At 45.8% G+C, this 144,179-nt stretch overlaps 1 protein-coding gene across 1 annotated transcript; it reads left to right on the forward strand.

The window, feature by feature from the left end:
* Positions 1-43,018: 43,018 nt before the first annotated feature.
* LOC136611622 (amine sulfotransferase-like) lies at positions 43,019-118,673 on the forward strand. The gene is made up of 7 exons (XM_066591365.1): positions 43,019-43,128; positions 43,202-43,377; positions 98,661-98,869; positions 102,189-102,315; positions 110,151-110,245; positions 113,713-113,893; positions 118,236-118,673. Exons 2-7 carry the CDS (start codon positions 43,218-43,220, stop codon positions 118,364-118,366), a joined length of 903 nt encoding a protein of 300 aa, XP_066447462.1. The 5' UTR covers positions 43,019-43,128; positions 43,202-43,217; the 3' UTR covers positions 118,367-118,673.
* The last annotated feature ends 25,506 nt before the right edge of the window (positions 118,674-144,179 follow it).

Raw genomic sequence — 144,179 nt, forward strand, 5'->3', positions numbered from 1 at the left:
TGTTCATTAACCAAACATATAGAAAATTGGACAGGGACAAGGACATCACTGACATACAAAGAGACAAAGGGTAGGTGGGATGCGAGGTGGGGGGGGGGGTTGGGGGCAGGTAATAGTGGTGGGAAGCAGGCTAAAGTAACAGAGCCAGTCTCCGGATGTTCTATAGTCGATCTCTTGATGTTCTATAGTCGGCCAGAGTCCACCAAGGTAATCCAGGCCTGCCAAGTGTTATAAAATTTTTCTTGAGCATTGCTCTTCCCAGCCCCCAGCTCGTCAAAACGCATAAGGTCGTTTAACTCCTCCACCCACATCGCTCTTGATGGAGGCGCTGTGGATTTTCACAATCTGGGGATAACTCTTCTGGTAGTGAGTATTAAAAAATCGCAGAATACCTCTCTTAGCTATTTTAATGGAACCTGGGAGGATTGAAAGCAGAGCCATCTCCAGCGTTAAATTTAACTGCGTCTTACAGATGCAATGATATACTTCCATTGTTTCCTTCCAGGGCAACTCCACCATATGTGGGACATGTTTCCTCTGTCCACGTTACAGCGCCAACAGATGGGTGATGTCTGGGGGAAGATTTTATGTAGTTGATCTGGTGTCCTGTACCACCGGCACAGAATTTTGAAATTTAGATCTTAAGCTTTGCAGGTGGGTGATATTTTGTGACAAAGGATCCAGGCTCTCTCCCAGTCCTCCTTTGGTAGTCTCCGCCCTAATTCTTTCTCCCAGGCCTCCACATATGGTGGCCTCTGAGCCTCCGCCTCCCGATTCAGCATCATCTTGTACAGAAATTAGATCATATACCCTTGTGTGGCATGGATATCTGCTCAAATGGTGTAAGAGTACCGGAGAGATTCACCTGAAAGACCAGAGACCCCACAAAGCCCCTCAACTGGAAATATTGTAGCAACAAGCCGGAGCGCACCACACACTTTCCCATGATCTCCGTTAGTGTCCTCAACCCCGTGTTTGACATAACATCTTGAATCCTTGGTAGTGGCGATATTGTAATCGTAATATAGGAGGTCCTTTCAGCGATGCCTCAAACTGTGTATTGGATACAAGGGGAGTAAGGGGACCCGGGATTGAGACCAGGCCATTGCTTTGGGCAAATTCTGACCAGGTCCTAAGTAATTGGCTTATGAATGGTGAAATGTTGGGTATTGCACTTATAAATCTAGGTGGGATCCACGCTGCCACTCGTAAAGTTCCCGACACCAGGGTGTGTTCTGCAGTAACCCACAATTTGTGGTTTTCCCCTTTGAGTAGGTCCAGAACACAATTTGAAAGACAGACTTTAGGCTGCATTCACACAGGGTGGATGTGCCACGGTTCTGCCGCAGCAGATCCGCCCGCGGCAAAACCGCCCGCGGCCGCTAATCTCGGGATTAGCCAGCCATGTGGACGAGATTTCTCAGAAACCTCGTCCACATGGGACGGCTAATCCGCTGTGGTAAATCTGGCTGAAACCGCAGCTGCGGCCGCCGCAGTCACGGCTTCAAAAGATGCAGCATGTCTATTTACTTTTTTTTTTTTGTTTATTTACATCGCGGCCGCGCTCTTTTCTATTGGAGCGCCGGCCGCAACGGAAAAGCATGCGGCCGAGCCGCTTCAAAGCCGCCGTGGCTTAAACCGCGGCGGTTCCCCCGGCGGAAACCTCACGTTTTTTGCTGCGGCCAAACCGCGAGATTTCCGACGGGAATCCGCCCTGTGTGAACCCAGCCTTATAGTAAAGGGCAAAGTTGGGCAGCCCCAGGCCTCCCCGTCCTTTCCTCTAGTGAGAAGTGAAAAGCGCATACGTGGCTTTCTCCCTCCCCAAACAAATGCAGTGATAAAGGTTCGTAGGCGTTTTAAAAAAGAACTTGGTAGTTTCACTGGGACAGTCTGGCACAAATAGAGAAACTTAGGTAGGGAGTCCATTTTGATTCCATTAACCCTTCCGTTCCAGGACAGGAACAATGTTTTCCATTTGTTAAGATCTCTCTCTAACTCTGTCAGGTAAGAGACAAAATTGAGTTTAAATGCCTGGGATGTGTCAGCTGGCAGTTGTATTCCTAGGTATTTTATTGAGGAGTGTTTCCATCTGAATGGGAACTGGCCCTCTAGCTGCGATACCTCGGTCTGCGGCAACGTCACGTTCAGCACCTCCGACTTTTGTGTGCTTACCTTGTAGTTACTTATTCTGCCAAAACGCCTGAACTCCCGTAGGACCACAGGAAGTCCGATGCGTGGGTTAGATAAATACAGCAGAAGGTCATCTGCAAAAAGTGCCATTTTGTGTTAAATGTCCCCCGTCTGGATACCTCTGATTGAACCATTCTGGTGGATTGCGTTCGCCAGAACTTCCATTGTTAGGACATATAGAGACGGGGACAAGGGGCAACCCTGCCTAGTCCTGTTTGATATTTGGATGGCATCTGACAGGGAACCATTGATTCTGATCCTGGCGGTGGTGTTTCAGTATAGAGACATAATTCTATCTTTTTTTCTCGGCCCCACCCCTATTTTATCCAACGTGGCAGAGAGAAAGTACCAACTGACCTTGTCGAATGCCTTCTCCATGTCAACCGCCAGAAGGCCGAGGGGGCTATTTGCGTCTTTGGCCCTGGCTATTATTGACAAAGATTTAACCCTGTTGTCCCTAGGTTTTCTGCCCGGGATAAACCCCACCTGCTCCCTGTGGATCAAGTGCGGGATGATATTCTGGAGGCGTGTGGCGATCAGTTTTGCAAATAGTTTTATGTCTATATTAAGGAGGGATATTGGTCTGTAGTTGCAGCAGACCGAGGCATCTTTGCCCGGCTTGGGAATGACCGAGATGTGGGCCATTAGGGTTTGCGCTGGGAAGGGGCACCCTCGTTCCACCGCGTTAAAGGCTCTGAGAACTAAAGGCGAAATCTCCTCCCGGAATACTTTGTAGAACCTGGCTGTAAAACCGTCAGGTCCTGGGCTCTTACCTACTTTTAGACCTTTAATTAGTTCCTCAAGCTCCAACATGGAGAAGTCCTCATCTAGGCCCTCCGATTCCTTTTCTGTCATTACTTTGGGGGCGTTAAGTGTCAGATAAGCCTCTGTCTCCTCACCCAACCCCTGAGTGTCCAGCTGAACTGGTTCCTTGATGTTGTAAAGTTTGGAGTAATATCTCCTGAATTCTTCTAGTATGTCAGTTGTAGCATACACCAGCCCTCGACCATCTGCCTATATTTTATGAACGTTTGAGGGGGATGTTCTGGGGTGGAGGACTCTAGCTAAGCAACTTCCACATTTGTCCACAAATTCAAAGGCCCCTCTACGTAACTTAATTCTATACGCTAGGGAACGTTGGTCAAGTATTTTAAGCCTTTCCAATCCAATTTGTATCCTGGTTTTCCTAGGGGGCTTACTCTTTTTCTGCCATTATACGACAGCGCTATATCCTGACTAAAGCCAGTACTGCATGAGGTGAAACGTTGGATAGGCTCCGACAGCAGAGAGGCTAGCAATATACAGTAAGAGAACCCCGATGGACATCTTCCAACATCGGAGCTGTACAGCCTTCAATCATAATCTCTTTAGATGGCAGACAGTGGATTGGAAAGGGTTAAGGATCTGCTGTCTTATGGACGAGATCTCTGCTTTGAGGACATCACAGTGGGATTTCTTGTTAGCCGCCTCTTTGGTTTGTAGGTTTGTGATAAGTTTGCGTAGATTTGCTGTGCTTTCTTTTTTGTGTCCAGTTCCATGGGAGATTAAAATACCTCTGATGACACATTTTAACCATTGGGTGGGGGCAGACGTTTGGTCAGTTTGGTGAACCTCTGTAAACTCTATGATCGCCTTTTTGATATCAGAAACGCACAGAGGGTCTCTGAGTAAGTTGTCGTTGAGCCTGGCCCCGGACAACCACCGCGTCCCGAAAAACCGCCATATACTGGAGCGTATATGCAAAAAACAAAAAAGATCCAGCGCTCCAAAGTAAATGAAGCCTATTAAACTAAATAAATAATAGGCCCCTTAGGTTTCCAAAACAAAAACTAACTTTTATTCACAAATACGTCCGACGCGTTTCGTCGCATTACAGCGACTTTTTCAAGTGACATATACAAACATTTCTTTTCCTTATATACTGATAGGGGTCAATCATTATTAATCAATAACCTAACATAAGAAAGATAAGGAAACAGTGTAATAAATGTGACATTAGTTATTTGGTTATATAATGTTATGTATTATATGTAAAACATTCCGGAAGTTGCTAGTAGAATTTGGATATAGAATCATATGTAAAAAGGTATATTCAAGCGTTTATTTGAATATTGATTTTAGAATACTAAATGTATGATTAATTAGATTTTATTCAGTTATCTTACTGAATACCAACTCTGTGCTGACTCCCGAGTAGGTGGCCGAACCAGTTTTGTCTATGTGAAAACTAGAAACAATGTCCCCTCTTTTGATGTGCAAATTGTTGATGAACTTTGAAGATTAGACTTCTAGTCAAACGAGAAATGTAATTAACAAAAGTAGACAGCCAAGAGTATCACACTGTAACTGTTTCTATGTCTACTTCAAACAGTTTTGTTGATACCTTTTGTTTAGAAAAGCTTGTTGATTTACAGTTGCCAAAAGTACTTTGTAACCAGGCATCAGGTAACATTTGGAAACGCCTTCTTTACAACTTGCATATAAACTAGCAATGTACAACAATAAACAGAATTCATTCTGATCACTAGACGGTCTTATGTGTAGTGGTTATTATGGTTCTCTATGAGTACTCTATATAATATTTCCTCTTAATTTGGATACAGGCAACATTCGCATTACGGTCTGCGTTCCAGACCCCCCACAGTTTATTTGGCGCCCGACAAGTGGGGCAGAAGCTAACTCCTTACCTGCAGCCGATACCTGACGACACTACCTGCCGACCAGCCGGACGAGAGGCCACGGGACCCCAGATCTACAAAACACCGGTATACGGTAAGCTCTTGACTTACCACTCAAGCTCTGGGCTCTCCTGACTTCAAGTCTCGTGTCGACAGGGGGTGAGTTGCTGTATGTTATATAGGACGCTTCTGCCTGTTATTTACGGTGTTCTTAGTAACCGTGCTAGACGGAAGAACCCTTGTGTGTATATTGCCATGTTGCCTGTAGTAATTGTTGAAATCTGTACGTTGATAGTCTGTGTCATGTTAGCCATAATTTGCTTTTACTGAGTCTGTTATAATATCACCAGAAGTTCCCTTAGAAGAGAGGTCTGGTCTCCCCTAAACCCCCCCTTAAGGAATCCGTAAAACTATTCCAGGACCAGGGACCAGGGGTCCTTAGTTTACTAGGTGATATCAGGTCCTGTTTACTTAGTGATGAATAGTGGGAAATAAAATAAATAGTTATCCTGCCAGTTTCGGACTTGGCAGAAGGGACCGCCAGATTTATCTGAGGAAAGCCGTATGCATCCTCAATGCTGTGTAACAGTGGTAAATCAAGAGGTAAGTCCATAAGAGAAAGGGAAGGGGGAGACGATTGCAGACAAGTGTATAAAATATAGAAAGATAGGACTTAGAAAAACGGGAACCTTTAACTATGAGTTCTGGTAACAGTACGGGAAAAAGCATATGAAAGATATCAGAGACGCTGGTTTAGATAAAGGAACAGACAATATGGGAAACGTACAGGGCAAGTAGTATGCCTATATGGAAATCAGCTAGAGAAATAGTAAAAGACTGCACAGAAAATAGTGAAACACAATTGTTTTATGTGTGTGAAAGAATACAAAATAATAAGCCTCTTGGTGTACATAAGCCGCCAGCCATTGTCCATACTGCTGGTAAAGAGGATAAGGTGCGGAAGATAGCTAAAGAAATTGGCAAATGAATATTGGTCCCCATCCCACTTATTAGGGTCCCAATCAACTACAGTATGAACCTTTTATAGTGTCTAACTCTCTATAAAGCGTAATTTGAACTAAGTCTTGCTCCTTCCAGCAATACATTAATAGCGCTGTGAACAGGATTACGCAGAGAGTAATACACTAGTTTGTTTTTAAGGAAAATTTTGATAAACTGATATTTGAAGAATTTCTTGTGATAATCGGGCTTAGTGTGAAAATGTCGCTGTTTAAGAAAATCCGAAATAGTACGAAAATGTCGGTAGCTAAGAACAAAGAAGTGTCCAATGAATTGTTAATTATGCCAGGGTGGAATAAAGCCCCCTATAATATATTGGCCGCTGAATGGTCGCAGTGTGGTGAATATCAGTATGTGGGTAGAAATGGGCATAAGTTGTATTGTGTTTGTCATTGGGTAGCCTATTCTGAGCAAATTGTGTAAAAACCGCGGTACTAAGAGTTTTTCTTATCTATACATAATTCGCTCATTATTGGAAGTCTGGTGTACAGTAAATACAATCCCAATTTCTACTTCACATATTATCAGTCCGTATAGGAATGAATAAAACCCCCCTTAGTGAGTGTGAATTTGCAGTTTAGAAGATGTTTACAGGCAGTGGAACCAGTTATACAGCTATTTGTCTGGAGAAGTTTCTGTGTTCTATAGAAGATAAGATACATTTCAAAGGGTGGAGTACTGGGCTTTAGAAGACCTACTTGTCTTTGCAAAGAAATGTGAATTAAGAATTGGTTATATTTGGCTACATAGGAAGTATGTTGTATTATATTATATATATATATATATATATATATATATATATATATATATATATATATATATACACACACTGTTCAATAGCTAAAAATGAAATGAGAAAAGAATTCAAGACACAGGTATATAATGTTCTCTCATTGTGGGGTCAGTTCCCTCTTCAACCTTCACCCCCTCCTTCATCTCAATTCCAACCGTCTCCTCCCCCCCACCCTATGCCAAGTCATCCACTCCAAGGTCAAACATTGGACTGGAGGGATGGACCTGCTGGCATTGTGGACAACAGAACCCGGATTGGAGAGAGAGCTGCCCTGCTTGCGGAGCTCCTCGGTGCAAACCGCTTATGCCTATGCTCACTAGATCCTAGGCTAGTGAGTGGAAGCATGAGGACAAGAAAGAGATGCAGGGAGCGGAGGGTGATATAGAAGCAGATGTAAAACAGGGAAGGCAGTGGGATCTATAATCTAAAATTATGTGAAAGACTATTGTGGCACAGATTGGGATAAAAATAAACATAAGAGAATTAGTAGAGACGAGGGAAATAAGCAGGGTTGGGAAGTACCGACACTTTTAGACAAGTGAGGAAGTACTGACACTTAAAAAGTAGTAACTGACATGCAAATGTTTTTGTCTTTATGTGTGTGTATTAATGAAGGACCCGTATGAGAGTTAGATTGTGTTATATGGTATATACTGTCCGGTGGCTAGAAACTAAATGAGGCAAGAAAGACCAAACGCTGAGCCAGACCACAGGGGGTGGAGCTAGGTGATGTAAGGAGATGGGAGGGAAGAACAATAGGAAGAGGTCTTCCACCCTCAACACAGACCAGCCTAGGAGAGAAGTATACGTCTTGTAATTACTAATAATTAATGCTGTTTGAAGTCTGAATGTTTTAGTTGCTTATTAATATCTTAGCTATTGTTCTGTTTCATAGAGATAAAATTCAGTGTCATAGAAAGGAAGAAAGACGCTGATGAAATAAGAAACTTGTAATGAATTATGTGAATTATACGGTCTTAAAAATAGAGAACATATAGGGATTTTAAGATATATATATATATATATTTTTGCTTTTTGTGTAAATGTCAGTTCTGTGATTGGTTGGACGTCTATATCACTGCTAAATGCTGTTAGTACTGCACTGTCTCTGAAAGAATGTTTTGTAGGAGAGACATGCAAACGACCAGCATCGAAGGAGTGGAGCTAGATAATGTAAAAGTAGGTAATGTTTCATCCTTCTTTTGTCTACAAAGGAGGGGGTGAGGAGCTTGGGCAGTTAGGAAATTTTTTTCTTCTCAAATTTGATGAGACATTGCAGGCAGGATCAGATTAATAATGAATTTGCTTAAAGAATATCATATTCCAATATGAATACATGTTTGTGGATTATTCTGCCTTGTTGTAATTCATGTCTGTTATTTGTACTAATATCTTACAAGCCTTATCTGCATCCATCAAATTTTCACCGGATGGATCGGTACGGGTTGAGACCTCAAGTGACAGTTCAGAGGAGGTTTTGTAAACTAACTGCTCTCTTGGTAGATCCGGCTCATGTATTTGTCTTGATAGCCACTGCAGAAACTCAGCTTTCCGCAGGTCCTGACAAATAGTAAGTCACCTCCAAGACAAACTCCAATTCCTGAGTCATTGCTTAGCCCAAGGAACTGGATATCTGACATAGGTGATCCAGGTATTGCAGGTCAGCAATTTCTAAATTTTTAATTTTTAATTTTTTTTGCTACAAGGTTCTGATCTATTTTAAATAGAATACCAGCCTGATTGTCTAGCAGTAATTGGTGCAAAGGGTTTCAGGAGTGCCGATTCAGCTGGCAGAAACTGAACCACTAGAGGTAATGTTTAAAGGGTCACGATGCCTCATGCGCTTCCTTGTGCTGGAAAGTCCTGAAAGCATATTGGGAACCGAAATGATGGGATCCTTGGGATCTTGTATCGAACTTCACTCGTCCGGTGAGGTTCGTATACACCCCAGGTCTGAAAGTCACCCGACCTTCGGTCGGATGGCAGCAGACCTAGCGACACCTCTCCCTGTCTTCACTTTTACGCACGCAGAGAAACAAGTTCTTAGTGTCGTTCCTTTGAGCCTTTGGGCTACCAGTCAGACGAACCTCGACAGACTGTCTGTATTTGTTTGTATTTAATTTCAGAGGAAAGCAGTACTGTTGGATAGTGCTGCCACAAGGGGCACAGTATAGCCCAATACCAGTTCACCAGATTCATGAAACTGGTATTAGACGCCTGGCCAATTCCCGAGGGCACCGCCCTCTTGTAATATGTTGATGATTTGTTTTTAATTTACTTTTATGTACTGCTGACACAAATAGTTACCTCAATGCATCACTAAGCCTTTTGTGTTTCCTCCATCAGAGTAGAATGACTGCAAAGCCAGCAAAGAGAAACTTCTTAGATCACACCATGGTGATCTGCACCCCACATGACATACATGGTATCCTGACACAGGTAAGCCGTAGACATCTGTCTCTTGCTAGACGGATCAAAATGGAACTTGCATTTACACTCTTCATCCAATGTCTCATTTCAACGTTGCACCACTTTGAATCCGGCCACCTTATTGCCATTAGGTGACACTGATTCAAATGGGGGAGTAAGTACAGGGGACCAGCTTTTTGCAAATTCTCTGACTGATGATGAAGAGGAGGCCTTTGACGCAGAACACCAGCATGATTGTGACAGCTGGGTTCGCACATGTCACTGACAAACCCCTCCTAAACCCCCACCTTGAAATGTTTGTGGATGGATCTAGATACCTGAATGACGAAGGAAGGTTTGTAACAGGTTTTGAAGTAGTCACACTGAATGAGATGCTTGTACAAAAACCACTGCCGCCACACATGTCAGCGCAGGAAATGAGGCCTGTACGATTGAAAAATATACCACTACTAATATCTACACTGATTCCAGGTACGCCTTTGGTACTGCACACGATTATGGACCCATCTGGCGGTCCAGGAGCTTTCTCACGGCACAAGGCAAGCCCATTAAGCTATCATGTTGCCAGGACAGGTGGCCATAATAAAGGTTAAAGCACACACGCAGGGGCAGTCACCAGAGAGCAAGGGATAGGGCAGCCAGGGCTGCAGCTCTCCTAGGACAGGACGCAAGACCCCTTGTGCTGTAAGTTGGATCTTGGTCCCACCACTCTTGTTGATTTGGGATTTGGCGTCCTACGGGACGTAGATGATGTACCAGCGGCTGCCTACACCCACCTTGCCGTCCTAGCTCACGGGAAAGTGCATGCCTCTCGGAATGCCATGGTTTCTGTTATGGACAAGGTATGGTATGCTCCAGGGTTGGACAGGTTGGCAAAGGCATATGTGAAGGCATGTGAAGTGACCACTGTATCCTATTCAGAGATTACAAATCGATTACATCCAGCTTCCCAAATCAGGCAGGTATGAGTACGTCCTTGTGTGCGTGGACCTGTTCAAAGCCACCGCACAATGTACAGTGGCTAAACTTGTGTCAGAACTTGTATGTAGATTTGGGGTACTAGAGACAATTGAGAGTGACAGAGGTACACAATTTACAGGTTAAGTGATGCGAGAGGTGATGTCAGCCTTGGGGTGGAACAAGCGTTTTACACTCCATACCACCCGCAGAGTTTAGACAAAGTTGAAAGAACTGAAATGATATGCTTAAGTTAAAAGAAGTGTTGTTTGGCTCTATGCCAAGATTAGGCCTGTACCATCCACAGGCCCTACAGCAGGGGTGTGATAAGGTTATTGAATATGTACAAGAACTATGTCGTAAACTGAAAATAACACCCGATCTAGTGTTTTCCCCAATTCCAGACCCTGACAACCTAAAGGGGACTCATTTCTTGCCACCTGGAGATTGGGTGGTCGCAAAAAGACACGTAATAAAGGCCTTGGACCCAAGGTTTGACGACCATACCAAGTTCTGTTGTCAACGCCTACTTCTGTAAAAGTGGATACATGCCTCCCACTGCAAGAAAGTTCCCGAGCCAGAGGAAAAGTGATGGGTGGGATCCCGGCGTTGTTTGGGTGGGGGAGGTAATGGACATTTTGATTTTGACTTCTGCATTTGTCTTATTGGACTGTCTTCTTATTGGGAAACACCACTACGAACGATCCACATGGAGAAGCGATGGACTGGATGGGCAAATATTTCCCACACGTGTATGCCCAACCTCAGGAGTGGAGAGGACATTTTGCGGACTTTTCTATTATCTGTCCCCACTCCTGTAGAGACTCTTCGAGACATACGCTCAATAGTTCACAATGATAGTGATGAAGTAGATGACAATGTTGTTCAGGAAAACACCTTCCTTAATTTATTTGAATATTGTCCCCATTGCGATACCATTGAATATACACATTGGATGAATATAACTCGGTTTTAGGTGAGAAATGTTGCGTTGGCTGAAGAATGTTGTAATTTTACTTGTGACTCTAATGAAATCGGGAAATGCCAACGAATTAAGGCAACAGAAGTAACAACTACTCTGCAATCGTCCGACTAGTATAATCTTATGTGTATATATATATATTGCAATTAAGGTAATAATTTTATGCATAGCTAAATGTACTGAATGCCGATTTTCTACACCCCTTTAAGTGTCTAATATGACGATGACGATATTGATGTTGATAAATCTAAGATTACTGTATTGTAAACTTGATTGACTTGCAATATTTGATATTATGTCTTCATATCTTGATGGACATAGAGTGCACCATTCCTACCTGGGAACCCGGCACCTATGGGTGACAGAACCAGGAGATAATGGTGGCTCTGATGTCCAAATGGGGGAATGATAGGGGTCAATCATTATTAATCAATAACCTAACATAAGAAAGATAAGGAAACAGTGTAATAAATGTGACATTAGTTATTTGGTTATATAATGTTATGTATTATATGTAAAACATTCCGGAAGTTGCTAGTAGAATTTGGATATAGAATCATATGTAAAAAGGTATATTCAAGCGTTTATTTGAATATTGATTTTAGAATACTAAATGTATGATTAATTAGATTTTATTCAGTTATCTTACTGAATACCAACTCTGTGCTGACTCCCGAGTAGGTGGCCGAACCAGTTTTGTCTATGTGAAAACTAGAAACAATGTCCCCTCTTTTGATGTGCAAATTGTTGATGAACTTTGAAGATTAGACTTCTAGTCAAACGAGAAATGTAATTAACAAAAGTAGACAGCCAAGAGTATCACACTGTAACTGTTTCTATGTCTACTTCAAACAGTTTTGTTGATACCTTTTGTTTAGAAAAGCTTGTTGATTTACAGTTGCCAAAAGTACTTTGTAACCAGGCATCAGGTAACATTTGGAAACGCCTTCTTTACAACTTGCATATAAACTAGCAATGTACAACAATAAACAGAATTCATTCTGATCACTAGACGGTCTTATGTGTAGTGGTTATTATGGTTCTCTATGAGTACTCTATATAATATTTCCTCTTAATTTGGATACAGGCAACATTCGCATTACGGTCTGCGTTCCAGACCCCCCACAATACATATAGCACACCTTACCTACACAATCATCTCTGCATATTCCCTGTGCCGTGGCACGGGACGCCGATTCATGGCTTCCGGCAAGCGGAGGGTTACATGGAGAACTTCCGGTTCTTGACTAATACTTCCGGGTTAGCTCCATGGGTATAGTTCTCAATAATCTGACGTATGGTCGTGCCGGTCATGTGACTATAACGGTCACATGATCCCACAACGTCCTGTCGTCATCACGCTCAAACTGTGTCCGCACAGCCCTTACGTGGAGGATGCGTTACCATGGTGATGGGACGCATTCCTCCAACGTACAGCGGAACCATCTCTGTGTAATCGTTATGACTTATATGGGAAAAAATATTTAAAACTATATAGATGAACAAAATTAGCACATATCTTCTCATCATTCCTATGCATGTCCATTTATTTCGTAAATAAAGAATAGAGAATTTACATAAACCTCAATCACTCCATTCTTATGTCTAGTATTATTAACCACATAAATCCCCTTCCTATCTATATTAATACAATCCTACTTCATTAAAAATATGTATATATAAAATTAATAGATAGTAAAATTTATAATATAATACCAATAAAATTTATATAAGATATCATAAAACCACAAACATCAATTTAAGACATCAATAGATACTTCATAGACTATAACCCAATCCATATCTCTATGGACAGGTATATCCCTACCAGAAGATCTCTGGAGTGTATATATGACCATATTTTTAATAAAAACTGTTTAGCTGAAGAAAAGAGAAAAGGACGGAAAAAAATGGAAAAAACAGGGGCAAATAAATAAAAAATAAGTAAATAAATACAGGACCCTTATTAAAATTTCTCCAACACCTCGTTAAGCCCATGTGGGGTAAGTGAATTTAACTTATATATCCAAAACATCTCCTTGGTACGTAAATTTCTGATAGACCGTAAGGAGATGCTTTCCAAAGGGGTGACTTTCAAGCCTGAAGGATCGCAATTGTGGTACATTTTAAAATGCCTGGAAATGCTATGCTGCATAAACCCCTTCCTTATGTTGCTTTTATGCCTTGAGACTCTTGCTCTCAACATATTAAGGGTTCTTCCCACGTATTTTTTGTGACATGGACATTCCAAAAGATATATAACATTTTTAGATCTACATGTAAGGTGTTGCCGTATCTAGATCTTTTCATCATCCTGAATTGTTATTTCTTTGGTTTCGTGTGTAATGTGTATGCAGCTCTTACACCTCTTTTTACCACATTTATATACGCCTTTCTTCCCTTCTTGCGCTTCTTGATCCTCTCTCATTCTTTTTTCTTTTTTCGGGCGAGATGGGGCCAGCATATTTTTGAGGGTCCTATTCTTTCTAAAAATGCATCTCGGATTTTGGTCTATGCATTTTCCCAAGAAAGGGTCATTTTTTAATACACCCCAATTTTTCTTAATTATCGCCTTAATTTCCTTATGTTGTGAACTATATTTTGTAATAAACATGGTTCTTTGAGATCTCTATTCTTGCGTCTCTTCCCTATCTTTTCCCTGTTCATTTCTTTCTGATATCTCACATACCTGTTTATAGGCCCCCTCTATTATTTCTCCTGGGTACCCCTTTTCTCTAAACCTTTGTTTTAAAATTTCCGATTTGTATATCAAAATCGGATTTTTTAGAGCAGTTTCTTTTTATCCTTCTGAGTTGTCCGTACGGGATGTTTGTACGCCAACTTTTAAGGTGACAGCTATTAAACTCTAAAAAACTATTAGTATCTACTGGTTTAAAAAATGTCTTTGTGGTAATTCTTCCCTCTTCAATAAATATCTCCAAATCTAAAAATACTATCTTATGTGGATTAAAGGTGTCAGTAAACTTCAAATTAAATTCATTGGTGTTCAAGGTGTCAATGAATTCCCTCAAACTTTCTAAATCTCCTCTCCATATCATCAGGATATCATCGATATACCGTTTATATAACCCAATACGTGGGTCTTTAAAACGATTCCTTTCGAATATGCCCATTATGAGATTGGCAAAGCTAGGGGCACACTTGGTGCCCATAGCTGTGCCCCTTATCTGCCTATAAAAAACCTCATTGTATGTGAAACAATTATTACTTAAAATAAAAGACATGGCTTTTATAAGAAAATCTTTTTGTTGGTTGGGCATAAGCGGGTCCTCATCGAGAACTTCTCTTATGGCCTCTAGGCCCTGTTGATGTGATATATTCGAGTACAATGCCTCAACATTATATTAATTTCTCCCATAGGGTCTTTATCAAGCTTCTTATAATATGATACATCATCCAGTATTCTTAATGCTTCCTTATGGTAATATGAATGATCCATCAACACGATTCCCCCGCTTTTATCCGCTTGTCTCACTACCACCTCCTTCTCCTTCGTAAGCCTGTCTAATGTTTTTCTCTGTTTTTCATTTAGATTAGGTTTCCTTATACTAGTCTTCTTTTTACATATCACGTTAAAGTCCCTCAGGACATTCTGGTAAAAGAGCTGAAGGTATTCACCCTTTGATTGAGAAATTAATATAATGTTTCACGACATGATGAAGAGAGCTTTAGAAGAAAATGGGATTTCCAAAGCAGAGTATAAATATATCACCAACATAGATTCAGATATCCCTTACTTTTATCACATTCCCAAAATACATAAATGTATACATAAGCCTCCCGGACGCCCTATCATAGCTGGCATGTGCTCCATAACCAGTCATCTGTCAGAATATGTAGACATACAATTACAACGCTATGTTAAAACACTGCCATCATATATTAAAGACACTGGCCATTTGTTAGAGATTCTAAAGGAAGAACAATGGCATAATCCATCGTTATGGTGTACTCTAGATGTTGAGGCATTGTACTCGAATATATCACATCAACAGGGCCTAGAGGCCATAAGAGAAGTTCTCGATGAGGACCCGCTTATGCCCAACCAACAAAAAGATTTTCTTATAAAAGCCATGTCTTTTATTTTAAGTAATAATTGTTTCACATACAATGAGGTTTTTTATAGGCAGATAAGGGGCACAGCTATGGGCACCAAGTGTGCCCCTAGCTTTGCCAATCTCATAATGGGCATATTCGAAAGGAATCGTTTTAAAGACCCACGTATTGGGTTATATAAACGGTATATCGATGATATCCTGATGATATGGAGAGGAGATTTAGAAAGTTTGAGGGAATTCATTGACACCTTGAACACCAATGAATTTAATTTGAAGTTTACTGACACCTTTAATCCACATAAGATAGTATTTTTAGATTTGGAGATATTTATTGAAGAGGGAAGAATTACCACAAAGACATTTTTTAAACCAGTAGATACTAATAGTTTTTTAGAGTTTAATAGCTGTCACCTTAAAAGTTGGCGTACAAACATCCCGTACGGACAACTCAGAAGGATAAAAAGAAACTGCTCTAAAAAATCCGATTTTGATATACAATCGGAAATTTTAAAACAAAGGTTTAGAGAAAAGGGGTACCCAGGAGAAATAATAGAGGGGGCCTATAAACAAGTATGTGAGATATCAGAAAGAAATGAACAGGAAAAAGATAGGGAAGAGACGCAAGAAAAGAGATCTCAAAGAACCATGTTTATTACAAAATATAGTTCACAACATAAGGAAATTAAGGCGATAATTAAGAAAAATTGGGGTGTATTAAAAAATGACCCTTTCTTAGGAAAATGCATAGACCAAAATCCGAGATGCATTTTTAGAAAGAATAGGACCCTCAAAAATATGCTGGCCCCATCTCGCCCAAAAAAAGAAAAAAGAATGAGAGGGGATCAAGAAGGGCAAGAAGGGAAGAAAGGCGTATATAAATGTGGTAAAAAGAGGTGTAAGAGCTGCATACACATTACACACGAAACCAAAGAAATAACAATTCAGGATGATGAAAAGATCTAGATACGGCAACACCTTACATGTAGATCTAAAAATGTTATATATCTTTTGGAATGTCCATGTCACAAAAAATACGTGGGAAGAACCCTTAATATGTTGAGAGCAAGAGTCTCAAGGCATAAAAGCAACATAAGGAAGGGGTTTATGCAGCATAGCATTTCCAGGCATTTTAAAATGTACCACAATTGCGATCCTTCAGGCTTGAAAGTCACCCCTTTGGAAAGCATCTCCTTACGGTCTATCAGAAATTTACGTACCAAGGAGATGTTTTGGATATATAAGTTAAATTCACTTACCCCACATGGGCTTAACGAGGTGTTGGAGAAATTTTAATAAGGGTCCTGTATTTATTTACTTATTTTTTATTTATTTGCCCCTGTTTTTTCCGTTTTTTTCCGTCCTTTTCTCTTTTCTTCAGCTAAACAGTTTTTATTAAAAATATGGTCATATATACACTCCAGAGATCTTCTGGTAGGGATATACCTGTCCATAGAGATATGGATTGGGTTATAGTCTATGAAGTATCTATTGATGTCTTAAATTGATGTTTGTGGTTTTATGATATCTTATATAAATTTTATTGGTATTATATTATAAATTATACTATCTATTAATTTTATATATACATATTTTTAATGAAGTAGGATTGTATTAATATAGATAGGAAGGGGATTTATGTGGTTAATAATACTAGACATAAGAATGGAGTGATTGAGGTTTATGTAAATTCTCTATTCTTTATTTACGAAATAAATGGACATGCATAGGAATGATGAGAAGATATGTGCTAATTTTGTTCATCTATATAGTTTTAAATATTTTTTCCCTGTGTATAAGTCATAACGATTACACAGAGATGGTTCCGCTGTACGTTGGAGGAATGCGTCCCATCACCATGGTAACGCATCCTCCACGTAAGGGCTGTGCGGACACAGTTTGAGCGTGATGACGACAGGATGTTGTGGGATCATGTGACCGTTATAGTCACATGACCGGCACGACCATACGTCAGATTATTGAGAACTATACCCATGGAGCTAACCCGGAAGTATTAGTCAAGAACCGGAAGTTCTCCATGTAACCCTCCGCTTGCCGGAAGCCATGAATCGGCGTCCTGTGCCACAGCACAGGGAATATGCAGAGATGATTGTGTAGGTAAGGTGTGCTATATGTATATAAGGATAAGAAATGTTTGTATATGTCACTTGAAAAAGTCGCTGTTATACGACAAAACGCGTCGGACGTATTTGTGAATAAAAGTTAGTTTTTGTTTTGGAAACCTAAGGGGCCTATTATTTATTTAGTTTAATAGGCTTCTTTTACTTTGGAGCGCTGGATCTTTTTTGTTTTTTGCATATTCTATCTATATTCAGTTGCACCCCAGCACAGGGGTATGACAGATCCCTGCTTGCTCCTTTGGCATCTGCTTCCTGACCTTCTGATTGGAGAGAGGAGATTGCATTACTTATACAACGTTTACCAGGACGTGGAGGTGTTAGGTGGAGGGTCCCTTTTCAGTGGCCCATCCACCTACACCGGGTAAGTCCCCAGTGTTTTTACTGTCTACATCTAGGAAATTGTACTTTAGTGGGTGGAGCGCCGTCCCTCATTGTTTTTTATCTCATATACTGGAGCGTGGTCGGACCAAATAAAATCGCCTAGGGAGCACCTCGGGGAGCAGTCCAATAGGCTCTGTGAGACCAGTAGCATGTCTATTCTAGTGTATGTGTTATGCACTAAGGAGTGGAACGTTTAGTCCCTGATCCCCAGGTGAAGAATCCTCCACAGGTCCACCAAATGTAGAGCATTTAAGGTTTTTTTAAGTAATTGTAGCAGCGATTGGGAGACAGAGGTCCTACCTAAGGATGAGTCCATTTCTGGTTTCAGCGCCAAGTTCAAATCTCCGCCCAGGATAATTTTAGAGCCGTTTGCGAACTCGGCCAGAGTCTTCAGAATCCTGATGGCGGATGAGACCTGTTCCTGATTAGGAAGGTAAACATTAGCCAAGGTAAATACCGCATCAGGCACTTCTACTTTAAGGAAGATGTATCTACCCTCCTGATCTATTATGGATTCCTTTACACTGTGTCTAAACCCCCTATGTAGTGCAATTGACACACCTCCAGCTTTCTTCAAAGGGTGGGGGCTATGAAACCAGGTGGGGTAGTATTTGGATTTACAGGATGGAACACTGTCTGCCCTGAAGTGCGTTTCTTGGAACATGCGACCTGTATTCTCATTTTGCGAAAGTGGTAGAGTATTTGGCCCCTCTTCTGAGGGATATTAAGTCCCTTGACTTTGTACATGCTGCATGATAGGTCGACCATGGTCATCCTCAGGGGCGTATAACCGCTTTATGTAATCCTGCCCGGTTCCAGTAGTGGGGGGGGGGGGGGGGAGCTTGGGAGGGGAGGGAAGGGATGACACACAAGGTAAACCATACAAGGGCAAAAACAAATATCTAATAACACACTGAAGGTCTATCTTCTCATGATAGATTGCGAAGGCTAACAGTGCCATCGCTTCTGGATATAGTAGCAAGAACTAGCAAACTTATGAACACTTGCTCCCACCCCCTATGTCCCCAAACACTTTTTTTTTATATCGTGCTTGATCTCCAGGCCTTGTGAACCCCAAGCAAGTCCAGGACCCCACCCCCCTCAAGCGACTCAGACCCCTCTAGGAGGATATGTATTATAATATTGGACTGTTCTTTTCAGATTGGTTTCCTTGGAGGGGATACCCGGGACCCCGGAACCCTCTGGGGGATCTCTCATTGTCGTCGTGATCCATGGCCTACCGTCTGCCAATCGCTTCTTGGCAGAGGTGGCAGGAGGGAGGAGGGTTTAGGCCAATCTGGGAGAGACACAGGTGGCAGTTCGAAGGTGCCTAGTATATTAGGCAAGTCGCCCAACCCTCTGAACGTAGCTGTTTTACCCCCTTTGGTGGCATGTAACTGAAACGGGAAGCCCCAGCGATATACGATCTCCTTCTCTCAGAGTAATGAAAGCTATGGTTTCAGTGCTTTTCGTAGTTGGAGGGTGCGGTGGGATAGGTCTGATAGGATCATCAGTGGTGCCCCTCTGTGGGATAGTTCTCCCTCTTTCCTAGCTTGCTGGAGGATCTGCTCTTTCAGCTTGTAGAAATGCACTCTGCACACAATGTCTCTCGGTCTATTAGGATCAGCGGATTTAGGGCCCAGAGAACGATGAATTTTGTCGATTTCCACCTCCGAGTCTGGCGGCCTCTGCAGTAACTTGTTAAAAAAAAACTCCCACGCCCACCTATCCAGCTGGGAGTTGCTAATTTCCTCCATGAGGCCTCTGATTCTTAAGTTGTTTCTGCGATGACGGTTTTCTAGGTCGTCAATCAAGCAGTATAACTCAGTGATTTGCTGGGAGTGCTGCATAAGCTCATGCAAGTGGTTGTTTATAGTATTAGAAACTAGTTAATGTTTGTCTTCAATCTCCTCGATTTTCTGGCCCATATGGCAGATATCTTGTTGCAGGGCAGCAATGTTCTTGTGGGAGGTTTCCATTTTTTAAAAGAGGCTATTTATTTTGTTCTTGGTTGGAAGAGCTCGCAGGTGCTCTTTCCAGTCCTATTCCTCATGGGAGGGGTCGGGTTCAGGGGAAGAAAAGCCCAGTCTTCTGTCTGCGGACTCCTTCTGTGTTGTGACGGCGCATGGAGAGCCACTTGTGGAGGGTGTTGGGGACAAGGATGCAGTTTCTGGCACATTGCTAACCCCTGTAGCGCAAGTCTCAATTGTGGCCCCACTCCCTCTGGGGCTGCCTAGCTCTCCGTTTCTCTTTAGGGCTCTTTGTGGCAGGGTATGCTGGGGGGGAGTTCACTTCCCCTGTGCTTGAGTTTTGGGGGTCTCCTGCACTTACGCTGTCTTGTGCAAGGAGTTCTTTTCCCCAGCTGCCTCTCATGCCTTGGGCTGCTCTATGGGTCTGGCATCTTTGTGGCTTGGGGGTAGCTGTTGGGCTGTGCTGGTTCTCATCACTGATCCCCGCCTACTCCATTTCAGCCGTGGCAGCAGCATGCGCTGCTATCTCACTCGCTACTGTTCCCGCCAGCCGGTCACCTCCAGAGAGTGTAGCGGGGGTTTTCATCTCCGACTCTGCCTCTTCAGCTTGGTTTTTCCCGGCCGGCGCCTCACTCACGTGTGCCGCTCTCTCCTCTGCCGGCGACGCCATCTTGAAAGTGGCGCCGCGCTCCCCGGTGTCTCCTGTGTTGCGGAGAAAGGCTTCCATGCTGCCTCCCTGGTGGATCCTTCCTAGTGTGCTCCTGGGTCTTCCTTCTGCCCATCTGCCCGGTAAGTGGGGTCCTATCTTCGGTCGGGGTCTGTAAATTGCTGTCGGGGCCAGCAGCGCTGTGGGGAAACGTCTCACTCGCTCGTCTGCTAGCCACGCCATCAATTAATAATTTTGACGGAAAACTGTTTACGGATATGGCAGGCAGTTCAGGGGTTTTTTGCCTTTTTTTTTTTTAAGGACAGTAGCACGCCAGTTAATGGCCTATTAAGTGGGTTGAATCAGGATTGGTGAGGAATTTGGTGGTGCTTGAACTTTTCCCCATTATTGTCTCAGTGATGTAATGGGCAAAATTATTTATTTGCCTTATTTAAAGTGGCTTTTGCTTTGTCGTTTTAGAGCATTACATCTGCGGGAATTAGTTTCTCCGAGCAAAAAGATGGGAGGTGGTTTGTGGATGGAGGATGTGATACCCTTCAGCTAAGATCAGCTGAAGGTGTGGAATTGTTGTTCTATGATGCACCAGGTGGGAAAAAAAAACCTCGAAGGATCATTATGGACCTGTCCAGTTAATTGCTTTGGTGTCTATAAGACTTTTTCAAGGGTAGTTTCGGATACCTTTTTGCATCATGTGGACGGTTCCTTTGTGTCCAGATTCCAATTTATTGGCCTTGGTTAGCTTGGGACTCAATAATTCCCTTTTTGTGTCTCATTTCTTCCATGTAAGGGAGGCAACGGAGGTGACAAGTTTCAGAAGTGGTAAGGACTAATTGGTAGATGTGAATCCAGGCAGTTTAGATCTTGTGCTGAGAAGCCGACCACCCCCGCCAAATGGGAGATGGTTGGGTTTTGTGCAGGACGTTGTGACAATAAGGTGGATAGTATGGCATGGTGCATGGTTCTTCCGGAGGTACACCATTTTGTGGGTTTAAGCAGGATCCCTAACATATTACTGTTGCACATCAGGGTGAATTACTTGGGTTGTAGGCCTTTTTGTGAGCTTAAGTGGGATATTCATTATTATATGGTGCACCATTTGACTTCTTTTCCCGGCCAAGTTGTAGTTTGTTCAGAGACTGTCCTGCATAAGGCGTGGTGCAATGCGAGGTCAATGGAGAGGCTTAACAAAGCATGGGTAAGCTTGAATAAAACTTGGGTTTTGTGGCTCAGAAGGGGAAGTGGCCATTATGCATTCAAATTTGGAGTCTGTGCATGAGAATTTCTTGCATAGTGATGGTGTCCACTTAAACGCAGTGACCATAGATCTATAGGCATTGGCAATCCAGGAAAAGATCGATAGAGCATTATTGCTGTTGGGTGGCCATTCATTCTCGCTGTGGTAGGTGGATGGGCGTCCTTGGAGTCAGTTATAAAATTGGTTGGTGGGTAAGAAACCTTCCCCCTTTTATTGGATGGTGTGTGTTGGTGTCTTGCGCTTCTTTGCTCTGACAGGGTGGAGTCTATCAGAGATGGTTGTGTGTAATAAATAGCCTTATAAGGGATAGTGGTACTTCCGAACCTATTAGAGTATGGCTGGAGATAATTGGAATATTTCCCTTTGAATAGTGACGCATCGGATTTCGGGACTCCATGGACCTCCCCTCTTTGGTTGATGTGATTTGTTAATGGATTAGTTTATGTTAAAATGTTTGTAATAAAATGGCTGCTGTGGTCAAATTATTCAAAAGGAATAAGCATTTGTTACTTAAGGAAGTAACAGGTGTGGGGTTGGAAAGGTGAAAGGTTTTAAGGTCATGTTTCGACAGCAGGTAACGACTCCACACTGGTAAGGACTGGTGTACCTTAGTCACGTTGTTCTGTGAATGGAAATGGAGCCGTTCAGAGATTATCAAGGCCCACCCACCTCCATTCACATTAAATAGGCAGATTACATCACAGAAGAGGAAATATAGAGAATTAAAAACAATCACAGAAAACGGTCATTACTTACTGAGTAAGGAGTGCGTATAGATGCATCCTCTAACCATGCAGGTAGCTGACTATCAAATGAGGGAGCAAATTACACCTGTGCAGGACAACAATGAGACAGCCACTCACACTGTCTCTTGCTATAGAGGGGGGTGGCTGCTTGGCGTATACTCCCACACATAGTGGATACAAAGTGCCAGACCATTCTGATATATGTAGTTCACCATGCAGACCAGCAACCTATTAATGACGCTATAATAATTCGGCGGGTTGCCCTGCACTTCCGTCAGTGAACCACATTGGTACTGCCACACTGGACTCCCCTTGGAGTCTTAAAGCCACGTTGCATGTGAATGATAGATAATAAATGCAGGGCATTGGTTGGATTTTGGCCAAGATACATGAGCCCACTAACCATGTCACGGTTCCTTGCATTGTAGTGGGTCCCTACACTAATATAAATACATCACAGAAGGGGAAATATAGAGAATTAAAAACAATCACAGAAAATTGCCATTACATACTGAGTAAGGAGTGCATATAGATGCGGTTGCACTCAATCCTATGAATAAAGCATTATAGTTGGGGGCCCTGTTGCAGGTTTTGCATTGGGGCCCAGGAGCTTCAAGTTACGCCTCTGTGTTAAGGAGTTAAGAGAACTTGAGGGGCCCCAAGATAAACTTTTACACTTTGGCCCATGAGCCTGATGGGGAAATCTCACCTAGTATGTCATTCGGCGTCCAAATTGAAGTGAATCTGCAGATTTAAAAGAATAGCTAAAGTACCAATTGGTAGGGAAAAAGAAAAACGCCCACCCTTTGTCAATAGTGTACCGAATTATCTCCGAGTTTATTGCAGTTAATACGGCTTTTATAAGCATAACACATAATTAAAGTGACATTGATATTGTGCCAAACAATACATATATGTTTATATTTCATCATTTTGTAGTCTGCCACCTGTTAGGTCAAAGTCTATTCATAATACCTAATATTTCTCTATTTCTCAGCTGTTTCTGTATCTTTATTATAGTTGATAAAACGTATTTCTTATCGCCTAACATTCCTATCACATTAAACATAGTAATTCGATCATCAGCTGTCATTTATTAATATAAGGTTGTCTTTACCGTTTATTTCAAGATAAGGTTACAGTAACCTACGCCTATCATTATATTAGCTTTTTTAGAAACAAACATAATTTAAAAGCCACTAGTATTTTAAAGGTAATGTAGAACAAAATGGAATCATGAATAATTTCCCTGACAAGCCTTTAGCTACGCCCCTGAGGCAAGGCATTTATTTTATTTGCTTGCAACCTTAATAAAGTTGGCCAAGTGTCAATTTTAAAACCTACTGTATATACTTGAATATAAACCTAGTTTTTCAGCACATTTTTTGTGCAGAAAAAGCCCCCCTCGGCTTATACTGGAGTCAGGGAAGGGTTAAAAAAAACCCTCCATACTCCCCTCCCAGCCGGCGTCTGTGTCTCCGGCAGTGGCGGTGCGGCAGGCTGCTTGAATTCTCTCCGCTGTCATCCCCCGCCGTCCTCTTTACTCTGCTTTGTCATACCCCGCAGTCAGCGCTGTGTAAATAAGAGCTGTGATTGGATCGAGCGTCAGCCAATCACAGACGGTGTTTGATCATTCACAGCCACTCAAGCTGCTTTAGAATTCTCCCTGCTGTCATCTCCCTGCTCTGCTTTCAAATCCCCTGCCGTCAGTGCTGTGTAAGTAAGCGCTATGATTGAATCGAGCGCCAGCTGTGATTGGCTGGCACTCAATCCAATCACAGCGCTTACTTACACAGCACTGACAGAGCCAAGCAGAGAACACGGCGGGGGATGACAGCGGGGAGAATTCAAGTATCTTGTCGCACAGACACAGACACCGGCTGGGAGTTAAGTATGCAGGGTTTTTTTTTACCTAGTATATACTCGAGTATAGCTCTGCTTATGCTCGAGTCAATAAGTTTTTCCAGTTTTTTGTGATACTGTAGTTATGGCTGCTGACTTCATGATCTATGAAAATTAGACGTGTCCTTTGACCCCAGCAAAGGCGATCCTAAGCTAATCAGCTTGCAGTAGATAACACAGGATCCACCATTTACAACAGGTATAAGATGTGACTATCCACTCCTGCCTGCAGAATGCTTTTTAAACAGGTCACAGAACATGTCAATAACAGTCTCCCATACAAGTAAATGGGTTCCCTCCTGTCTATTGTGTGAATAGCCTATGAAACTGCAGTAACGCATCTTTTCTAAATTCTCTAAATCAGAGGTTCCCAAATTTTTTTGCCCCAATTTTTTTTCCTCATAGACCCCCTACCTGCCTAATATTGAATTTACCTTAATTTAATAAAGTCACGTGTTTTTCACAGCTGACAGTGCTGCTCACTTTGATAGGGTTTTTTTGTAGAGCGGTCAATTGTAAAAAGAAAACAAAGTTTGCACAAAAATTCTTGGGCTCTGGCAGGTCACGTGAAAACGATGCGCAGTAGAAAGTTAGTTACTGCACAGGTCTGTTTTGTCTATTGCCAGAGCCCAAGAAGTTTTGCACAAACTCTACATAAACAATTTTAGAAAGTATTAAAGAGGTAAGTTATTTCTATGTCTTGTAAGCAGGATCCACGTTAGGAAGTCAGACGGCAGCAGAGACAGGTGATGGTAATTCAGGGTGGTTTATTGCCAAACTTCCAGTCATAAACAGGCTCTCTCCAGCGAGATAATGTCCATAAATCAAACAATATAACAGTCCTTGTAACCCTATAAAGAGATTCTCACTCAACCCTTCTCCTCAGGGTTTAGCTTCCTTCAGCTCTCCAGGTTACTTTAACCCGGCTTTCCAGGGACTCTGCGCAAAGTCTGTCCTCACTTTGTTCTGGCTGACCACACTCTGCACCCATCTCTCTCATACTGAGCTTTTGCTCTTTTCCCAATTAGGTTTCAGCCATGTCCCGGGTTCAGGTACTTCCTGGACTGGAGTGTACGTGTGAGCCGGACAGCCCCTGTCTCATGCAAACTCTGGAGTTATATCCCAGAGTTTAGCAATCTTCATGGTATATACACGCCATGCAGGACTTGACCCCTTACTTCACTACATATCCCCCCCTTCCTGCCAAAAGCCGAGGGGCTGGGTATCTACTGCCAGCCTACAATGTACCCTTAACAGGGCATTAGCATTCCCTTGTAGTTTACCTGACCTGTGTTCTACATAGAAATTAAAGCCCTGTAATGCTAAGAACCACCGCATTACTCTAGCATTATTCCCTTTTCATTAGCTCATCCATTTAAGCAGGGCATGGTCAGAAACTAATTTGAATTTCCTACTCAGGAGATAGTATCTGAGGGAGTCCAATGCCCATTTTATGGCTAAACCCTCTTTCTCAACAACCAAATAGTTTCTTTCATACAGGGTTAGTTTTCAACTTAAGAACATAACTGGGTGCTCTTCCCCGTTAATCTCTTGAGACATAACAGCTCCTAAGCCCATGTCCGAGGCATCTGTCTGCACTATAAATTCATTTGCGAAGTCTGGGGCCATCAACACTGGTTGTTGACACAACATCTGCTTCAGTTCCCCAAATGCTTGTTTGGCTTCTGGGGATCATGGAACCATGACAGATTTGCTTTTCCCTTTTATGAGCTCTGTTAATGGGGCTGCTATTGTGGCAAAGTTAGGGACAAAACACCTGTAATAGCTTACAATTCCCCAAAAAGCTCTTACTTGTTTCTTTGTAAAAGGCCGGGACCAATTCTGTATTGCCTCAACTTTGTTGGCGTGGGGTTTAATCAGGCCTCATCCTACTATATAGTTTACATATTTTATCTTATCCATGCCTAGGGCACATTTTTTAGGGTTTATAGTGAACCCAGCCTTTCTGATAGAATCCAGAACGGCTCGAACTTTACTCAGCTGGCTCTCCAAATCCCTGCTAAATATAACTGTCATCTAGGTAGGCCGCGGCATACTCCTTGTGGGGACTTAAAATGTTGTCCATTACCCTCTGGAAAGTGGCAGGTGCCCCTTTAACCCATATGGCATCCTCACATAGTGAAAGCAGCCCTCAGGGGTAGAGAAGGCTGTCTTCTCCTTTGCACTCTCAGACATGGGAATTTGCCAATATCCTTTAGTGAGGTCTAAAGTGGTAATATACTGGGCAGGAGCTAATCATTCAATTAGCTCATGTATCTTAGGCATAGGGTATGCATCAAACTTCGAAACGTCATTCAGTTTTCTATAATCGTTACAGAACCGCCACTCCCCCGAGGGTTTTGGTACTAAGACTATTGGACTCGACCACACACTTTTGGTTTTTTTTTTATCTCTTGCGAAACTATCTCCCGGCGGGCTTCGGGAATTTGGTAAGGTTTTACTCTTACATGGGGTTCTGTAATGACCTTGTGCTCAATTACATTAGTCAGCCTGGGCAAGTCGGTAAACAAATCTTTGTTTTTCTGTAACAACTCTTTTCCCTGTTGTTTCTGGGATTTTGATAGACCCTCCGCTATTATCACGTCCTGAATACCACTTGTTTTCTCAACTTTACAACAAGGAGAATTAAGGGCATCTCGTTCTCCCCAGGGCTTTAGCAAGTTTACATGATATAATTGAAAAGGTTTCCTTTTACCGGGTTGGTGCACTTCATAGTTAACCTCTCCAACTTTTTCAACAATTTCGTATGGCCCTTCCCACTTGGTAAGAAATTTACTCTCTGCCGTGGGTATTAAAACTAGTACCCAGTCTCCCGGACTTAATTGTCTAACTTTTACATCCCTGTTATAAACCCTTGCTTGGTTTTCTTGAGCTTTAAGGAGGTGTTCTTTCACAATAGGCATTACTTTTGAAATCCTTTCTTGCATTTGGGAAATATGCTCTATTACACTTTTGTGAGGGGTAACCTCCGTTTCCCATGTTTCTTTAGCCACTTCAAGCAATCCAAGTGGTTGCCGACCATACAGCAACTCACACAGTAAGAACCCAGTGGATGCTTGAGGAACTTCTCTAATGGAGAAAAGTAGGTAGGACAGTAAATAATCCCAGTCATGGCCATCCTTCTCAACCGCTTTCCTTAACATGCTCTTAAGGGTTTTATTAAATCGTTCCACCAGACCTTCGGTCTGCGGATGATGGACTGAATTGCGCAGTTGCTTAATTCCTAGCAGTTTACATAACACTTTCATAACCTTGGCCATTAACGGTGTTCCTTGATCTGTTAATATTTCCTTAGGAATGTTGGTTCTAGTAAACATGGAAAACAATTCCTTCGCTATGCTTTTGGATGAGGTATTTCTTAGTGGAACTGCCTCTGGATACAGAGTTGCATAGCCTAGTATTACCAAAATTTCTAGTGATCTCTAGCAGATTTTACTAATCATCCTACAATGTCCATAGCAATACAGTCAAATGGTACCTTGATTATCGGTAAAGGAACTACTGGACTTTTAAAGTGAGCAATCGGTGAGGTTTGCTGGCACGTGGGACAGCTCTGGCAAAAATTCAAGATTTCTTTGTGACATCCAGGCCAAAAAAAATCTCTGTAGAATACGTTCCTGCATTTTATTGGCCCCCAAATGGCCTCTCAAGACATGAGAATGAGCCATGTTTAATACTGTATGTCTATAACAAGTCGGGACCAGAAGCTGTTCCACCACCTCTTCTCTAACTTTTATTACCCAATACAGCATGCCCTGATTCATATCGAAATGAGGGAACCGATTCTCAGCCCCAGGAGTTTGGGGGACCCCATTTACCACAGACACATTTTTGCGAGTATTTCCCAGGGTAAGATCAGTCAGTTGTTTGGTACCAAAATTGTCCCAAGACACCCCCAAATCAAGTATAGCGGGGTTTTGCTGTAGTTCCTCCTCTTCTTCCCCTATTAACACTGTCCAGGGAAATTCTGTTAACTCGATTGGGGTCTCTACCCCAGTTTCTGAAGTAGTATCACTAGATCCTCTAGGACCCCCAAGGCTCCTGGGAAGTGTAACTCGAGCCCACAAATCCCAGAATAGCAGAAAGTCTCTTCCAATTATAGTGGAGTGCAACAAATTTCCCACTATCCCAACTTTATAGGGGACCACCCCACATTCAGTGTTTATAGACACTTGAGCCACAGGATAGTCTTTTGTATCCCAATGAATATATAGCACCCTCATGTGTTCCTGTGGAATCAACACATGGGGAAGGGAGGCAGACACCAATGTGATCAAACTCCACGAGTCCATAAGAGCATTAACTGTCACATTGTTAATGCTCACTTGACATAGTTGGGGCTGTTGCTCCAATGAGGAAACCGCACTGTACACAGGGTGTGCAAACAGAGAACAGCAGCCACCATAGGTGCAATCCATTGGTTCCATAAGGGTAGGGCAGTGCGCAGCAAAATGGCCTGGGGCCTGACACTCCTAGCAAACAATGGGGCCAGTGGGATTCTGTTCAGTATAATCAAACCTGTCCTTATTCTGCCTCTTCCACTCTCGGACTATTTGGGGCCCTGTTCCTCTAGGCTTAATGCCCTGTTTAAAGCCATGGTAAGGGAGTCTTCCTCTAGCAGAACCAACTAGAGTATCCTCCACAGTGACATATCGTTCTACCAGGTTCACCAATTGATCAGTGTTTTGTGGGTCTCCCTGAGCAACCCAGCGCTGTATGGATTTAGGTAGAGACTGAATAAATCTGTCAACTACCACTCTTTCTATGATCTGCATAGGGCGAGGAAGTCTCAGGCTGCAGCCATTTTTGAACAAGATGAAAAAGATTGAACATCTGTGACCTGGGAGGCTTATTATCAGGCCACCTTTATAAGGAGAAAAGGAATAAAAAGTTTGGCAGAACATCATTTTTTATGTGTAATGCTGTAGTGTGTGATGCATTAATGGGGAAAAAAAATCTGTTTGGGCGGTGGGACAACCCCTTTAAACCGTAAACACACCAAACACAAAGATTGGGTAAAGTGGGGTAGGCAATGGCTAAATTTAAATCTTGTAAAATCAATAACGGAGTGAACCTCTGTGTCGTGCCTTCGGCAGTCTTTGGTAAGTAAGATTGTCTGTGCTATGTAATGTATTATGGTATTGGTTTATTTCTGGTTACTTTATTTCATTACATTTGGACTTTCTGTTAGGGCTCCATCTAGTGGGCATTTATATACCGAGCCTCAGTCTATTTTGTCCTCTGTGGGATGCTATATCTTTTACCTACAACCTCGGTGACATCATCAGCTCAGCCCACAGTAACCATTTTTTGGTACATTCTCTTCATGTCTGGGCTGCTCTAGATACCCTCTGGAATCTTCGTTATCCAGGTTCGCAGTGGCATTGTTGTCAGAACTTCTACCTGAAGTCATACTCTTACATCCTGTGTATATTATGTTTCCCCTTCCATAATTATACCACTTTTACAGTTTCTAATCTTATCTGTGTTATTTAGATAGCATGCGTCCTAGTGTATCCACGTGCGCACCTATCATCTCTCATGGCTGTATTACATGCTGCCTGTCTTCTCACATATGTAATGTATTCTATGTCCTGCTATGTTACTGTACATTGCTAATTGCATTATTTCTTTGTTTCACAGTTTTACCTCTACCTTGCATTAAAGTTGAAAGCTGACATTGCTCCATCGTCATTGTGTTGCAGAGAAAGTTATCTGCCTGTCTACTTATGCTCCACTCATAGGGAGTACAGAACACTCTGAAAGCCTCAGTTTAACTTCCGTCTATACCTACACTACACTAATAGACTGATCACACTATAACTACACTACACTAATAGACTGATTACACTATACTTACACTACACTAATATACTGATCACACTATGCCTACACTAATATACTGATCACACTGTACCTACACTAATATACTGATCACACTATACTTACACTACACTAATATACTGATCACACTATACCTACACTACACTAATAGACTGATCACACTATACTTACACTACACTAATAGACTGATCACACTATACCTACACTACACTAATATACTGATCACACTGTACCTACACTACACTAAGACTGATCACACTGTACCTACACTAATATACTGATCACACTATACCTACACTACACTAATCTACTGATCACACTATACCTAAACTACACTAATATACTGATCTCACTGTCCTTACACTACACTAATCACACTATACCTACAATACACTAATATACTGATCACACTATACCTAGACTGATATACTGATCACACTATACCTGCACTACACTAGTATAGTGATCACACTGTACCTACACTACACAAATAGACTGATCACACTGTACCTACACTAATATATTGATCACACTGTACCTACACTAATATACTGATCACACTATACCTACACTATACTAATAGACTGATCACACTGTACCTACACTACACTAATAGACTCATCAAACTGTACCTACACTACACTAATACACTGATCACACTACACTAATATACTGATCACACTATACTTACACTAATATTCTGATCACACTGTACCTACACTACACTAATAGACTGATCACGCTATACCTACACTAATAGACTGATCACACTATACTTACACTACACTAATAGACTGATCACACTGTACCTACAATACACTAATAGACTGATCACACTGTACCTACACTACACTAATATACTGATCACACTATACCTACACTACACCAATATACTGATCACACTATACCTACACTACACTAATAGACTGATCACACTGTACCTACTGTGGGAGGATAGCTTGGTAGCGTGCGGGTTTTGCGATATTCAGAGACGGAACACCAGCGTATGCAGTCCAAAGCAGGCGTGACCTGCATTTATTTTTATAACAGCAACATAAAAGTCCAACCTTAGCTTCAGGCAAACAAATAATAGTCCAAAATCCAGCTATCAGGTCGCACTTAGAAGCCCTTCTGTGTGCTGCACCTGCTATCTCCAGCTGGTCACACAGGCTGCCAGGGTCCAGCAGCCATCTTAGCTACCCTGTGTCCGTGCACCTGCTATTTATGTGCACACTTGATCTGGCTCAACCTCCGCACCTGGGCTGATTGAGCTCGCCCACAACCTGGAGTGGAGGAGGTGAAATGGACAGCCCCACTACCAACCTGCCATCCATTCCAAAAAAACCCGGCCCAGATATTTTTAAAGAACAGATCTCCAGCAACTGCTTGCTGGAGACCACATTATGCTCCTGGTTTCTTACGTCTGCGAGAGCGGGACATGACCTTCTTCCAGTCCCCTATGCATAGTACCGGAACCTACATGTATATCCCCCTGTATATAGTGGTATGTCCCATGCTGGTGTAACCTGTGTATCTCCTGTATATAATTATATATATATATACAGCTGGTATAACTTATACCAGCTATACATATATAATAACAATTCCTCCTCTACTCACCTCTGCAGTAGTCTCTGGGTAGCCTGTAATGGAAAGTCCCAACTTTTGATCACATGACCAGAGCCTGGTCATGTGATCTGCAGCCACAGGTCCTACTGCAGTCTCTTGTCTCGGCTCTGCATGGATCGCTCCTGAGGTGAGTAGAGCCGCACTAGCCCCTCCCCCTGGTAATCGCTGCCCGGCAGAGACTGATACACTGCAGATGTGACCACTCACAGCTGCAGCCTATCAGTGGGAAGGCCGCGCGCCGTGGGAGTCTGCAGCCTGTAATTGGCTGCTGACTCCATGTGTATCAGCCCTCCCCTCTGCTCTTGCCGACCTGCGGTGCTGCCTCCCGTCTTTCCTATGCTCTCCCTTCTCAGCCATCATGCGGCTGACAGCGCCGCACTGTGCATGTTGAATATGGCGGGGCCCCTGGGGCCCCCTCAGCGCAAGGGCCGGGTCGCCATTCCGACCCCTGCTTCCCCTCATCGTACACACTATACCTACACTACGCTAATAGACTGATTACACTATACCTACACTAATAGACTGATCACACTGTACCTACACTACACTAATAGACTGATCACACTGTACCTACACTACACTAACAGACTGATCACACTATACCTACACTACACTAATATACTGATCACACTATACCTACACTACAGTAATATACTGATCACACTGTACCTACACTAATATACTGATCACACTGTACCTACACTACACTAATAGACTGATCACACTGTACCTACACTACACTAATATAATGATCACACTATACCTACACTAATATACTGATCATACTGTACCTACACTACACTAATAGACTGATCACACTGTACCTACACTACACTAATATAATGATCACACTATACCTACACTAATATACTGATCACACTGTACCTACACTACACTAATAGACTGATCACACTGTACCTACACTACACTAATATAATGATCACACTATACCTACACTAATATACTGATCACACTGTACCTACACTACACTAATATACTGATCACACTGTACCTACACTAATATACTGATCACACTGTACCTACACTACACTAATATACTGATCACACTATACCTACACTACACTAATATACTGATCACACTATACCTACACTACAGTAATATACTGATCACACTGTACCTACACTAATATACTGATCACACTGTACCTACACTACACTAATATACTGATCACACTGTACCTACACTACACTAATATCCAAAGTAAGGAACCCACAGCACACCAAATTATGCTGAATAATGCAGAGGTCTTAGAGCGTATGCCAAGCCACCCATGGGACCATGGATCTCCAGTCCCCGTATAGTAGCCCCAAGAAAAGTAGTGGCAGCATTCAATAGTGAATTTAAATAAAAGCCAACTTTTATTGCTTTATATTGTAAAAAAAAGTGCAGGCAATGTTTCGACTAGAGGTAGTCTTTCTCAAGCGTGTTAGTGTGCCCAAAAAACAGATCTTAAATAGCACTACCAAAGAAGATAAGGGCCGGAGCATGCCCACCCCAAACTAAGTAAGTAATATAGACACAACATGACATCAATTAACAACAGATAAAAACAACCAGGTAGTCACCTGACACTCTGTCCACTCAATGTATACGTAGCAGGGTCTGGCGTCTCACATGATGAAAGGCAATTGAATAATGGGGATCCGACGTCCATAAAAGCCTAACGGCGCATGCGCGAGCGTAGTCCTGACAAGCCGTGATGATGCAATCACGGCCGCATGGACGCAGCGCTCAGGCACGACGGTCGTGCGTGCCGCAATCAAAAAATATACTAGTGCCATATACAAGATGGCTGCTATAGGGTGCGGCGCATGCGCAGATATGGTCACGCAGCGCCTAGGTGATCAAGGTACACAAACGAGAAGACATATATAAAGGCCAACTCCTGAATGGATGCGCAAACACTGTAGCGCCGTTTTAGTCCAACAGACTATAGGTAGTAACCACAGTCATGTGTATACTAATTAGGTGCATGCGCGAACATGCTCGTGCCGCGTCTAGATAGTCAAGATACACAAATGGGAGGCCGTATCTAAAGGCCAACTCATGTATAAAATTTATACACATAAATGCTACAGCGCCGTATTGGTCCAAAAGGATATGCGCAATAACCACTGTCATGAGTGTATTAATACCCCACCAAAAGTGCCCATTATAGAGTAAGGCACATGCAGAGACATAGTCACGCAGCACCCAGGGAGGCAAAAAGCCATATATCGAGGCCAATCCATGTGTAAGAAGCGCATGCGCAAACACTACACTGCTATATTACCATCAAGATGTAAAAACGATAGCACGATGACCGGTGCTAGCCACTACTTAACACTGCAAGAAGGTACGCCGATCACAGGGCGGCGAGGGACAGTCAAAAAGTGTAATGTGGCGTCATGATAAGCCCAAGTGGGCTTTATTCTCTGATGAAGTAAAAACATGTGTCCTGCAGAGAATAAAGCCACGTGGGCACTGGACCTGACAGCATCATGCTGTCGGTGCCCGCAGGTAGCCGACAGCATGGAGCTGTCATTCCGGGCTGCGGGGACCACCCCCCCGAAATTGCGATCGGCGCTAATCAATGGATAGCGCTGATCGCAATAAAGTGAAAAAAAGTTTTTAAAAAGTTAAAGATTCAGCTGCCCTGATGGATAGGATCAACCAGGGCAGCTGAAATTACTCACCCGCCTTCTCCGGGGTCTTCTGCGGTGACAGACTCCTCCCGGACCCGTCGCCGCTCTTCTGCGCATGCGCGCCAGACGGATGACGTCACGCGCATGCACAGAAGCCCGGGAGCCCCCAGCAAATTCAAAATCTCCTGGCTCCTGAAGGTAGCCGGGAACCAGGAGATGTTACCGGGGACTGCAGTGAGCGGTCCCCGGCCCCATGATCGCCACTATCCAATGGATAGCGGCGATCACGAAAAAGTTTGAAAAAGTGAAAAAAAATAAGTTTCACCTCCCCTCATGGATCCGATCCATGAGGGGAGGTGAAAATACTCACCTCAGGTCCGCCGATGTCCCCGGTGTACCGGGACCCGAAGTCCCCGTCTGCGCATGCGCGCCCGATGATTGACATCGGGCGCGTGCACAGAGGGGCTCGAGCCCCGGGAAATTCAAAATCCCTCTGCTAGGGATTGTGTAGCCAGGAGCAGAGAGATTTCACCGAGGACATGATCACTCTTATCTAATGGATAACAGTGATCATGTAAAGTTAAAAAAAAGTAAAAAAAAAAAAAGTTTAAAAAAGTTTTAAAAGGTTTAAAAAAAAGTTTAAAAAGCTTACGTTTCATCTCCCCTCATGGATCATATCCGTGAGGAAGGATGAAAGTACGTGCATAAGGCCCCCAGATTTATCCGCGGAACTTACTCCAGCTTCTGCGCACACACCAGTTGCCAAAATGGCGGACGCATGCGCAAAAGCTGTGGATTGCCAGGATAGTTAAAATTTTCCCTGCTCCTTGCTACAAAACATAGCCAAGAGCCTGGAGCTTTCACGGAGAGCCGCGGTGAGTGGTTCCTGATCACGTGTTCGCCGTTATACAATGGATAATGACGGTCACGTAAAAGTAAAAAAAAAATTGAAGTTTCATCTCCCCTCACCCATGCGATCGGTGAGAGGAGATGAAACTTTTTACCGGAGGCCTCCGTATTTCAACCCCGACGCGATCCTCCTTCGTGAACCTTGCCGGATTCTGCACATGCGACCGCCGGCAAAATGCCGGACACACACGCAGGAGTTGGGGAGCCCAGGAAACTTAAAATCTCCTTGCTCTCAGCAACCAACGGTCACTGAGAGCCTGGAGCAGTGACGGGTGGCCTCGTTGAGCGGTCCCCGGTCACGTAATAAAAAAGTAGCGATCTAACATAGGTTGGTCTCACATGACCTGATAGGAATTAGATTCGGCATGCGTCTGATCCACGGTAATACACAGATCAATCGCATTGGATTACACAATTCTGCCCACATTAGTGGGTCGGAATTGTGTAATCTACTCGCAGAAAAGAGAACGAAGCAGGTTCTATTTTACTCCGGATATCCGCAACGTAGAGCCCATTGTGCTCCATGGTCGTGGATATACCCACAACCCATACGCAACTACGTTGTGTACGGGCTGCGGGTACCCGTGTAATCGCTAAGAGACGGTGCGGGAAATTCAAACAAAAAAAAAGTCTACTGTGAATGACCGCCTGTGTGAGTAGGCAGTTATGCGCAGTACATTACGCGGCCGTACGCAGGGTCACAGCCGGGCTCACAGCTGGGATCCGCTGCGGGCCTCCGCAAGCGGATTCCACAAACGGCCGTGTGAGCCCGGCGTTATTCAAACAGCTACCGGTAATACGTATTTTACAAGAAGCCCCGGGAACGCTCGCCTTCCTGCAGTTCCAGGAGCAGCTTGTTGAGCGCCTTCTGTGTGAGACCGCCACGTCTCTGCAAGCTTACGAAGACTCACAGAACGCCACTTTTTACACCCCATACCCGCCACTGAGGTCAAGAAATGACCCCCAAAAAGCTTGAGAGGAGGGGGGATACCGGTTTTATTGCCCCATGTGCCCATTCCAAGCAGCCTCTGTAATTACCTCTGTCTTCGGAAATACCACACAGTTCACATTATTACTTTTATCTAAGATTTGGGGAAAGCCGAAAAGGGCGCGGAGGGGAGGGGGGGGGGGATATTTTTAGGGAGTCAATTTTTATTCTGTACAAATGAGCAATGGGGCCTGTAATTTATTCAGTTGTGCCCTGCAATCCAACGGGTGTTCCCTCCATTATAGGCCTTGCCATGGGCCCTGTAAGTACAAAGGGTATGTTTCTGAACTCGGGACAAACGGGGGTATTCATTTTGGGGTGAACGTCTTCATTCCTATGTACGCTGTAGAAAAACAACTGTTTTTAAATTGAAAAAAAATGCCAAAAAAATTAAAAATCGTCATTTTTCCCTTCTGCTTTGCTTAGATTCATTCAAATACTGTGGGGTCAAAATACGCAGTATAACCCTAGATGAATTTGTTAAGGGGTCCAGTTTTCAAAATGGGGTCATTTGAGGGGGTTCGTTATCATTTTGGCTGCTCAATGGCTCAATGGCGATGGGACCTGGAATTTATTCAGTTGTACCCTGAAATCCAAGGGGTGTTCCTTTCATTATAGGCCTAGCCATGTGTCCAGTAAGTAGATTAGGGCCACAATGGGTATGTTTCTGACCATGGGACAAACAGGGGTATCCATTTTGGGGTGAAAGTCTTCATTTATATGTGTGCTGTACACAAAAAACTGTTTTTAAATTGACGCAATTGCCCAAAAAATGAAAATCGTAATTTTTCCTACTGCTTTGCTTAGAGCTATTCAAAAATTGTACGGTTAAAATACACAGTACACCCCTAGATAAACGCGTTAAGGGGTCTAGTTTTCAAAATGAGGTCATTTGTGGGGGTTCTCTATTGTTTTGGGTGCTCAAAAACTCTGCAAGTGTGGTATAGGGCTCCTTTCATTTTGGGCCCTGTTGTGCATCCAGACATAAGATTAGGGCCACAATGGGTATATTTCTGAAAATGGCACAAACAGGGGTATCCATTTTGGGGTGCAAGTCTTCATTCACATGTGTGCTGTACAAAAAAAGCTGTTTTTAAAGTGACAGAATTGCCAGAAAAATGAAAATCACAATTTTTTCCTTTTGATATGCTTGAATTCATTCAAAAACTGTGGCATCAAAATAGTAACTACACCCCTAGATAAATTCATTAAGGGGCCTAGTTTTTAAAATGGGGTCATTTGTGGGGGTTCTCTATTGTTTTGGGCGCTCAAGAACTCTACAAGTTTGCTATGGGGCCTAAAAGGTCTTCAAGCAAAATCTATGTTCTGAAAAACTCCTTTGATTTTGGGCCCCGTTGTGCATGCGGACATAAGATTAGGGCCACAATGGGTATGTTTCTGAAAACAGCACAAACAGGGGTATCAATTTTGGGGTGCAAGTCTTCATTTATATGTGTGCTGTACAAAAGCTGTTTTTAAAATGACAGAATTGCCAAAAAAACGACAATCACAGTTTTTTCCTTTTGCTTTGCTTGAATTTATTCAAAAACTGTGGGGTCAAAATGAACAGTAAAGCCCTAGATAAATTTGCTAATGGGTCTAGTTTTCAAAATGGGGTCATTTGTAGGGGTTTTCTATGGTTTTGGGCACTCAAGAACTCTACATGTGTGCTATGGGGCCTAAAACGCCTTCAAGCAAAATTTCTGTTCTGAAAGACACTGACTACTCCTTTCATTTTGGGCCCCGTTGTGCACTCAGATATATTATTAGGGCCACATTGGGTATATTTTTGAACACAGGACAAACAGGGGGATCCATTTTGGGGTGTAAATCCTCATTTTCATGTAAACTATAGAAAAAAAAATATGTCTTTAAAATTACATATTTGCAAAAATATGAAATTTTACTTTTTCTCCTCTAAATTGAATTAATTCCTGAAAAAAAACTGTGGGGTCAAAATAATCATGACACCCCTCAGTGAATACATTAAGGGGTGTAGTTTTTAAAATAGGGTCATTTATGGGGCCATCTATTATTCTGACACCTATGAGCCTTTGCTATCTTGGCTTGGTGCAGGAAAACAAAGTGTTCCTCAAAATGCTGAAAAGTAATGTTAAATTTGTACGTCTCCTAAATGGTTAAAAAAACATAAAAGTTTTTCAAATGTGCATTCAGAATAAAGTAAATAGATGGAAATATATATCTTAGCAAAAGTGTGTACAGCATGTTTGCACATATTTGATATATTACAATTGAAAATGTGAAAAAACGATAATTTTTTTTACAATTTTCCTAATATTGGCACTTTTAATAAATATACACAAATTATATCGGACTATTTTCACCACCTAAATGAAGTACAACATGTGGCGAAAAAACAATCTCAGAATCACTTGGATATGCAAAACCTTTACGGAGCTATTCTATGTTAAAGTACAAATGTCAGATTTCCAAAATTTGGCCTGGTCATTAAGGCGCAAACAGGCCTGGTCACTAAGGGGTTAATCCAAATGGATGCATTGTATTTAAAGTGTGCATCCAATGGAGTTCTTTCTTTTGAAGTAAAGACTCTGTCACCTCCTCTTATCAATGGCGCTACAGTGTTTGCGCATCCATTCAGGAGTTGGCCTTTATATATGGCTTCTCGTTTGTGTACCTTTATCACCTAGGCGCTGCGTGACCATATCTGCGCATGCGCCGCACCCTATAGCGGCCATCTTGTGTGTGGCGCTAGTATGTTTTTTGATTGTGGAACGCACGACCGTCGTGCCTGCGCGCTGCGTCCATGCGGCCGTTATTGGCTTTTATTTAAATTCACTATTGAATGCTGCCACTACTTCTCTTCTGGCTACACTACACTAATAGACTGATCACACTATACCTACACTAGTATACTGATCCCACTGTACCTACACTAAACTAATATACTGATCAGACTATACCTACACTACACTAATAGACTGATTACACTGTACCTACACTAATAGACTGATCACACTGTACCTACACTACACTAATAGACACTGTACCTACACTAATATACTGATCACACTTTACCTACACTAATAGACTGATCACACTATACCTACACTACACTAATATACTGATCACACTATACCTACACTACACTAATAGACTTATCACACTATACTTATACTACACTAATAGACTGATCACACTATACCTACACTAATAGACTGATCACACTGTACCTACACTACACTAATAGACTGATCACACTGTACCTACACTACACTAATATAATGATCACACTATACCTACACTAATATACTGATCACACTTTACCTACACTAATAGACTGATCACACTATACCTACACTACACTAATATACTGATCACACTATACCTACACTACACTAATAGACTTATCACACTATACTTATACTACACTAATAGACTGATCACACTATACCTACACTAATAGACTGATCACACTGTACCTACACTACACTAATAGACTGATCACACTGTACCTACACTACACTAATATACTGATCACACTGTACCTACACTACACTAATGGACTGATCACACTATACTTACACTACACTAATAGACACTGTACCTACACTAATATACTGATCACACTGTACCTACACTAATAGACTGATCACACTGTACCTACACTACACTAATAGACTGATCACACTGTACCTACACTACACTAATATAATAATCACACTATACCTACACTAATATACTGATCACTCTGTACCTACACTACACTAATGGACTGATCACACTATACTTACACTACACTAATAGACTGATCACACTGTACCTACACTACACTAATAGACTGATCACACTGTACCTACGCTACACTAATAGACTGTACACACTATGCCTACACTACGCTAATAGACTGATCACACTGTACCTACACTACAGTAATAGAATGATCACACTATACCTACACTACACTAATAGACTGATCACACTGTACCTACACTACAGTAATAGACTGATCACGCTGTATCTACACTACAGTAATGACGATCGTTATAATTTCTCTTTCTTTAGACACAGATCTCTTTCTCTACAACCACCAGAAACACACTACGGCACTTGCAGAGAAAGATTGTACTGTAAGCAGCGTGAACATGGGCTGCTGTGCTGTGAACGGTCATTGAGCTTTAAACACAGGATGTAAGCTTATGTCCAGTTGCACGAAGTACCATGCGCCCATGACGTAAGCTTACATCCTGTGGCATTGTAGTTACCGAGGAACAGGTTACGGCCTTGGAGACAGCAGGGTAGAGTTTAGCCTTGTCATGGCGGCTCTACCGTCTCCCACCCGGAGGTTAACTGGTCACATGTCCAAGGGCAGGTTAATGAAAGAGGAGCCCAAGTGAAGGATTACCCTGAGTCCTGTTTTTGTCTCGTGATGCCACCGTTTCTTCCACATTGGGGGATTCCCGGATGGTGGAGTAAATTCTCTCCTGTGTATCTTCGGTGAGGGGGATTCCTGGGTGACGGAGTTAATCCGCATACACACAGGTACAGTTTTAAGACACAGCCTTTGGAAACTGACAGGCGACTGGTCGTTTTATTTAACTTGAAAAAACAGCACAGTTCAGTGGCTATACGGCAGGGGGTTTATCACAGGGAGGACTCATGGGACATCAGGAGAAAACACAGCTCCAGTTATCTGTAGGTCCTGGTGCGGGACAACACTTTCTTCTCTTTCTCTCTGACTCTACTAGTTCACATTCACAGCTTAGAACATGTTGTCGAACCACTGGGGAGTAGTAGTTCCCACATTCGCTAGGCCATCCTCTTGGCCTCCTCCATTCTGTGTCTGTGGGTTGAAGGTACCCACAGACAGCTACCTTGCACTCCTCTCTCAGCCAGGAACAGAACAGAACTCTTCTTTCCGCACAGACCCAGAATACATACACCAGACATCATCACGTGATGGACAAATAGGATCATGAGGTGCATCAAAACAAGTCTAGGGGCACACGACAAGAACATTGTTCTTCCTCTTTACAAGTAGCTAGTCAGACTAAATCTGGAATATTGTGTACAGTTTTTAGCACAGGTACTCATGAGGGCATATTGGAGTTTGAGCAGGTTTACTCAAGTAATAAACTGAATGGGTGGAATACCCAGGGAGGCTATCAAAAGTGGGGTTATTTAGTTTCGAAAAAAGACGGCTGAGGGGCAACCTAATAACTATGTAAAAATATATCAGGGCTTAGTACAGAGATCTCTCCCATCACCTCTTTATACCCAGGACTGTGACTGTAACAAGGAGGTAAGCTCTATGTCTAGAGGAAAGAAGGTTTCTACACCAACATAGAAGGGGGTTCTTTACTATAAGAGGAGTGAGACTATGGAACTTTTTGCCCGAGGACGTGGTGATGGCAAACTCGCCAAAAGAGTTTAAGAAGGGGCTGGACGTCTTTCTTGAGCATTACAACATTACTTGTTATAGTCACTGATTACTTCAGAAGGGTTCTTCATGCAGGGACTATTCCAATTGCCACACTTGGAGTCGGGAAGGATTTTTTACCCCCTAAAATGAGGAAAATTGGCTTCTTCCTCATCGAGGTAATAGGGTTAACCAGACTGACAAAGAACTTTATTTTCAGCCTTACACACTATGATACTATGTTACTACCGGTATGAGTTAATACTTTTATGTACTCAATCTTTCACTGCTTCTTCAGAATTAGAAATTACATTTTTTTTCAAAGGTTAGCCCTTAGCTGTTATCACTGGGGGAAGCCAAAGCTGGGGCTGCTGCAGGGAAAATGCTGCATTACATGGCAGTCATTTGAATAAATGACCAGCAGTGGTATAGCTATAACAGCTGTAGTGATAGAAGTCACACTTGGGATCTGGCACCTGAGTCAGCACGTAGGCCGCTCTGTTATAGAAGTCTTATTAGGTCCAGCAGACCAAGGCGTCGTCCTGTCTCCTGAGTCTGTTTCTTCCAGCATTCACAGGGTTACTGTGTCTAGCTACTCCACCCAGTCTGTGGGGATTTGTAATCAGCTTTCTATTTAAACACTCCAGACCTTACCCACAATGCTTGGTGTTGTTGTTCATTCCCTGGGTGACTGCACGCAAGCTGTTGGTGCAGCTATCTGTCTATATACAGTTCTTTGTGTATCCTTTACTAGTTTATATTGTGTTTTTTGTGTGCTCCCAGTTCCCTGTGTGTTTTGCTGCTGGGTTTTGTTTGTCTTTCTGTCTCTGTCATCTCTGCACAGGACTTGCTCCGGTATCCATCTTACATCCACTCCTGCATATTCAAGTGGCTCAATACATCTGACCCTGGATTCCCAACCTTACCAGGGAGGTAGAGAAGTCTAGGAGTCAGGGTTAGAAAAGGCGGCCAGCACTAGGAGTATCTACAGGACAGCGATATCTAGTCCATCTGAGATCAAGGTAAGGCCCATTCACGTTCGGTGTACCGAGTATCCATATTTGCCCAGTCTTCCTCGGTGACAGCTGTCTATTCTGCCAGGTGGTTCCACTCGGGGGATAACACAGTGGATCCACAAACTCTACATGACAGTACACCAAGCCATGGATCCCAAGTGTATAGCATTACAAATGGTGTTATAGGTTGGTGTTGCTATCCATCATAAAAGATTTTGCATTGGGGCCCAGTGGCTTCAAGTTTGTGTGTTTGCTTTCACCTCTGTTTGATTCAAAGTTCATTTCTATTCTAGAGTGATTTAATAATTGACAGATCTGCCTTTAAATAATCTGCAAATTCAGATGGTAAGGGACAACATACCATTAAACTGTTCCAAATGTCAGTTTAAAGGTAAAAGCAGTCACAAATAAATAGCCATTATCTGACCTTCTGTACTCAATCTACTATTACTGCTTCTTCTGAAAGGAGAAACCGCATTATTCTCAAAGGTAATTCAAATAATTATTACTTTTTGTTGTTATGAGATTTACTAACAAATGCATATAAATTATACGTTTTTAGGTTTGAGAAAGTAACAATGGACCTTGATGCACTTGAAGAAGCCTTCAATGCTTTGTCCTTTAAACATAAAGGCATATACTTTGAGAGCCGTCATACATCTCCTGAAGAGGTAGAAGCTGTTGAAGATATGAAAATTAGGGACAGTGATGTGTTTCTTGTTACTTATCGAAAATCAGGTAAGTTCACAGGTATAAAGTTGTATCAAATGGTAGAAGCTCACATATAATATTACTAGATGATATATCCGGCTTCGCCCGGGTTAATTTGATACAGTTGTTTACCTGTTTGGATTGAAAATTTTATGAAGTCGTGATTACTTAACCCCTTAGTGACGAAGCCTGTTTGCGCCTTAGTGACGGAGCCAAATTTTGGAAATCTGACATGCGCTGTTCAACATAGCATAACTCCGTAAAGGTTTTGTATATCCAAATGATTCTGACATTGTTTTTCGCCACATGTTGTACTTCATTTAGGTAGTAAAAATAGACCGCTATAACTTGTGTATATTTATTAAAAGTACCAATATTGGAAAAAAAAATTAAAAATTGTCATTTTTTTCACATTTTCAACTGTAATATCTCAAGTATTAGTCACAGAGGCAGAAAGTCCAAAATTTCAAAGTAAAATGCCCTTCACCGTTAGGACTAAGCTAAAAATTCCAATCTTTATTCATTAATTATTAAAAGTATATATATGACACAAGGGCACAGACACAAAAGACAATGTTCCAGTACCTGAAGATACAAGTACCTGGACACAAACACTGGTATCAAAAATACCACAGGACGACACAAAGACATATAATGTGCAAAAGCTGCTGATTATCAGTTCCATCGTCAATCTATCTTTATGGACTTGGATCTAAAGAGGGATTTCGGTTCAAGTGCATATAGACATATAGATACACTAATGTCTAAATTATCCACTGAAGTATCAACGACCCAAGTATATTACGACCCATGTTTAAATACTCCTGAAGAACCGCTAAGTATCAGCAGAGAAACGCGTCGAGTACACTATAAGCTCAAGAGTAATAACATTTTTGAGAGTAAACTATAAGATCAAGAGTTATAAGATATTTGAAGTCACCATTTCATCTTGGTCACTATATCAGCATAGCATCAGAGAGTATTGACATTGTTGTGCGTTTACGATATAAGAATATGATTTTCAGTTTAAGTGTCAAGATATAATTGACAATAAGTATTGATACTTCACTGGATAATTTAGACATTAGTGTATCTATATGTCTATATGCACTTGAAACAAAATCCCTCTTTAGATCCAAGTCCATAAAGATAGACTGACGATAGAACTGATAATCAGCAGCCTTTGCACATTATATGTCTTTGTGTCGTCCTGTGGTATTTTTGACACCAGTGTTTGTGTCCAGGTACTTGTATCTTCAGGTACTGGAACATTGTCTTTTGTGTCTGTGCCCTTGTGTCATATATATACTTTTAATAATTAATGAATAAAGATTGGAATTTTTAGCTTAGTCTTAACTGTGAAGGGCATAACATCTCAAATATGTCCAAACATACTGTACAAATTTTTGATAGGATATATATTTCCATCTATTTACTTTATTCTGAATGCACATTTGAAAATTTTTTTTTAACCATTTAGATGATGTACAAATTTAATATTACTTTTCAGCATTTTGAGGAACGCTTTGTTTTCCTGCACCAAGTCAAGTTTGCAAAGGCTCATGAGTGTCAGAATGATAGACCCCATTTTAAAAACTACACCCCTTAATGTATTCACTGAGGGGTGTCATGAGTATTTTGACCCCACAGTTTTTTCTTAGGAATTAATTCAATTTAGAGGAGAAAAAATAAAATTTCATATTTTTGCAAATATGTCATTTTAAAGACATATTTTTTTCCTATAGTGCACATGAAAATGGGCATTGACACCCAAAATGGATACCCCTGTTTCTCCCATGTTCAGAGACATACCCATTGTGGCCCTAATCTTATGTCTGGATGCACAACGAGGCCCAAAATGAAAGGAGTAGTCAGTGTCTTTCAGAACATAAATTTTGCTTGAAGGTGATTAACGCCCCATTGCCCACTTGTAGAGCCCTCGAGCAACCAAAACGACAGAGAACCCCAACAAATGATCCCATTTTGAAAACTAGACCCCTTAACGAATTTATCCAGGGGTGTACTGTGTATTTTTACCCTACACTTTTTGAATAAATCTAAGCAAAGCAGTAGGAAAAAATTCCAATTTTCATTTTTTTGGCAGTTGTATCAATTTAAAAACTCTTATTTTTTGTACAGCACAGAAATGAATGAAGACTTTCACCCCAAAATGGATACCCCTGTTTGTCCCGTGTTCAAAACCATACCCCTTGTGGCCCTAATCTACTTAAAGGACACATGGCTAGGCCTATAATGGAAGGAGCACCCGTTGGATTTCAGGGTACAACGGAATAAATTCCAGGCCCCATTGCCCAATTGTAGAGCCATTGAGCGTCCAAAACGATAAAGAACCCCCACAAATGACCCCATTTTGAAAACTAGACCCCTTAACAAATTGATCTAGGGGTGTATTGCGTATTTTGACCGCACAGTGTTTGAATGAATCTAAGCAAAGCAGAAGGAAAAAATTATGATTTTTATTTTTTTGGCAATTTTGTCAATTTAAAAACAGTTTTTTTTGTACAGTGTACATAGGAATGAAGATACCCCTGTTTGTCCCGTGTTCAGAAACATACCCCTTGTGGCCTTAATCTACTTAATGGACACATGGCTAGGCTTATAATGGAAGGAGCACCCGTTGGATTTCAGGGTACAACGGAATAAATTCCAGGCCTCTTCGCGCAGTTGTACGGAATAAAAATTGACACGTTAAAAAAATCCCCCCCTCTGCACCCTTTTCGGCGTTCCCCAAATCTTAGATAAAAGTAATAATGTGAACTGTGTGGTATTTCCGAAGACAGGGGTACATGGGGCAATAAAAACGGGTATCCCCCTCCTCTTATGCTTTTTGGGGGGTATTTCGTGACCTCAGTGGCAGGTATGGGGTGTAAAAAGTGTCACTCTGTGAGTCTCCGTAAGCTTGCTGAGGTGCGGTGGTCTCACACAGAAGGCGCTCAACAAGCTGCTCCTGGAACTGCATGAAGGCGAGCTTTCCCGGGGCTCCTTGTAAATTACGTATTGCAGGTAGCAGTCTGAATAACGCCGGGCTCACACGGCCGTATGTGTAATCCGCTTGCGGAGGCCCGCAGCGGATCCCAGCTGTGAGCCCTACGTACGGCCGCGTATTGTACTGCGCATAACTGCGTAGTCACACTGGCGGTCATGCGCAGTAGACTTTTTTTTTGTTTGTATTTCCCGCACCGTCGCTTAGCTATGACACGAGTACCCGCAGTCCATACACAATGTACTAGCGTATGGGCTGCGGGTATATCCACGACCATGGAGCACAATGGGCTCTACATTGCGGATATCCGCAGTAAAATAGAACCTGCTGCGTTCTCTTTTCTGCGAGTGGATTACGCAATTCCGACCCATTAATGTGAGCGGAATTGTGTAATCCAATGCGATTGATCTGCGTATTACCGCGGATCAGACGCATGCGGAATCCATAATTCCTATCCGGTCATGTCAGACCGGCCTAAGGTAGATCGCTACTTTTTTATCACGTGACCGGCGACCGCTCAACAAGGTCACTGCTCCAGGCTCTCGGTGACCGTTGGTCGCTGGGAGTAAGGAGATTTTAAGTTTCCTGGGCTCCCCGACTCCTGCGCATGTGTCCGGTGTTTTCACGGTAGTCACATGTGCAGAATCCGGGAAAGTTCGCGGAGGAAGATCACGTCGGGGTTCAATAACAGAGGCCTCCGGTAAAAAGTTTCATCTCCTCTCACCGATCGCATCGGTGAGTGGAGATGAAGCTTCACCTTTTTTTTTAACTTTTAAGTGATCACCATTATCCGTTGGATAACGGCGAACACGTGATCAGGAACCACTCACTGCAGCTCTCCGTGAAATCTCCAGGCTCTCAGCTAAGTTTTGTAGCCAGGAGCAGAGAGATTTTTAAATTACCCTGGCAATCCACGGCTTTTGCGCATGCGTCTGCCATTCTGGCGACGGGCACATGCGCAGAAGCTTGCGTAAGGTCCGTGGATAAATCCGGGGGCCTTAGGTAGGTCATTTCATCCTTTCTCACGGATATGATCCGTGGGGGGAGATGAAACGTAAGCTTCTTTAACTTTTTTTTTAACTTTTGCACTTTTTGCACTCTTCTTTTCCTTTAAATGATCACTGTTATCCATTGGATAACAGTGATCATCTCACCAGTGACATCCCTCTGCTCCTGGCTACACATGGCAGCCAGGAACAGAGGGATTTTGAATTTCCTGGGGCTCGAGCCCCTCTGTGCACGCGCCCGATGATTGACATCGGGCGTGCATGCGCAGAAGGGGACCGCGGGTCCCGGGAGACCAGGACATTGCGGAGGACCCGAGGTGAGTATTTTCACCTCCCCTCATGGATCCATGAGGGGAGGTGAAACGGAGACTTTTTTTTTACTTTTTAAAAACTTTTTCGCGATATCCAGTGGATAGCGGTGAACGCGGGCTGGGGACCGCTCACCGCGGTCCCTGGGAACATCTGCTTCCTGGCTACCTTCAGGAGCCGGGAGCCAGGAGATTTCGAATTTGCTGGAGGCTCCCGGGCTTCTGCGCATGCGCGTGACGTCATTCGTCTGGCGCGCATGCGCAGAAGAGCAGCGGCGGGTCCGGGAGGACCACATCTTCGGGGGACAACGCGGAGAAGGCGGGTGAGTATTTTCAGCTGCCCTGATGGATCCGATCCATCAGGGCAGCTGAATCTTTAACTTTTTTTGACCTGTTTTTCCCTGTATTGCGATCGGCGCTCTCCATTGGGCTGCGGGCATTGCCGGGGGGACTGCCCAAAGCCCAGGATGACAGCTCCATGCTGTCGACTACCTGCGGGCACCGACAGCATGGAGCTGTCACGTCCTCAGCTAACAGGGCTTTAATCCTAAGAGGATGCATATTTCTACGTCCTCTAGAATTAAAGCCCACTTAGTGAGGACGTAGAATCCCGATGGGGCCGTCACTAAGGGGTTAAGAGGAACCGAGGAATAAAATATGTATATACATAGAGCAGTGTTCTTTTCTCCTCAGATTGCATGTACCAATGTTCCTCTGCAGAATGTGCCACCCCTTCAATTCTCCTCACGTTTTACCCTTAAAGGTAACACCTCTCTTTACCCAAATTAACCCCAGACCAGAGGTCGCAGCCCCTTGTTAGCCTTAAAGGCATACTCCATCCCTGCAGTTCATGGCCACTTCCTTATGTACTTTACAGCCTTTCAGTATATGCACACAAAGGTCAATTAGATCCCCCTCAGTACATACACACAGGGATCAGTTATATTCCCCTCAGTATATACACACCGAGGTCGGTTAGAGTCTCTTCAGTATATACACACAGAGATCAGTTATATTCTCCTCAGTATATACAATTAGAGGAGCCTTAGATTCATCTCAGTATATACACATAGAGGTGAGGTAGCTTCTACTTAGTATACAAATCATTTCCCTAGGCTTTATGGTTTCTGAGAAAAGAACTCTCATTTATCGCAAGATGCTTGTTACTCAAGTCGAACACCATTCCATTTCCTTCCCCGCATGTTTAGCGCCATTTTCTAGCCAATAGACATGCGGGGAAGGCATTACCATTTCCTCCTGTGATGTGCCAGCCCTATCCCACCCCCCAGCAGTGAGTGGCTGGTGGGATCAATTGACCGCCGAGTACTTAAAGCGGTCCCGCCCGTGGCTCGCCTCAGACACACGCTGGCAGAGGTTAGGGAAAGTGCTGCTGCTGATATAGGGAAAATGCTAGCGTAGGTCCTGTCTTCAAGAACCCCAACGGTCCTTCTTAGAGCTATATCTGACCGTGTGCATTACTGTTGTGGCTGGCTGGGAGCAGTAGTGCACCATTTTTTTTTTTTCATCTCGGGCTGTGCAGGCCATTTTAGCTACAGCATTCTCAGTCTGCAGTGCATTATGCAGAGTTTAGGGAAAGTGCTGCTGCTGATATAGGTAAAGTGTTAGAGTAGGATCCTGTCTTCAAGAACCCCAATGGTCCTTCTTAGGGATACATCTGACCATGTGCATTTTAGTTGGGGCCTGCTAGGAGTAGTAGTGCATCCATTTTTGTATTCCGCATCTAGGCCTGTTCGCAGCCTTTCAGTAATAGTTTTTTCAGGAAAGTGTTAGTGTGTGATCCTGTCTTCAAAGACCGCAAAGCTCCTTCGTTGGGCTACATCTGACCGTGTGCATTTTAGTTGGGGCCTGCTGGGAGTAGTAGTGCATCCATTTTTGTATTACGCATCTAGGCCTGTTCGCAGCCTTTCAGTAATAGTTTTTTCAGGCTGCAGTGCCGTTCAATTCCGCTCTCACCATGAAACTGCACTCAAATAATTCCTAGCCTGCTGCGAACGACTCTTTTTTTACCGTTCTCTGTCTGCAGTGAATTAGACACAGAGTGTTGGGGCACAGCCACTTCTATAGGGAAAGTAATATACACTATACAGTCCGTATCCTCCGTGCAAAAACCCCAAAGCTCCTTTGTTGGGCTACATCTGACCGTGTCCATTATACTTGTGGCTGGCTGGGAGTTGTAGTGCTTCTATTTTTGTATTACGCAGCTAGGCCTGTTTGCAGCCTTTCAGTAATGGTTTTTTCAGGCTGCAGTACCGCTCTCACCGTGAAAGTGCACTCAAATATTTCCTAGCCTGCTGCGAACGACTTCATTTATACCGTTCTGTGTGCAGTGCATTAGACAGAGGTCTCACCGCTAAACAGTATTGTAATATTACCGGGGCCACTGCAAAGTATTTCAGCTCTGCCGCTGTGCAGAGCGTCTCACCCTTTCCTTGGTGGGGTTGAGATAGCGGCAGTTACCAGCACTATCCAGTGGCTTTAGAGTCTTCTCCAACTTCACACAGCCTCTATTATCTACAAGTCTCTGCGAGCAGTAAATAACACCAAGGTATCAGCGCAAGACAGCGGGTTACTTTTTTCAAGTCACAGCATAGAGCCTCCGCTATCTACAAGTCTCTGTGTGCAGTGAATTAAGCCACAGTTGTCAGTGCTGTACAGTGGGGTAATTTATTTGGGCCCTGCTCTATTCTTAATCCGCCATGATGAGGAGTAGGGGTAAGGGTCGAGGACATGGACGTGGAAGCGGACGAGGATGCGGACGTCCAAGCGAGGTTGTGGACACAGGCTAAGTTCCTGGTCCAGATGAAACACAGCCGGATGCTGCGGGATTAGAAGTGAGGCAAGTTATTGGGGTCCCCAGCTTCATATCACAATTTATGGGTCCGCGTGGTAGACCTTTATTACAAACAGAGCAGTGTGAGCAGGTCCTGTCGTGGATGGCAGAAAATGCATCCAACAATGTATCGACCACCCAGTCTTCTACGCAGTCCACTACTCCCGGACTAGAGACTGCAACTCTGATACCTCTGGCTCCTGCTCCTCCTTCCTCCCATCCTCCTCACTCCATGAAAATGACATATTCTGATGAGCAGGCAGACTCCCAAGAACTGTTCTCAGGTCCCTGCCATGAGTGGGAAAAAATGGTTCCTCTCTCACCTGAGGAGTTTGTCGTGACCGATGCCCAACCTTTCGAAAGTTCCTGGAGTCCGGGTGATGAGGCTGGGGACTTCCGGAAACTGTCTCAAGAGCTTTTGTGCATGAGGCGGATGATGATGATGAGAAACAGTTGTCTGTCAGTGAAGTAGTAGTAAGGGCACTAAGTCCGAGGGAGGAGCGCACAGAGGATTCAGAGGAAGAGCAGCTGGACGATGAGGTGACTGACCCCACCTGGTTTGCTAAGCCTACTGAGGACAGGGCTTCAGAGGGGGAGGCAACTGTAGCAGCAGGACAGGTTGGAAGAGGCAGTGGGGTGGCCAAGGAAAGAGGCAGGGCCAGAGTGAAGAATCCCCTAACTGTTTCCCAAAGCACCACCTCGCGGCAAGCCTCCATGCAGAGGGCTAGGTGTTCAAAGGTGTGGATGTTTTTCAGTGAGAATGCGGACGACCAACGAACAGTGGCTTGCAGCCTGTGTCGCACCAAGATCAGCCGGGTAGCCACCACTACCAGCCTCACCACCACCAGCATGCGCAGGCATATGATGGCCAAGCACCCCATAAGGTGGGACGAAGGGCGTTCACCGCCTCCGGGTCACACCACTGCCTCTTCCCTGTGCCCCAACCTGCCACATAGATCCAATCCCCCTCCCAGGACACAGGCACGAGATCCTCCTGGCCTGCACCCACACCCTCACCTCCACTGTCCTCCACTCCATCCAGTAATGTCTCTCAGCGCAGCGTTCAGCTGTTGCTAACACAAGCGCAAATACGGCACCACGCACCCGCACGCACAAGCTTTAAACGTGCACATTGCCAAATTAATCAGCCTGGAGATGCTGCCGTACAGGCTTGTGGCAATGGAGGCTTTCAAAAACATGATCGCTGCGGCGGTTCCGCGCTACTCGGTCCCCAGTCGCCACTATTTTTCCCGGTGTGCCATCCCAGCCCTACACCAGCACGTCTCCCACAACATAAATCGTGCCCAACGTGGTTACTGGGAAGGTCCATTTAACCACGGACAAGTGGACAAGTACTGGTGGGCAGGGCCACTATATCTCCCTGACTGCACATTGGGTGAATTTGGTGGAGGCTGGGACCGAGTCAGAGCCTGGGACCGCTCACGTCTTACCCACACCCGGAATAGCAGGTCCTATCTCGGTGCTGGTATCTGCGGCGTTTTATGCCACCTTCTCCAAACCCTCCCCCTCCTCCGCCACCTCTACCTCTCAATTAAGAAGTGTGAGCACTTCGCCAGCAGTCGGTATCGCCCGGCGCGGCAGCACAGCGGTGGGCAAGCGTCAGCAGGCCGTGACGAAACTAATCAGCTTAGGTGACAAGAGGCACACGGCCCCCAAACTGTTGCAGGGTCTGACAGAGCAGACCGACCTCTGGCTTTCGCCGCTGAGCCTCCAACCGGGCATGGTTGTGTGTGACAACCGCCGTAACCTGGTGGCGGCTCTGCAGCTCGGCAGTCTCACACACGTGCCATGCCTGGCCCATGTCTTCAATCTGGTGGTTCAGCGGTTTCTTAAAAACTACCCCCACTTGTCTGACCTGCTCGGCAAGGTGCGCCGCGTCTGCGCACATTTCCGCAAGTCCACCACGGGCGCTGCCATCCTGAGGACCCTGCAACATCAGTTTCAGCTGCCAGAGCACCGACTGCTGTGCGACGTGCCCACACGCTGGAATTCTATGCCGCACATGTTGGCCAGGCTGTACGAGCAGCGTAGAGCAATAGTGGCATACCAGCTGCAACATGGGCGGCGGAGTACTAGTCAACCTCCCCAATTCTTTACTGAGGAGTGGGCCTGGATGGCAGATATCTGCCAGGTCCTTGGAAACTTTGAGGAGTCTACCCAGATGGTGAGCGGCGATGTGGCAATTATTAACGTTACCATCCCGTTGCTTTGCCTGCTGAGAAGTTTGCTGCAAAGCATAAAGAACAACGCTTTGTGGTTGGAACAGGGGATGACAGTATGTCGCTTGATAGCCAGACCACCCTCATGTCTATATCTCAGCGCATTTTGGAGGAGGAGGAGGAGGGGGAGGAGCAGGAGGAGGAGGGGGAAGAGACAGCTGGGCACACTCCAGTGGGTACCCATGCTGCTTGCCTGTCATCTGTTCAGCGTGCATGGGCTGAAGAGGAGGAGGAGGAGGATCCTGAAAGTCATCTTCCTAGTGAGGACAGCGATGTCTTGCGTACTGGCACACATGGTTGACTTCATGTTAGGCTGCCTTTCTCGTGACCCTCGTGTTAGACGCATTCTGGCCAACACGGATTACTGGGTGTACACCTTTCTCTACCCATGGTATAAGGAGAACCTTTCCATTCTCATTCCCGAAGAGGAAAGAGGTACGAGAGTGATGCAATACCATAGGGCCCTGGTGGACAAAGTGATGCTAAACTTCCCATCTGACAGCACCAGTGGCAGAAGACGCAGTTTCGAGGGAGAACTAGCAGGGGAGGCGCGGGGATGAGGCAGCATGTCCAACGCAGGCAGGGGAACACTCTCCAAGGCCTTTGCCAGGTTTATGGCTCCCCAGCAAGACTGTCTCACCACTCCCCATTCAAGGATGAGTCAGAGGGAACACTGTAAAAAGATGGTGAGGGAGTACGTAGCCGATCGTACCACCGTCCTCCGTAATGCCTCTGCTCCATACAACTATTGGGTGTCAAAGCTGGACACGTGGCACGAACTTGCGCTGTACGCCCTGGAGGTGCTGGTCTGCCCTGCCGCTAGCGTCTTGTCAGAGAGGGTGTTTAGTGCAGCTGGGGTAATCATCACGGATAAGTGTACCCGCCTGTCAACTGCCAGTGCCGAGATGCTTACACTCATAAAGATGAACAAAGGCTGGATTTCCCCAGACTTCTCTTCTCCACCGGCAGAGAGCAGCGGAACCTAAAGATTCTTTTCGCTGCAACTGGAGAAAACAGCCTTCTCTATCACCGGAAAAAAGGGGGAATTAGCTTTGTCAATCACTCTCGGATATTATTACTCCTCCTCTTATTTCTCCTCCTAAAACAGCATGTCATCACGCTGAACTGCCAATTTTTCTGCGGCCCAAAAGGCTCTGCTTATAATTTTTAAAAAAATTTTCAAAGTTTCTAAAGTTATTGATACTTTAACAGAAACCGATTTTTTTCACAGGGCTGCCTCCAGGCTCTGTTACAAATTAAGCAACAGCGAGCTGTATCTTTAAAAAATGTTTATGGGTTTCACCTGCCCTCGCGGTTGATCAATTTTTCAGAGGTAGACTTGTACTCTTGGTACACTGATTTTTCTGGCCCTCGCCTATACTCATGCTACACCAATGTTTCAAGGGTTCGCCTATACTCTTGCTACAGAATTGTTACAGGGTTCCGCCTATACTTCTGCTACAGAAATGTTACAGGGGTCTGCCTATACTTTTGCTACAGAAATGTTACTGGGGTCCGTCTATACTTTTGCTACAGAAATGTTACTGGGGTCCGTCTATCATTTTACTACAGAAATGTTACTGGGGTCTGCCTATAATTCTGCTACAGAAATGTTACAGGGGTCTGCCTATGCTTTTGCTACAGAAATGTTACTGGGGTCCATCAATACTTTTATTACAGGAATGTTACTGGGGTCTGCCTATACTTCTCCTACAGAAATGTTACTGGGGTCTGCCTATACATTTGCTACAGAAATGTTACTGGGGTCAGCCTATACCTTTGCTACAGGAATGTTACTGGGGTCTGCCTATAATTCTGCTACAGAAATGTTACAGGGTTCTGGCTATACTTTTGCTACAGAAATGTTACTGGGGTCCATCTATCATTTTACTACAGAAATGTTACTGGGGTCTGACTATAATTCTGCTACAGAAATGTTACAGGGGTCTGCCTATACTTTTGCTAGAGAAATGTTACTGGGGTCAGTCTATACTTTTATTGCAGGAATGTCACAGGGGTCTGCCTATTCTTCTGCTACAGAAGTGTTACAGCGGTCAGCCTATACCTTTGCTACAGGAATGTTACTGGGGTCTGCCTATACTTTTACTACAGAAATGTTACTGGGGTCTGCCTATACTTCTGCTACAGAAAAGTTACAGGGGTCTGCCTATACTTTTGCTACAGAAATATTACTGGGGTCCGTCTATACTTTTACTACAGGAATGTTACAGGGGTCTGCCTAATCTTCTGCTACAAAATGTTACAGGGGTCCGTCTATACTTTTGCTCCAGGAATGTTACAGGGGTCTGCGTATACTTCTGCTACAGAAATGTTACAGGGGTCCGACTATACTTTTACTGGAGAAATGTTACAGGGGTCTGCCTATACCTTTGCTACAGAAATGTTACTGGGGTCCGCCTATACCTTTACTACAGAAATGTTACTGGGGTCTGCCTATACTTCCGCTACAGAAATATTACAGGGGTTTGCCTATACTTTTGCTACAGAAATGTTACTGGGGTCCGTCAATCATTTTACTACAGAAATGTTACTGGGGTCTGCCTATACTTCTGCTACAGAAATGTTACAGGGGTCTGCCTATAATTTTGCTACAGAAATGCTACTGGGGTCAGCCTATACCTTTGCTACAGGAATGTTGCTGGGGTCTGCCTATACTTCTGCTCCAGAAATGTTACAGGGGTCTGCCTATACCTCTGCTACAGAAATGTTACAGGGGTCTGCCTATACTTTTGCTGCAGAAATGTTACTGGGGTCCGTGTATACTTTTACTACAGAAATGTAACAGGGGTCTGCCTATATCTTTGCTACAGAAATGTTACAGGGGTCTGCTATACCTTTGCTACAGAAATGTTACTGGGGTCTGCCTATAATTCTGCTGCAGGAATGTTACTGGGGTCTTCCTATTCTTTTGCTACAGAATTGTTACTGGGGTCCGTCTATCCTTTTACTACAGAAATATTACTGGAGTTTGCCTATTCTTCTGCTACAGAAATGTTACAGGGGTCTTCCTATACTTTTGCTACAGAAATGTTACTGGGGTCTGTCTATACTTTTATTACAGGAATGTTACAGGGGTCTGCCTATTCTTCTGCTACAGAAATGTTACTGGGGTCCGCCTACACCTTTGCTACAGAAATGTTACTGGGGTCTGCCTATACTTCTGCTGCAGAAATGTTACAGGGGTCTGCCTATAATTTTTCTACAGGAATGTTACTGGGGTCTGTCTATCATTTTACTACCGAAATGTTGCTGGGGTCTGGCTATTCTTCTGCTACAGAAGTGTTACAGGGGTCTGCCTATACTGTTGCTACAGTAATGTTACAGGGGTCAGCCTATACCTTTGCTACAGGAATGTTACTGCGGTCTGCCTATACTTCTGCTACAGAAATGTTACAGGGGTCTGCCTATACTTTTGCTACAGAAATGTTACTGGGGTCCGTCTACCATTTTACAACAGAAATGTTACTGGGGTCTGCCTATACTTTTATTATAGGAATGTTACAGGGGTCTGCCTATTCTTCTGCTACAGAAATGTTACTGGGGTCTGCCTATACCTTTGCTACAGAAATGTTACAGGGGTCAGCCTATACCTTTGCTACAGGAATGTTACGGGGGGTGCCTATGCTTTTACTACAGAAATGTTATTGGGCTCTGCCTATACTTCTGCTACAGGAATGTTACAGGGGTCCGCCTTTACTTCTGCTACAGAAATGTTACAGGGGTCTGCCTATGCTTTTGCTACAGCAATGTTACTGGGGTCTGTCTATACTTTTACTACAGAAATGTTACAGGGGTCTGCCTATACCTTCGCTACAGAAATGTTACTGGGGTCCACCTATACCTTTGCTACAGAAATGTTACTGGGGTCTGCCTATTCTTCTGCTGCAGAAATGTTACAGGGGTCTGACTATACTTTTGCTACAGAAATGTTACTGGGGTCCGTCTATACTTTTATTACAGAAATGTTACAGGGATCTGCCTATTCTTCTGCTACAGAAATGTTTCTGGGGTCTGCCTATACCTTTGCTACAGTAATGTTACAGGGGTCTGCCTATACCTTTGCTGCAGGAAGGTTACAGGGGTTTGCCTATAATTTTTCTACAGGAATGTTACTGGGGTCCGTCTATCATTTTACTACCGAAATGTTGCTGGGGTCTGGCTATTCTTCTGCTACAGGAATGTTACAGGGGTCTGCCTATACTTTTGCTACAGAAATGTTACTGGGTACCGTCTATACTTTTATTACAGGAATGGTACAGGGGTCTGCCTATTTTTCTGCTACAGAAATGTTACTGGGGTCTGCCTATACCTTTGCTACAGGAATGTTACAGGGGTCATCCTATACCTTTGCTACAGGAATGTTACACAGGGGTTTGCCTATACTTTTACTACAGAAGTGTTACTGGGGTCTGCCTATAATTCTGCTACAGAAATGTTTCACGGGTCTGCCTATACTTATGCTACAGAAATGTTACTGGGGTCCGTCTATCATTTTACTACAGAAATGTTACTGGGGTCTGTCTATAATTCTGCTACAGAAATGTTACAGGGGTCTGCCTATACGTTTGCTACAAAAATGTTACTGGGGTCAGCCTATACCTTTGCTACAGGAATGTTACTGGGGTCTGCCTATACTTCTGCTTCAGAAATGTTACAGCGGTCTGCCTATACTTCTGCTACAGAAATGTTACAGGGGTCTGCCTATACTTTTGCTACAGAAATGTTACTGGGTCCGTCTATCATTTTACTACAGAAATGTTACAGGGGTCTGCCTATACTTTTATTACAGGAATGTTACAGGGGTCTGCCTATTCTTCTGCTACAGAAATGTTACTGGGGTCTGCCTATACTTTTGCTACAGGAATGTTACAGGGGGGTGCCTAAGCTTTTACTACAGAAATGTTACTGGGCTCTGCCTATACTACTGCTACAGAAATGTTACTGGGGTCCGTCTATACTTTTACTACAGAAATGTTACAGGGGTCTGCCTATACCTTTGCTACAGAAATGTTACTGGGGTCTGCCTATACCTTTGCTACAGAAATGTTACTGGGGTTTGCCTATACTTCTGCTACAGAAATGTTATAGGGGTCTGCCTATGCTTTTGCCATAGCAATGTTACTGTGGTCCATCTATCATTTTACTACAGAAATGTTACTGGGGTCAGCCTATACCTTTGCTACAGGAATGTTACTGGAGTCTGCCTATACTTTTGCTACAGAAATGTTACAGGGGTCTGCCTATACTTTTGCTACAGAAATGTTACTGGGGTCCGTCTATCATTTTACTACAGAAATGAAACTGGGGTCTGCCTATACTTTTATTACAGAAATGTTACAGGGGTCAGCCTATTCTTCTGCTACAGAAATGTTACTGGGGTTTGCCTATACCTTTGCTATAGGAATGTTACAGGGGGGGGCCTATGCTTTTACTACAGAAATGTTACTGGGCTCTGCCTATACTTCTGCTACAGGAATGTTACAGGGGTCCGCCTATACTTCTGCTACAGAAATGTTACAGGGGTCTGTCTATGCTTTTGCTACAGCAATGTTACTGGGGTCCGTCTATCATTTTGCTACAGAAATGTTACTGGGGTCCGTCAATCATTTTACTACAGAAATGTTACTGGGGTCTGCCTATACTTCTGCTACAGAAATGTTACAGGGGTCTGCCTATAATTTTGCTACAGAAATGCTACTGGGGTCAGCCTATACCTTTGCTACAGGAATGTTGCTGGGGTCTGCCTATACTTCTGCTCCAGAAATGTTACAGGGGTCTGCCTATACCTCTGCTACAGAAATGTTACAGGGGTCTGCCTATACTTTTGCTGCAGAAATGTTACTGGGGTCCGTGTATACTTTTACTACAGAAATGTAACAGGGGTCTGCCTATATCTTTGCTACAGAAATGTTACAGGGGTCTGCTATACCTTTGCTACAGAAATGTTACTGGGGTCTGCCTATAATTCTGCTGCAGGAATGTTACTGGGGTCTTCCTATTCTTTTGCTACAGAATTGTTACTGGGGTCCGTCTATCCTTTTACTACAGAAATATTACTGGAGTTTGCCTATTCTTCTGCTACAGAAATGTTACAGGGGTCTTCCTATACTTTTGCTACAGAAATGTTACTGGGGTCTGTCTATACTTTTATTACAGGAATGTTACAGGGGTCTGCCTATTCTTCTGCTACAGAAATGTTACTGGGGTCCGCCTACACCTTTGCTACAGAAATGTTACTGGGGTCTGCCTATACTTTTGCTACAGGAATGTTACAGGGGGGTGCCTAAGCTTTTACTACAGAAATGTTACTGGGCTCTGCCTATACTACTGCTACAGGAATGTTACAGGGGTCCGCCTATACTTCTGCTACAGAAATGTTACAGGGGTCTGCCTATGCTTTTGCTACAGCAATGTTACTGGGGTCCGTCTATCATTTTGCTACAGAAATGTTACTGGGGTCCGTCTATACTTTTACTACAGAAATGTTACAGGGGTCTGCCTATACCTTTGCTACAGAAATGTTACTGGGGTCTGCCTATACCTTTGCTACAGAAATGTTACTGGGGTTTGCCTATACTTCTGCTACAGAAATGTTATAGGGGTCTGCCTATGCTTTTGCCATAGCAATGTTACTGTGGTCCATCTATCATTTTACTACAGAAATGTTACTGGGGTCAGCCTATACCTTTGCTACAGGAATGTTACTGGAGTCTGCCTATACTTTTGCTACAGAAATGTTACAGGGGTCTGCCTATACTTTTGCTACAGAAATGTTACTGGGGTCCGTCTATCATTTTACTACAGAAATGAAACTGGGGTCTGCCTATACTTTTATTACAGAAATGTTACAGGGGTCAGCCTATTCTTCTGCTACAGAAATGTTACTGGGGTTTGCCTATACCTTTGCTACAGGAATGTTACAGGGGGGTGCCTATGCTTTTACTACAGAAATGTTACTGGGCTCTGCCTATACTTCTGCTACAGGAATGTTACAGGGGTCCGCCTATACTTCTGCTACAGAAATGTTACAGGGGTCTGTCTATGCTTTTGCTACAGCAATGTTACTGGGGTCCGTCTATCATTTTGCTACAGAAATGTTACTGGGGTCCGTCAATCATTTTACTACAGAAATGTTACTGGGGTCTGCCTATACTTCTGCTACAGAAATGTTACAGGGGTCTGCCTATAATTTTGCTACAGAAATGCTACTGGGGTCAGCCTATACCTTTGCTACAGGAATGTTGCTGGGGTCTGCCTATACTTCTGCTCCAGAAATGTTACAGGGGTCTGCCTATACCTCTGCTACAGAAATGTTACAGGGGTCTGCCTATACTTTTGCTGCAGAAATGTTACTGGGGTCCGTGTATACTTTTACTACAGAAATGTAACAGGGGTCTGCCTATATCTTTGCTACAGAAATGTTACAGGGGTCTGCTATACCTTTGCTACAGAAATGTTACTGGGGTCTGCCTATAATTCTGCTGCAGGAATGTTACTGGGGTCTTCCTATTCTTTTGCTACAGAATTGTTACTGGGGTCCGTCTATCCTTTTACTACAGAAATATTACTGGAGTTTGCCTATTCTTCTGCTACAGAAATGTTACAGGGGTCTTCCTATACTTTTGCTACAGAAATGTTACTGGGGTCTGTCTATACTTTTATTACAGGAATGTTACAGGGGTCTGCCTATTCTTCTGCTACAGAAATGTTACTGGGGTCCGCCTACACCTTTGCTACAGAAATGTTACTGGGGTCTGCCTATACTTCTGCTGCAGAAATGTTACAGGGGTCTGCCTATAATTTTTCTACAGGAATGTTACTGGGGTCTGTCTATCATTTTACTACCGAAATGTTGCTGGGGTCTGGCTATTCTTCTGCTACAGAAGTGTTACAGGGGTCTGCCTATACTGTTGCTACAGTAATGTTACAGGGGTCAGCCTATACCTTTGCTACAGGAATGTTACTGCGGTCTGCCTATACTTCTGCTACAGAAATGTTACAGGGGTCTGCCTATACTTTTGCTACAGAAATGTTACTGGGGTCCGTCTACCATTTTACAACAGAAATGTTACTGGGGTCTGCCTATACTTTTATTATAGGAATGTTACAGGGGTCTGCCTATTCTTCTGCTACAGAAATGTTACTGGGGTCTGCCTATACCTTTGCTACAGAAATGTTACAGGGGTCAGCCTATACCTTTGCTACAGGAATGTTACGGGGGGTGCCTATGCTTTTACTACAGAAATGTTATTGGGCTCTGCCTATACTTCTGCTACAGGAATGTTACAGGGGTCCGCCTTTACTTCTGCTACAGAAATGTTACAGGGGTCTGCCTATGCTTTTGCTACAGCAATGTTACTGGGGTCTGTCTATACTTTTACTACAGAAATGTTACAGGGGTCTGCCTATACCTTCGCTACAGAAATGTTACTGGGGTCCACCTATACCTTTGCTACAGAAATGTTACTGGGGTCTGCCTATTCTTCTGCTGCAGAAATGTTACAGGGGTCTGACTATACTTTTGCTACAGAAATGTTACTGGGGTCCGTCTATACTTTTATTACAGAAATGTTACAGGGATCTGCCTATTCTTCTGCTACAGAAATGTTTCTGGGGTCTGCCTATACCTTTGCTACAGTAATGTTACAGGGGTCTGCCTATACCTTTGCTGCAGGAAGGTTACAGGGGTTTGCCTATAATTTTTCTACAGGAATGTTACTGGGGTCCGTCTATCATTTTACTACCGAAATGTTGCTGGGGTCTGGCTATTCTTCTGCTACAGGAATGTTACAGGGGTCTGCCTATACTTTTGCTACAGAAATGTTACTGGGTACCGTCTATACTTTTATTACAGGAATGGTACAGGGGTCTGCCTATTTTTCTGCTACAGAAATGTTACTGGGGTCTGCCTATACCTTTGCTACAGGAATGTTACAGGGGTCATCCTATACCTTTGCTACAGGAATGTTACACAGGGGTTTGCCTATACTTTTACTACAGAAGTGTTACTGGGGTCTGCCTATAATTCTGCTACAGAAATGTTTCACGGGTCTGCCTATACTTATGCTACAGAAATGTTACTGGGGTCCGTCTATCATTTTACTACAGAAATGTTACTGGGGTCTGTCTATAATTCTGCTACAGAAATGTTACAGGGGTCTGCCTATACGTTTGCTACAAAAATGTTACTGGGGTCAGCCTATACCTTTGCTACAGGAATGTTACTGGGGTCTGCCTATACTTCTGCTTCAGAAATGTTACAGCGGTCTGCCTATACTTCTGCTACAGAAATGTTACAGGGGTCTGCCTATACTTTTGCTACAGAAATGTTACTGGGTCCGTCTATCATTTTACTACAGAAATGTTACAGGGGTCTGCCTATACTTTTATTACAGGAATGTTACAGGGGTCTGCCTATTCTTCTGCTACAGAAATGTTACTGGGGTCTGCCTATACTTTTGCTACAGGAATGTTACAGGGGGGTGCCTAAGCTTTTACTACAGAAATGTTACTGGGCTCTGCCTATACTACTGCTACAGGAATGTTACAGGGGTCCGCCTATACTTCTGCTACAGAAATGTTACAGGGGTCTGCCTATGCTTTTGCTACAGCAATGTTACTGGGGTCCGTCTATCATTTTGCTACAGAAATGTTACTGTGGTCCGTCTATACTTTTACTACAGAAATGTTACAGGGGTCTGCCTATACCTTTGCTACAGAAATGTTACTGGGGTCTGCCTATACCTTTGCTACAGAAATGTTACTGGGGTTTGCCTATACTTCTGCTACAGAAATGTTATAGGGGTCTGCCTATGCTTTTGCCATAGCAATGTTACTGTGGTCCATCTATCATTTTACTACAGAAATGTTACTGGGGTCAGCCTATACCTTTGCTACAGGAATGTTACTGGAGTCTGCCTATACTTTTGCTACAGAAATGTTACAGGGGTCTGCCTATACTTTTGCTACAGAAATGTTACTGGGGTCCGTCTATCATTTTACTACAGAAATGAAACTGGGGTCTGCCTAAACTTTTATTACAGAAATGTTACAGGGGTCAGCCTATTCTTCTGCTACAGAAATGTTACTGGGGTTTGCCTATACCTTTGCTACAGGAATGTTACAGGGGGGTGCCTATGCTTTTACTACAGAAATGTTACTGGGCTCTGCCTATACTTCTGCTACAGGAATGTTACAGGGGTCCGCCTATACTTCTGCTACAGAAATGTTACAGGGGTCTGCCTATACCTTTGCTACAGAAATGTTACTGGGGTTTGCCTATACTTCTGCTACAGAAATGTTATAGGGGTCTGCCTATGCTTTTGCTTCAGCAATGTTACTGGGGTCCATCTATCATTTTGCTACAGAAATGTTACTGGGGTCCGTCTATACTTTTACTACAGAAATGTTACAGGGGTCTGCCTATACCTTTGCTACAGAAATGTTACTGGGGTCCGCCTATACCTTGGCTACATAAATGTTACAGGGGTTTGCCTATACTTCTGCTACAGAAATGTTACTGGGGTCCGTCTATACTTTTATTACAGGAATGTTACAGGGGTCTGCCTATTCTTCTGCTACAGAAATACTACTGGGGTCTGCCTATACCTTTGCTACAGGAATGTCACAGGGGTCTGCCTATACCTTTGCTGCAGGAAGGTTACAAAGGTTTGCCTATAATTTTTCTACAGGAATGTTACTGGGGGCCGTCTAACATTTTACTACCGAAATGTTGCTGGGGTCTGGCTTTTCTTCTGCTACAGAAATGTTACAGGGGTCTGCCTATACTTTTGCTACAGAAATGTTACTGGGTACCGTCTATACTTTTATTACAGGAATGGTACAGGGGTCTGCCTATTTTTCTGCTACAGAAATGTTACTGGGGTCTGCCTATACCTTTGCTACAGGAATGTTACAGGGGTCATCCTATACCTTTGCTACAGGAATGTTACAGGGGTCTGCCTATACTTTTACTACAGAAGTGTCACTGGGGTCTGCCTATAATTCTGCTACAGAAATGTTTCAGGGGTCTGCCTATACTTTTGCTACAGAAATGTTACTGGGGTCCGTCTATCATTTTACTACAGAAATGTTACTGGAGTCTGCCTATACTTCTGCTACAGAAATGTTACAGGGGTCTGCCTATACGTTTGCTACAAAAATGTTACTGGGGTCAGCCTATACCTTTGCTACAGGAATATTGCTGGGGTCTGCCTATACTTCTGCTACAGAAATGTTACAGGGGTCTGCCTATACTGCTGCTACAGAAATGTTACTGGGGTCCGTCTATCATTTTACTACAGAAATGTTACTGGGGTCTGCCTATACTTTTATTACAGGAATGTTACAGGGGTCTGCCTATTCTTCTGCTACAGAAATGTTACTGGGGTCTGCCTATTCCTTTGCTACAGAAATGTTACAGGGGTCAGGATATACCTTTGCTACAGCAATGTTACAAGGGGGTGCCTATGCTTTCACTACAGAAATGTTACTGGGCTCTGCCTATACTTCTGCTACAGGAATGTTACAGGGGTCCGCCTATACTTCTGCTACAGAAATGTTACAGGGGTCTGCCTATGCTTTTGCTACAGCAATGTTACTGGGGTCCGTCTATCATTTTGCTACAGAAATGTTACTGGGGTCCGTCTATACTTTTACTACAGAAATGTTACAGGGGTCTGCCTATACCTTTGCTACAGAAATGTTACTGGGGTCTGCCTATACCTTTGCTACAGAAATGTTACTGGGGTTTGCCTATACTTCTGCTACAGAAATGTTATAGGGGTCTGCCTATACTTTTGCTACAGAAATGTTACTGGGGTCCGTCTATCATTTTACTACAGAAATGGTACTGGGGTCTGCCTATACTTTTATTACAGGAATGTTACAGGGGTCTGCCTATTCTTCTGCTACAGAAATGTTACTGGGATCTGCCTATACCTTTGCTACAGGAATGTTACAGGGGTCAGCCTATACCTTTGCTACAGGAATGTTACTGGGGTGTGCCTATACTTTTACTACAGAAATGTTACTGGGCTCTGCCTATACTTCTGCTACAGGAATGTTACAGGGGTCCGCCTATACTTCTGCTACAGAAATGTTACAGGGGTCTGCCTATGCTTTTGCTACAGCAATGTTACTGGGGTCCGTCTATCATTTTGCTACAGAAATGTTACTGGGGTCCGTCTATACTTTTACTACAGAAATGTTACAGGGGTCTGCCTATACCTTTGCTACAGAAATGTTACTGGGGTCCGCCTATACCTTGGCTACATAAATGTTACAGGGGTTTGCCTATACTTCTGCTACAGAAATGTTACAGGGGTCTGCCTATAGTTTTGCTACAGAAATGTTACTGAGGTCCGTCTATACTTTTATTACCGTAATGTTACAGAGGTCTGCCTATTCTTCTGCTACAGAAATGTTACTGGGTTCTGCCTATACTTTTGCTACAGAAATGTTACTGGGGTCCGTCTATCATTTTACTACAGAAATATTACTGGGGTCTGCCTATACTTCTGCTACAGAAATGTTACAGGGGTCTGCCTATACCTTTACTATAGAAAAGTTACTGGGGTCTGCCTATACTTCTGCTACAGAAATGTTACAGGGGTCTGCCTATGCTTTTGCTACAGCAATGTTACTGGGGTCCGTCTATCATTTTGCTACAGAAATGTTACTGGGGTCCGTCTATACTTTTACTACAGAAATGTTACAGGGGTCTGCCTATACCTTTGCTACAGAAATGTTACTGGGGTCCGCCTATACCTTGGCTACATAAATGTTACAGGGGTTTCCCTATACTTCTGCTACAGAAATGTTACAGGGGTCTGCCTATAGTTTTGCTACAGAAATGTTACTGAGGTTCGTCTATACTTTTATTACCGTAATGTTACAGAGGTCTGCCTATTCTTCTGCTACAGAAATGTTACTGGGGTCCTTCTATCATTTTACTACAGAAATGTTACTGGGGTCTGCCTATACTTCTGCTACAGAAATGTTACTAGGGTATATCTATACTTTTACTACAGGAATGTTACAGGGGTCTGCCAATTCTTTTGCTACAGAATTGTTACTGGGGTCTGCCTATACCTTTGCTACAGGAATGTTACAGGGGTCTGCCTGGACTTTTACCACAGAAAAGTTACTGGGGTCTGTCTGTTACAGAAATGTTACAGGGGTCTGCCTATACTGTTGCTACAGAAATGTTACTGGGGTCTGTCTATCATTTTACTACAGAAATGTTACTGGGGTCTGCCTATACTTTTATTACAGGAATGTTACAGGGGTCTGCCTATTCTTCTGATACAGAAATGTTACTGGGACCTGCCTATACCTTTGCTACCGGAATGTCACAGGGGTCAGCCTATACATTTGCTACAGGAATGTTACAGGGGTGTGCCTATACTTTTACTACAGAAATGTTACTGGGCTCTGCCTATACTTCTGCTACAAGAATGTTACTGGGGTTTGCCTATACTTCTGCTACAGAAATGTTACAGGGGTTTGCCTATGCTTTTGCTACAGCAATGTTACTGGGGTCCGTCTATCATTTTGCTACAGAAATGTTACTGGGGTCTGCCTATTCTTCTGCTACAGAAATGTTACAGGGGTCTGCCTATACTTTTACTACAGAATACAGAAATGTTACTGGGCTCTGCCTATTCTTCTGCTACAGAATTGTTACTGGGGTCTGCCTATACCTTTGCTACAGGAATGTTACAGGGGTCTGCCTATACTTTTGCTACAGAATTGTTACTGGGGTCCGTCTATCATTTTGCTACAGAAATGTTACTGGCGTCTGCCTATTCTTCTGCTACAGAAATGTTATAGGGGTCTGCCTATAGTTTTGCTACAGAAATGTTACTGAGGTCCATCTATACTTTTATTACAGGAATGTTACAGATGTCTGCCTATTCTTCTGCTACAGAAATGTTACTGGGGTCTGTCTATAGCTTTGCTACAGGAATGTTACAGGGGTCTGCTATACCTTTGCTGCAGGAAGGTTACAGGAGTTTGCCTATACTTGTACTACAGAAATGTTACAGGGGTCTGCTTATACTTCTGTTACAGAAATGTTACTGGGGTCTGCCTATACTTTTGCTACAGAAATGTTACTGGGGTCCGTCTATCATTTTACTGCAGAAATATTACTGGGGTCTGCCTATACTTCTGCTACAGAAATGTTACAGGGGTCTGCCTATACTTTTACTATAGAAAAGTTACTGGGGTCTGCCTATACTTTTGCTACAGAAATGTTACTGGGGTCCGTCTATCATTTTACTACAGAAATGTTACTGGGGTCTGCCTATACTTCCGCTACAGAAATGTTACTAGGGTCCATCTATACTTTTACTACAGGAATGTTACAGGGGTCTGCCTATTCTTCTGCTACAGAATTGTTACTGGGGTCTGCCTATACCTTTGCTACAGGAATGTTACAGGGGTCTGCCTGTACTTTTACCACAGAAAAGTTACTGGGTCTGTCTGTTACAGAAATGTTACAGGGGTCTGCCTAGATTTTTGCTACAGATATGTTACTGGGGTCCGTCTATCATTTTACTACAGAAATGTTACTGGGGTCTGCCTATACTTTTATTACAGGAATGTTACAGGGGTCTGCCTATTCTTCTGCTACAGGAATGTTACAGGGGTTTGCCTATACTTCTGCTACAGAAATGTTACAGGGGTCTGCCTATACCTTTGCTACAGGAATGTTACAGGGGTCAGCCTATACCTTTGCTACAGAAATGTTACTGGGGTCCGCCTATACCTTGGCTACAGAAATGTTACTGGGGCTTCCTATACTTCTGCTACAGAAATGTTACAGGGGTCTGCCTATAGTTTTGCTACAGAAATGTTACTGAGGTCCGTCTATACTTTTATTACAGGAATGTTAAAGAGGTCTGCCTATTCTTCTGCTACAGAAATGTTACTGGGGTCTGCCTATACCTTTGCTACAGGAATGTTACGGGGGTCTGCTATACCTTTGCTGCCGGAATGTTACAGGGGTTTGCCTATACTTTTACTACAGAAATGATACAGGGGTCTGCTTATACTTCTGCTACAGAAATGTTACTGGGGTGTGCCTATACTTTTGCTACAGAAATGTTACTGGGGTCCGTCTATCATTTTACTACAGAAATATTACTGGGGTCTGCCTATACTTCTGCTACAGAAATTTTACAGGGGTCTGCTTATACTTTTACTATAGAAAAGTTACTGGGGTCTGCCTATACTTTTGCTACAGAAATGTTACTGGGGTCTGCCTATTCTTCTGCTACAGAAATGTTACTGGGGTCTGCCTATAGTTTTGCTACAGAAATGTTACTGAGGTCCGTCTATACTTTTATTACAGGAATGTTACAGAGGTCTGCCTATTCTTCTGCTACAGAAATGTTACTGGGGTCTGTCTATACCTTTGCTACAGGAATGTTACAGGGGTCTGCTATACCTTTGCTGCAGGAAGGTTACAGGGGTTTGCCTATACTTTTACTACAGAAATGTTACAGGGGTCTGCTTATACTTCTGCTACAGAAATGTTACTGGGGTCTGCCTATACTTTTGCTACAGAAATGTTACTGGGGTCCGTCTATCATTTTACTACAGAAATATTACTGGGGTCTGCCTATACTTCTGCTACAGAAATGTTACAGGGATCTGCCTATACTTTTACTATAGAAAAGTTACTGGGGTCTGTCTATACTTCTGCTACAGAAATGTTACAGGGGTCTGCCTATACTTTTGCTACAGAAATGTTACTGGGGTCCGTCTATCATTTTGCTACAGAAATGTTACTGGGGTCTGCCTATACTTCTGCTACAGAAATGTTACTAGGGTCGTTCTATACTTTTACTACAGGAATGTTACAGGGGTCTGCCTATTCTTCTGCTACAGAATTGTTACTGGGGTCTGCCTATACCTTTGCTACAGGAATGTTACAGGGGTCTGCCTGTACTTTTACCACAGAAAAGTTACTGGGGTCTGTCTGTTACAGAAATGTTACAGGGGTCTGCCTATACTGTTGCTACAGAAATGTTACTGGGGTCCGTCTTTCATTTTACTACAGAAATGTTACTGGGGTCTGCCTATACTTTTATTACAGGAATGTTACAGGGGTCTGCCTATAGTTTTGCTACAGAAATGTTACTGGGGTCCGTCTATACTTTTATTACAGGAATGTTACAGGGGTCTGCCTATTCTTCTGCTACAGAAATGTTACTGGGGTCCGCCTATACCTTTGCTACAGGAATGTTACAGGGGTCTACTTATACCTTTGCTGCAGGAAGGTTACAGGGGTTTGCCTATACTTTTACTACAGAAACGTTACAGGGGTCTGCTTATACTTCTGCTACAGGAATGTTACTGGGGTCTGCCTATACTTTTGCTACAGAAATGTTACTGGGGTCCGCCTATCATTTTACTACAGAAATGTTACTGGGGTCTGCCTATACTTTTACTACAGGAATGTTACAGGGGTCTGCCTATTCTTCTGCTACAGAAATGTTACTGGAATCTGCCTATACCTTTGCTACAGGAATGTTACAGGGGTCAGCCTATACCTTTGCTACAGGAATGTTACATGGGTGTGCCTATACTTTTACGACAGAAATGTTACTGGGCTCTGCCTATACTACTGCTACAGGAATGTTACAGGGGTTTGCCTATACTTCTGCTACAGAAATGTTACAGGGGTCTGCCTATGCTTTTGCTACAGCAATGTTACTGGGGTCCGTCTATCATTTTGCTACAGAAATGTTACTGGGGTCCGTCTATACTTTTCCTACAGAAATGTTACAGGGGTCTGCCTATACCTTTGCTACAGAAATGTTACTGGGGTCTGCCTATACCTTGGCTACAGAAATGTTACTGAGGCTTGCCTATACTTCTGCTACAGAAATGTTACTGGGGTCTGCCTATACTTTTATTACAGGAATGTTAGAGAGGTCTGCCTATTCTTCTGCTACAGAAATGTTACTGGGGTCTGCCTATACCTTTGCTACAGGAATGTTACTGGGGTCTCCTATACCTTTGCTGCAGGAATGTTACAGGGGTTTGCCTATACTTTTACTACAGAAATGTTACAGGGGTCTGCTTATACTTCTGCTACAGAAATGTTACTGGGGTCTGCCTATACTTTTGCTACAGAAATGTTACTGGGGTCCGTCTATCATTTTACTACAGAAATATTACTGGGGTCTGCCTATACTTCTGCTACAGAAATGTTACAGGGGTCTGCCTATACTTTTACTATAGAAAAGTTACTGGGGTCTGCCTATACTTCTGCTACAGAAATGTTACAGGGGTCTGCCTATACTTTTGCTACAGAAATGTTACTGGGGTCCGTCTATCATTTTGCTACAGAAATGTTACTGGCGTCTGCCTATTCTTCTGCTACAGAAATGTTACAGGGGTCTGCCTATACTTTTGCTACAGAAATGTTACTGGGGTCCGTCTATCATTTTACTACAGAAATATTACTGGGATCTGCCTATACCTTTGCTACAGAAATGTTACTGGGGTCTGCCTATACCTTGGCTACAGAAATGTTACTGAGGCTTGCCTATACTTCTGCTACAGAAATGTTACTGGGGTCTGCCTATACTTTTATTACAGGAATGTTAGGGAGGTCTGCCTATTCTTCTGCTACAGAAATGTTACTGGGGTCTGCCTATACCTTTGCTACAGGAATGTTACTGGGGTCTCCTATACCTTTGCTGCAGGAATGTTACAGGGGTTTGCCTATACTTTTACTACAGAAATGTTACAGGGGTCTGCTTATACTTCTGCTACAGAAATGTTACTGGGGTCTGCCTATACTTTTGCTACAGAAATGTTACTGGGGTCCGTCTATCATTTTACTACAGAAATATTACTGGGGTCTGCCTATACTTCTGCTACAGAAATGTTACAGGGGTCTGCCTATACTTTTACTATAGAAAAGTTACTGGGGTCTGCCTATACTTCTGCTACAGAAATGTTACAGGGGTCTGCCTATACTTTTGCTACAGAAATGTTACTGGGGTCCGTCTATCATTTTGCTACAGAAATGTTACTGGCGTCTGCCTATTCTTCTGCTACAGAAATGTTACAGGGGTCTGCCTATAGTTTTGCTACAGAAATGTTACTGAGGTCCGTCTATACTTTTATTACAGGAATGTTACAGAGGTCTGCCTATTCTTCTGCTACAGAAATGTTACTGAGGGTCTGTCTATACCTTTGCTACAGGAATGTTACAGGGGCCTGCTATACCTTTGCTGCTGGAAGGTTACAGGGGTTTGCCTATACTTTTACTACAGAAATGTTACAGGGGTCTGCTTATACTTCTGCTACAGAAATGTTACTGGGGTCTGCCTATACTTTTGCTACAGAAATGTTACTGGGGTCCGTCTATCATTTTACTACAGAAATATTACTGGGATCTGCCTATACTTCTGCTACAGAAATGTTACAGGGGTCTGCCTATACTTTTACTATAGAAAAGTTACTGGGGTCTGCCTATACTTCTGCTACAGAAATGTTACAGGGGTCTGCCTATACTTTTACTATAGAAAAGTTACTGGGGTCTGCCTATGCTTTTGCTACAGAAATGTTACTGGGGTCCGTCTATCATTTTACTACAGAAATGTTACTGGGGTCTGCCTATACTTCTGCTACAGAAATGTTACTAGGGTCCATCTATACTTTTACTACAGGAATGTTACAGGGGTCTGCCTATTCTTCTGCTACAGAATTGTTACTGGGGTCTGCCTATACCTTTGCTACAGGAATGTTACAGGGGTCTGCCTGTACTTTTACCACAGAAAAGTTACTGGGGTCTGTCTGTTACAGAAATGTTACAGGGGTCTGCCTATACTGTTGCTACAGAAATGTTACTGGGGTCCGTCTATCATTTTACTACAGAAATGTTACTGGGGTCTGCCTATACTTTTATTACAGGAATGTTACAGGGGTCTGCCTATTCTTCTGCTACAGAAATGTTACTGGGATCTGCCTATACCTTTGCTACAGGAATGTCACAGGGATCAGCCTATACCTTTGCTACAGGAATGTTACAGGGGTGTGCCTACTCTTTTACTACCGAAATGTTACTGGGCTCTGCCTATACTTCTGCTACAGGAATGTTACTGGGGTTTGCCTATACTTCTGCTACAGAAATGTTACTGGGGTCTGCCTATGCTTTTGCTACAGCAATGTTACTGGGGTCCGTCTATCATTTTGCTACAGAAATGTTACTGGGGTCTGCCTATTCTTCTGCTACAGAAATGTTACAGGGGTCTGCCTATACTTTTGCTACAGAAATGTTACAGGGGTCTGCTTATACTTCTGCTACAGAAATGTTACAGGGGTCTGCCTATACTTTTGCTACAGAAATGTTACTGGGGTCCGTCTATCATTTTACTACAGAAATGTTACTGGGGTCTGCCTATACTTCTGCTACAGAAATGTTACTAGGGTCCATCTATACTTTTACTACAGGAATGTTACAGGGGTCTGCCTATTCTTCTGCTACAGAATTGTTACTGGGGTCTGCCTATACCTTTGCTACAGGAATGTTACAGGGGTCTGCCTGTACTTTTACCACAGAAAAGTTACTGGGGTCTGTCTGTTACAGAAATGTTACAGGGGTCTGCCTATACTGTTGCTACAGAAATGTTACTGGGGTCCGTCTATCATTTTACTACAGAAATGTTACTGGGGTCTGCCTATACTTTTATTACAGGAATGTTACAGGGGTCTGCCTATTCTTCTGCTACAGAAATGTTACTGGGATCTGCCTATACCTTTGCTACAGGAATGTCACAGGGGTCAGCCTATACCTTTGCTACAGGAATGTTACAGGGGTGTGCCTATACTTTTACTACAGAAATGTTACTGGGCTCTGCCTATACTTCTGCTACAGGAATGTTACTGGGGTTTGCCTGTACTTCTGCTACAGAAATGTTACAGGGGTCTGCCTATGCTTTTGCTACAGCAATGTTACTGGGGTCCGTCTATCATTTTGCTACAGAAATGTTACAGGGGTCTGCCTATTCTTCTGCTACAGAAATGTTACAGGGGTCTGCCTATACGTTTGCTACAGAATTGTTACTGGGGTCCGTCTATACGTTTATTACAGGAATGTTACAGGGGTCTGCCTATTCTTCTGCTACAGAATTGTTACTGGGGTGTGCCTATACTTTTACTACAGAATACAGAAATGTTACTGGGCTCTGCCTATTCTTCTGCTACAGAATTGTTACTGGGGTCTGCCTATACCTTTGCTACAGGAATGTTACAGGGGTCTGCCTATCCTTTTACTACAGAAAAGTTACTGGGGTCTGCTTATACTTCTGCTACAGAAATGTTACTGGGGTCTGCCTATACTTTTGCTACAGAAATGTTACTGGGTTCCGTCTATCATTTTACTACAGAAATATTACTGGGGTCTGCCTATACTTCTGCTACAGAAATGTTACAGGGGTCTGCCTATACTTTTACTATAGAAAAGTTACTGGGGTCTGCCTATACTTCTGCTACAGAAATGTTACTGGGGTCTGCCTATACTTTTGCTACAGAAATGTTACTGGGGTCCGTATATCATTTTGCTACAGAAATGTTACTGGGGTCTGCCTATACTTTTGCTACAGAAATGTTACTAGGGTCCATCTATACTTTTACTACAGGAATGTTACATGGGTTTGCCTATTCTTCTGCTACAGAATTGTTACTGGGGTCTGCCTATACCTTTGCTACAGCAATGTTACAGGGGTCTGCCTATACTTTTACCACAGAAAAGTTACTGGGGTCTGCTTATACTTCTGCTACAGAAATGTTACAGGGGTCTGCCTATACTTTTGCTACAGAAATGTTACTGTGGTCCGTCTATCATTTTACTACAGAAATGTTACTGGGGTCTGCCTATACTTTTATTACAAGAATGTTACAGGGGTCTGCCTATTCTTCTGCCACAGAAATGTTACTGGGATCTGCCTATACCTTTGCTACAGGAATGTTACAGGGGTCAGCCTATACCTTTGCTACAGGAATGTAACAGGGGTGTGCCTATACTTTTACTACAGAATACAGAAATGTTACTGGGCTCTGCCTAGTCTTCTGCTACAGAATTGTTACTGGGGTCTGCCTATACCTTTGCTACAGGAATGTTACAGGGGTCTGCCTATACTTTTACCACAGAAAAGTTACTGGGGTCTGCCTATACTTCTGCTACAGAAATGTTACAGGGGTCTGCCTATACTTTTGCTATAGAAATGTTACTGGGGTCCGTCTATCAGTTTACTACAGAGATGTTACTGGGGTCTGCCTATACTTTTATTACAGGAATGTTACAGGGGTCTGCCTATTCTTCTGCTACAGAAATGTTACTGGGATCTGCCTATACCTTTGCTACTGGAATATTACAGGGGTCAGCCTATACCTTTGCTACTGGAATGTTACTGGGGTGTGCCTATACTTTTACTACAGAAATGTTACTGGGCTCTGCCTATACTTCTGCTACAGGAATGTTACAGGGGTTTGCCTACACTTCTGCTACAGAAATGTTACAGGGGTCTGCCTATGCTTTTGCTACAGCAATGTTACTGGGGTCCGTCTATCATTTTTCTACAGAAATGTTACAGGGGTCCGTCTATACTTTTACTACAGAAATGTTACAGGGGTCTGCCTATACCTTTGCTACAGAAATGTTACTGGGGTCCGTCTATACTTTTGCTACAGAAATGTTACTGGGGGTTGCCTATACTTCTGCTACAGAAATGTTACAGGGGTCTGCCTATGCTTTTGCTACAGCACTGTTACTGGAGTCCGTCTAGCATTTTGCTACAGCAATGTTACTAGGGTCTGCATATTCTTCTGCTACAGAAATGTTACAGGGGTCTGCCTATAGTTTTGCTACAGAAATGTTACTGGGGTCCGTCTATACTTTTATCACAGGAATGTTACAGGGGTCTGCCTATTCTTCTGCTACAGAAATGTTACAGGGGTCTGCCTATACCTTTGCTACAGGAATGTTACAGGGGTCTGCTTATACCTTTGCTGCAGGAAGGTTACAGGTGTTTGCCTATACTTTTACTACAGAAATGTTACAGGGGTCTGCCTATACTTTTGCTACAGAAATGTTACAGGGGTCTGCTTATACTTCTGCTACAGAAATGTTACTGGGGTCTGCCTATACTTTTGCTACAGAAATGTTACTGGGGTCCGTCTGTCATTTTACTACAGAAATATTACTGGGGTCTGCCTATACTTCTGCTACAGAAATGTTACAGGGGTCTGCCTATACTTTTACTATAGAAAAGTTACTGGGGTCTGCCTATACTTCTGCTACAGAATTGTTACAGGGGTCTGCCTATACTTTTGCTACAGAAATGTTACTGGGGTCCGTCTATCATATTGCTACAGAAATGTTACTGGGGTCTGCCTATACTTTTGCTACAGAAATGTTACTAGGGTCCATCTATACTTTTACTACAGGAATGTTACAGGGGTCTGCCTATTCTTCTGCTACAGAATTGTTACTGGGGTCTGCCTATACCTTTGCTACAGGAATGTTACAGGGGTCTGCCTATACTTTTACCACAGAAAAGTTACTGGGGTCTGCCTATACTTCTGCTACAGAAATGTTACTGGAGTCTGCCTATACTTTTACTACAGAAATGTTACTGGGGTCTGCCTATACTTCTGCTATGGAAATGTTACTGGGGTCTGCCTATTCTTCTGCTAAAGAAATGTTACTGGGGTCTACCTATACTTCTGCTACAGAAATGTTACAGGGGTCTGCCTATACTTTTGCTGCAGGAATGTTACAGGGTTCAGCCTATACTTTTACTACAGAAATGTTACTGGGGTCTGCCTATACTTCTGCTACAGAAATGTTACTGGGGTCCGTCTGTCATTTTACTACAGAAATATTACTGGGGTCTGCCTATACTTCTGCTACAGAAATGTTACAGGGGTCTGCCTATACTTTTACTATAGAAAAGTTACTGGGGTCTGCCTATACTTCTGCTACAGAATTGTTACAGGGGTCTGCCTATACTTTTGCTACAGAAATGTTACTGGGGTCCGTCTATCATATTGCTACAGAAATGTTACTGGGGTCTGCCTATACTTTTGCTACAGAAATGTTACTAGGGTCCATCTATACTTTTACTACAGGAATGTTACAGGGTCTGCCTATTCTTCTGCTACAGAATTGTTACTGGGGTCTGCCTATACCTTTGCTACAGGAATGTTACAGGGGTCTGCCTATACTTTTACCACAGAAAAGTTACTGGGGTCTGCCTATACTTCTGCTACAGAAATGTTACTGGGGTCTGCCTATACTTTTACTACAGAAATGTTACTGGGGTCTGCCTATACTTCTGCTATGGAAATGTTACTGGGGTCTGCCTATTCTTCTGCTAAAGAAATGTTACTGGGGTCTACCTATACTTCTGCTACAGAAATGTTACAGGGGTCTGCCTATACTTTTGCTGCAGGAATGTTACAGGGTTCAGCCTATACTTTTACTACAGAAATGTTACTGGGGTCTGCCTATACTTCTGCTACAGAAATGTTACTGGGGTCCGTCTGTCATTTTACTACAGAAATATTACTGGGGTCTGCCTATACTTCTGCTACAGAAATGTTACAGGGGTCTGCCTATACTTTTACTATAGAAAAGTTACTGGGGTCTGCCTATACTTCTGCTACAGAATTGTTACAGGGGTCTGCCTATACTTTTGCTACAGAAATGTTACTGGGGTCCGTCTATCATATTGCTACAGAAATGTTACTGGGGTCTGCCTATACTTTTGCTACAAAAATGTTACTAGGGTCCATCTATACTTTTACTACAGGAATGTTACAGGGTCTGCCTATTCTTCTGCTACAGAATTGTTACTGGGGTCTGCCTATACCTTTGCTACAGGAATGTTACAGGGGTCTGCCTATACTTTTACCACAGAAAAGTTACTGGGGTCTGCCTATACTTCTGCTACAGAAATGTTACTGGGGTCTGCCTATACTTTTACTACAGAAATGTTACTGGGGTCTGCCTATACTTCTGCTATGGAAATGTTACTGGGGTCTGCCTATTCTTCTGCTAAAGAAATGTTACTGGGGTCTACCTATACTTCTGCTACAGAAATGTTACAGGGGTCTGCCTATACTTTTGCTGCAGGAATGTTACAGGGTTCAGCCTATACTTTTACTACAGAAATGTTACTGGGGTCTGCCTATACTTCTTCTATAGAAATGTTAAAGGGGTCTGCCTATACTTCTGCTACAGAAATGTTACAGGGGTCTGCCTATAGTTTTGCTACAGAAATGTTACTGGGATCTGTCTATACTTTTACTACAGAAATGTTACAGGGGTGTGCCTATACCCTTTCTACAGAAATGTTACTGGCGTCCGCCTATACCTTTTGCTACAGAAATGTTACTGGGGTCTGCCTATACTTCTGCTACAGAAATGTTACTGTGGTCTGCCTATGCTTTTACTACAGGAATGTTACAGGGGTCCGTCTAAACTTTTACTACAGAAATGTTACTTGGGTCTGCCTATACTTTTGCTACAGAAGTGTTACTGGGGTCCGCCTGTATCTTTGCTACAAAAATGTTACAGGGGTCTGCGTATACCTTTGCTGCAGGAATGTTATAGGGGTCTGCCTATAGTATGCGTGCACAAAGACTTCCTATCTCGGTGTTTTACCTATCTGGCACAAATACACTGACTGACTAGGGCAGAAATGTGGGCCGAGGCCAAGATCCTTGCCGGGGTAAAACTCTCCCATGTTTGGGCACTCTGATTTCTTCCTGTGTAATACTATCTACGTGCACTGACAGCATAGGCAAGCCCAAGGAACTCAAAGACTTTCCCTTGCAGTGTTGAGCTATCTGACACCTACACAGAATGAATTGTGTGGGAACACATGGATTTCCAATTGCTATGTAACTCAGGCCACCTTGGGTCACACAAGGTGGAGGCTGAGACCGAGCCTGACCCAGGGCCTGCTCACATACTTCCCACACAGACTATAGCGGGTCCTGGTCATGGTTTCTTGGCCTTGTAATGCCACCTCCTCTCCCTGCTTGGGGTCAGGGGATCAGCACTGGGCAACATGTATTTTCTCTCGTGTTACCACAGTTATCTGAGGCACTGGTTTGGGCCAAACAAAAGGAGCGTTACAGCATTAATGAGACGTTCACAGCTGTACTAGCATCGGAGTCCGCTTTATGCCCACGATTGCTGAGGGTGTGGGTAGAGGCCTATGTCCTGGGGGAAGTGCAACTGCACCAGGTTGGGCCTGTGGAACTTCTTCCTGGTTAACCCAGTCTTTGGAGCGGTGTAAGCAACCGTAACTGATTTAATGAGACGTTCACAGCTGTACTATCATCGCAGTCCGCTTTATGCCCACGATTGCTGAGGGTGTGGGTAGAGGTCTATGTCCTGGGTGAAATGCAACTGCGCCAGGTTGGGCCAGTGGAATTTCTTCCTGGTTAATCCAGTCTTTGGAGCGGTGTAAGCAAACGTAACTGCTTTAATGAGACGTTCACAGCTGTACTAGCATCGGAGTCTGCTTTATGCCCACGATTGCTGAGGGTGTTGGCAGAGGCCTATGTCCTGGGGGAAATGCAACGGCCCCAGGTTGGGCCTGTGGAACTTCTTTCTGGTTCATCCAGTCTTTGGAGCGATGAAAGCAACTGCAACTAATTAAATGAGAAGTTCACAGCTGTACTAGCATCGGAGTCCGCTTTATGCCCACGATTGCTGAGGGTGTGTGCAGAGGCCGAGGTCCTCGGCAGAGTGAAACTCTGCTATGTTTTGGCACTGTAATTACTTCATGTTTCATACTTTCCTTGGGTTCCTTTGGCTCGCCTATGCTGTGAGGGCACAAAGACTTCCCATAGCGGTGTTTTACCTGTCTGACACAAATACACTGACTGACTAGGGCAGAAAAGTAGGCCGAGGCCCTAAGCAGGGTGAAACTCTGCCATGTTTGGGCACTGTAATTGCTTCATGTTTAATACTTTCATTGGGTTCCTTTGGCTCGCCTATGCTGTGAGTGCACAAAGACTTCCCATAGCGGTGTTTTACCTGTCTGACACAAATACACTGACTAACTAGGGCAGAAATGTGGGCCCACGTCTTGGCGGGGTGAAACTCTGCCATATTTGGGAGTTCTGATTTCTGTATGTGTAATATCATCTTTGTGCACCGACAGCATAGGCAAGCCCAAGGAACTCAAAGACTTTCCATTGCGGTGTTGAGCTATCTAGCACCTTCACAGAATGAATTGTGTGGGGACACATGGATTTCCCATTGCTATGCAACTCACGGCACCTTGGGTCACACAAGATGGAGGCTTGGACCAAGCCTGACCCAGGGCCTGCTCACGTGCTTCCCACACAGAGTATTGCTGCATTGTGGAGATGTGTAGAAGTGCTGGCACCTGAGTCCCCTTTATGCCCTTGTTTGCGGCTCCTGACAATTTTGGGACGGAGGTGGCACGGGATTGGAATGATGATCGAACGTCAATTTATCATCAATTCTCAACAGCATTGTGGGCTATCGCCAACACTTTCAAAGAGGGTCGCTGCCTGGCCCTGCCAACCCTCTGCAGTGTGTGCCTGTACACATTTATAAATAGACATGAGGGTGGCTTGGCTATGAAGCGAGCGTGTGACATGAGGGCAGCTGAACGCTGCGCAGGGACACTTTTGTTGGGGGGGGGGGGGTGGACAGCAATGCCAGCATGTAACCCAGGAGAAGAGGCAGCGGTGTCACCCGCAGGCAGTGATTGTTCTTGGTTGCAGGTAGTGTGGTGCTTAGCTAAGGTGTGCCTTGCTAATTAGGGTTTGTCCCAAGTAAAAATTGTTAGGGGGTGACGCCAGACTCTTGCCCCCATTTTGGCTTAATAATGGGACCTGGGAGCCTCAGGTGCAGCCATGCATGCTGCCCCTGCCCTTCCCTATCCGGTTCTGTGGTGTTTCCATGACTTTCTGAGGTTTTCCAGAGTTTCACAAGTCATGACCTATGCGGAGCATCGGTCCCATACAAAAATGCTCAAGTCGCCCATTGACTTCAATGGGGTTCGTTAGTCAAAACGAGCAATCGAGCATTACGAAAAGTTCGACTCGAGCTCATCTCTAGTTGCGACCCCTTTCTTTAAATCCTAAGTAGGAAAAATAATGGTCGTACCAAATTTCACGTTTGTAAAAAACATCGGGAAGTTAAATAACATAGTTGCTTACTATTGCACTTAGAATTGAATAACCAAGTTGTGACCCCTTAACTTTTCCTATTTACGACAAAAAGAATGCTTGTGACAAATTTCAGATTTGTGCGGTACAGATGTGTGTTATTATTTATATTACATAGGGGGTCACTTACTTTTGCACTTCATATTGAATAATCAAGTTGAACCTCCTTCACTTTTTCTGTTTAGGATCTAAACTGGTTGTGTCAAATTTCAAGTTTGTGCGACACTGTGAAATTACATAACATAGGGGGCACTTAATTTTGCACTTAGCATTGAATAATCGAGTTATGACCCCTTTACTCTTCCTATTTAGCGCCCATGGAATAGTCATGCCAAATTTCAAGTTTGTACAACACTGGGAAGTTAGAAAATTTGATTAGGTACATTACTTAGGGGTTAATTTACTTTTGCACTTAGCATTGAATAATGGAGTTGTGACCCCTTGACTCTTCCTTTTTAGGACCTAAAAAATGGTCATGCCAAATTTATGTTTGTATGACACTGGGAATTTAGAGAATTAGATTAGGTACATTAAATAATCAAGTTGTGACCCCTTTACTTTTTCTATTTAGGGCCTAAACAATGGTTGTGCCAAATTTCATGCTTGTACGATACTGGCAAGTTAGAGAATTAGTGGCGAGTCAGTCAGTCAGTCAGTGAGAGCTTTTGCCTTTATATACTGTACTAGCTGATATACCCGGCTTCGCCCGAGTTAATTTGGTACTGGTGTTTATCTGGTGTTCACACAGAAAATCTTATGAAGTTGGCGTTACTTTAGAGATACCGAGGAAAAAAATATGTTCACCATTTTGCATGGTTCTTTGCATTACCCAGAAAACACCATGTGGATGTAACCATGCGACGTTTCCTTTATATAAAATGACATTGGGAAGTGAGAGAATTAGATTACATACGTAAAATTTGGACGCTAATTATTTTACACCTCGAATTGAATAATTGAGTTGAGACCCATTAACTTTTCTTATTTATGACATAATGCCTGTGCCAAATTTCAAGTTTCTATGACACTGGGAAGTGAGAGCATTAGATTACACACGTAAAATTTAGACGCTAATTCTTTTGCGCTTAGAATTGAATAATCGAGTTGGGACCGCTTTACTTTTCCTGTTTATGACAATCAATGCTTGTGCCAAATTTCAAGTATCTGTGACATCGGAAAGTGAGAAAATTAGATTACGTACGTAAAATTTGGACGCTAATTCTTTTGCACTTAGAATTAAATAATCAAGTTCGGGCCCATTAACTTTTCCTATTTATGACATAATCAATGCCTGTGCCACATTTCAAATTTCTATGTCATCGGTAAGTGAGAGAATTGGATTACGTACGTAAAATTTGGACGCTAATTCTTTTGTGCTTAGAATTGAATAATCGAGTTGGGACCCATTAACTTTTCCTATTTATGACATAATCAATGCTCGCGCCAAATTTTAAGTTTCTATGAGATCGGGAAGTGAGAGAATTAAATTATGTATGTAAAATTTGGACGCTAATTCTTTTGCACTTAGAATTGAGTAATCGAGTTGGGACCATTAGCTTTTCCTATTTATGACATAATCAATGCCCGTGCCAAATTTCAAGTTTCTATGCCACCGGGAAGTGAGAGAATTAGATTCCGTACGTAAAATTTGGACGCTAATTCTTTTGCGATTAGAATTGAATAATCGAGTTGGGACCCATTTGCTTTTCCTATTTATGACATAATCAATGCCTGTGCCAAATTTCAAATTTCTATGACATTGGGAAGTGAGAGAATTAGATTACGTACGTAAAATTTTAACGCTAATTTTTTGCACTAGAATTAAATAATCGAGTTGGGACACATAAAATTTTCCTGTGTATGACACAATCAATGCTCATGCCAAATTTCAAATTTCTATGACATCGGGAAGTGAATTAGATTCTGTACGTAAGATTTGGACGCTAATTCTTTTGTGCTTAGAATTGAATAATCGAGTTTGGACCCATCAACTTTTCCTATTTATGACCTAATCAATGCTCGTGCCAAATTTCATGCTTCTACGACATCGGGAAGTGAGAGAATTAGATTCCGTACATAAAATTTGGGCGCTAGTTCTTTTGCGCTAGAATTGAATAATCGAGTTGGGACCCATTAGCTTTTCCTATTTTGGACATAATTAATGCTCGTGCCAAATTTCATGTTTCTGCGACATCAGGAAGTTGGAGAAATTTTGGCGAGTCAGTCAGTCAGTCAGTGAGTGAGTCAGTGAGGGCTTTTGTCTTTATATATATACTAGCTTACCCATCGCGCGTTGCTGCGAAGACAGACAGACATGCATTCGTTTTTATATATCTAGATAACAACCAATCACAGCGCAGCTTTTTTAGGTTACCTCAGTGGTATAATATATAACAACCAATCACAGCGCAGCTTTCATGTTACCTCAGCTTTATAATATATAACACCCAATCACAGCACAGCTTATATGTTACCTCAGCAGTATAAAATATAACAACCAATCACAGTGCAGCTTTCATGTTAGGTCAGCAGTAAGAGAAATAACAACCAATCACAGCGCAACTTTTATTCTGCCTCAGCAATATAAAAAATAGCAACAAATCACAGCGCAGCATTCATTTTACCTCAGCGGTATAATATATAGCAACCAATCACAGCACAGCTTTGATTTTACCTCAGCATTCTCAATATCCAGGAATTGTCTTGTGATATGTTCGGCGGATGTATCATTTTATAGTTGAACACGCATCCCGTTGCTCGTAATGCCTTTTGCTTTTGTGCTTGAGATGGAAATCAAACGATCTTTGTCTGGGAGGGCATAACTGTCGACGACGCTAGCACGCGCGCCACCTATCGTAGGATAGTTGTACTATGCCAGTAATCTTCCCAGGAGTGTACTCAACAACTTCCCATTAACTTTTCCTATTTATGACATAATCAATGCTCGTGCCAAATTTCAAGATTCTATTACATTGGGAAGTGAGAAAATTCGATTCCATACGTAAAATTTGGACGCCAATTGTTTTGCGCTTAAAATTGAATAATCGAGTTGGGACCCAATAACTTTTCCTATTTATGACATAATCAATGCTCGTGCCAAATTTTGAGTTTCTATGACATTGGGAAGCGAGAAAATTAGATTCCGTACGTAAAATTTGGATGCTAATTCTTTTGCGCATAGAATTGAATAATCGAGATGGGACCCATTAGCTTTTCCTATTTGTGACATATTCAATGCCTGTGCCAAATTTGAAGTTTCTATGTGAGAAAATTAGATTCCGTACGTAAAATTTGGACGCTAATTCTTTTGTGCATAGAATTGAATAATCGAGTTGGGACCCATTAGCGTTTCCTATTTGTGACATATTCAATGCCCGTGCCAAATTTCAAGTCTCTATGTGAGAAAATTAGATTCCGTACGTAAAATTTGGACGCTAATTCTATTGCGCATAGAATTGAATAATCGAGTTGGGACCCATTAGCTTTTCCTATTTATGACATAATCAATGCTCGTGCCAAATTTCAAGTTTCTATGACATTGGGAAGCGAGAAAATTAGATTCCGTACGTAAAATTTGGACGCTAATTCTTTTGCGCATAGAATTGAATAATCGAGTTGGGACCCATTAGTTTTTCCTATTTATGACATAATCAATGCTCGTGCCAAATTTCAAGTTTCTATGACATTGGGAAGCGAGAAAATTAGATTCCGTACGTAAAATTTGGACGCTAATTCTTTTGCGCATAGAATTGAATAATCGAGTTGGGACCCATTAACTTTTCCTATGTATGACATAATCAATGCTTGTGCCAAATTTCACGTTTCTATGACACCGGAAAGTGAGAAAATTACATTCCGTACGTAAAATTTGGACTCTAATTCTTTTGTGCATAGAATTGAATAATCGAGTTGGGACCCATTAGCTTTTCCTATTTATGACATAGTCAATGCTCGTGCCAAATTTTGAGTTTCTATGACATTGGGAAGCGAGAAAATTAGTGGCAATGATGGAAATCGAACGATCTACGTGGCTCTGTACGTGTTATAATAGAGCCTTAATGACATCACAATGCAGCTTTAACTGTCAGACATCCAGTGATGGAAATCAAACGATCTACGTGGGGGGGGGGGGGCGTAACTTTCGATGACGCTCGCGCGCGCCATTTATCGTAGGATAGTTGTACTATGCCTATAATCTTCCCAGGAGTGTACTTAACAACTTCCCAAAGTTTCATGGCGATCGGATGAATGGTGTAGTAGCGTATAAAGGACAGACAGACAGACACGCACGCATACAGACATACATTCAATTTTATATATATATATAGATATACTCAAGTATAAGCAAAGTTTTTCAGCACTTTTCTTATACTGAAAAAGACCCCCTTGGCTTATACTCGAGTGAGGTAAAAAAACAAACCCACAATACTCACCTCCCGGCTGACGTCTGTGTCCCCGGCACGATGGTCTCCCCAGCGGTGCGACAAGCTGCTTGAGAATTCTCCCCGCTGTCATCTCCCTGCTTGGCTTTGAATTCCCCCGCTGTCAGCGCTGTGTAAGTCAGCGCTGCAATTGGATTGAGCACCAGCCAATCACAGCCAACGCTCGATCATTCACAGCCATTCAGTGAATTACATTACTAACTGGCTGTGATTGGTTTATCGAGCGCCTGCTGTAATTGGCTGGCACTCGATCCAATCAAAGCACTTACTTACAAAACGCTGACGGCGGCCGAATTCAAAACCAAGCATGGAGAATTCTCAAGCAGATTGCCGCACCGCTGGGGAGACCATCACTCCGTGGACACAGACGCCGGCTGGGAGGTGAGTATTGCAGGTTTTTTTTTAACCTAGTATATACTCGAATATAGCTAGGCTTATACTCGAGTGAATACATTTTACCAGTTTTTTGTGGTAAAACTTATTGACTCGGCTTACACTTGTGTTGGCTAATACTCGAGTATATACGGGTATATACTAGATAATATACCCGGCTTTGCCCGAGTTAATTTGATACAGGAGGTTGCGTGGTGTTCGCATGGAAAATTTTATGAAGTCGTGGTTACTTTAGAGGAACCAATGAATAAAATATGTATGCACATAGAGAAGAGTTCGATTTTCCTCAGGCTGCATGTACTGATGTTCCTCTGCAGAATGTGCAACCCCTCCCATTCTCCTCATCTGTGGATCCGTATTATTGCTGCAATACCAAATGTATATAGTTTTCTACTTTTGCACAATAAAAGTATTTTTCATAGAGAAAGCTCTTGGGTTGGAATCATCTCTCCCTCTGTATTAGGGCTCCTACCGACTTGCGTTTTTTTAACGCTGCGATATCGCTGCGTTTTTTCTTGTTCAATTGTTTTTATTGCATATAGGCATAACAATTAGAGATGAGCGAACGTACTCGTCCGAGCTTGATACTCGTTCGAGTATTAGCGTGTTCGAGATGCTCGTTACTAGAGGCGAGCACCACGCGATGTTCGAGTTACTTTCACTTTCATCTCTGAGACCTTAGCGCGCTTTTCTGGCCAATAGAAAGACAGGGAAGGCATTACAACTTCCCCCTGCGACGTTCAAGCCCTATACCACCCCCCTGCAGTGAGTGGCTGGCGAGATCAGGTGTCACCCGAGTATATAAGTCGGCCCCTCCCGTGGCTCGCCACAGATGCATTCTGACAGAGATCAGGGAAAGTGCTGCTGATGCCGGAGCTGCTATAGGGAGAGCGTTAGGAGTGATTTTAGGCTTCAAGGACCACAACGGTCCTTCTTAGGGCCACATCTGACCGTGTGCAGTACTGTTGAGGCTGCTTTTTGCAGTGTTGCACATTTTTTTTTTTTTGTATATCGGCCGTGCAAAGCATTGCGTCCAGAGCATTGCGTCCTGCAGTAATTTTACATAGTCCACGGCCAGTAGTGGTGGTGAGGCAGGGACAGTGAAAGACATATCCAGTCTATATACGCAGTGGGCTTTTCCAAAAAAATTTGGGAAAAAAATCTATTTGGGCTGCCTGTGACCGTCCTGACTGTACTGCATCTCTGCTGGGGGTAGTTGTCCTAATACATATGCAGCCAGCTAAGTGTTACAGCAGGCTTGCGCAAAATTCTTTCCTGCCTCTGCGTTGCCTCTTACATCACCGCTGTCATCCTGTCCAGAGTGAAACAGTCTGCAGTAATTTTACATAGTCCTCGGCCAGTAGTGGTGGTGAGGCAGGGACAGTGAAAGACATACAGGCTTGCGCAAAATCCTTTCCTGCCTCTGCTGTGCGTTCTGTAAGCGAAGTCAGCCTCCAACCACAGGCCAATAAGCGGCACATTTAATTACAGCGTTCTGTTTCTGCACTACTGGTAATACAGCATGCTGAGGGGTAGGGGTAGGCCTAGAGGACGTGGACGCGGGCGAGGACGTGGAGGCCCAAGTCAGGGTGTGGGCACAGGCCGAGCTCCTGATCCAGGTGTATCGCAGCCGACTGCTGCGGGATTAGGAGAGAGGCACGTTTCTGGCGTCCCCACATTCATCTCACAATTAATGGGTCCACGCGGTAGACCCTTATTAGAAAATGAGCAGTGTGAGCAGGTCCTGTCGTGGATGGCAGAAAGTGCATCCAGCAATCTATCGACCACCCAGAATTCTGCGTCGTCCACTGCTGCAACTCTGAATCCTCTGGCAGCTGCTCCTCCTTCCTCCCAGCCTCCTCACTCCATTACAATGACACATTCTGAGGAGCAGGCAGACTCCCAGGAACTGTTCTCCGGCCCCTGCCCAGAATGGGCAGCAATGGTTCCGAATCCTCTTCCACTGGAGGAGTTTGTCGTGACCGATGCCCAACCTTTGGAAAGTTCCCAGGGTCCGAGGGATGAGGCTGGGGACTTCCGGCAACTGTCTCAAGAGCTGAGTGGGTGAGGAGGACGATGACGATGAGACACAGTTATCTATCACTCAGGTAGTAGTAATTGGAGTAAGTCCGAGGGAGGAGCGCACAGAGGATTCGGAGGAAGAGCAGCAGGATGATGAGGTGACTGACCCCACCTGGTTTGCTACGCCTACTGAGGACAGGTCTTCAGAGGGGGAGGCAAGTGCAGCAGCAGGGCAGGTTGGAAGAGGCAGTGCGGTGGCCAGGGGTAGAGGCAGGGCCAGACCGAATAATCCACCAACTGTTTCCCAAAGCGCCCCCTCGCGCCATGCCACCCTGCAGAGGCCGAGGTGCTCAAAGGTCTGGCAGTTTTTCACTGAGAGTGCAGACGACCGACGAACAGTGGTGTGCAACCTTTGTCGCACCAAGATCAGCCGGGGAGCCACCACCACCAGCCTCACCACCACCAGCATGCGCAGACATATGATGGCCAAGCACCCCACAAGGGGGGACGAAGGCCGTTCACCGCCTCCGGTTTGCACTGCTGCCTCTCCCCCTGTGCCCCAACCTGCCACTGAGATCCAACCCCCTCTCAGGACAAAGGCACTACCGTCTCCTGGCCTGCACCCACACCCTCAACTCCGCTGACCTCGGCCCCATCCACCAATGTCTCTCAGTGCACCGTCCAGCCGTCGCTAGCGCAAGTGTTGGAGCGCAAGCGCAAGTACGCCGCCACGCACCCGCACGCTCAAGCGTTAAATGTGCACATAGCCAAATTTATCAGCCTGGAGATGCTGCCGTATAGGGTTGTGGAAACGGAGGCTTTCAAAGGTATGATGGCGGCGGCGGCCCCGCGCTACTCAGTTCCCAGTTGCCACTACTTTTCCCAATGTGCCGTCCCAGCCCTGCACGACCACGTCTCCTGCAACATTGTACGCGCCCTCACCAACGCGGTTACTGCCAAGGTCCACTTAACAACGGACACGTGGACAAGCACAGGCAGGCAGGGCCACTATATCTCCCTGACGGCACATTGGGTGAATTTAGTGGAGGCTGGGACAGAGTCAGAGCCTGGGACCGCTCACATCCTACCCACCCCCAGAATTGCGGGCCCCAGCTCGGTGGTGGTATCTGCGGCGGTGTATGTTTCCTCCACTAAACCACCCTCCTCCTCCTCCTCCTACGCAACCTCTGTCTCGCAATCAAGATGTGTCAGCAGCAGCACGTCGCCAGCAGTCGGTGTCGCGCGGCACGGCAGCATAGCGGTGGGCAAGCGTCAGCAGGCCATGCTGAAACTACTCAGCTTAGGAGAGAAGAGGCACACGGCCCACGAACTGCTGCAGGGTCTGACAGAGCAGACTGACCGCTGGCTTGCGCCGCTGAGCCTCCAACCGGGCATGGTCGTGTATGACAACGGCCGTAACCTGGTGGCGGCTCTGCAGCTCGGCAGCCTCACGCACGTGCCATGCCTGGCCCCCGTCTTTAATTTGGTGGTTCAGCGCTTTCTGAAAAGCTACCCATGCTTGTCAGACCTGCTCGGAAAGGTGCGCCGGCTCTGCGCACATTTCCGCAAGTCCCACACGGACGCTGCCACCCTGCGCACCCTGCAACATCGGTTTCATCTGCCAGTGCACCGACTGCTGTGCGACGTGCCCACACGCTGGAACTCTACGCTCCACATGTTGGCCAGGCTCTATGAGCAGCGTAGAGCTATAGTGAAATACTAACTCCAACATGGGCGGCATAGTGGGAGTCAGCCTCCTCAATTCTTTACAGAAGAGTGGGCCTGGTTGGCAGACATCTGCCAGGTCCTTGGAAACTTTGAGGAGTCTACCCAGATGGTGAGCGGCGATGCTGCAATCATTAGCGTCACCATTCCTCTGCTATGCCTCTTGAGAAGTTCCCACCTGCATTTAATCTGACGTTAGCTCTGCTGTCCAGGGCACTGCAATGGGATACATTTATGTACAGCCGGTGGGTTCCAGGGAGCCACCCATGCTGTGGGTGCACACGGAATTCCCATTGCGGAGTTGTACCTGCACATCCTCACCTGGGAGAGGGATATGAGGAGATCCTTTACACCAGAGCAATGGTCTCAAGCTTATAACTGGGCGAATAAGGCATCTCTGTGTGCCTCCCTATTAGAGGTCCATTGTAAACTAATTAGTAATTACCCATTGGTGTAGATCCCCGGTGAGACTGGCGGACTTCTTTCCGGAAACCTCCGATAGATGTTGGAGAGACTGTGGGGAAAGGGGCTCCCTACTGCACATATTTTGGAGCTGCCCAAAAATCAACATTATCTGGAGAGAGTTCCTAAATCTCATAAACAAGATAACGGGAGTTAGGGGCTCTCCGACGCCAGAAACCACAATCCTGCTATTAGGCAGGGGAATACCTCGGAGGTTCAGGAAACTCATAACCCATGGCCTTCTAGTAGTCAAACTTTTGATAGCGAGGAACTGGAAATCCTGCGCTGCTCCCTCACTCTCAAATATCACCCAGTTGATGTCAGAACATATGGCCATGGAGAAAATCTATGCCTTCAGACAAAACAGATTGCCTGGTTTTGTGGAGACATGGGATCCATGAATAGATTACTTCCACTCGGACCACGTTACGATAAACCTGAAACCGTAACAACAAATAGACCAAACTCTTGATAATCCTGAAAGTAAAGCCAATATAAAGTATGCAGAGACAGGAGATAGCATAATCTTGTTAGTACAAACAATGTATTCCTACCCCTCCATCCCGGTTCCCCCCCCCCCCCTTCTCAGCCCTCCCAATCTCCTCTTTACTTGATCTAAACAGTTAAAAATTTGATGTTAAATACAGATGGAAAAATGGCCCCCATACATCTAAGCCTAATAGGAAAGATTTCTGTTTTTCTATGTTGTTTAACCTACATTGTATGGCAACTCTATTGTTACTACATGTATAAGATTGTTATTAGAGATGAGCGAGCACCAAAATGCTCGGGTGCTCATTACTCGGGACGAAATTATTGCGATGCTCGAGGGTTCGTTTCGAGTAACGAACCCCATTGAAGTCAATGGGCGACTAGAGCATTTTTGTATATCGCCGATGCTCGCTAAGGTTTTCATTTGTGAAAATCTGGGCAATTCAAGAAAGTGATGGGAACGACACAGCAACGGATAGGGCAGGCGAGGGGCTACATGTTGGGCTGCATCTCAAGTTCCCAGGTCCCACTATTAAGCCACAATAGCGGCAAGAGTGGGCCCCCCCCCAACAACTTTTACTTCTGAAAAGCCCTCATTAGCAATGCATACCTTAGCTAAGTACCACACTACCTCCAACAAAGCACAATCACTGCCTGCATAACACTCCGCTGCCACTTCTCCTGGGTTACATGCTGCCCAACCCCCCCCCCCCGCGCACGACCCAGTGTCCACAGCGCACACCAAAGTGTCCCTGCGCAGCCTTCAGCTGCCCTCATGCCACACCACCCTCATGTCTATTTATAAGTGCATCTGCCATGAGGAGGAACCGCAGGCACACACTGCAGAGGGTTGGCACGGCTAGGCAGCGACCCTCTTTAAAAGGGGCGGGGCGATAGCCCACAATGCTGTACAGAAGCAATGAGAAATATAATCCTGTGCCACCGCCATCAGGAGCTGCACATGTGGGCATAGCAATGGGGAACCTATGTGCCACACACTATTCATTCTGTCAAGGTGTCTGCATGCCCCAGTCAGACCGCGGTTTTTTATAAATAGTCACAGTCAGGTACAACTGGGAATCCCCAACTCCGCAATGGGAATTCCGTGTGCACCCACAGCATGGGTGGCTCCCTGGAACCCACCCGCTGTACATAAATATATCCCATTGCAGTGCCCATCACAGCCGAGGTAATAATGTCATGTTTAATGCAGGTGGGCTTCGGCCCACACTGCATGCCCCAGTCAGACTGGGGTTCTTTAGAAGTGGACACATGTAGTTACAACTCCGTGTGGACCCACAGCATGGGTGGCTCCCTGGAACCCACCGGCGGTACATAAAAATATCCCATTGCAGTGCCCTGGACAGCAGAGCTAACGTCAGATGAAATGCAGGTGGGCTTCGGCCCACACTGCATTCCCCAGTCAGACTGGGGTTCTTTAGAAGTGGACACAGATGCATTTACAACTCCCTGTGGACCCACAGCATGGGTGGCTCCCTGGAACCCACCGGCGGTACATAAATATATCCCATTGCATTGCCCATCACAGCTGAGGTAATAATGTCATGTTTAATGCAGGTGGGCTTCGGCCCACACTGCATGCCCCAGTCAGACTGGGGTTCTTTAGAAGTGGACACAGATGCATTTACAACTCCCTGTGGACCCACAGCATGGGTGGCTCCCTGGAACCCACCGGCAGTACATAAAAATATCCCATTGCATTGCCCATCACAGCTGATGTTACAGCTGTAATGCAGGTGGGCAAAAATTAATTGGATTACACTGTAGGCGAGGGCTCACAAAAATTGGTGTACCAACAGTACTAATGTACCTGAGAAAAATTGCCCATGCCCAACCGAGAGGGCAGGTGAAACCCATTAATCGCTTTGGTTAATGTGGCTTAATTGGTAACTAGGCCTGGAGGCAGCCCAGTTAAAATAAAAATTGGTTGAGGTGAAAGTTTCAACGCTTTAATGAGCATTGAAACGTATAAAAATTGTTTAGAAAAATTATATGACTGAACCTTGTGGCCTAAGAAAAATTGCACGTTCGGCGTGATTACGTGAGGTTTCAGGAGGAGGAGCAGGAGGAGGAGGAAGAATATTATACACAGATTGATGAAGCAAAAAGGTCCCCGTTTTGGATGGTGATAGAGAACGATGCTTCCATCCGCGGGTGCAGCCTACGTATTGCTTAGGTATCGCTGCTGTCCGCTGGTGGAGAAGAGAAGTCTGGGGAAATCCAGGCTTTGTTCATCTTGATGAGTGTAAGCCTGTCGGCACTGTCGGTTGACAGGTGGGTACGCTTATCCGTGATGATTCCCCCAGCCACACTAAACACACTCTCTGACAAGACGCTAGCCGCAGGACAAGCAAGCACCTCCAGGGCATACAGCGCGAGTTCAGGCCACGTGTCCAGCTTCAACACCCAGTAGTTGTAGGGGGCAGAGGCGTCACCGAGGACGGTCGTGCAATCGGCTACGTACTCCCTCACCATCCTTTTACAGTGCTCCCGCCAACTCAGCCTTGACTGGGGACCGGTGACACAGTCTTGCTGGGGAGCCATAAAGCTGTCAAAGGCCTTAGAGAGTGTTCCCCTGCCTGCGCTGTACATGCTGCCTGATCTCTGCGCCTCCCCTGCTACCTGGGCCGCGGACACTGCGTATATTCAATCAATAATATATGTCTTCTGTCCCTGGAGTGTGTCACGGAACTGCAGTGTTGCACTGTTATTAACTGCAACAGAGCGGTGATTTTAGAGCCAGGAAATAATTGGGCGCAAGCCTGCTGTAACACTTAGCTGGCTGCGTATGATTTTGGAGAACTACTACCCCCAGCAGACACGGACCCAGAACACTGAGCACAGTGACAGGCAGGCCAAATAAATTTTTTTCCAATATTTTTTTGAAAAGGACCACTGCGTTTATTCAATCAATAATATATGTCTTCTGGCCCTGCCTACACACTTCTGTCCCTGGAGTATTACTGCAGGGCGCAATGCTCTGCACGGCCGACATACCAAAAAAAAAAGTGCAACACTGCTAAAAGCAACCTCCACAGTACTGCACACGGTTAGATGTGGCCCTAAGAAGGACCGTTGGGGTTCTTGAAGCCTACAATAACTCCTAACGCTCTCCCTGCCTCCACACTTCTGTCCCTGGACTATTACTGCAGGGCGCAATGCTCTGCACGGCCGATATACCAAAAAAAAAAAATGTGCAATACTGCTAAAAGCACCCTCCACACTACTGCACACGGTTAGATGTGGCGCTAAGAAGGACCGTTGGGGTTCTTGAAGCCTACACTAACTCCTAACACTCTCCCTATAGCAGCTCCGGCACCAACAGCACTTTCCCTGATCTCTGTCACAACGCATCTGAGGCGAGCCACGGGAGGGGCCGATTTTTATACTCGGGTGACACCTGATCTCGCCAGCCACTCACTGCAGGGGGGTGGTATAGGGCTTGAACGTTGCAGGGGGAAGTTGTAATGCCTTCCCTGTCTTTCAATTGGCCAGAAAAGCGCACTAACGTCTCAGAGATGAAAGTGAAAGTAACCCGAACATCGCGTGGTACTCGTTACGAGTAACGAGCATCCCGAACACGCTAATACTCGAACGAGTACGTTCGCTCATCTCTAGTTACCAGTTGATTTTTGTATATTTTAAAATATTCATACGAGAAGCCATCAGGGCCCGGGGCTTTGTCATGTTTTTCTTTGTTTATGACCTGTAGAATCTCTTGGGAGGGGATAGGTGAATTCAATTTTTGTAGTTGGGTGTCTGTTAATTTAGGTAGCTGTAGAGACGAGAGAAAGGCGTTAATAGTCGCTTCTGAGGGCAAATGGTCAATCGAGCTTTTATTGAGGTTGTATAATTCTTCATAGAATTTTCTAAATTCTTCCGCAATAGCTATAGGATTGGAGATTTTGTTTTTTGAGGATGGGTCTAAGATAAAGGGTATTTTAGTTTTGGATCTTTTTTGTTTGACTCTGTTAGCCATCCATTTAGTGTTTTTATTCATGTCAGTGTAGTAGGTAGTATTTATGAGCTTTATGTTTTTTTCATGGTTCATTTATTAAGATGTTGCGGACTTTAAGTCTAGCCTCTCTGATTTCTTTACCCAAGGAAAGTGAAGGGTTAGAATGGGTAGATTTTTCAACATTTTTTTAGGATTTCCATGGCGTTTTTTAGGAGGCTATTTTTCTTTCTTTTATAAATAGACCCTTGCTGTATCATTACACCTCTAATGACAGATTTATGTGCGTTCCAGAGTGTGAATCGGCATATTTCTGGGGCATCATTGTACTGGAAGTACTCCTCAATCGCATCTTTAATTTTCTTTTGGAATTTTGGGATCTTCATCAAGAAGGTGTTATTTCTCCAACAGTTGGGGGAGTGTGTGCGGGTGCCCATTTTTAATTTTAATGTGATCGGGGCATGGTCTGACCATGTTGTCACTCCAATTGTAGCTTCTTGGGTTTTATTTAGAATTTGGAAATCAACTAAGAACATATCAATTCTTGATGAAGATGCATGTCTAAATGAATAAAAGGTGTACTCCCTGGAATTTACATTTAAGGCTGTAAACGCATCAAACAGGTCATTGTTATGAATTCAAGATGCTAAACTCAGTCCTCTATTTTTTCCAGTGTAGCTAGAGTCCAGGGAGTTATCAGCTATTGCATTAAAATCTCCACAGATAATTAACGAGCCCTGTTGGACCTTCTTTATTTTTCTTGCCACCCTGTTCAAAAATCTGATTTGTCTGGAGTTAGGGACGTAGATGTTGACCAGGGTGACAAGGAAACCATTGAGTTTACAGATTAATATCAAGAATCTACCCTCGATGTCTTCGAATTCTTCAATCAAGTGGAAGTCCACCGAGTCTTTCACTGCAATCAGAACTCCAGCTTTTTTTGGGGTGCGTTTGCTAGGAAGCATCTGGTGAATTTGGGATGGGCTATTTTCGGAGGGTTTTGTTTATTCAGGTGTGTCTCCTGAGCGCAGAAAATGTCCGCATCAGATGATATAGCCTCCCTCTATAAAGAGGATCTCTTATAGGGGGAGTTAAGTCCCCTGACATTTAAGGATATTAATTTTAAGTCCATCTTGAGGTCGGGGTTGCTGTTGCTGGACTGGGATGGTTCTGGTGTTCCTCGGATGTAGACCATGAGATTCCGTTTAGCCTAAAGTATGCATGGAAGGATTTGGTGTTTTGTATAAGCATTCTTCTTGGGGATGTGGAGGTTGGAGGATAATACGGGAAAAGTAAACGAAGGGTTAAAGTTTCTTTGTTTACGGTGTAAATCGTAACTTGCGTTGCAACCAGCAACTGTAAATAAAGAGTTAAAGAAAGGACCTTTCCGATTTTAGGTTGTAAGTCCCTAGGAAGGTCTTGGCTGGGGTTGTAAAGTTCAGCCTGTATTCTGAGCAGGATATTTGTATCAGCGCACAAGGGCATTAGGTGAGGGTCATGTTGGTCTTGTGAGGGAAGTTCAGCGAATTGGGGCTTTATCTCTGTTTGGCCTGTTAGGTTGTTTACGTATCCAGTCTTTGGTAATGTGCGGCGGGTTGTGTTCTTTAGGAGCTGGAAGGTTCCATTTCTTTAGAAGGAGCAAACCTTCTTCTTGGGTTAAGACAGTGGATATCATGCCTTCTCTGTTGATATAAAGCTTGGTGGGAAAGCCCCATCTATAGGTGAGGTTGTTTTCTCTCAGGACTTTTGTTATGGCGAGAAACTTTCTTCGTGCCATCATTGTGACCTGGGAGAAGTCAGCGAATAGTTTAATATTTCCGTATGGAGGGGGGAGGTCTGTCATATTTCTTCCTGCTTTCATCATGCTGTCTTTTATATGGAAAAAGTGCACTCTTGCTATCACGTCCCTTGGTGCATTTTCGGGGACGTTTTGGGGCTTGGGGAGTCTGTGGATTCTGTCAAGTATGCGTTCTTCTTTTTTGGAGTTAGGTAGGAGAATTTTTATGAGTTCTTGTACAAAATTGATCAAGTCGTCTGGTTTAACGGTCTCGGCGATACCTCTGAATTTGATATTGTTGCAACGGTTTCGGTCTTCGAGGTCCGCCATTTTGTTCTTTAGGAACTCAACTTCTTCCTCTAGTTTATAGTGAGCATCTATTAAAGGGGTTGTCCCGCGAAACAAAGTGGGGGTATACACTTGTGTATGGCCATATTAATGCACTTTGTAATGTACATTGTGCATTAATTATGAGCCATACAGAAGTTATTCCCTTACCTGTTCCGTTGCTGGCGTCCTCGCCTCCATGGTGCCATCTAATTTTCAGCGTCTAATCGCTGGATTAGACGCGCTTGCGCAGTCCGGTCTTCTTCTTTTCTGAATGGGGCCGCTCGTGCCGGAGAGCGGCTCCTCGTAGCTCCGCCCCGTCACGTGCCGATTCCAGCCAATCAGGAGGCTGGAATCGGCAATGGACCGCACAGAAGACCTGCGGTCCACCGAGGGTGAAGATCCCGGCGGCCATCTTCACAAGGTAAGTAAGAAGTCACCGGAGCGCGGGGATTCAGGTAAGCACTATCTGTTTTTCTTTTTTAACCCCTGCATCGGGTTTGTCTCGCGCCGAACGGGGGGGCTATTGAAAAAAAAAAACCCCGTTTCGGCGCGGGACAACCCCTTTAAGTCATTATGCGAACTAGTGATCTCCCCTGTTTTGTTTTCTCGGTGATCAACTCTTTCCCCTAGATCGTTGAGGGAGCTGTTTATCTTAGTGTTTATTTCTGCGAGGTCTCTTTTTATGGAGCCTTTTAGGGCTATCACCATGTCTCTTATAAAGCATTCTGAAGCCATCTGGTCAGAGCATTCTATATTTAATAATGGGTCTGTGAGTTCCGGCTCTTAGTTCCAGTTCTGTGATGAACTACTGGAATTTTGATGAGGTAATTCCCTTCTGGGACGCCTCTTATCCGGGCTAACACTGGGAGAGCTGATGCTTCTCTTCTCTGCATTGTGCATAGATGAGTAGGGAGAAAATGGCGCCTGCTTTCCCGCTTCTTCCCCTCCTCCCTTCTCCTCCTGGAGAACCGACTCTTCTCTCGCCTCCCTGTGTGTTTCTGTCTGGGCTGCGGGGGGTTGTATTGCGCTGTGTGGGGCTACTTGGACATGCCGAGAGCTGTGGTGTTGGTTGTGGGGTAGTCAGCTTACTGCTCCCGCTCTCCGCTTGGTCCGGCAGCCCCGCTGTCTGTGTTTCTCTGTCTCCCCCGGCGCTGCTGGAAGCCGGCTCCATTGTGCTCTCTTCTTCTGAGCCGCGCGCCGGGTAGAAATCAGTGAGGCGTTTCGGGCCGGTCTTCCCCGTTCTCCTCCGGGTCGTCATGGGTTGTGGGTGAGCTTCCCTCTTCTTTACTGCAGATTAGGTGCCCTCAGCAAGCTTTAAGTTGCTTTTCTGCTGAGCTTAAGAGCGGAGCTGCTCAGAACGCATCCACCATCGGCTCCTTCAGGCCACGCCCCCTATCGCTGCGTTTTTTTTAACACAGTTGTTAATGGGACTTTCTAATGTTAAAAACGCATCGCAAGTTTGTTCTTTGCGATTTGTGTGCGATGCGTTTTTGAACATTGACAACTGTGTTAAAAAAACGCAGCGATATCACAGAGCTAAAAAAAACGCAAGTGAGCAGGAGCCCTTACTGTGTAAGGCCCAATGCCCAATGCCACGCGGCCATTAACTTTGCTTAATAAAAAGAATTACAAAAGTGATTGCGCAACAAATTTGCAGTCGCTCTTGCACACCGCGCACTGACTGAACACTATAAGGGTAGGCTTATGTAACATATAGGGTATGTGGCTAAAATGCTGCAGAACATCCACCAGTAAATTGAAATTAATAAACTGTGTTTTTACAGGTCATTGATTAGACTGGGACTATTTTTCAAATTTTAATAAAAATATAGTTAAGTGGTGTAAATGTCTGTACAACTCAGATAATGTCTGCTATGTCTGTGGACAGTTCACAACAAAGACACAGCAGAGGAAAATAACATCCTTGGTAAAGTGGGCCTATCACAAGTATTTGGGAATAAAGCTTGGTGACCAAGATAAGGGCACCGCACAACATCTGTGCGTAATGTAACACTCATCTCACACAGTGGCCGAAAGGCAAGAGTAGAATGCCATTCGCCATTCCAATGGTATGGCGAGAATAAAGAGACCACCATACTGACTGTTGTTTCTGCAGGACAAATACCAAAGGTTTCTCCAGTAAACAGAAAGATAAAATTCTGTATCCAGATATACCTTCATGATGCCAGATTACCTATTCCTGATCCAATGAGAGGGTTGCTTTTGGTCTCTGGCTGGGCAGCATCCCTGGGACTACTATGGTGGCCACTATTACTACTCGGGCCACTTTAGAGGCCACTGTTACCACTGGGGCCACTATGGGAGTCACTTACTACTAGGCCCACTCTGGGAGTCACTAATTCTTCGGGTCACTATTGGGGCTCAGTCCCATGGATGTAAGCACATTTCAGCCATGCGAATTTAATATATATTTTCATGACCAAAAATCGCTTATGCCCGAGTTTTACGCCTACTCTGGTATGCTTTTAAGGGAATGCTTATTTGCGCATGCAAAAAAGAACGTAGACGGGCTCATTGAAATAGTGTGCAAATAAGCAGGTTTCCTGCGTATTCACTGCGTATCTCTATCCACCCATTCCCGTACATCGTGCAAAAAATACGCTCATGTGAATGAACCCATTGAAGTCTATTCACTGCGTATTACGCACACGACACATCTCAGTCATTGAAGACCGTTACAAAGGGAAGTACAATCCGAATATCATGGGCTCCTTGTGCTGGTTCTTACAGAGGGAAAGTAATGTGTCTTACAGGAGGAAGTCAAAATTCAAGCATCATTTTCCGCCCAAAACAGTCAAATAGTAATATTACAGCACGTCCAAACTGTTATCTTAAATAAAAGAAATGGTTTGTAACTTGAAAGTGAGACATGGTGCTATTATTCAATGTTACCAGTGGAATCAGCAGGTTTTAATTTTACAGAAACATATCAATTACTTACATTTTTTTTAATTTGTTGCACAGTGTAATAAGAGCTATAACCTATTTTGCAGGCACAGTTTGGACACAACAAATTCTAAGCCTCATATTTAATGAAGGACATCGAAATGGAACAGAACATGTTGACACTTGGCTAAGAATGCCATGGATAGAATATGACACTCACGAATTTGACTTTAAAAGTCGTCCATCTCCTCGTCTCTTCACATCTCACCTGCCTTATTATCTAATGCCAAGTGATGTGAGGTTTAGGATGGGAAAGGTAAATCACATAAGTATTATTTTACAACAGTTTTTTTAAAGGGTAACTATTCTTATAGAAAATGGGCATGCACAATGTAGAGTTAGCAGGCCTCACCCCCACCCCCTTATGCATCCATTCACGGGTGTAGCTAAAGTCTCTTGGGCCTAGATGCAAAAGTTCCGCTAGGCCCCCCACTGCTCCCACCCCCAGCTACTCTGCCCATAGTCCACCCCAATAAATACAATATAATTGTGAGAGTATGTATGTATGAATATGGTAAAAGAAAGTCACTTGGTGCAAGCACTGAGTCGTGACTGATTTCTAGGGTGATGTCCCATCATGTTGTTCTTGGCAGATTATTTTTGCGGGGTGGTTTGCCATTACCTTTCCCAGTCATCTTTTAAGATAAAAAGATCATTTCCTGCCACACTCAGGGGCAAGAAAGCTGGCTACTAGCCAGAGAGGCAGTGTGGAGATGCAGCAACAGGAACTTAGAGCCTGAGGTCTATTGTGGAGCAGTCTGGGACCATAACACCGAGTCTGACATAGGAGGACGCCCTCTAGACACCTCGGGCAGGATTGCTGACGGTGACCCTATGGGTTGTGAACCCTGAATAATGAGCATTATGTAATATGCTGCAGATGCTGGACTGCATTTACTTTGCTGTGTGCAATAAATACTGGCAGGTGCCAGTTTAAAAGCAATCCTGTCTCTGGAGCATCTATCTACACATGTGTGGCCCATTTCCAGTCCAAGAGGTCAGTGATCTGCAGGCGATTAACCTTGACTTGCCAGAACACACATATTTATAGACTTGAAACCTTAAAAAATCTTTTTAGACTCAACTGTCAAAGTACCAGCAGCACGTCCTATGTCAAGGATGCCCGCACTGTGTACCCTTGCAGCTTGCTTTATTGCAATTGGTTTTGGTACTTTAAAAACATAGCTCAATAAATTAAAAACATAAATGTGCTGTGAATGAGGTTTTTCTCCGTATGTTTTAGTGTATTCTACTGTATTTTTTGTGCTGTTGAGGGCCGTTCACATCAGCATGGGACACACCCGTGCCGTGATATAAAAGGATGTGCAACCTAATCAGTACCGGATGTACTCAATTTCCAGCACGAAGTGCCTGGCTGTTATACAGCTGAGCGCTCAGAGTAGAGGATGCAGAAGATAAGCAGGGTGGCCCCGCTTATTCTCTGCATCCAGCTGTTTTCTGCAAGGAGCGCCCTGCTGTTATATAGCTGAGTGCTCCGAGCGGAGGATGCAGAAGACAAGCGGGGTGGCCCCGCTTGTCTTCTACATCCAGCAGTTTTCTGGATGGAGTGCCCAGCTGTTATACATATGGAAAACACAGCTGGACCGCTCTGTTCTTCATACCCAGCCTGTCATCAGGGAGCGGGATACAGCTGAAACAATAGTATCATCTGTATCCCACTGTGAATCCGGGATAACTGATCGCTGATCTTTCAGCATGCTGAAAGATCAGCGACGGCTTAACCAAAACTGCATGATGTCAGTGAAGTTAGACACGATTATCATTCAAAGGATGGCTTTGAGTGATAATCGTTGTGTCCCTTAAGTCTGGGACACTACATGAGCCCATTATTCGTGGTATACACCCAGTTTTACTTTCCTCTTCCTCTGTTGATATAATAAATGTAAATATAAAAATGGATTCTTCATCAGATGAATTGAAATGAGTCTTACTAATTTATTCTTATAAGTAGAGATCACATGTCCAGTCCCTGCATTTAAGATGTCAGTTGACTCTGCCATTGCAACCCAAGAAGAAGAGAATAAAAGGAGTATATGAGTGCATGTTGTTTTGCATTATTATTATTAGTGATCCCTTTTAGATTTGCAGTTGGTATTGATTAACCCATTCCAGCTCCAGGGCGTAAGTTTACATCCTGGGAGCGGGGTACTTCCCGCAACAGGGCGTAAACTTACGTCCTGGGGATAGCGCGGGATCACATATGATCCCGCGCTATCCCGCAGCAGGAGCCGGCTGTCAGTCACAGCCGGCGTCCCGCTGCAACAGCGGGGGGGCATCGGAGATGCTAATTTTTAGCATTTTGCCTCACTAAAAACGCAATGAAAGTGATAAAAAAACCGTATGTACCCCAAAATGATACCAATAAAAACTACAGCTCGTCTCGCAAAAAAAAAAAGCCATCATAGAGCTCCGTACATCAAAAAATAAAAAAGTTATAGGACTTTGAATGCAGCGATTTAGAAAAAAAAAGATTTCCAAAAAAAGGGTTTTTATTGCAGAAAAGTGGAAAATCCTAAAAAAAATTGTAAGAATTTTGGTATCGTTGTAACCGTACCGGTCCACAGAAAAAATGGAATGTCTCATTTATGTTGCATGATTAACGCTGTAAAAAATAAAAATAAAAATCTATGGCAGAATTGATGCATTTTCTCTCCCTGCTATCATAAAAAAAAAGTTTTACAATATAGTCAATGTACCCAAAAATGAAGCCGATAAAATCTACAGTTTGCCACGCAAAAAACAAGCCCTTATTTGGCTGCGTCGACGGAAAAATAAAAAAATTATGACTTTTGATAAATGGAGAAGAAAATCCGCCCAAAATCCTTGCGTCCTTAAGCCCAAAATAGGCCATGTCATTAAGGGGTTAAAGTAGTTCTAGGTCCCACAAACAATTGGCTATAGTAAATACAAAAGGAACAAGCATATTAAAGCTACAGTTCGCCACTAGAGATGAGCGAACGTACTCGGCCACGCCCCTTTTTCGCCCGAATACCTCGACTTTCGAGTACTTCCGTACTCGGGCGAAAAAATTCGGAGGGCGCCGTGGGTGAGTAGGGGGTTGCAGCGGGGAGTGGGGGGGAGAGGGAGAGAGAGAGGGCTCCTCCCTGTTCCCCACTGCTACCCCCCCCCCCCCCCCCGTGCCACCACGCCTCCCCCCGCCCCCCGGATCTTTTCACCCGAGTACTGAAGTACTCGAAAATCGCGGTGCTCGATCGAGTAATTACTCGAAATGAGTATGTTCGCTCATCTCTATTCGCCACGCAAAAAACAAGCCCTTACACGGCCGCGTCGACGGAAAAATAAAAAAGTTATGGCTTTTGATAAACGAGGAAGAAAATCCGCCTAAAATTGTTGCGTCCTTAAGCCCAAAATAGGCCATGTCATAAAAGGTTTAAGAAATGATTTCATTAAGTATTTAAGATTTATTAGCCAATTGACTAATATTGGTTGTCTTTATTTATATTATTAGGAATATATAAATGTAATAGAATGTGGTGAGACAACCTCTTAGAATCAAAATGTTAATAAATGCTTACTATTCCTATATTTTTCAGATTATATATGTGTATCGAAACCCAAAAGATGCCATGGTGTCCTATTACCACTTCTACAAAATGAACCCAGACTTAAAATATGAAATAAACTTGGAAACATTCATGGAGCTCTTCATATCAGGGAGAGGTGAAATATACCAAGCTTACTATTAGTTTTTTATCTGATTCTAAGCCATTTTCAGTGTAGTCAATTTCCGTTTTTAACCCCTTCCCGCTCCAGGGCGTAAGTTTACGGGGTACAACAGGGCGTAAACTTACGTCCTGGGGATAGCGCGGGATCACATATGATCCCGCGCTATCCCACAGCAGGAGCCGGCTGTCAGTCACAGCCGGCGTCCCGCTGCAACAGCCGTGGGGCATCGGAGATGCGCCCCCCCCCCCCCCCGCTGTTAACCCCTTCCCTGCCGCGATCTAAGTAGATTGTGGCAGGGAAAGAGTTCACAGAGGGAGCGCGCCCCCTCTGTGTCTTCGGCCGGCTCTCGCGATGTTATCGCGAGAGCCCGGCCTGTTGCCATGGCAACAGGACGCCAGACACTGGCATCCTGTGTTGCCAGTGCCTGAGATCGCTGTATAAGCAATAAGGCATGGCAGGGCAGTAGCCTTATCACAGCGATCATCAGGGCTGTAGTGAAAGTCCCCCAGGGGGACACAAATGTTGTAAAAAAAAAAAAGATTAAAAAAATGAATAAAAAAAACTAAAAAAAAACCCTTTTTTTATGCCTTTTCTCAGATTAGCATAAAAAAATTAAAACCTCCACATATTTGGTATTGTTGTGTCCGTAATGACACGTACAATAGGTTGCACATGCTTTTGACTGTGCACAGAAAAATACGTAAAACAAAAACGCTAAAAAACTGAGGCAAAATGCAAATTTTTAGCATTTTGCCTCACTAAAAACACAATAAAAGCGACAGGACTTTGAATGCAGCGATTTAGAAGAAAAAAAAGATTTCCAAAAAAAGGGTTTTTATTGCAGAAAAGTGGAAAAACCTAAAAAAATTTAAGAATTTTGGTATCGCTGTAAGGGTGCCTACTAGAGATGAGCGAACGTACTCGTCCGAGCTTGATACTCGTTCGAGCATTAGCGTGTTCGAGATGCTCGTTACTCGTAACGAGTACCACGCGATGTTCGGGTTACTTTCACTTTCATCTCTGAGACCTTAGCGCGCTTTTCTGGCCAATTGAAAGACAGGGAAGGCATTACAACTTCCCCCTGCGACGTTCAAGCCCTATACCACCCCCCTGCAGTGAGTGGCTGGCGAGATCAGGTGTCACCCGAGTATAAAAATCGGCCCCTCCCGCGGCTCGCCACAGATGCGCTCTGACATAGAGGAGGGAAAGTGCTATCTTGGTGGAGCTGCTATAGGGAGAGCGTTAGGAGTATTTTAGGCTTCAAGAACCCCAACGGTCCTTCTTAGGGCCACATCTAACCGTGTGCAGTGCTGTGGAGGCTGCTTTGTGCAGTGTTGCACTTTTTTTTTTTGGTATATCGGCCGTGCAGAGCATTGCGCCCTGCAGTAATACTCCAGGGACAGAAGTGCGTAGGCAGGGACAGAAGACATATTGATTGAATATAGGCAGTGGGCCTTTGCTAAAAAATTTGGGGCAAAAAATCTATTTGGCCTGCCTGTGACTGTGCTCAGTGTTCTGGGTCTGTCTGTGCTGGGTGTAGTAGTTCTACAAAATCATACGCAGCCAGCTAAGTGTTACAGCAGGCTTGCGCCAAATTATTTCCTGGCTCTGTCTGGGCTGTGAAATCACTGCTGTATTGCAGTCCACAGTGCAACACTCTGCAGTTCTGTGACATACTCCAGGGACAGAAGTGCGTAGGCAGGGACAGAAGACATATTGATTGAATATAGGCAGTGGGCCTTTGCTAAAAATTTGGGGCAAAAAATCTATTTGGCCTGCCTGTGACTGTGCTCAGTGTTCTGGGTCTGTCTGTACTGGGTGTAGTAGTTCTACAAAATCATACGCAGCCAGCTAAATGTTACAGCAGGCTTGCGCCAAATTATTTCCTGGCGTTCCGTAAGCGAAGTCAGCCTCCAACCACAGGCCAATAAGCGGCACATTTAATTACAGCGTTCTGTTTCTGCATTACTGGTAATACAGCATGCTGAGGGGTAGGGGTAGGCCTAGAAGACGTGGACGCGGGCGAGAACGCGGAGGCTCAAGTCAGGGTGTGGGCACAGGCCGAGCCAGTTCGGTGGCCAGGGGTAGAGGCAGGGCCAGACCGAATAATCCACCAACTGTTTCCCAAAGCGCCCCCTCGCGCCATGCCACCCTGCAGAGGTCAAGGTGCTCTACAGTGTGGCAGTTTTTCACAGAGACACCTGACGACCGACGAACAGTGGTGTGCAACCTTTGTCGCGCCAAGATCAGCTGGGGAGGCACCACCACCAGCATGCGCAGGCATATGATGGCCAAGCACCCCACAAGGGGGGACGAAGGCCGTTCACCGCCTCCGGTTTGCACCACTGCCTCTCCCCCTGTGCCCCAACCTGCCACTGAGATCCAACCCCCCTCTCAGGGCACAGGCACTACCGTCTCCTGGCCTGCACCCACACCCTCACCTCCGCTGTCCTCGGCCCCATCCAGCAATGTCTCTCAGCGCAGCGTCCAGACGTCGCTAGCGCCACTGTTTGAGCGCGAGCGCAAGTACGCCGCCACGCACCCGCACGCTCAAGCGTTAAACGTGCACATTGCCAAATTGATCAGCCTGGAGATGCTGCCTTATAGGCTTGTGGAAACGGAGGCTTTCAAAAGCATGATGGCGGCGGCGGCCCCGCGCTACTCAGTTCCCAGTCGCCACTACTTTTCCCGATGTGCCTTCCCAGGCCTGCACGACCACGTCTCCCGCAACATTGTACGCGCCCTCACCAACGCGGTTACTGCCAAGGTCCACTTAACTACAGACACGTGGACAAGCACAGGCGGGCAGGGCCACTATATCTCCCTGACGGCACATTGGGTGAATTTAGTGGAGGCTGGGACAGAGTCAGAGCCTGGGACCGCTCACGTCCTACCCACCCCCCGAATTGCGTGCCCCAGCTCGGTGGTGGTATCTGCGGCGGTGTATGCTTCCTCCACTAAACCACCCTCCTCCTCCTCCTCCTACGCAACCTCTGTCTCGCAATCAAGATGTGTCAGCAGCAGCACGTCGCCAGCAGTCGGTGTCGCGCGGCATGGCAGCTCAGCGGTGGGCAAGCGTCAGCAGGCTGTGCTGAAGCTACTCAGCTTAGGAGATAAGAGGCACACGGCCCACGAACTGCTGCAGGGTCTGACAGAGCAGACCGACCGCTGGCTTGCGCCGCTGAGCCTCCAACCGTGCATGGTCGTGTGTGACAACGGCCGTAACCTGGTGGCGGCTCTGCAGCTCGGCAGCCTCACGCACGTGCCATGCCTGGCCCATGTGTTTAATTTGGTGGTTCAGCGCTTTCTGAAAAGCTACCCACACTTGTCATACCTGCTCGGAAAGGTGCGCCAGCTCTGCGCACATTTCCGTAAGTCCCACACGCACGCTGCCACCCTGAGGACACTGCAACATCGGTTTAATCTGCCAGTGCACCGACTGCTGTGCGACGTGCCCACACAGTGGAACTCTACGCTCCACATGTTGGCCAGGCTCTATGAGCAGCGTAGAGCTATTGCGGAATACCAACTCCAACATGGGCGGCGTAGTGGGAGTCAGCCTCCTCAATTATTTACAGAAGAGTGGGCCTGGTTGGCAGACATCTGCCAGGTCCTTGGAAACTTTGAGGAGTCTACCCAGATGCTGAGCGGGGATGCTGCAATCATTAGCGTCACCATTCCTCTGCTATGCCTCTTGAGAAGTTCCCTGCAAAGCATAAAGGCAGACGCTTTGGAATCGGAAACGGAGGCGGGGGAAGACAGTATGTCGCTGGATAGTCAGAGCACCCTCATGTCTGTATCTCAGCGCGTTGAGGAGGAGGGGGAGGAGCATGAGGAGGAGGGGGAAGAGACAGCTTGGCCCACTGCTGAGGGGACAGATGCTGCTTGCCTGTCATCCTTTCAGCGTGTATGGCTAGAGGAGGAAGAGGAGGAGGAGGAGGGGGAGGAGCATGAGGAGGAGGGGGAAGAGACAGCTTGGCCCACTGCTGAGGGTACAGATGCAGCTTGCCTGTCATCCTTTCAGCGTGTATGGCCAATTAGGAGGAGGAGGATCCTGAAAGTGATCTTCCGAGTGAGGACAGCCATGTGTTGCGTACAGGTACCCTGGCACACATGGCTGACTTCATGTTAGGATGCCTTTCTCGTGACCCTCGCGTTACACGCATTCTGGCCACTACGGATTACTGGGTGTACACACTGCTCGACCCACGGTATAAGGAGAGCCTTTCCACTCTCATTCCCGAAGAGGAAAGGGGTTCGAGAATTATGCTATACCACAAGGCGCTGGTGGACAAACTGATGGTAAACTTCCCATCCGACAGCGCTAGTGGCCGAAGGCGCATTTCCGCGGCCCAGGTAGCAGGGGAGGTGCAGAGATCAGGCAGCATGTACAGCGCAGGCAGGGGAACATTATCCAAGGCCTTTGCCAGCTTTATGGCTCCCCAGCAAGACTGTGTCACCGGTCCCCAGTCAAGGCTGAGTTGGCGGGAGCACTGTAAAAGGATGGTGAGGGAGTACATAGCCGATCGCACGACTGTCCTCGGTGACGCCTCTGCCCCCTACAACTACTGGGTGTCGAAGCTGGACACGTGGCCTGAACTCGCGCTGTATGCCCTGGAGGTGCTTGCTTGTCCTGCGGCTAGCGTCTTGTCAGAGAGTGTGTTTAGTGCGGCTGGGGGAATCATCACGGATAAGCGTACCCACCTGTCAACCGACAGTGCCGACAGGCTTACACTCATCAAGATGAACAAAGCCTGGATTTCCCCAGACTTCTCTTCTCCACCAGCGGACAGCAGCAATACCTAAACAATACGTAGGCTGCACCTGCGGATGGAAGCATCGTTCTCTATCACCATCCAAAACGGGGACCTTTTTGCTTCATCTATCTGTGTATAATATTCCTCCTTCTCCGCCTGCTCCTCCTCCTGAAACCTCACATAATCACGCCGAACGGGCAATTTTTCTTAGGCCCACAAGGCTCAGTCATATAATTTTTCTAAACAATTTTTATACGTTTCAATGCTCATTAAAGCGTTGAAACTTTCACCTCAACCAATTTTTATTTTTACTGGGCTGCCTCCAGGCCTAGTTACCAATTAAGCCACATTAACCAAAGTGATTAATGGGTTTCACCTGCCCTCTTGGTTGGGCATGGGCAATTTTTCTCAGGTACATTAGTACTGTTGGTACACCAATTTTTGGGGGCCCTCGCCTACAGTGTAATCCAATTAATTTTTTGCCTGGCACCCACCCATGCTGTGGGTCCACAGGGAGTTGTAACTGCATGTGTCCAATTCTAAAGAACCCCAGTCTGACTGGGGCATGCAGTGTGGGCCGAAGCCCACCTGCATTAAACATGAATTTATTACCTCAGCTGTGATGGGCAATGCAATAGGATATATTTATGTACCGCCGGTGGGTTCCAGGGAGCCACCCATGCTGTGGGTCCACAGGGAGTTGTAATTACATGTGTCCACTTCTAAAGAACCCCAGTCTGACTGGGGCATGCAGTGTGGGCCGAAGCCCACCTGCATTAAACATGACATTATTACCTCAGCTGTGATGGGCAATGCAATGGGATATATTAATGTACCACCGGTGGCTTCCTGGCACCCACCCATGCTGTGGGTCCACAGGGAATTGTATCTGCATGTGTCCACTTCTAAAGAACCTCGGTCTGACTGGGGGATGCAGTGTGGGCTGAAGCCCACCTGCACTAAGCACGACATTACATCAGCTGTGTTGGGCACTGCAATGGGATATATTTATGTACCGCCGGTGGGTTCCAGGGAGCCACCCATGCCGTGGGTCCACAGGGAGTTGTAACTGCATGTGTCCACTTCTAAAGAACCCCGGTCTGACTGGGGCATGCAGTGTGGGCCGAAGCCCACCTGCATTAAACATGACATTATTACCTCAGCTGTGATGGGCAATGCAATGGGATATATTAATGTACCACCGGTGGCTTCCTGGCACCCACCCATGCTGTGGGTCCACAGGGAATTGTATCTGCATGTGTCCACTTCTAAAGAACCCCGGTCTGACTGGGGGATGCAGTGTGGGCTGAAGCCCACCTGCACTAAGCACGACATTACCTCAGCTGTGATGGGCAATGCAATGGGATACATTTATGTACCGCCGGTGGGTTCCAGGGAGCCACCCATGCTGTGGGTGCACACGGAATTCCCATTGCGGAGTTGTACCTGCCTGTGACTATTTATAAAAAAACCGCGGTCTGACTGGGGCATGCAGACACCTTGACAGAATGAATAGTGTGTGGCACATAGGTTCCCCATTGCTATGCCCACGTGTGCAGCTCCAGATGGAGGTGGCACAGGATTGGATTTCTCATTGCTTCTGTACAGCATTCTGGAATATCGCCCCGCCCCTTTTAAAGAGGGTCGCTGCCTAGCCGTGCCAACCCTCTGCAGTGTGTGCCTGCGGTTCCTCTGGCAGACGCACTTATAAATGGACATGAGGGTGGCGTGGCATGAGGGCAGCTGAAGGCTGGGTAGGGACAGTTTGGTGTGCGCTGTGGACACTGGGTCGTGCGGGGGGGGGGGGGGGTTGGGCAGCATGTTACCCAGGAGAAGTGGCAGCAGAGTGTCATGCAGGCAGTGATTGTGCTTTGTTGGAGGTAGTGTGGTGCTTAGCAAAGTTATGCATTGCTAATGAGGGCTTTTCAGAAGTAAAAGTTGTTGGGAGGGGGGGGGGGCACTCTTGCCGCTATTGTGGCTTAATAGTGGGACCTGTGAACTTGAGATGCAGCCCAACATGTAGCACCTCGCCTGCCCTATCCGTTGCTGTGTCGTTCCCATCACTTTCTTGAATTGCCCAGATTTTCACAAACGAAAACCTTAGCGAGCATCGGCGATATACAAAAATGCTCGGGTCGCCCATTGACTTCAATGGGGTTCGTTACTCGAAACAAACCCTCGAGCATCGCGAAAAGTTCGTCCCGAGTAACGAGCACCCGAGCATTTTGGTGCTCGCTCATCTCTAGTGCCTACCCACTTGCGATTTTTTTTCCTGTGATGTTTTGCGTTTTTTCTCAAGAGCAATTAGTATAGAATGTGTTCTTGTCCATCTGGGTTTTTTTTTCCGTGTGAGTCAGACCTGCCCCCTGATTGGCTCAGCGCTGAGCCAATCAGGGGGCAGGTCTGACACTCCCTTCACACCCACTGCAGGCCAGCCGCGCGGAACTCCGGCTGCCGGGAGCAGGTGAGTATGTATATTTTTTTTATTTTAACACTTTTCTGGATGAATTGCAGGGAAGGGCTTATATATTTAAGCCCTTCCCGACAATTCATCCCGCGCACGCCGGCAGCCCATTGCTTTCAATGGAGCCGCTGTATTGCCGGCTCCATTGAATTCAATGGGCAAACATCGTTCTTCTCTGCCACAGCTGCTACAGCTGTGGCAGAGAAGAATGATTTGTCTTCTATATGTTCTCAATGGGGTCGGCGCTGCTGCTGCCGGGCCCATTGAGCGCATATAGAGAAGAGAACAGGAATCGCAGATCGCAGATAGGTGCGATCTGCGATTTCTGTTCTATAATTTATCGGACGAGCGCATAAAAAGCGCTCATGTGTCCGATACCATTGCAAAGCAATGGTTTTAAAAAATCGCCGGACGCATGCGCATGCGCAAATCGTGCAAAAAAACGCCCGTCTGACTAAGGCCTCACCGTGACAGTGAACTTGCACTTTGAAACTAAAACACATTAGGCCCTAAAACCATACAGTGCTCTAAAGCAAGAGTGATTCAAAAAGTTCAGAAATGTATGCATTTCTACATTCTAAATCATTACATTTAATCTTATCTTACAGTTTTTGGTGGCTCGTGGTTTGATCATGTTAGCGGCTGGTACACACATAAAGAGGATTTCAACATACTTTTTATGACATATGAGGAAATGAAAAAGGTAATTATTGGTTTATTTGATGATCACAAGCTGTGCAGTATATAAAGTGAATTTAACAACTAGGGCATCCGGTTGGAATTTACATCTATACAGGGATTTTATGATCAGACCCACAATCTGTCATAGCCTGAACCAACTTTTGCAACTAAAATAAACATATCTACTAACAAACTTCTTTCATAACACAATACATTTTTCTAGTGACCCGGTGTTACATCACAGAACTGCATTCACAGTTATTCGAGTTTTACTGCCAATCAGCGTGTGGCATACACCAGGGGTCCCCAACCACCGGGCCGCGGACCGGGGCCGGGCTGTTGAGTGTTTAGCGCCGGTCCGCGGCACCGCCGGGAACTTTTGCTCTAAACACAAGGCTGCGGGCCGAATCCGGCCCACTGCCTTGTGCTATGTGGCCCGCGGCGTGCCGATGCCGCTGACCACTGAAGCGATTACCAGCAGGGGCGCCGAAGCTCCCCGCTGGTAATCGCGCTGATCCCGGCGCACACACTGACGTCTGTGCAGCCAGGATTCTCCTCCCCGAGTCCCCTGCTCATTAGTTCCGCAGGAGAGGACTCGGGGAGGAAGCGTTCCGGGCTGCACACTGACGTCAGGGCACGCAGACAGAGAGCGACAGCAGGGAGTAGGTAAGTATATGGGCTGGGGGGCTGCCTATTACTGAGGGGGGGCTACTTATTACAGGGGAAGTGGCTGCCTATTACTGGGGGGGTGGGGGCTACTTATTACAGGGGAAGGGGCTGCCTATTACTGGGGGGCTGGTTATTACTGGGAGGGTGGGGGCTACTTATTACAGGGGAAGGGGCTGCCTATTACTGGGGGGGGTTGTGGCTGCCTATTACTGGGAGGGGCTGCTTATTACAGGGGAAGGGGCTGCCTATTACTGGGGGGGCCTATTACGGGGGGGCTGGTTATTACTGGGTGGGGGGGCTACTTATTACAGGGGAAGGGGCTGCCTATTAATGGGGGGGGCTTGTTATTACTGCGGGGGGGCTGGTTATTACTGGGGGGGTACTTATTACAGGGGTAGGGGCTGCCTATTACTTGGGGAGCTGCCTATTACTGGCTGGGGGGACCTGCTTATTACTGGGGGGGGGGGGGTTATTACTGGGGGGGCTACTTATTACAGGGGAAGGGGCTGCCTATTACTGGGGGGGGGGGGCTGCCTGTTACTGGCTGGGGGGACCTGCTTACTACTGGGGGGACCTGCTTATTACTGGGGGTGTTGCTTACTGGGGGGCTGCTTATTACTGGGGGTGTGGGGGCTACTTATTACAGGGGAAGGGGCTGCTTATTACTTGGGGAGCTGGTTGTTACTGGGGGGGAGGCTGCCTATTACTGGGGGGGACCTGCTTATTACTGGGGGGATTGCTTACTGGGGGGGCTACTTATTACAGGGAAAGGGGCTACTTATTACAGGGTAAGGGGCTGCTTATTACTGGGGGGGCTGCCTATTACTGGGGGGGAGGGCTGCCTATTACTAGGGGTGGGGGCGCTGCCTATTACTGGGGGTGGGGTGCTGCTTATTACTGGGGGGGAACCTGCCTATTACGGGGGGGGACCTGCCTATTACGGGGGGGGGGGGGCTGCATATTACGGGGGGGACGACCTGCTTATTACTGGGGGGGGGGCTGCTTATTACTGGGGGCGGGGGCTACTTATTTCAGGGGGAGGGGCTGCTAATTACTGAGGGGTGGGGGCTGTCTATTACTGAGGGGTGGGGGCTGTCTATTACTGAGGGGGGAGATAAATTATATGCTGCCCTATGTGTGTGCTGTGGGGGGATATATTATATACTGCCCTAGTTGTGTACTGCCAGGACATTCTAAATGTCATAATTAAATAAGAATGCACTAAACTCCAACCCCCTTCATAACCCCGCCCCATATAACCAAAGCCCTGCCCATGTCCCGCCCATCCCTGCCGGGCCTTGTAAAAATGGTCTTGCTTGAAGCCGGTCCCTGGTGCCAAAAAGGTTGGGGACCACTGGCATACACAATCCTAATGCCATTCAAGACTTAAAGGAGATGTCTCGAGGAAGCAGTGAATTTTTTTTTTTGTCCAGTCCCCCCCATTAAGTACACATTACTAAGCCCCCCTGTAAATGACATTTCTAGCTGGTTCGTACTTACCGTTCCAGCGTTTCAGCAACTTATAAAAGTTTCCCCAAGATGGCCGCCGGCTCTTTTCCCGTCGCTCGCTGCAGCCCGACGTGCGCGCTCCCGAGACGCTGCCAGCTGTGTCTCCATGACAACACGACGCCCCGCAGCCGCCGACCGGACCCCTGGAGTGAACATGGCCGACCAGTCACCCACCGCCAGGCAGAAGGTAACCGGCGCAGCCCCCCCCCCCCATCACAGCGGCAGCCCCCCCGGCCCAGCGACAGCCCCCCCCCGGCCCAGCGCTAGTTCCCCCGGCGCAGCGACAGCCCCCCCCCGGCCCAGCGCTAGTTCCCCCGGCCTAGCGACTGCCCCCCCCGGCCCAGCGCTAGTTCCCCCGGCCTAGCGACAGCCCCCCCCGGCCCAGCGACAGCCCCCCCCTGGCCCAGCGCTAGTTCCCCCGACGCAGCGACAGCCCCCCCATCGCAGCGGCAGCCCCCCCCGGCGCAGCCCGGCGCAGCCCGGCGCAGCGGCAGCCCCCCCGGCCCATCACTTACCAGGACAGCTGGACGGCGGGACAGCTGGGCGGCTTCTCCGGACAGCTCGGCAGCTCTGCACCTTCCCCTAACAGAGGAAGGTACAGAATGGCCGCTCCAGCGCGCTCCCGAGCAGTGACAGCTCGTCTGCGCTTGCGCAGAAGAGCTGTAGCGGGGAGCACACTGAAGCGGCTCGTGCTGAAAGGAGAAGACCGGACTGCGCAAGCGCGTCTAAAAAAGCAAGCTGCCAGCGAATTTAGACGGAACCATGGAGACGAGGACGCTAGCAACGGAGCAGGTAAGTGGAATAACTTCTGTATGGCTCATATTTAATGCACGATGTATATTACAAAGTGCATTAATATGGCCATACGGAAGTGTATAACCCCACTTGGTTTCGCGAGACCACCCCTTTAAGAACGATGACTCCACAGAGTTAGCTCTCTGATCATGACATGTAAGGGGTTAATGGTGGGAATCTATGTTCTTTCAGATTCTTGCCATTGCAGTCATAGGCAGCTTCCACTATGGATGACCCGGGTTCAGTTACTGAGTCTACATCATCCATATACCGTAAATACATTTTGTGGGAACCCTTTCCCTCCTGTGACGAACATGAAAGTTATTAATTTAAATCCCAGCAGGTAGTCGGGTAGGAAGGGAAGACCATGATGTTTGTTCTCAGAGCTGCAGCACTGCCCATCAAATGGGTAAATACAGGACCTGTTTTCTAGATGACTCAATAGCTAATAATGCTGGCAATTCTAAAAGTCGATTCTCTATTTCCTTACTGTGATTGTTTTCATGTCTGTTTCAGGACCTTCGATCTGCTGTACTGAAAATATGCAAATTTGTGGGTATAAGCCTCGATTCGAAAACCATAGACATTGTGGTGGAAAAAGCAACTTTTAAGAATATGAAACACGATCCTCTTGCCAATTATACTTTTATTCCAAATGACATTTTGGACAAAAGTAAAGGAGAATTTCTCCGTAAAGGTAAAGTAAAATTAAAGGGATTGTTTGAGAATTAAGAAAAGAGAACGAGAAAATGTAATAAAAAAAAACAGCACCTAAGTTCCAGCCAATCTAGGACATCAGGCCCTTTTACATGGAACGATTAGCATTCCAAAAATATTTTACACAAGCGAAAATGAACGATAATTGTACTTTGTAAACATAGCCAACAATCAAACGATGAACAGTGCTTCTTTCGCTTATCGTTCATTTCATGCAAGCATGAAAATCATCATTGGCTCGTTTGCTAATCATTCGGTTTAACCCTTTCCAATCCAATTTGTATCCTGGTTTTCCTAGGGAGCTTACTCTTTTTCTGACGTTATACAATAGCGCTATATGCTGGCTAAAACCAGTACTGCATGAGGTGACACGTTGGATAGGCTCCGACAGCAGAGAGGCTGGCAATATACACTAAGAGAGCCCCAACGGCCGTCTTCCAACATCAGAGCTGTACAGCCTTAGGGCGAGCACCCACTGGCGTTTTTTTACCTGCGTTTTGCGTTTTGCGTTTTTCCTGCACAGGCATAGAGATAACATGTGTTCCTGTCCACTGGCGTTTTTTTTGCGTTGCGTTTGCGTTTTTAACAAAGGAGCTGTCAGTTGCATATGTGTCCTTATTTTTCTCCATGGAAATTAATGGAAAAGCCGCGAAAACGCCGCGAAAACGCCGCGAAAAACGCCGCGGAAAACGGGCGGAAAAAACGCGGGAAACGCGGAAAACGCAAACGCCAGTGGGTGCTCGCCCTTAAATCATAATGTCTTTAGACGTCAGACAGTGGATTGGAAAGGGTTAAATACTGAACATTTGGTCATTCTCCTTCACTTATAAAGTGAATGTGAATGACTGAATGATTTTGCAAGTTAACAATTTATCTGACTGTATTAACAGGCTGCATGAGCAAATTCTGACAGAGACCGGCCGATTGCCTGGGTTAGTTCCCTCTACTAGCCAAATGGCATGGCAAGGACGGGATTAACAGATGCACTGTGGGTGCCATGTTTGTGAAGCCCAGTGCAGAGTTGCTGGAGACGAGGTTCCACCTTCCTTTTTGCAGTGACAAAATCACAGGATGAAAAATTGGAAATAAAGAAATAATAGAAAAATTGACTACTATTATGACTTAACCTTTATTATAATCATTTAAAATACTTATTAGGTTGTATGCAATATTATTTTGGTCGAGATTAGGCCACTTGTTGTATGCAAGATATACATGTGGCAAACCAGACCAGACCTAGGAGGGGAGCAGCAGAAAAGAATCTGGTTGTCACTGTGGCGTTGCTTCTCCACTCTGATGGAAAAATGAACTTCTGATGCGGTTCTTCACAGTGGTAAATGGCAATTCTCAAGTTCGTGATGCCAGTTTGTATACAGGCCAAGGACTGTGCGGGACAAAATAATAATATAAAAATGGGAAAAATAAAATAAAACATTTCTTTCCCCTGAAGTGTAGTGCAGTATCGCAGTGAGGATGTTAAATGGTGGGAAGGGACTCCAGGAGGCAGAACCAACGGTGAAAACATGGAACAGTTTTTATTTCTTTACAACAGACTTCAGCTTTCTTAGTGCTATTCAGACTTTCTTTACTTCGAGGTATATTTTTCTTAGACAATTTCTAATACTATTAGAACACATGCAGGTATGAAGTGCAGACTTTCCGTCTGGACACAAACAGGCTCTGTTAACAGTAATTAGGCACTGGATTCCTTTCTGTCCTCTATGCTTTGCCCTCCTGCTTCTCTCTATTTCTCAATTCTTCTATTTTGAAGTTTATATGACGTTTCCTTTCGTATCAAGCTTCATTTCAAGTGCATTACAGTTTCCTTATTTCCTTTCTGTTTCTCCTGATGTCAGTTGGTTTCTTCCTCTATCTTGCTGAAGTTTAACTATTTCTTTCCTGTCTTTTTATTTTTCTAGTAGATACTATACAACTTTGGGTACTCACATTTCCTGTCCTCCTTCCCACCGCACTGGTCAGTAGCTTTCTTCCCCCTCTTGAACTCTGTCTAGCAAACTCTCCTCTAGACTTCTCTCCTTGAACTCCTCTCTAACAGACTACTTTGTGATCTCTCTGATTACTCAGGCCACTCAGACTATTACTTCTAGCTGCTCCCCTCTATTTTATACCAAGCTCTACTACTAACCAACCTGTGCGTAGGGCCCCTCTGCCAATCCCAGGCTGTCTATCTCTTGACTACCTGATTCATACCTCTGAACTAGGCTGAGCTTTCCTAGACAAAGTGTGGTTGACTAACAATAACTTAAAGTGAAAGTTATACACCAATTCACATTAGAGTCCACAGTTAAATTATGGAGTGTACAGTCCTGTACACTACATATATACAGCATATATCCTCCGTAAACTGTATGGGAACAGATGGAGATTGGTATTTGATGCATTGATTACATTCAACAGGCAGATTTTGGTTTCTGTTTGATATATTGTGATGGTCTATAACTGGATACTATTAAGACTGCATACAAGATCAATTCTTTATCTGATAGGAGAACATTTTGATGGCTTTGTTTCTTAGGTATTTTGTACAGATATTATTGTAGGCTCAATATCTTTGAGAATCTATAGCATATGGAAGCATATGAGACATTGTTTACTGTTAGACATCCCTCAGATACCAGGCTGATTATAATGTTCTTGTTGGGATCAATTTTATCAGGGCGGGCTTCCCAAAATTGCTAGGGACAGTCTAACTTTGTTTTTAATATTTTTTATATTGCACACAACCTAATTACGTTTATCATAATCATTAAAAATATTATGTCTTAGGCCAACTGCGCATGACCGGGTCGGATTCTGCATGCGGTAGCCCACAGCGGAATCTGACCCTGTGTCCAGCCGGCCTCCGCACATACCTCTGTTTTCTTCTTCTGTTCTGTACTGCGGATGGTCTGCACGGTGAGCCATTGGACATGCACAATACAGAATTTTTTTGAAACCCCTGCTTTTCTCGCGTTATCGCCTACCAATGACACGGAATCCGCAACCTTTCGCATTGTCTATTGCGGAAGGGCCACGAATCTGACGGCTTCCATTGATTTCAATGGAAGCCGTCTGTGCGGAGCCCACACAAAAATAGAACATGCTGTGATTTTTTTTCCTCTGCAAGCAGAAAATTGCAATTGATATCCACTCATGTGCAAAACAAAAGTGTTTTTCCATAGTATGTTATGGGCAGTATTTGCTGCTGAATCCGCAATGCAAATATGCCTCTATTCAGTCAGGCTTAATAGCAGTCTGTGTATTCCCCTCTAGAGTGAGCCAGAAGGCTTAGGAAAGTTCTGGGTAGAGGGAGGTGCCAGATATAAAATGACAGCTGCAGAGAACTGGGGGTGTGCAGCTTCCTTGTGTAGTGAGAGCAGTAGATGCAGCTAGACACAGTTGCAGCTCCTGTGTGTGAGAGGAACAAGCAGCACAGCCAACTCGTAAAGTGAGGAAAGACATCGATTACGGTAGTGGCGTTGGCCATATTCCTCTTGGCAGGGGAATGGCCAGGATGTGGGAAGCAGAACAGCTGCCATGGACTGAAAGCAGTGCAGGTGTCTAACACAAGGGCCCTGATGACCTGTGGATCAATGTCTGATAAAAGGGCCCTGATGACCAGTGTGGACCAAAGGGCAGGCCAGGAAATGATGGCCCGTGAATAACAAAAATACATGATGTTGCAGCAAGCTTTTGCGATATTCCCTTCCTCAGGCTGTTACATTCCAACCACTGGCTGTCATGACTCTTCCTCTTATTCCGAGGTATTCACCAACTTAAGTCACAAGAGTTCGCTCGACTCTCCCTGTATTGCATGAATGCATCCTAGGCTTCTGTTGCTCTCCATGACTCACTTGCATTTTCTTCATCTGCGCAGACCTTTCCACCCCACCCCCTCAGTCAAAGCGACATGTCAAAAATTTTGATCAGTGAGTGTGGGAGCTGCAACCCCTGCTGAAATGAAGGGGTTGCAATGCTTTTCCGAGTCTGTGCCCCTTCGGCTGTCATTGTTGCCTGCCTACTCCCCTTGTCAGCTGAAGGCGGATGCATAGATTTTTGTAGACCTGTATGCATCTGTCTTCAGAAGCTTAGAGAAGCTGACAAGCAATAATGACAGCTGAAGGGACATAGTGGACAGATGAGCACTGTAGCCCCTTGATTTCAGCGATCAGCGGGGTTTTCAGTACCTGGACCTATCTGTTTAAAACTTTAGACATGTTGGTCTGAAATGTTATTTTTTTTAAACTTGCAGTTACTCTTTAATTATACTGTTCATTGTACATAAATCCACTGGCTCAGCTTTTCTTTATACTCTTTACCAGGGATTGTTGGTGATTGGAAAAATATCATGACGGTGGCACAAAGCGAGAGGTTTGATAAAGTCTACAAAGAGAAGATGGGAGATTTGCCAATAAAGTTTTTGTGGGACCTCAAAGAAGAAGATGCATCCTAGAGTTCTGTTATCTTCATGATAATCCTAAAGTAGATGGTCATCCTTAGACATCATGTGGTGTGTGTGTTTGTTTGTTTTTTTAATCAAAATAGATTTTAATTCTGTATTTTTCAATTTCTCAATAGTTCTTTAATTGCTTCATGACCGGGGCTGTTTTGGGTCTTTGTATCCAAAGCAAAATTTTACCTCTTTGGAAAGCCGCATTCTAAAAGTGATTTTTATTTTAAATTTTATTTTATTTTTTGTATTCTACTCTTTTTGTATCCTACTTTTTTTTCCTTTTTTGGGTCTTTCTCATTATGTAAAATTGGAGTGTTGATTAATTTTGTGGGTCTTTTTTAGGTAGCAATGGTCAGAAATTAAAATAAATTTTTTTATTTAATTTACTTAATTTTCCTGTGCTCCTTTTAATATAGTTTCTTCAATTAATAGTTTACTATTACTACTGGTAAGAGTATGTTTTCCTGTGTAAAAATCAGTGGTGTTATCTATATTTAGAGTGCTGAATCCAAATACAGCAACCACAATTGTCTGTCAGGCAATATAATAAAGTTAAAGACCTCATAAGAAAGTAGGATATTCAATATTGTACCATTTTGTTGCAGTATATTCCCCATTAAAGCCATGGGCCCCATTTATCAGAACAGTCTACCAGTATTTCCCAGAGAGATGCAGTGACTTATCAGATGAGCATGGTGAAATATGTAACACAATATTGTTAGAAAAAATTGTCACGGCGCTACAAGTTACTTTGTATTGTATATATGAAGAACACTTTGTCTTTAGCGATAAGCATAAAGGCAAGTGATAATGTAGGACAGACACTTACTGGGGAGGAGGGGGGTGTGTAATACAGAAACCCCCTCCTTGAAGTGTAGACTCCAATCACAGACGATGGTACACACCGGTGTACTGGATAAAGTCCAAGGTTTTATTAAACAATCCACCGATTGTGGATAACGTATTAGACAGGCAACGTGTTTCGGTGTCCTGATGACACCTTTCTCAAGCCATATGATACATAAAAAACATAAAACATCTACTCACATTTATAATGAAAACGTTTTTTTTATACTTCTTAATTTTACTGTTAAAGGGGTTGTCCCACGCCGAAACGGGTTTTCTTTTTTTTTTAACCCCCCCCCCCCCCCCGTTCGGCGCGAGACAACCCCGATGCAGGGGTTAAAAAAACACACCGGGTAGTACTTACCCGAATCCCGGCGGTCCAGCGTCTTCATACTCACCTGCTGAAGATGGCCGCCGGGGTCTGCTCCCTCCGTGGACCGCAGCTCTTCTGTGCGGTCCATTGCCGATTCCAGCCTCCTGATTGGCTGGAATCGGCACGTGACGGGGCGGAGCTACACGGAGCCGGCATTCTGCACGAGCGGCCCCATTGAAGAACAGAAGAAGACCCGGACTGCGCAAGCGCGGCTAATTTGGCCATCGGAGGCCGAAAATTAGTCGGCACCATGGAGACGAGGACGCCAGCAACGGAGCAGGTAAGTATAAAACTTTTTATAACTTCTGTATGGCTCATAATTAATGCACAATGTACATTACAAAGTGCATTATTATGGCCATACAGAAGTGTATAGACTCACTTGCTGCCGCGGGACAACCCCTTTAAGCTTATTGTCTGTAAATGTGTTCCTGTCAAAAATCACAAATTTATAAAGAACAAATTTAGAATCAGCGCCCAAAACTGTAAGAAATACAAAAATTTTGTCTAAAAAATTAAAAAAAACAAAACATGTTTTGTAACACAGTGTAATATTTACAGCTCCTGATCCAGGAGCCATTATCAGAACCTGAACCAATCAGTTTATAATTTAACCATCTAATGTCAGAGGGATGCCTCACCTAATTTTGAACTTCACTCCCAAAACACACTAGGCTTGTTACTGTCTCCACTTAGAACTTTTTTTAAAGTTTCTCAGTTAAAAAAAAAAAAAAGTTATGATTTCTCTAAAAGTGGGAAGGAAAAAATGTAAAAAAAAGGTTGTGTACCTAAGGGGTTAAAGAGATTATCAGAGATAATATTTTTTTCTTTAATAAACATATTACCCCTGCCATAAAATAATAGATAGTCATATCACTTCTCCCGGGACTTAAAATCTCACTGCTCCCAGGTCAGCAGTTCCCCTCTCTCATCTGTCACATCATGCTTACTGGCTGCAGCAGCCTAGGATGTCCCATGGCATAATGAAGGAAAGTAATTTCCAAAACACGTAGCAACTCACCATGTTGAGAAGTGTACAATGCTCTGGATTTTAATGATGTATGAATAAAAAAGGAAGCTTTAATGAAGTCCCGGCTGATGCTGGAGTTTTTCCCTCTACCATTTTATGTGTGTTGGATTTGTGCTCTGAATCCCCACCAGGCACTCTGTGGACTGGGCAAGTCTGTTCATGTGAGCCGATTAAACAGATATCGCAATAAAAAACACAGTTCTCCATTCAAAAAACAAGCCCTCATATGGCCACATTGATGAAAAAATAAAAAAGTTATGGATTTTGAAAAGTGGAGATGAAAATACCCCCCAAATCATCTTGTCATTTAGAAGTTTAAAGTATTTCTTTAAATGGGTGGGCTTGGGGACAGATAATGCATGAGCCCCTGGGCGGGGCCTTCAGCACATGTTTAGGGCTACCTGGCCCACCCCCTCATACAGGAAGGGGTTAAATTCATTAATGCAGTCAAACACTGGCTGCTGTCTAAAGACCCATTTACATGGGACAATTTATTGTTCAGAGTTGTTTAAATCCTAGTACTCACGCGGGAGTTTTAACGATAGTTGTCCTGTGTAAATGCATGCGGAGATTGAGCGAGAAGTGTTTAGTCGTTCAGCTTCTGCATGCAGAAAACTGAATGACTAAGGGCTCATGTCCACGTGCAAAATGTGATTTAAAATCCGCAGCGGATCTCCCGCACGCGGATCCGCACCCCATAGGGATGCATTGACCACCCGCGGGTAGATAAATACCCGCGGATCGTCAATAAAAGGCATTTAAAAAAAAATGGAGCATGAAAAAATCTGGACCATGCTCCATTTTCATGCGGGTCTCCCGCGGGGACGGCTCCCGCGGGCTTCTATTGAAGCCTATGGAAGCCGTCCGGATCCGCGGGAGACCTAAAATAGGAATTAAAAGCATTTACTCACCCGCAGCGGACCGCGAAGCTCTGCTCTTCCTCACGGCCGCATCTCCCTTGCTTCGGCTCGGCGGATGTGCCCGGCGCATGCGCGCGGCACGTCGACGACGTGCCGGCGACGTGCCGCCGGCGTCAGGAATTCATCCGCCGGCCGAAAATGAAGATCCGGCCGTGAGGAACAGCTGACCTTCGCCGCCCGCTACGGAAAGGTAAATGCTTTTAAATTTCTATTTTCAGCGCTCATGTCCGCGGGGCAGGAGGGACCCGCTGCAGATTCTACATGTAGAATCTGCAGCGGATCTGATTTTCCCCATGGACATGAGGCCTAATCATTCAGTGTAAACAGCAGTTGTTCAGTTTTGATCGACTGCCTGCTTAAAGTGAAGGGAGGAGGTTGGGGGAAGATTGCTCCCATGCCACCCTGTCTCCATGCTGGCAGCGCTCTGAGTGATTCTCTTACACAGGAGTGAGCCTAACAGTTCGTCCCATGTAAATGGGACTTAGGTCTCTGGTGCTTTGAGTCTCTGTGTGATCTTGCGCAGTTTAGCTTCTGCACTCCTCCCTCCAGCTCAAACAGTCACTATACTCCGAGCACTGGAGTCGGTTATGTTGCTCAACGTTGCACAGAGTATCAGATGGCAGCCGAAGATAAATTAGATAGAGTGAATAGTCTTATTACTAAGTAGGACCTCATACATGGTATTATTACAAAGGGGAGCCACATAGCAGCTCTTTTACTAAGTGAGGCCACATACAGTATGTTATCTTAGTAATAAGTGGGACCATGTAGCGTTGGACTATTACTAAGTAGGGCCACATATGGGGTCTTAATACTAAGAGGTGTTGCAGCGTCCGAGGAGCAGGCCTGCAGCCGAGGAGACAGCAGGGTAGAGAGAAAACCTTGTCACGAGGCTCTACAGTCCCCTCCCATAGGGTAGCTCGGGACCCGACCTCATTACTGACAGGTGAGAGCACATAAAGTAACTGGGGATATCCAAAGTCCTGTCCTTTGTGGTGGATCCCTCAGATGTAATTCAAATAAAGCAGTCCACACACAGAGTGTCTTTTCTGGAAGAGAACTGGGAACGTTCGGTTCTGTCCATTTACTTAACTCTTTTTAGGCAATAACAATAGAACAGTCTTTGGTGCAAAACACATTTAGAACATTGCTGTTATAGTGAGGATTCTTAGGGTATTGCATATCCACGGTCCAAGTTATCTGTCGGATCTTTCTTTCCCGGTAACACTCTCTCAATTGTCAGTCACTCACGCTTTTCTCACTCTTAGGCAGTTTCTTTCTCTCCGGACACATGAGGTTCTTGCCCGGCAATCCATTGGCTCATACACTTCTTGCGGTTAGTGGCTATGGGGAGCATCTCTGAAATGGATAGGCCTAAGCGGGAACAGCGGACCACCTTTCAGCCTCCTCCATGTCTTCCTCACTAATGCTCTGCACTCCGGTCAGAACCCAACTCCAAACTCGGGACCTAACTCTCTCTAACTCCAAGCGCAGTATCTAACTCTCTCCAACCTTTTAGGACTCACACGTAACCACTCCTTTATTCTACACACAGGACAAAACGATACATTTTCCAAACATAACTAGACCTTAAAAGGGTTGTCCCACCTCCCAAAGTCATTTTTTCCCCATTAATGCCCTGTAAAGTGAAAGCATCATACATTACAGCTTCACACATAAAAAAACATTCTGCTAACCTTTTTATTCGTCATCTTCTCCTTGTAAAGCTGACGTGTAAAATCATTCAAAGATGGCTCCGCCCGGAGAGTTCCCATAATGCAGCTGCCTGGCCCCATTCAAAGCAATAAGAGAGCAGTGCAATCTCCTGCTACTACTATGACTGCTGTAGCAGGAGATTCCTTCATCTCCTGGTATGTCGCTCATCACTGGACACTGGGACACTGCTGTCACAGTTTCCAGTAATGAGGGGACTTGCTGTGGGGATGAAGGAATCTCCTGCTACAGCTGTCAGAGCATTAGCAGGAGATCGCGATCTCCATCATTACTTTCAAAGGCAGAGGATTGCGATCCATTGCCATAGAAAGTAATTGGAAGTGAAAGTAACACCAAACATGCCCCCACATATGCCTCCCCCCACAGTGCTCCCCGACAGTGCCCTCCCTTCACAGTGCTCCCCCGACAGTGCTCCCCAACAGTGCCTCCCTCCACAGTGCTCCCCCCTACAGTGCCTACCACAACAGTGTCCCTCCACAGTCCCCTCCCCACAGTGCTCCCCAATGACAGCACACCTGCCTGTCCCCAACACAAGTACAAAGACAGCACCCCCACATTTCCCACACACAAGTACAATGACAGCATCCCCCGCCCCTCACCCACACAATTACCGTGACAACTAAATATAGACCCACCATTCAGAATAGACACAGCTCACCTCCTCCCCTCCCTGCACAGGCAGGATTACACTGAGAGGCGACACCTATATCTAGAGAACACATGAGTCACCATTCACAATAGTCACAGCTCACCTTCTCTCCTCCCTGCAGAGGCAGGATTATACCATGTGTGATAAATTACTGTGACAGCCCCCCGCCCACCCCCCAGTGCTACAAATTACCGTCACAACTCCCCTCCAATCCCAGGTGACAAATTACTGTGACAGCATGCCCCCCCTTCCCCCGGCGACAAGTCTATGTGACAGAACGCCCCCATCGACAAGTCTATGTAACAGCACCCCCACAGCGACAAGTCCATGTGACAGCACACATTCCTTGGCAACAATTCTATATGTCAGCACCCTCACAGCGACAAGTCTATGTGACAGCACCTACACAGTGCCAAGTCTGTGTGACAGCACACACACCCCTGGCGACAAGTCTATGTGACAGCACCCCCACAGCGACAAGTCTATGTGAGAGCACGCCCTCCTACGATGTCAAGTCTATGTGACAGCACCTCACAGTGACAAGTCTATGTGACAGCACCCCACAGTGGCAAATCCACAGCAACAAGTCTATGTGACCGTACAACCCCCAAGCGACAAGTCTATGTGACAGCACCCCACAGTGACAATTCTATCTAACAGCACCCAACAGTGACACGTCTATGTGACAGCACCCAACAGCAGCAAGTCTATGTGAGAGCACCCCCACTCCCACTGACAAGTCTATGTGACAGCACCTACACAGTGTCAAGTCAATGTGACAGCACCCCCACAGTGACTAGTCTATGTGACAGATCCCCCCAGCGACAAGTCTATGTGACAGCACCCCCACAGCGACAAGTCTATGTGACAGCATCCCTACAGTGACAAGTCTATGTGACAGCACCCCCTCCTACAATGCCAAGTCTATGTGACAGCACCCCACAGTGACAAGTCTATGTGACAGCATCCAACAGTGACAAGTCTATGTGACAGCACCTTACAGTGACAAGTCTATGTGACAGCACCTCCACCCTCAGGCAACAAGTCTATGTGACAGCACTACATAGTAACAGGTCTATGTGACAGCACCCCACAGTGACAAGTCTATGTGACAGCACCACACAGTGACAAGTCTATGTGACAGCACCCAACAGTGAGAAGTCTATGTGACAGCATCCCACAGTGAGAAGTCTATGTGACAGCACACACCCCTTTTGTGACAAGTCTATCTGACAGCACTCCCAGAGTGACAAGTCTATGTGACAGCACCGCAGAGTGACAAGTCTATGTGACAGCACCCAACAGTGAGAAGTCTATGTGACAGCACCCCACAGTGACAAGTCTATGTGACAGCACACACCCCTTTTGTGACAAGTCTATCTGACAGCACCCCCACAGCGACATGTCTATGTGACAACACCACCACCCCCACTAACAAGTCAATGTGACAGCACCCCCACAGTGACAAGTCTATGTGACAGCATCCCTACAGTGACAAGTCTATGTGACAGCACCCCCTCCTACAATGCCAAGTCTATGTGACAGCACCCCACAGTGACAAGTCTATGTAACAGCACCCCACATCGAGAAGACTATGTGACAGCACCTCCACCCTCGGCAACAAGTCTATGTGACAGCACCCCACAGTGGCAAATCTATGTGACAGCACCTCCACAGTGACAAGTCTATGTGACAGGATCTCTACAGTGACAAGTCTATGTGACAGCACCCCCTCCTATGATGCCAAGTCTATGTGACAGCACCCCACAGTTACAAGTCTATGTGACAGCACCCCACAGTGGCAAATCTAGGTGACAGCACCTCCACAATGACAAGTCTATGTGACAGCACCCAACAGTGAGAAGTCTATGTGACAGCACCCCACAATGACAAGTCTATGTGACAGCACACAGCCCTTTGGCAACAAGTCTATCTGACAGCACTCCCACAGCGACAAGTCTATGTGACAGAACCGCCCCAGTGACAAGTCTATGTGACAGCACCCCCTTGGCGGCAAGTCTATGTGACAGCACCCTCACAGTGACTAGTCTATGTGACAGACCCCCCCCCCCAGCGACAAGTCTATGTAACAGCACCTCCACAGCATTAAGTCTATGTGACAGCATCCCTACAGTGACAGTGACAAGTCAATGTTATAGCACCCCAACCCCGGCGACAAGTCTATGTGACAGCACCTCCACAGCAACAAGTCTATGTGACAGAAGTCTATGTGATAGCACCCCACAGCGACAAGTCTATGTGACAGCACCCAACAGTGACAAGTCTATGAGACAGCACTCCACAGTGACAAGTCTATGGGACTGCACCTTCACCCCTGGCAACAAGTCTATGTGTCTGAACCCCATGGCGAGAAGTCCATGTGATAGCATCCTACCACGACAAGTCTGTGTGACAGAACCCCACCACGACAGCAGCCCAGTGACAGCCCGGCGTCTGCCTCCCCCCCACCGTGCAGGACAAGTCACAGCTCGGCACCCATCCCCTCCTCAGGACAAGTGACAGTGCAGCGCACACACCCCCAACACACCCAGAGCCAGTGACAGCCTTGCGCCTGCACCGCTTTCTCCCCAAAACCAGTGACAGCCCGGCGCCCGCACCCCCCCACATAACAGTGACAAGTGTATGTGACAGCACCCTCACAGTGACAAATCTATGTGACAGAACCCCACAGCGACAAGTCCATGTTACAGCACCCAACACTGACAAGTCTATGTGACAGAATCCCCCAGCGACAAGTGTATGTAACAGAACCCCCATAGCGACAAGTCTGTGTGACAGCACCCCCTTGGCAACAAGTCTATGTAACAGCCCTCCCACAGTGACAAGTCTATATGACAGCACCCCCACAGCGACAAGTCTATGTGACAGCACACACACCCCCGGCGACAAGTCTATGTGACAGCACCCCACAGCGGCAAGTCTATGACAGCACCCCCACTCCTGCTGACAAGTCTATGTGACAGCACCTACATAGTGTCAAGTCTGTGTGACAACACCCCAACCCCTGCCGCCAAGTCCATGTGACAGCACCCCCACAGTGACAAGTCTATATGACAGAACCCCCACAGTGACAAGTCTATGTGACAGCACACACACCCCTGGCGGCAAATCTATGTGACAGCACCCCCACAGCGACAAGTCTATGTGACAGCAACCCCACAGCAACAAGTCTATGTGACAGCACCTCCACAGCGAGATGTCTATATGACAGCATACCCCCCAGCGACAAGTCTATGTGACAGCACCCCCACCCTCAGTGGCAAGTCTAGGTGACTGCACCCAAAAGTGACAAGTCTATGTGACAGCACCCCCACCCCCAGCAAGAAGTCTATGTGACACCCTGCAGGACAAGTCTCAGCCTGGCACCCATCCCCTCCTCAGGACAAGTGACAGTCCAGCACACGCCCTACCCCCAGAACCAGTGACAGCCTGGCGCCCGCACCCCCCTACCCAACAGTGACAAGTGTATGTGACAGCACCCTCACAGCAACAAGTCTATATGACAGCACCCCACAGCGACAAGTCCATATTACAGCACCCAACAGTGACAAGTTTATGTGACAGAATCCCCCCAGCGACAAGTGTATGTAACAGAACCCCCATAGCGACAAGTCTATGTGACAGCACCCCCTTGGCGACAAGTCTATGTAACAGCACCCCCACAGCGACAAGTCTATGTAACAGCACCCCCACAGCGACAAGTCTATGTGACAGCACACACACCCTCGGCGACAAATCTATGTGACAGCCCCCCCACAGCGACAAGTCTATGTGACAGCACACACACCCTCGGCGACAAATCTATGTGACAGCCCCCCCACAGCGACAAGTCTATGTGACAGCAACCCCACAGCGACAAGTCTATGTGACAGCACCTCCACAGTAACAAGTCTTTGTGACAGAACCTCTACCCCCAGAGAGAAGTCTATGTGACAGCACCCCCACCCTCGGTGGCAAGTCTATGTGACCGCACCCAACAGCAACAAGTCTATGTGACAGAACCCCCCAGCGACAAGTCTATGTAACAGAAACCCCACCCCATCAAAAAGTCTACGTGACAGCACCCCCTTGGCCACAAGTCTATGTAACAGCACCCTCACAGCAACAAGTCTATGTGAAAGAACCCCCCAGTGACAAGTCTATGTTACACCACCCCCACCCCTGGCAACAAGTCTATGTGACAGCATCCCCACAGCGACAAGTCTATGTGACAGCACCCCCACCCCCACGACAAGCCTATGTGACAGCACCCCCACAGCGACAAGTTTATGTGACAGCACACACACCCCCAGCAACAAGTACATGGGACAGCACCCCCACAGCAACAAGTGTATGTGACAGGAACCCCACAGGGACAAGTCTATGTGACAGCACCTCCACAGCGACTAGTCTATGTGACAGCACCTCCACAGTGCCAAATCTGTGTGACAGCACACACACCCCTGGCGACAAGTCTATGTGACAGCACCCCCACAGCGACAAGTCTATGTGACAGCACGCCCTCCTACGATGTCAAGTCTATGTGACAGCACCCCACAGTGACAAGTCAATGTGACAGCACCCCACAGTGGCAAATCCACAGCAGCAAGTCTATGTGACGGCACAACCCCCAAGCGACAAGTCTATGTGACAGCACCCCACAGTGACAATTCTATCTAACAGCACCCAACAGTGACAAGTCTATGTGACAGCACCCAACAGCAGCAAGTCTATGTGAGAGCACCCCCACTCCCACTGACAAGTCTATGAGACAGCACCTACACAGTGTCAAGTCTGTGTGACAACACCCCAACCCCTGCCGCCAAGTCCATGTGACAGCACCCCACAGGGACAAGTCTATGTGACAGCATCCAACAGTGACAAGTCTATGTGTCAGCACCACACAGTGACAAGTCTATGTGACAGCACCTCCACCCTCAGGCAACAAGTCTATGGGACAGCACTCCACAGTAACAAGTTTATGTGACAGCACCCCACAGTGACAAGCCAATGTGACAGCACCACACAGTGACAAGTCTATGTGACAGCACCACACAGTGACAAGTCTATGTGACAGCACCCAACAGTGAGAAGTCTATGTGACAGCACCCCACAGTGAGAAGTCTATGTGACAGCACACACCCCTTTGGTGACAAGTCTATCTGACAGCACTCCCACAGCGACAAGTCTATGTGACAGAACCACCCCAGTGACAAGTCTATGTAACAGCACCCCCACAGCGACATGTCTATGTGACAACACCACCACCCCCACTAACAAGTCAATCTGACAGCACCTCCTTGGCGACAAGTCTATGTGACAGCACCCCCACAGTGACTAGTCTATGTGACAGACCCCCCCAGCGACAAGTCTATGTAACAGCACCCCCACAGCGACAAGTCTATGTGACAGCACATCCCTACAGTGACAAGTCTATATAACAGCACCCCCTCCTACGATGCCAAGTCTATGTGACAGCACCCCACAGTGACAAGTCTATGTGACAGCAACCCACAGTGACAAGTCTATGTGACAGCATCCAACAGTGACAAGTCTATATGACAGCACCCAACAGTGACAAGTCTATGTGACAGCAACCCACATCGAGAAGACTATGTGACAGCACCTCCACCCTCGGCAGCAAGTCTATGTGACAGCACCCCACAGTGGCGAATCTATGTGACAGCACCTCCACAGTGACAAGTCTATGTGACAGCATCCCTACAGTGACAAGTCTATGTGACAGCACCCCCTCCTATGATGCCAAGTCTATGTGACAGCACCCCACAGTGACAAGTCTATGTGACAGCACCCCACAGTGGCAAATCTATGTGACAGCACCTCCACAATGACAAGTCTATGTGACAGCACCCAACAGTGAGAAGGTTATGTGACAGCACCCCACAGTGACAAGTCTATGTGACAGCACACACTCCTTTGGCAACAAGTCTATCTGACAGCACTCCCACAGCGACAAGTCTATGTGACAGAACCGCCCCAGTGACAAGTCTATGTAACAGCACCCCCACAGCGACATGTCTGTGTGACAACACCACCACCCCCACTGACAAGTCTATCTGACAGCACCCCCTTGGCGACAAGTGTATGTGGCAGCACCCTCACAGTGACTAGTCTATGTGACAGACCCCCCCCAGCGACAAGTCTATGTAACAGCACCCCAACAGCAGCAAGTCCATGTGGCAGCATCCCTACAGTGACAAGTCAATCTTATAGCACCCCAACCCCGGTGACAAGTCTATGTGACAGAAGTCTTTGTGATAGTACCCCACAGCGACAAGTCTACGTGACAGCACCCAACAGTGACAAGTCTATGTGACAGCACTCCACAGTGACAAGTCTATGGGACTGCACCGCCACCCCCGGCAACAAGTCTATGTGTCTGAACCCCACAGCGAGAAGTCCATGTGACAGCATCCTACCACGACAAGTCTATGTGACAGAACCCGACAGCGATAAGTCTATGTGACAGCACTCCAGTGGCAGCCCGCCACCTGCCTCCCACCACCCTGCAGGACAAGTCACAGCCTGGCACCCATCTACCCCTCAGGACAAGTGACAACCCAGCACCTGCACTTCCCAGAGCCAATTACAGCCCAGCGCCCGCACCCCCTCACCCAACAGTAACAAGTCTATGAGACTGCACCAAACAGCGACAAGTCTATGTGACAGCACCTCCACCCCCGCCGACGAGTCTATGTGACAGCAACCAACAGTGACATCGCCCCCACTCCCAGCGACAAGTCTATGTGAAAGCACCCACACCCCCAGCGACAAGTCTATGTAACAGCACCCAACAGTGACAAGTCTATGTGACATCACCCCCACCCACGGCGAGAAGTCTATGTGACAGAACTCAACAGCAACAAGTTTACGTGACAGCACCCCAGTAACAGCCAGCCCCCCCCCCCCCCAGAAGCAGTGACAGCCCGGCACTCGCACCCCAACGCCCCAGAAGCAGTGACAGCCTGACGCTAGCACCCCACCCCCACTCTAGAAGCAGTGACAGCCAGGCATCCGCACCCGACACCCAGAAGCAGTGACAGCCCTGTGTTTGCCCCCCTTGCATGACAAGTGACAGTACAGCACCTGCAACCCGCCAAGACATACATACTCACCCATCGGCCGAGGATAGTCCGTCGGGGAAGGCCTCTCTTCTTCCTTCAGTGGGAACCAGCTGGTGAAGCCGTTGCCATGGAATGAGCGGACTGCGCATGCGTCTGCACAAGGCGCGTTCACGAGGACCCGACCAGCTGGCAAGAATTACTGCACCTGCGCGACTATTGGATGAAGAGACACCGCTAGAAAAGTCGTATCCAAGGACAATGGACAGGTAAATATAGGAGGGGAGGGCACCTGATCAGGTAAGTATATATCTTCTGTATGGCGTATTTACAAAGCACACATTATATTACAAAGTGCTTTGTAATGGTCATACAGAAGTATATAGATCCATTTTGCATGGTGGGACAACCCCTTTAACCCTTTTGCATACCTTATTCTGCTTATTGCAAAGCCAACATTGCACATTACCAAAAGAACACTATACTCCCAGTGAAGCATGGTGGAGGCAGCATTATACTTTGAGGCTGTTTTTCTACTGCTGGAACAGGGGCTTTAATCGAGGTGGAGGGGATTATGAAGAGTTCCAAATATCAGTCATGCCTGTGCTAAAAAAGCGAAGATGGAGAGGAATTTCACCTTTCAGTGTGACAACGACTAAAAGCATACCTCCAAAAGAATCAAAGAATGGCTTTGCTAGAAGAAGATGAAAGTTTTAAAATGGCCCATCCAGAGTCCAGACCTGAACCCCATTGAAGATCTGTGGGTTGGCACACGAGATGTCCTTACAATCAGACACAAATGGAGCGCTTTTGTAAGGAAGTGTAGCACCCGGCAGGCCACGGAGGGGTTTGGTGACAGGAGGGCAGCAGTGGTGGTCTTGCTACTCCCCCTCTCACAAACGATGCCATAATAAAAATGGAAAAATAAAAATGGGGAATGGTCTTTTCCCTAGAGTGTGGTGTGGTACGCTTCAATGCAGATGGTGGGGTGGTGAGAAGGGAACTCCAGGAGTCAGGTTGAACAGTGAAACATTGAAACAATTTATTTTCTAAGAGAGGCTTTCATAGATAAACTTCATACAAATAGCATTACTTCTTCTTTGAGATAGATAATTAAAGGTTTAAGTACTGGAACATACATCTGTATGCTTTACTTTTCCTTTCTACTTTGCTCTCTGGCTTTTTCTATAAAGATCTCCTTTGCTTCCATTAAAGGGGTTCTGTCATTAAAAAAAAATAAATTCTATACTTACATTTTCCTCCCCATCAGTCTACTTACCAGTCTTCACCTCCCCCTCTTCTCCTGTCTCCTGTAGTCCAGGGGGTCACCTTACTTCCAGCTGCCTGATTCTTCTCCTTCCTGTGAGGTTACGTACATTGGTTGGCAGTTTTCTGCCTGCCAGGCAATGTATGCTGCATCACAGCCTACAGGCTAGCAGGGGGATTGCCTATCTGCTTTAGAGATTGCTCATGCGAGCTGACTCTAAAATAGATTACAATTCCTTTCTAGGCAGTGAACACTACAGCACAGGGACCTGATCTTCACTGACCTCAGGAAGGAATGTGAGGAATGCAGCCTTAATAACAAGCTGGCCTGCATGCAGTGAGGTGACCCAGAACACTGCAGAAGCTCAGCCAGGAGATGTTGTAAAGAGACTGATGGGGGTGGGGGGAGGAATAGGAGAGTATAGATTTTTTTTTTAATGACAAAACCACATTAAGTCTATTTCCTTCTTCTGAATGTCAATTCTTCTTTTCCCTATCTTTCTTTCTACATATAATATCTCTACTGCTTTGTCTCTGTTTCCTCAATACAATCCTCCTTTTAGGCCTCCTTCACATGGGCGACAAAGTCCTGCGATTTTGTAGCATTGCTTCGATGCTACAAATTGCATGTATGAGAAGTCCATGCTTTCCTATGGGTTCCTTCATACATGAGATGTTTTGTAGCATGCTACAAAACGACACACAAACCTCACAGGTCCGGCTATATGCCCGCGACACGCAAGGTTTTGTAGCCCATGCTTCTCTATGAAGCCTTTCTCTCTGTTGCATCGCACGAAAACGCGGTTTCCATTCTATGCGATGCAACTTTTACAGTTGCAGATACTACAAAGTCGTGTGATTTTGTAGCGTCACGCGACTTTGTAGCGCTACAAAATCGCGGTATTGCTGCGAGAAAATCGCAGCAATATTGTACGGTGCAGCGATGCAATATGTCGCCCATATGAAGGAAACCTTATACTCACACTTCTCACTGCACTGTCTTTCTCTCCACCTTTGGTCTTTGCTTCTTCTCTCTTCAACTGCTCACATTCAACTCTAGCTTCCAACTTACTTCTGCTCTGATTGGCATCAGTAACTAACTCGTGTTTAGTGAAATGATTCATCTTTGCCCAGGCTCACACGAGCGGACTAGATTTGGCATGTTTGTCATAAGAACCCTGATTGGTAGAGGGGACGGGAGAAGGGGCAAGAAAATGAACATTGTAAGGCAGGATGTAAGGCGGGTTTAGAGAAAGAGTGCTGTAGTGGAGACAAGAAGTGAAGAAGAAATTAGGAGAAGAAACAAGGAGGTTATCATCGGAGTGTGGGCGTGAGAGGAGGTGTACAGCAGTGCTTCTGAAATTAACGTTTTCTGTAGTCGAGAGTAGAAGTTTCACAAGCTCTAACTAAGCGAGGAGAAGGAACTGGGATCTATCTACACATCAGTGAGTTGTACGACCCCTGTTAACCCCTTAGTGATGGCCCTATTGTGTTTTTACGTCCTGCAACAGCGCCGCTATCTCCCTCCATACAGCATGGGCATCAGCAGTTTATAGCTGACACCCACTGGCAATACCCGCAATTGTCTGTTCGTGGCTATTAACCCTTTAAATGCCGTTGTCGTTCGGGGGTCCTGTAGGGCCCCACCGCTGTGAGATCGGGGGAGCCATGCAGGTGTCATGGCAGCCGAGGGCCTTCTGAAAGGCCCCAGGGCTGCCTTAGCAGACTGCCTATCAAGCCTATCCCGTGGGGATGCGATCTGTCAATCAATAAACAGATTACTTTGGATCACATCCTCTGCTGTGTGATTTAATGTTAGTCTCCTGAGCTCAACTTACCTCCAACAAACTAAGAAATTGGACCCCAATAGCATATTGTAAAGCAAATATTGGTTTGCACTAACAGCTGCTTCTGCATCCATTTCAATGCTGCACAACTGTCTGCAGGATAACTTGGATCAGAGTTATTGCACTGTGTACCGCCATTTTGATGCTTTGCCTCCAAGTCTGCTTATGGATGGAGCACAGCTACCACACTCCGAGTATGCTCCATGTTTTTGTGCAATCTGAGCATGCTGCAAGTGCAATGATGAATGTGCTTTACATTTTAAGAAGTGGTTCTCCTTTACATGTTCTCTATGCTATGTGTTATGGACCCCAGACATGGCTAGAGGCATCTCCTACTTCCTCCTGCCGTTGGACGTGGCCATTGCTATATCCCCCATGTTGTCTGTTGCAAACACTGCATCTCCTGTTAATTTTCTGGTACCCATAGGGTGCACATGCACCCAGGCCACCTGCGCCTCGAGCTTTCCAGCCCACTACCTAGTCCAGGTGCATTTGCAATCAGTGTTCATACTGTGTGGAGGTGCAAGTTTTTTTTTCTGTCAAATCTCTTAGTATTTGATTTGTGACTGAGTTATCCAACTTTCCTGACTTCTCTAATCCTAACCTTTACTCATTAGTTGAATAAACTTTCCTTATCTTCTGTCTGCCCTGACCCGTAACCTGATCTATGTTGTGAAAGTATTCCACCTGCTCTGACTTCAGCTTTGCTTTATGACTTTGTCCCTGTATACACGCTTTGCTGTAGTGGCCCCTCCTTAATGGTGTGTATTGCCTACTCTGCAGCACTGAATGAGTTATGTGTCTGGCATGTGAGATGACTGTCTGATTTTGTAACTTTTTGTCTGTCACAGGATGATGCTTGATATATGTGTTTTCAAGCTGTGAGGGAAGATGTCTCTTTGGAGTGCTGTTCTGGTCCTGCCAGGGAGAGGAGTGCTAGGCAGCTGTCTGTGGGTTCCTTCAACCCACAGACACAGAATGGAGGAGGCCGAGAAGATGGCCTAGTGAATATGAAGGATTACTACTCCCCTTGTTCTGTAGCGTGTTTTCGTCCGTAGAGACAGAAAGAGAAGTGTGGAACCGGGCCAGGACCTACAGTTAACTGGGGCTGTGGTTTCTCCTGTCACCCCATGAGTTCTCCCTGTTACATCACTTGTCAAGAGTCTGCTAAACTATTTCTGTTTCTGAAGTTAAGTAAAACGAACAGTTGCCCATCCATTTCCGGAGGCTGTGTCTTAAACAGTACCCGTGTGTGTGGATTTACTCTGTCACCTAGGAATTCCCCCATGGAAGCTACATGGGAGAGGATTTAGTCCATCATTCAGGAATCCCCAGCTGTGGAATAAACAGTGCTGTCACGAGACAAAACAGGACTAAAGATAATCCACTGTTGGGTTCCCCGTTTATTAACCTGCCATCAGCCCATCGATATGTCACTGGTTACTCCTCGGGGGGAAGATGGTAGAGCCACCATGACAAGGCGCAAACTCTACCCCCCTATCTCCTAGGCCGTGGCCCGCTCCTCTGTCACTGCACTAGTATCACATTACAGAAAACCTGACCAACTGCATCAGCTGCCTCTTAATTGAGACTATTTCTATGGATACCAATTTGTCAGGTGAAAGGGAGAAAACTGGGCAACTCCAGGCACTGTATTTGGGCCAAGTTGTTTATCGAATATAGAGGACTGTACAAACAGACTCAACAAGGTTGCTGAGATATTTCAGACTGATGTACAGTCTCTTAATGTTCAAATGTCCAGTGAACTAAAGTCACACATGTTATAACTAGCTGATATACCCGGCTTTATCTGGTGTTCACTCGGAAAATCTTATGAAGTCGTGGTTACTTTAGAGATACCGAGGAAAAAAATACGTTCACCATTTTGCATGGTTCTGTGCGTTACCCAGGAAACACCACGTGGAGGTAACCATGCGACATTTCCTTTATATTAAATGATATTAGGAAGTGAGAGAATTAGATTCCGTACATAAAATTTATACGCTAATTCTTTTGCGCTTAGAATTGAATAATCTATTTGGGACCCATTAACTTTTCCTATTTATGACATAATCAATGCCCGTGCCTAATTTCAAGCTTCTATGACATCGGGAAGTGAGAGATTTACATTCCGTACGTGAAAATTGGACGCTAATTCTTTTGCACTTAGAATTGAATAATTGAATTGGGAACCTACCGGGGCCTGGTTATGTGTTTCGGGGCCCCGGGTGCTGGGTGCCTGGGCCCGGAATTGGGTGCTTGGGCCAGGCGGTGGGTGCTTGGGCCCGGCAGTAGGTGCGTGGTCCTGCTGGAGGGTTGTCGGGGCCTGGTGGTGGGTTGTCAGGGCCTGGCGTTGGTTTGTTGGGGCCCGGTGGTGGGTTGTCGGGGCCTGGTGGTGGGTTGTCGGGGCCTGGCGGTGGGTGCGTGGTACTGCTAGTGAGCTGTCGGGGCCTAGCAGGGGGGTGCGTGGTCCTGCTGTGGGGATGTCGGGGCCTGGTGGTGGGTTGTCAGGGCCTAGCGTTGGTTTGTTGGGGCCCGGTGGTGGGTTGTCGGGGCCTGGCGGTGGGTGCGTGGTCCTGCTGGTGAACTGTTGGGGCCTAGCGGGGGGTGCATGGTCCTGCTGGGGGGTTGTCGGGGCCTGGTGGTGGGTTGTCAGGGCCTGGCGTTGGTTTGTTGGGGCCCGGCGGTGGGTTGTTGGGGCCCAGTAGTGGTTTGTCGGGGCCTGGCGGTGGGTTGTCAGGGCCTGGCGGTGGGTGCGTGGTCCTGCTGGTGAGCTGTCAGGGCCTAGCGGGGGGTGCGTGGTCCTGCTGGTGGGTTGTCGGGGCCTGGCGGTGGGGAGTCCGGGCCCGGTGGTGGGTGTCTGTGCCCAGCGGTGGGTGCTTGGGCCTGGCGGTGGGTTTTCGGGGCAGGGCGGTGGGTGTCTGTGCCCACCGGTGGGTGCTTGGGCCCGGTGGTGGGTGCGTGGTCCTGCTGGTGGGTTGTCGGGGCCTGGCTGTGGGTTGTCGGGGCCCAGGGGTTGGTTGTCGGGGCCCGGCAGTGGGTTGTCGGGGCCTGGCAGTGGGTGCATGGTCCTGCTGGTGAGTTGTCGGGGCCTGGCTGTGGGTTGTCGGGGCCCGGGGTGGGTTGTCGGGGCCAGGCAGTGGGTGCATGGTCCTGCTGGTGGGTTGTCGGGGCCTGGCAGTGGGTGCGTGATCCTGCTGGTGGGATGTCGGGGTCTGGCGGTGGGTGCATGGTCCTGCTGGTGTTTTGTCGGGGGCGCGGCGGTGGGTTGTCGGGGCCCGGCGGTGGGTTGTCGGGGGCTGGCGGTGGGTTGTCGGGGCCTGGCGGTGGGTGCGTGGTCCTGCTGGTGGGTTGTTGGGGCCTGGCGGTGGGTGCGTGGTCCTGCTGGTGGGCTGTCGGGGCCTGGCTGTGGGTTGTCGGGGCCCGGGGGTGGGTTGTCGGGGCCTGGCGGTGGGTTGTCGGGGCCTGGCGGTGGGTGCGTCATCCTGCTGGTGGGTTGTCGGGGCCTGGCGGTGGGTGCGTGGTCCTGCTGGTGGGTTGTCGGGGCCCGGCGGTGGGTGTGTGGTCCTGCTGGTGGGTTGTCGGGGCCTGGCGGTGGGTTGTCAGGGCCCGGCTGTGGGTTGTTGGGGCCTGGCAGTCGGTGCGTGGTCCGGCTGTTGCGTTGCCGGGGCCCGGCGGTGGGTTGTTGGGGCTCGGCGGTGGGTTGTTGGGGCCCAGCAGTGGGTTATCGGGGCCCGCCGGTGGGTGCGTGGTCCTGCTGGTGGGTTGTCGGCGGCTAGCGGTGGGTTGTCGGGGCCCGGCTGTGGGTTTTCGAGGCCTGGCAGTAGGTGCGTGGTCCTGTTGGTGGGTTGTCGGGGCCTTGCGGTGAGTTGTCAGGGCCCGGCAGTGGGTTGTTGGGGCCCGCGGTGGGTTGTCGGGGCCTGGCGATGGGTTCGTGGTCCTGCTGTTGCGTTGCCGGGGCCCGGCAATGGGTTGTCGGGGCCCGGCGGTGGGTTGCGGTGGGTTGTCGGCGCCCGGCGGTGGGTTGTCGGGGACTGCTGGTGGGTCTCCATATGACTGCATCACCCCCATCTCTCTCTCTCTGCTTCTCTCTCTGCTACTCTTTCTCTCTCTGCTACTCTGTCTCTCTGCTACTCTGTCTCTCTGCTACTCTCTCTCTTTCTCTCTCTCTCTCTGCTACTCTCTTTCTCTCTGCTACTCTCTCTCTGCTACTCTCTTTCTCTCTCTGCTACTCTCTCTCTCCGCTATTCTCTCTTTCTATCTCTCTGCTACCCCCCTCTCTCTCTCTCTATGCGCCTCTCTCTCTCTCGGTCTGCTACTCTCTTTCTCTCTGCTATTCTCTATCTCTGCTAGTCTCTGTCTCTCTGCTAATCTCTCTCTCTTCTACTGTCTTTCTATGTGCCTCTCTCTCTGCTACTCTTTCCCTCTCTCTGCTACTATCTCTATGCGCCTCTCTCTCTCTGCTACTCTCTTTCTCTCTGCTACTCTCTTTCTCTCTCTCTGCTACTCTCTCTCTGCTACTCTCTCTGCTACTTTCTTTCTCTTTCTCTGCTACTCTCTTTCTCTCTCTCTGCTACTCTTTCTCTCTCTCTGCTTCTCTCTCTCTGCTACTCTCTCTCTGTGCGCATCTCTCTCTGCTACTCTGTGTTTCTCTGCTACTCTCTCACTCTGCTTTTCTCTCTCTCTCTCTGCTACTCTCTCTGACTCTCTGCTACTCTCTCTGCTACTCTCTCTCTGTGCCTCTCTCTCTCTCTCCTAGCCTCTCTCTCTCTGCTACTCACTCTCTCTCTCTGCTACTCTCTCTCTTTCTCTGCGCCCCCCTCTCTCTCTCCTACTCTATTTTTCTTTTTCAGTAGTGCTAACTTTATTGCGTGCTGTTTTTCATTCGTTATTTCCCTCTCGAAGAAGGATCCTTTCTTAGCTAGATATATACACTAACATAGTAGATATATTTATTACTGTGTGTGTGTATATGTATGGATGTCTGTGAGTGTATATGGATGGGTATGTGTGTGTGTGTGCATATATATGGATGGGTGTGTGTGTATATGGATGGGTGTGTGTGTGTGTGTGTGTATATGGATGGGTGTGTGTGCATATATATGGATGTGTGTGTGTGTGTGTATATGGATGGGTGTGTGTGCATATATATGGATGTGTGTGTGTGTGTGTGTGTATGGATGGGTGTGTGTGTGTGTGTATATGGATGTGTGTGTGTGTGTATATGGATGGGTGTTTGTGTATAGATGGTAGTGTGTGTGTGTATATATGGATGGGTATGTGTGTGTATATGGATGGGTGTGTGTGTGTCTATATGCATGGGTATGTGTGTGTATATGGATGGGTGTGTGTGTATATGGATGTGTATGTGTGTGTGTGGGTGTGTATATGGATGTGGGTGTGTGTGTGTGTGCTACTCTCTGTCTCTCTGCTAGTCTCAGTCTCTCTGCTACTCTGTGTCTCTCTGCTACTCTGTGTCTCTCTGCTACTGTTACCATGCAGGGCGGCACTGGGTCCCGCGGCCGGCGCGCGCCGCTCCGAGGTCGGCTTCAGCGTCCCGGAGTTGTGCTGTCAGGGATCTCCCGGCGGCGTGGAGCAGCCAGCGTGCAGCAGCGTGGAGCAGCCAGCGTGCTGCGGCGTGGGCGTGTCCGCCCGTAGGGTGCCGCCCGCTCTCATCCACCTCCCTTATGCAACAGTGGGAGAGTCGGCTCCTCCCACTCTCCGCCCCTGGGCGGAGGCTTTTAGTTAAAAGGCTGGCAGTGACCTGAACTCACTGCCAGTTATTGGTTCTGCTAGCCTCTAGTCAGGTCTATTCTAGTCTGTCCTAGTTGCTTGTCAGTATCCTTTTGTTTGCCTGTGAGCTACACCTCCAGCCTTGATTCACCTAGTAGTTTTGTTGGTCTGTTACACCTGCCTCTTCTGTCGGCACTCTGTCCCCTGTTAGTAGTTCCATCTAGGTAGTCGCCAGGTCCCTAGCCAGCGCAGGGACTGCCGCCCAGTTGTCCGCCTGGGGTTAGCCAGGGCCGAGGCAAGTAGGCAGGGACAGTGGGGTGCAGGAGATCAGGGCACCCCAACTGGCGCTCGGGGGGCAGAGTGCCGTAACATAATAACTGGCCATTAAAAACCGTTTGTCATGGAGGCGATCAGTTCCCTCACAAACCAGCTGCAGGCCCTGGTGCCTGTGATCCAGGATTTATCCGCCCGCATGGTGGCCCAGGAGCAGCGGGGGGTGTTGCAGGGATCGGACGCCTCAACCAGCCCCGAACCCAAGTGCCCTCTTCCCGAAGTGTTTTCTGGGGAGAGGAACAAGTTTTTTGTTTTCCGACAGGCGTGTCGCCTGTTTTTTCGCATGCGTCCCCGTTCTTCCGGGTCGGAGGCTCAGAGGGTCGGGCTGATAATGTCCCTGCTGCGGGGCTCTGCCCAGACCTGGGCTTTCTCCATCCCCGAGGGTTCCTCCTGCCTGCAGTCCGTGGACTCCTTTTTTCAGGAACTCGGGGGTATCTTCGACGAACCGGACCGGGCGGGGTTGGCAGTTTCACGGTTGTTGGCGCTGCGGCAGGGGTCGTCGTGTGTGGAGGATTATTGCTCCAACTTCAGACGCTATGCGGGGGATACGACATGGAACGATAGCGCGCTGAAGGACGTTTTTCTGCAGGGCCTCTCGGACGCAGTTAAAGACCTGTTAATTTCCCATCCCGTTCCCGGGTCCTTAAGGGAGGCTATGGAGCTAGCGGTGAGGGCAGATAGGAGGCTCAGGTCTAGAAGCAGGACAGGCAGACCCGTAGAGTCAGGGAGGTCAGTGGCCCTGGTCCCTCCTCCTCCTTACCAGTCTCTGCGCCCGAGCCGATGGAGGTGGACCCGCTGGACCCCAAAGAGCGACGCCGGATCCGTTTGTTGCATCGTCTCTGCCTCTACTGCGGGAAAGCTGGACATCGGGTGATAACCTGCCCACTGAGGTCTCAACGCCCGCAGCCGGAACCGGCGGAAAACTCCGAGTCCTAGGCGATTACAGGGAGGATCGCCTAGGACTTCAGGTACTTCCTAAACTTTTGGTACCGTGTCATGTTAGATTCTGGGATTTTTCCCGATCAGGGCGGGCGTTTATTGATTCCGGAGCAGCCGCTAACTTGATAAGTCTGTGTTTTGTCCGTTCTCTGATGGCGGAATTTGTGGCGTTGAAGACGCCAATTCATTTTACCAGTATTGATGCTACCCCTCTCTCTACAGGCGTGGTACGATGGAGGACCCCAAGATTACAGTTCACGGTGGGGGTCCTCCACTCGGAAGAACTGTCTTTCTTGGTTATGGAAAAAATGTCGGTTGATGTGGTGCTTGGTATGCCCTGGTTGGCACTGCACAACCCCCAATTTGATTGGTCCACCCGGGAATTGACTCATTGGGGGTCATCGTGTCACAATCACCTGTCTACCATAGCTGTGTGCTTCGCAGATACGGTGCTCATTCCGGAGTATTTGTCAGACTTTCAGGATGTATTCTCCAAACAACTGTCTAAGGCTCTGCCTCCTCATAGGGAGTGGGACTGTGGTATCGACCTGATTCCCGACGGTCCCATCCCTAAGGGAGCCATTTTCAATCTGTCAGGCCGTGAGCATGAAGCCCTCAAGTCCTATGTCTCGGAAGCTCTGGCCAACCGACATATCCGGCCGTCCAGGTCCCCTGCCGGGGCAGGTCTCTTCTTTGTAGAGAAGAAGGACGGGACACTAAGGCCTTGTGTGGATTATCGGGCCTTGAATAAAATCACTGTGAAGAACCAGTGCTCCTTGCCCCTAATTCCTGACTTGTTGAATCAGGTGGTAGGGGCTCACTGGTTCTCCAAACTGGACTTAAGGGGGGCTTACAATTTAATTCGCATCAGAGAGGGAGATGAATGGAAGACAGCGTTCAACACCCCGTTAGGACATTTTGAATGTCTGGTCATGCCTTTTGGACTCTGTAATGCCCCCGCTGTGTTTCAGGGTTTTATGAACGCAGTCTTCCACGACTTCCTGGGGGTATTTCTGGTCATCTATCTGGACGACATCCTGGTGTACTCACCTGACTGGGACTCACATGTGCGGCACCTGAGGTTGGTCCTGACCCGTTTGCGCGAGTATCAACTTTTTGTCAAATTAGAGAAATGTACATTTGGCTCTAAACAAGTATCCTTCCTTGGTTATGTAATCTCACCCACAGAGATTCAGATGGAGTCTGATAAAGTAGCAACAATCTCCCAATGGGTCAGACCCGACAACCTCAAGGCTCTCCAGCGGTTCTTAGGTTTTGCAAATTTCTACCGCAAATTCAATAGAAATTACTCAGTTATTGCTCAACCTCTGACCGACCTGACTAAGAAGGGGGCTGACTTGGGTAAGTGGTCGCCTGCAGCCCTTGAGGCCTTTAGCCGTCTAAAAAAGGCATTCACGACTGCCCCGGTGCTAATACAGCCGGACGCACGACTACCCTTTTTTATTGAGGTAGACGCGTCGGAAGTGGGGACAGGAGCAGTATTGTCGCAGGAAGTCAGTGGGAGGTCTGGCTATAGCCCATGTGCGTTCTTTTCGCGAACGTTCAATTCAGCAGAGCGCAACTACGACGTGGGTAACCGTGAATTGTTGGCTATCAAATGGGCTCTGGAAGAGTGGCGACACCATCTTGTGGGTGCTAGACACCCAATTACCGTATATACTGATCACAAGAATCTGGTATATCTCGCCAATGCGAAAAGACTCACTGCTCGTCAAGCCAGGTGGGCGTTGTTCTTCGCCAGGTTTAACTTCGTCGTGACATATATCCCAGGAGAGAAGAACGTGAAGGCGGACGCCCTGTCACGGAGTTTCGGGGTACCAGACAGTGGGACCATGACTCCCGAGAATATCTTAGCCCCCGGCGTGGTGGTGGCAGCGTTAGAGTCTAACTTCGTCCCTCAACTACAGGATGCTCAGCAGGACGCTCCGTCAGGGGTGCCGGAGGGCAGATGTTTTGTGCCAGAGACCCTACGCCCTAGAGTCATGGATGAGTCCCACTCGTCGGCTCTCGCCGGGCATCCAGGGTTCCAGGGGACCCTGGAGCTTTGCTCCCAATACTTCTGGTGGCCAGGCATGTCTCAGGAGATCCGCAACTTTGTGAGGGGTTGCTCGGTCTGTGCTCGCAATAAGAGTCGGCGGCGTCCTCCGGAGGGTCCTCTGAGACCACTACCGGTTCCTTCCAGTCCCTGGTCACACTTATCAGTAGATTTCATCACTGACCTACCAGAATCCCAGAAGTGCACCACTATCTTAGTGGTGGTCGACCGGTTCTCAAAGATGGCACATATTGTGGCGTTAAAAAAGCTACCCTCGGCAAAAGAATTTGCCACGATTTTTGTAAAGGAAATAATTCGCCTACATGGGGTTCCCCAAAATATTGTATCTGATCGCGGGGTTCAGTTTGTGTCGCAGTTTTGGCGTGCCTTCTGCAGAAACCTGGGAACGTCGCTTTCCTTCTCGTCAGCGTTCCACCCGCAGACTAATGGTCAGACTGAGCGGAAGAACCAAGATTTAGTGCAATATTTACGGTTGTTTGCTAGCGAAAAGGCTTACCAGTGGGCAGAGTTCCTGCCGTTGGCAGAGTTTGCACTAAACAACCGCCTTTGTTCTTCTACTGGGGTGTCTCCATTTTTAAGTGTATACGGTCAGCATCCTCGCTTCCTTACAGCAATCCCTACTCCGTCCCTCTGTCCGGCAGCTGATGACGCCACAGATACGCTTCGGGGAGTATGGAAAGAGGTGCAGAGAAACTTGGAGGCAGCGGGGGCCCGTATGCAGTTGCGCAGTGGGAAGAGTCTGTCTGTGTCTGAACCTTACAGGGTGGGACAGAAGGTATACCTGTCTTCTAAAAATCTCAAATTGCGGGTCCCGTCCTTGAAGCTGGCGCCACTTTACGTGGGGCCGTTTGCCATCACACGTGTGGTGAACCCACTCGCCTACGAGCTGGGGTTGCCAGCCACATGGAGGGTTCACAGGGTATTCCATAAGTCGCTGCTGAAACCTTTTGTCCCTTCGGTGATTCACTCTGTGTTTCTCTGCTA

Source organism: Eleutherodactylus coqui, chromosome 1 (genome assembly GCF_035609145.1).
Source record: "Eleutherodactylus coqui strain aEleCoq1 chromosome 1, aEleCoq1.hap1, whole genome shotgun sequence".
NCBI classification, from domain to species: Eukaryota; Metazoa; Chordata; class Amphibia; order Anura; family Eleutherodactylidae; genus Eleutherodactylus; species Eleutherodactylus coqui.

Bases quoted from the DNA above. Each gene is read 5' to 3' on its own strand.
- LOC136611622 (XM_066591365.1), top strand. From the start codon at position 43,218: ATGGACCTTGATGCACTTGAAGAAGCCTTCAATGCTTTGTCCTTTAAA. The intron at 98,870-102,188 runs GTAAATCACATA...TATATTTTTCAG, and splicing joins TGAGGTTTAGGATGGGAAAG to ATTATATATGTGTATCGAAA. The intron at 110,246-113,712 runs GTAATTATTGGT...TGTCTGTTTCAG, and splicing joins CATATGAGGAAATGAAAAAG to GACCTTCGATCTGCTGTACT.